Source organism: Pristiophorus japonicus, chromosome 22, assembly GCF_044704955.1.
Source record: "Pristiophorus japonicus isolate sPriJap1 chromosome 22, sPriJap1.hap1, whole genome shotgun sequence".
NCBI classification, from domain to species: domain Eukaryota; kingdom Metazoa; phylum Chordata; class Chondrichthyes; family Pristiophoridae; genus Pristiophorus; species Pristiophorus japonicus.
This window is the reverse complement of record NC_091998.1, coordinates 59,670,202-59,814,380: the sequence shown is the minus strand read 5'-3', so window position 1 is coordinate 59,814,380 and position 144,179 is coordinate 59,670,202. Positions and strand designations below refer to the sequence as shown.

Here is a 144,179-nt window from a genome sequence, read left to right as displayed (position 1 = left end):
CATCTGCGATACATTGAAAGGTACGATGAACTTTGTAAGGCTAGGTTTGTTCGCTTGTCCATCGGAAATGACAAATTGTGTTATTTGCTGTCTGTTATAAATTGAAGCATTAAACGTGTTAGTGTCCTGGGCTACCTATTATAAATTGTGAATTTGTCAAACTATTGCACACTTTTCTGTGTTGTATAATACATGGGTTACTGATGTATAACACTTCCTCAGGTGTTATATAACACTCTCTGTATTACACTTTGACAGTATATCACTTCCACAGGGGCATCGTAGAGATGGCTTTGAAAGTAATTAGGTAATTATCTAAATTGTGGATGTGAAGTTTTGCAGATAAATTTGACATTGTTTTCCACGACCAGCGTTTCGATAATATTCCCATTAAGTTGATCCATTATTGCCTTTGTGCTGAGTTACAATGGAACTACTTATTGCTTTTATGTATTCATTGAAAAAGTAATAAATTAAAGAAAAGCATAAATGTAATCTGCAGAGAAGCCCGTAGGAGTGAAGTTTGCCCAGTTACCAGTTGTATACTCTGCACATTTGGGAGTCGCGGATCAGTGTGCTCTGATCAGTACAGTAACAGATGTTATAAATTGCCCACTTTTACCCAAAGACAGGATTTGCGATGAAGCATAGAGTACCAGATGGGCAGGAGTTAGTCTTTTCAGCCTTGAGTTGCTTTTCTTATCCAATAAACACTTGCAGTTGCTCCTTTGCCTTGTGTTGAAATGACTGTGCAGTGTGATGGATCAATACGTTTTGGTTGCAGTCTGTGTCAGGTCAGTAATGTCTGACAATTTTCCAAAAGAATTATGGGTGGAAATTGATTGAGGCGGTGACACCGCCTGGCCGCTAACTTTAGAGCAGGACGGTGTCTACTGCTTCAAAGTACGAAATTCAGTTGTTTTCCCCAAAGAAGAGAGTGGAGCGCTCGGAAGCGTTCCACACTCGTCCTCGGGCACCAACGGAGCGATAGCGCAGGAGGCTGACTCAATGTTTTGCCAGAAGGATGCCGGCATGCCGACGCCTGAAGATGAGAAAAAGAATGTTAGTGAAAATTTCAATGACCTACACCCACACTTCCCCACTGCTGCCATAAACAAATAGTAGTTAAATAAATTAAATGTCACCACTTACCTTGCTCTCCAGTCGATCCCGCCCCAGGATCCCCGATGTACTAATGGCGTTACCTGTCAGGAACAGCGCCTGCAGTAAAGCAAGCGATCCAATTCAATTTTGCCGCCAAGGGGGCGTTGCATGCTCGATGATGTCACTGCGTGGGTGGCGCTAGAGTGCGCAGCGCTGCCTCTTAGCGCCGTCCCCATCACTCCATTGAAGTTTTCGGGAGATGAGGAAACATAGAAAATAGGAGCAGTAGTAGGCCATTCGGCCCTTCGAGCCTGCACCACCATTCAATATGATCATGGCTAATCCTCGATCTCAACACCATATTTCCACTTTTTCCCCATACCCCTTGATGCCTTTTGTTTCTAGAAATCTATCTATCTCCCTCTTAATTATATTCAGTGACTTGGCCTCCATAGCCTTCTGTGGTAGAGAATTCCACAGGTTCACTGCCCTCTGAGTGAAAAACTTTCGCCTCATCAGTCTTAAATTTCCTACCCCGTATCCTGAGACTGTGACCCCTTGTTGTAGACTTCCCAGCCAGGGGAAACATCCTCCCCACATTCAGTCTATCTAGCCCCATCAGAATGTTACACGTTTCAATGAGATCCCCTCTCATTCTTCTAAACTCTAGTGAATACAGGCCTAGTCGACCCAATCTCTCCTCATACAACAGTCCTGCCATCCCAGGAATCAGTCTGGTGAACCTTTGCTGCACTCTCTTTATTGGCAAGTTTATCCTTTCTTAGGTAAGGAGACCAAAACTGCACACAATACTCCAGGTGCGGTGCATGGCCCTGTATCCTTGCTCATGTGCTCAAATCCTCTTGCAATGAAGGCCAACATACCATTTGTCTTCCTAACTGCTTACTGCACCTGCATGTTTGCTTTCAATGACTGGTGTACAAGGACACCAAGGTCCCTCTGTACATCGACACTTCCCAAGCCATCACCATTTAAATCATACTTTGCCCTTATGTTTTCCCAACCAAAGTGGATAACTTCACATTTGTCCATGTTATACTGCATCTGCCATGTGTTTGCCCACTCACTCAACCTATCTAAATCGCCTTGCAGCATCTTTGCATCCTCCTCACAACTCACAATCCCATCTAGTTTTGTGTTGTCAGCAAACTTGGAAATATTACATTTGGTTCCCTCATCCAAATCATTTTTATATATATATTGTGAATAGCCGGGGCCCAAGCACTGATCTCTGTGGTACCCCACTAGTCACTGCCCACCACCCCGAAATAGACCCGTTTATTCCTACTCTCTGTTTCCTGTCAGTTAACCAATTTTCAATCCATGCCAGTACATTACCCCCAATCCTATGTGCTTTAATTTTGCACACTAACCTCTTATGTGGGACTTTATCAAAGGCCTTCTGAAAATCCAAATACATTACATCCACTGGTTCTCCCTTATCTAATCTATCAGTTACATCCTCAAAAAACTCCAGTTTGTCAAACATGAGTTTCCTCTCATAAATCCATGTTGACTTTGTTTAATCCCGTTGATATTATTTAAGTGTGCTGTTATCACATCTTTTATAATAGACTCCAGCATTTTCCCTACTGTAGTTCCTCGTTTTCTCTCTCCCTCCTTTTTTAAATAGTGGGGTTACATTTGCCACCCTCCAATCAGTTGCGTCCCTCTCCGGCACGAACGGGTGGCGCAAACCACCGAATCACGGCCCTTTAATGTATACGATTGTTTGAGCCAAAAATCTCTCAACACAGAAGGAAGCCATTGATCCCATCGTGCCTTGGCCAACTCTTTGGTAGATTAGTCCCACTCCCTGGCTCTTTCCCCATAGACCCACAAATTTTTCCTTTACAAATACTTATATAATTTCCCTTTTGAAAGTTACTATTGAATCTGCTTCCACCGCCCTTTCAGGCAGAGCGTTCCTGATCATCATAACTGCACCCAGCGAGATTTTACATCCTGCACCCTGCCGGTGACTGTTGGGTTTCACCCAGACCCGGTACAGGAAGCATTCCTGGTGTAAATCTGATTCTCTTCCAGTTAGCAGATTGAAATTATTGCCATCTCCAAGTGCAGTCTTACTCTGTTGTAACTGATTCATATTTTAATAGAAATGACATTGGGAGCAAATTGCATCATAACGTGTTTCCCTTGTGCTCCTTAATTGGTGCCGGCTAAGTCAGCCATCTGCATTCGCTGCTTGATGGAGTTAGAGAATAATATTAACCCTTCACTGTTTCAATTCTGGAGCTTAGGTTGTACACACAGAAACCCATCGGCTCAAAGGTGCTTTTATCATCATAGGCAGTCCCTTGAGGGACTTGCTTCCACTCTAAAAGTGAGTTCTTGGGTGACTGAACAGTCCAATACAGGAATTACAGTCTCTGTCACAGGTGGGACACAGTCGTTGAAGGAAAGGGTGGGTGGGGAGTCAGGTTTGCCGCACGCTCCTTCTGTTGCCTGCGCTTTTTTTCTGAATGCTCTCGGCGACGAGATTCGACGTGCTCACCACCCTCCCAGATGCTCTCCTTCCACTTAAGGCGGTCTTTGGCAAGGGACTCCCAGGTATCGGTGGGAATGTTACATTTTATCAAGGAGGCTTTGAGGATATCCTTGAAACATTTCCTCTGCCCACCTGGGGCTCGCTTGCCATGTAGGATTTCCGAGTAGAGTGCTTGCTTTAGGAGTCTTGTGTCAGGCATATGAACAATGTGGCCCGCCCAACGGAGTTAATCAAGTGTGGTCAGTGCTTCGATGTTGGCCTGATCGAGGACACTGATGTTGGTGCGTCTGTCCTCCCAGGGGATTTGCAGGATCTTGCGGAGACATCGTTGGTGGTATTTCTCCAGTGATTTGAGCTGTCTGCTGTACATGGACCAAGTCTCTAAAGCATACAGGAGGGCGGGTATCACTACAGCCCTGTAGACCATAAGTTTGGTGCCAGATTTGAGGGCCTGATCTTCGATCACACTCTTCCTCATGCGACCAAAGGCTGCGTTGGCGCACTGGAGGCAGTGTTGAACCTCGTCATTGATGTCTGCCTGTGCTGATAATAGGTTCCCGAGGTATGGAAAGTGGTCCACGTTGACCGGCTCCGTGGATCTTGATGACTTGGGGGGGGGGGGGGGGGGGAGGCAGTGCTGTGTGGCGGGGGCAGGTTGGTAGAGCATCTTTGTCTTACGGATGTTTAGTGTAAGGCCCATGCTTTCGGAAACCTCGTTGACTTGGAGTTCAGCTTCTGAATGTGCGCAGACGCAAGTGTCGTCCACGTACTGTAGCTTGACAACAGGATGGGACAGTCTTGGATCTGGCCTGGAGGCGCCAAAGGTTGAACAGATTCCCACTGGTTCTGTAGTTTAGTTCCACTCCAGCGGGGAGCTTGTTGAGTGTGGAGGTGGAGCATTGCAGCGAGGAAGATCGAGAAGAGGGTTGGCGTGATGACACAGCCCTGCTTGACCCCGGTCCGGACGTGGATTGGGTCTGTGGTGGATCCGTTGGTCAGCATCATGGCTTGCATGTCGTCGTGGAGTAGGCGGAGGATGGCGACAAACTTTTGTGTGCAGCCAAAACGGAGGAGGACGCTCCATAGTCCCTCGCGGTTAACAGTGTCAAAGGCCTTTGTGAAGTCAAAGAAGGCCATGTACAAGGGTTGGTACTGTCCCCTGCATTTCTCTTGCAGTTGTTGTGCTGTATAGATCATGTCCGTTGTTCCCCATAGTGGACGGAATCCGCACTGCGACTCCGGGAGGAGCTCCTCAGCCACAGGGAGAAGACGGTTGAGGAGGATCCTAGTGATGACCTTCCCAGTGGCTGAAAACGGAGATTCCTCTGTAATTGCCGCAGACGAACGTCCCCTTTTTAAAGATGTTCATGATTACTGCATCTCTGAGATCTCCCGGCATGCTCTCCTCCTTCCAGATGAGCGAGATGAGGTCATGCATTCATCAACTGTGCTGGTGCCGAAGTGCGGGCCTTGAGTATCCAGCTTACCAAAGTGAAAGCACTTGTCAACACTTGCAGTGAGACGCTTGTTTCTCCTGGGGATTTAGCTGTCATAGTATCATAGAAATTTACAGCACAGAAAGAGGCCATTTCAGTCCATCGTGTCCATGCCGGCCGACCAAGAGCTACCCAGCCTAATCCCACTTTCCAGCTCTTGGTCCATAACCCTGTAGGTTACGGCACTTCAAGTGCACATCCAAGTACTTTTTAAATGTGGTGAGGGTTTCTGCTCTACCACCGTTACAGGCCGTGAGTTCCAGACCCCCACCACCCTCTGGGTGAAAAAATTTCCCCTCATATCTGTCATTGGGAAAATGCTGGAGTCCATTATTAAGGAAGCAGTAGCAGGACATTTGGAAAAGCATGATTAAATCAAGCAGAGTCGTCATGGTTTTAGGAAAGGGAAATCATGTTTCACAAATTTGCTGGAGTTATTTGAGGATGTAACAAGCAACGTGGATAAAGGGTAGCCAGTAGATGTGGTGTATTTGGATTTCCAGAAGGTATCCAGAAGACACACCAGGGAGTGCATCCCCTGAAGTCCCAAAGAATCCCAGCATCCCTTGGGAGCACTGTATATAAGCCGGCCCTCACTCTGGAGTGTCTTATTAAAGACTGTGGTCACTGTTACTTTAACCTCCCTGTGTGCAGTCTCATCTGTGTTAGGAACACAATAACTGGCGACAAGTATACAAATCCAACGCAAAGATGCAGCAAACTGTGGGCATCCTGGAGAAGTTCTCGGAGGGTGAGGACTGGGAAGCCTATGTTGAATGGCTAGACCAGTACTTTGTAGCCAACGAGTTGAACGGAGAAGGAAGCGCTGCAAAAAGGAGAGCGGTCCTCCTCACAGTCTGCAGGGCACCGACCTACAGCCTCGTGAAGAATCTTTTGGCTCCGGTGAAACCCACAGATAAGTCGTATGAGGAGCGGTGTACACTGGTTCGGGAGAATCTTAACCTGAGGGAGAGCGTGCTGATAGCAAGGTATCTATTCTACACGTGCCAGCGATCTGAAGGTCAGGAAGTGGCAAGCTATGTCGCCGAGCTAAGGCGACTTATGGACAATGTGAGTTTGATGGCTACCTGGAGCAAATGCTCAGAGACTTTTTTTTGTACTGGGCATTGGCCACGAGACCATCCTACGAAAACTTTTGACTGTAGAGACACCGGCCCTCAGTAAGGCCATTGCGATAGCACAGGCGTTTATGTCCACCAGTGATAACACCAAACAAATCTCTCAGCACACAAGTGCTAGCAATGTTCATAAATTAACTGGAACTGTGTTTGCGAGCAGAAATGTACAGGGCAGAACCCACAAGTCTGCAACTGCCAGCAGGCCTCAGGTGACCCAGATGACTGAGTCCCCAACAAAGGATGAATGCAAAGCAATTCACACCTTGTTGGCGTTGTGGAGGCTTCTATTCAGCCTATTCATGCTGCTTCAAAGGGTATGTTTGCAGGAGCTGTGGAACAATGGGGCACCTCCAACGAGCTTGCAGATGAGCTGCAAGCTCTGCAAAACCTGATAACCACCACGTGGCAGAGGAAGATCGGTCCATGGTGGGTCAAAGCAATTTCGAGCCTCAGAGAGAGGAGGAAGATGCTGAAGTTCACAGGGTGCGCATATTTTCGACAAAATGTCCACCTATAATGCTAAATGTAAAATTGAATGGCTTGCCCGTAGCCATGGAACTGGACACTGGAGCTAGCCAATCCATCATGAGTAAAAAGATGTTTGAGAGACTGTGGTGCAACAAGGTACTCAGACCAGCCCTGGCCCCATCCACACCAATCTGAGAACGTACACCAAAGAGCTTATCACTGTCCTGAGCAGCGCCATGGTCAAGGTCACCTACGAGGGCACAGGGCACGAACTGCCACTCTGAATTGTCCCGGGCGATGGCCCCACATTGCTTGGAAGGAGCTGGCTGGGCAAAATCCGCTGGAACTGGGATGACATCTGAGCACTATCACATGTCGAGGAGGCCTCATGTACCCAGGTTCCTTCCTGAACAAATTTCCTTCCCTTTTTGAGCCAGGCATTGGAAACTTTTCCGGGGCGAAGGTGCGGATCCACTTGGTCCCAGAGGCACGACCCATTCACCGCGAGGCGCGAGCGGTACCTCACATGATGAGGGAGAGTGTGGAAATCGAGCTGGACAGGCTGCAACGCGAGGGCATCATCTCCCCAGTGGGCCAGCCCGATTGTTCCAGTACTCAAAAGTGATGGCACGGTCAGGATTTGCGGCGATTATAAAGTAACTATTAATCGTTTCTCGCTTCAGGACCAATACCCGCTACCTAAGGCAGACGACCTATTTGCGACGCTGGCAGGAGGCAAGACGTTCACCAAGCTCGACCTGACTTCGGCCTACATGACGCAGGAACTGGAGGAGTCTTTGAAGGACCTCACCTGCATCAACACGCACAAGGGAACTGTTCATCTACAACTGATGCCCATTTGGAATTTGGTGCGCTGCAGCGATCTTCCAGAGAAACATGGAGAACTGACTCAAGTCGGTACCACGCACGGTGGTTTTTCAGGACGACATATTGGTCACAGGTTGGGACACCGTCGAGCACCTACAAAACCTGGAGGACGTCCTCCAGCGACTGGATCGCGTAGGGCTGCGGCTGACGAGGTCGAAATGTGTCTTCATGGTAACAGAAGTGGAGTTTTTGGGGCGAAAGATCGAGGCGGACGGCATTCGGCCCACCGAGGCGATCAGGAAGGCGCCCAGGTCACAGAACGTCATGGAGCTGCGGTCGTTCCTGGGACTCCTCAACTATTTTGGTAAATTCCTACCAGGGTTAAGCACCCTCTTAGAGCCCCTACATGTGTTATTGCGTAAAGGTGAGAACTGGGTATGGGGAAAAAAACCCGTAATTGCTTTTCAGAAAGCCAGAAACATTTTATGCTCCAACAAGCTGCTTGTATTGTATAACCTATGTAAAAGACTTGTGCTAGCATGTGATGTGTCATCGTACGAAGTCGGGTGTGTATTACAACAAGCTAACGTTGCGGGGAAGTTGCAACCAGTCGCCTATGCCTCCAGGAGCTTGTCTAAGGCTGAGAGGGCCTGCAGCATGATTGAGAAAGAGGCACTAGTGTGTGTGTTTGGGGTAAAGAAAATGCATCAGTACCTGCTTGGCCTCAAATTTGAGCTGGAAACCGATCACCAGCCTCTCATATCCCTGTTCGCTGAAAACAAGGGGATAAGTACTAATGCGTCAGCACGCATACAAAGGTGGACACTCACACTATCAGCGTATAACTATACCATCCGCCACAGGCCAGGCACCGAGAACTGTGCGGATGCTCTCAGTCGGCTACCATTGCCCACCACGGGGGTGGAAATGGCGCAGCCTGCAAACTTGTTGATGGTGACGCAGCCCGCAGACTTGTTGATGGTCATGGAAGCGTTTGAAAATGATAAATCACCCTGTCACGACCCGCCAGATTAGGACTTGGACCAGCAAAGATCCTCTGCTGTCCCTAATAAAAAAAACTCTGTAATGCATGGGAGCTGGGCCAGCATCCCCGTTGAAATGCAAGAGCTAATCAAGCCGTTCCAGCGGCAAAAGGATGAGCTTGTCTATTCAGGCAGACTGCCTGTTGTGGGGTAACCGTGTAGTGCTACCCAAAAAGGGCAGGGAGACGTTCATCTCGGATCTCCACAGCACACACCCGGATATAGTAATAATGAAAGCGATAGCCAGATCCCACGTGTGGTGGCCCGGTATCAACTCTGACTTAGAGTCCTGTGTACGGCAATGCAGCGTGTGTGCTCAGTTGAGCAATGCGCCCAGAGAGGCACCACTAAGTTTGTGGTCCTGGCCCTCCAGACCATGGTCGAGGATCCATGTCGACTATGCGGGCCTGTTTCTCGGTAAAATGTCCCTGGTGGTGGTGGATTCTTTTTGAAAATGGATTGAATGTGAAATAATGTCGGGAAGCACCGCCACCGCCACCATTGAAAGCCTGAGGGCCATGTTTGCCACCCACGGCCTGCCTGACATACTGGTCAGTGACAACGGGCCATGTTTCACCAGTGCCGAATTTAAAGAATTCATGACCCGCAATGGGATCAAACATGTCACCTCGGCCCCGTTTAAACCAGCCTCCAATGGGCAGGCAGAGCGGGCAGTACAAACAATCAAACAGAGCCTCAAACGAGTCACAGAAGGCTCACTCCAAACCCGCCTGTCCCGAGTACTGCTCAGCTACCACAAGAGACCCCACTCGCTCACAGGGGTGTCCCCGGCTGAGCTACTCATGAAAAGGACACTTAAAACCAGACTCTCGCTGGTTCACCCCAACCTGCATGATCAGGTAGAGAGCAGGTGGCAGCAACAAAATGTAAACGATTGTCGCGCCACTGTGTCACGGGAAATTGATCTGAATGACCCTGTGTAGGTGCTAAACTATGGACATGGTCCCAAGTGGATCGCGGGCACGGTGATAGCTAAAGAAGGGAGTAGGGTGTCTGTAGTCAAACTAGATAATGGACAAATTTGCAGAAAGCACCTGGACCAAACGAGGCTGCGGTTCACAGACTGCCCTGAACAACCCACAGCAGACACCACCTTTTTCGAGCCCACAACACACACCCAAAGGATCAACAACACCACCCCGGACCAGGAAATCGAACCCATCACGCCCAACAGCCCAGCAAGGCCAGGCTCACCCAGCAGCCCTGCAGGGCCAACAACACGCCAGCCCAGCGAGGCCACAGCCAACACACCAGAACAGACATTTGTACCGAGACGGTCCACCAGGGAAAGAAAGGCTCCCGACCGCCTCACCTTGTAAATAGTTTTCACTTTGACTTTGGCAGGGGAGGGTGGGGGTGATGTTATGTATCTGTAAAGCATGCACTCCTATATTCCGCCACCAGGGAGTGCATCCCCTGAAGTCCCAAGGGATCCCAGCATCCCTTGGGAGCACTGTATATAAGGCCTGTTCCTCACTCTCGAGTGTCTTAATAAAGACTGAGGTCACTGTTTCTTTAACCTCCCTGTGTGCAGTCTCATCTGTGTCAGGAACACAACATAATTTAAATGGACAAAAATTGTAAAGTGCTGCAATACAGAGAGACCTGGGGGTCCTTGTGCATGAAACATAAAAAGTTAGTATGCAGGTACAGCAAGTAATCAGGAAAGCAAATGGAATGTTGGCCTTTATTGCAAGAGGGACGGAGTATAAAAACAGAGAAGTTCTGCTACAACTGTACAGGGTATTGCTGAGGCCACACCTGGAGTACTGGGTACAGTTTTGGCCTCCGTATTTAAAGAAGGATATACTTGCATTGGAGGCTATTCAGAGAAGGTTCACTAGGTTGATTCTAGAGACAAGGGAGTTGACTTATGAGGATAGGTTGAGTAGGTTGGGACTATACACATTGAAGTTCAGAAGAATGAGAGATGATCTTATTGAAACATATAAGATAATGAGGGGGCTCGACAAGATGGATGCAGAGAGGATATTTCCACTCATAGGGGAAACTAAATAAGGGACATAGTCTCAGAATAAGGGGCCACCTATTTATAACTGAGATGAGGAGAAATTTCTTCCCTGAGGGTTGTAAATCTATGGAATTCTCTGCCCCAGAGAGCTGTGGAGGCTGGGTCATTGAATATATTTAAGGCGGAGATAGATTTTTGAGTGATAAGGGAGTAAAGGGTTAGGGGGAGCGGGCAGGGAAGTGGAGCTGAGTCCATGATCAGATCAGCCATGATCTTATTGAATGGCGGAGCAGGCTCGAGGGGTTATATGGCCTACTTCTTATGGTTTTTATGAAATCCCCTCTAAATCTTCTACAAATTACTTTAAATTTATGCAGCCTGGTTATTGACCTCTCTTCTGGGGGAAACAGGTCCTTCCTATCCACTCTATCTAGGCCCCTCAATTTTATACACCTCAATAAAATCTCCCCTCGGCCTCCTCTGTTCCAAAGAAAACAAATTAAGCCTATCCAATCTCTCCTCATAGCTAATATTCTCCAGTCCAGGCAACATCCTCGTAAATCTCCTCTGTACCCTCTCTAGTGCAATCACATCTTTTCTGTAATGTGGTGACCACAACTGCATGCAGTACTCCAGCTGTGGCCTAACGACACAGTTCAAGCATAACCTCCCTGCTCTTGTAGTCTATGCCTCGGCTAATAAATGCAAGTATTGCGTATGTCTTCCTAATCACCTTATCTACCTGGCCCGCTACCTTCAGGGATCTGTGGACCTGCACTCCAAGGTCTCTTTGTTCCTCTACACTTAGTGTCCTACCATTTAATGTGTATTCCATTGCCTTGTTAGCCCCCGCCAAATGCATTACCTCACACGTCTCAGAATTAAATTCCATTTGCCACTGTTCTGCCCACCTGACCAGTTCATTAATATCTTCCTGCAGTCTGCAGCTTTCTTCTTCATCAACCACACAGCCAATTTTAGTATCGTCTGCAAACTTCTTAATCATACCCCCTACATTCAAGTCTAAATCATTGATATATACCACAAAAAGCAAGGGACCCAGTCCTGAGCCCTGAGGGACCCCACTGAAAACAGCCTTCCAGTCACAAAAACACACATCAGGCAGGGTCACTGCGGGAGAGGGTCACTGCGGGAGAGGGTCACTGCGGGAAGCTCCCAGCACGAGTGGAGCATAGAAACACCTTTAAGAGTCTTCAAACCAAAGCCAAACTACTGAGAAGTCCACACGAGCAGAGCGGCTCATTGCCTGATGTGCAACACACATTCTCCTCCGCAGTGACACTGCCCACTTGGCTAAGCTTGGGCACAGGTGGGCAAGAGTCAAGGTTTGAGAACCCCACGTGTATGTAGGGCTACCAGTCAGTTAAAACCGCATAGCGTATCAGCAATGATCAACTTCCTGCTGCTTGTCCACGCCACCAGTGCCTTGCAGACTTGTTTGAAGCCAAATGGGAAGAATTAGAACCTGGAGTAGCTGATCGACCTCTCTAGGCTCGATCTTGCATCGATCCAGAACGGCTGGTTAATCAATAGCCAGAGTGACTGCGTATATATCTTGTATAAATGTCTGGAGTCTACAGCATGTAGGTACAGCAATAGGCTCAATCCCTCTATAACATCGTGGCTGATCATCGATCTCAACTCCACTTTCCCGCCCGATCCCCATGTGCCTTCCCCTAGACTCCAAAAATCTATCGATCTCAGCATTGAACATACTCAAAGACTGAGCATCCACAGCCCTCTGGGGCAGAGAATTCCAAAGATTGACAACCCTCTGAGTGAAGAAATTCCTCCTCATCTCTGTCTTAAATGGCCGACCCCTTATTCTGAGACTGTGCCCCCTGGTTCTAGACAGTCCAGCCCAGGGAAACATCCTTCCTGCATCTACCCTGTTAATCCCTTTCAGAATCTTGTATGTTTCAATGAGATCACCTCTCATTCTTCTAAACTCCAAAAGAGAGTATCGGCCCATTCTGCACAATGTCTCATCATAAGACAGCACTCTCATCCCAGGAATCAATCTAATGAACCTTTGTTGCATCGCCTCCAAGGCAAGTAGATCCTTCCTTAGATAAGGAGACCCAAACTGTGCCCAGTACTCCCGGTGTGGTCTCATCAGGGCCCTGTACAATTGTGGCCAGACTTCCTTACTCTTATACTCCAAACCCTTGCAATAAAGGACAGCAGGCTATTTGCCTGCCTTATTGCTTGCTGTATCTGTATGCAAGCTTTCTGTGCTTCGTGCACAAGGACACACAATCTCTCTGAACACCAACATTTCAAAATTTCTCACCATTTAAAAAATATTCTGTTTTTCTATTCTCCCTACCAAAGTAAACAACCTCACATTTCCCTACAATTATACTCCATTTGGCACCTTACTGCCCCTCACTTAGTCTATCCATGTCCCTTTGCAGACTCATTGTGTTCTCTTCGCAGCTTACTGTCCCACTGAGCTTTGTATTGTCAGCAAATTAGCTACATTACATCTATAAAATTCATGGTTCAAAATCCATAATGCCCTGTTAGGTAACTGAATCCACCCCACACCATTCATGTAAATGCTTTTGCGAAGGTAAGCTATCAGCTCAAAGTAGAGATGTCCAGATGGGCATCTTCCCGGTGAGTATGCTTTCTACTTTGGATCAGAACACGCCCGTGAGCAGTTCCAGAGCAAACAGCAGAATGAAGTGATGTGCGAATTGTTGGGACTGATCGGATGAATAGTCTCACACTCATTTATTCAGATCCTCGAGGAAGACGAGGGACATTAGTTGAGGCCCTGACTGTGTAAATCATCCTCCAGAAGAATTGGGTTCGATGGGCCACTGGGCCTTTTCCCACTGCGTGCTTTCTAATGTTCCTGCACTGAGCTGGAGCGGGAGGAGGTGGGCTATTGGGGGTCAGTCTGGGGGGGTGTGGGTGGGGGGCGGACCTTTCAGGGCTACGCTGCGTTGCGTTAACTTTTCCCAAAACAGACATGGAGACTATCTGATTCCTCTCACTGGGTGCAAATGGAGCAGAGAGCTCGGGACAAAAGGAGTGCTTTTCTGTTTTGTATTTGTTTTCTCACCGCTCGGTTGGTCTTTTCTCTGTGGCAACCAGTCGCGGGTTGGGGAAGGTGCGGAGAGGAAGAGAGAGAACCCTCTCCTGCATTGCTCCTATTGGCGGGTCCCGACAACTCTCCTCTTGAATTTCCTCTACCCGGCTTTACAAAAATGTCCTCCCCATTACTGAGATCAGTACCTCGCTTATTGGAGAATTATGGCTGCAAACCATTATCCAGCCATTGCATAATGGCCCCACTCCCTTCCGTCCCTTCCCTGCAAGCCTCTCTATTCCTGTCCATTTGTTCCCAATTTTTGTGTGTCTGCTGTGGCTCAGTGGGTAGCCCTCTCGCCTCCTGAGTCAGAAGGTTGTGGGTTCAAGTCCCACTCCAGAGACTTGAGCATATAAATGTAGGCTGACACTCCCAGTGCAGTGCTGAGGGAGTGCTGCACTGTCGGAGGTGCCGTCTTTCAGATGAGATGTTAAACCGAGGCCCCGTCTGCTCTCTCAGGTGGACGTAAAAGATCCTATGGCACTATTTCAAAGAAGAGCAGGGGATTTCGCCTAGCCAATATTTATCCTTCAATCAGTATGACAAAAACAGATGATCTGGTCATTATCAGATTGCTGTTTGTGGGAGCTTGCTATGTGCAAATTAGCTGCCGCGTTTCCCACATTAAGACAGTGACTACACATCAAAAAGCACTTAATTGGCTGTAACGCGTTTTGAGACGTCCGGTGGTCATGAAAAGCGCTATATAAATGCAAGTCTTTCTTTTTCTGAAGTTGTTGAATATGTGCTGTGACATAGTCTGGCTGAAGAAGGCCCACTTTAGCCAAGTTTCTGGAGGACAGCTGGTGCATGACACATGCACAGGTAGCTTCCTGTACCGTGCCAAAGTGGACATTCTTCAGCCGTGCTGTTCATGTTGCAAAGCGCCTCGTTGCCCAAGCTTGATCCTACTCTCACTCCATACTGATGTTCACACACAGATCGACAGCCATCGGAGGCCAGCCGCTTCCCTGCTTCTTTAACCTCAGGGTCACTGCATTGTGGCACCTTGCCAGTCGCCTGGAAGCCCCCTAGTCCAGGAATGAGTCCCTGAGAATAAGTTCCCTTTCAAACAAGTTCCCTCTCAAAAGGAGGAAAGAGAAAAGATGCCATGTGGGCTACAATATACTGTTCAGGGCCTGTTGTCTTGTGCCCTTCATCCAATCCTGCAATCAGATATTCCTGCAGTCGTTTGGATATAATATGTTCTGACGGTTCATCGTGTGAAGATCACGGACTGCCCTTGAGCCATTACCACTCGGAGAACAAGTATTGAACTGAGATCGTTGCCATGTATTGCGAGCCACGGTAATGATTACATTGCTTTAAACAGCTTACAACAAGTGACAGCAGAACCACAATCGGGCACTATGTATGATACGTCCTTACTATACAGTATAAATGCACACGAGGCCCATGCTTGAGAGAAGGTCAGTCTGTGACCTGTCCTTTATTCCTTAGCACTCAAGTGATGAAGGTGGGTGGAGCTTCCCCTTTTATACCTGAAGGTCCAGGTTAAGAGTGTCTCCCACCTAGCGGTCATTGTTCTCACAGTGTACAACTTAGGTCAGTTTATACATGGATTACAATGCTGGTTGAATACATGACATCACCTCCCCCCGCCCCCCCCCCCCCCCGCAAAGTCTTATTGGGATCACAGGTTAAGTCTCTCTGGTGGTTTATGCTCTCTTGTAGAGTGCCTGAGTTGGGGCTCCGTTTGTTGGGCGCTGACCTGAGTGTCTGCTGTTTGCGGTGCCTCAGGCCTATCCAGACTGCCCACAGTGATTGGGCTCTCCTCCCTTTGGTTCTGGTGTGTGGTCACCTGTGTGGAGTGAATTCTAAATCGTGTTCTTCCTCTGCTTCTTCTATGGGGTTGCTGAACCTCCTTTTTGTTTGATCCACATGTTTGCGGCAGATTTGTCCATTGATAAGTTTAACTACCAGAATCCTATTTCCCTCTTTGGCAATCACAGTGCCTGCGAGCCATTTGGGCCCTGCAGCGTAGTTGAGGACAAAAACAGGGTCATTTACATCAATACATCGCGCCCTCGTATTCCTGTCATGGCGCCTGCTCTCGACAATTTCTTTCATGGTGGGGTGTATAAGGGATAGCCGGGTTTTGAGCGTCCTTTTCATTAGCAGCTCTGCGGGTGGAACCCCTGTGAGCGAGTGTGGTTGGAATCTATAGGCCAACAGGAGGTGTGATAAGCGGCTTTGTAGGGAACCCCCTTGGATTCTGAGCATCCCCTGTTTGATTATCTGCACTGCTCGTTCTGCCTGGCCGTTTGGGGCCGGCTTGAACGGTGCCGTTCAGACATGGTTAATTCCATTGCCTGCCATGAAGTCCTGGAATTCAGTGCTTGTGAAGCATGGGCCATTGTCGCTGACCAAGACGTCCGGTAGACCGTGGGCGGCGAACATTGCCCGTAGACTTTCTACCGTGGTAGAGGATGTGCTTGAATTTAAAATGTCACACTCGATCCATTTGGAGTAGGCGTCTACTACAACCAAAAACATTTTTCCCATGAAAGGACCTGCGTGTAGTCCACATGGATGCGTGACCAAGGCTTGGCGAGCCATGGCCAGGGGCTAAGGGGGGCTTCCCTGGGCGCATTGCCCAGCTGGGCGCACATGTTGCACCTGCGAACACAAAGTTCCAGATCTGCGCCTATCCCTGGCCACCAAACGTGTGACCTGGCAATTGCCTTCATCATGACAATGCCCGGGTGCTCATTGTGGAGTTCTCTGATGAACACCTCTCTGCCCATCTGGGGCATGACTACGCAGTTTCCCCACAGTAGGCAATCGGCCTGAATCGAGAGTTCATCCCTGCGCCTGTGAAATGGTTTAAATTCCTCAGGGCATGCCCTGTACGTGGCTGCCCAGTCCCCATTCAGGACACATTTCTTGACTAGAGACAACAGCGGGTCGCTATTTGTCCAGACTTTAATCTGACGGGCTGTCACGGGTGAGCCTTCGCTTCCGAAAGCTTCAACAGCCATGACCATCTCAGCAGCATGCTCGGTAGCCCCCTCAATGGTGGCTAGTGGGAGCCTGCTGAGTGCATCAGCGCAGTTTTCAGTGCCCGGTCTGTGCCGAATTGTGTAGTCATAAGCAGCTAATGTGAGTGCCCACCTCTGTATGCGGGCCGATGCGTTTGCATTTATGGCCTTGTTGTCGGCCAAAAGGGACGTTAGGGGTTTGTGATCTGTCTCCAGCTCAAATTTCCTGCCAAACAGGTACTGGTGCATTTTCTTTACCGCATATACACATGCGAGCGCCTCCTTTTCTACCATCCCATAACCCCTTTCTACCTGGGACAGACTCCTGGAGGCATAAGCTACCGGCTGTAACTGACCCTTGACATTGACATGCTGCAACACACACCCAACACCATAGAACGACGCATCGCACGTTAACACAAGTTTCTTACATGGGTCGTATAGTGTTAACAGAGTGTTGGAACATAACAAATTGTGTGCTCTATTAAAAGCCCTTTCCTGGCTGTCCCCCCAGACCCATTCGCGACCTTTGCGTAGGAGCATGTGTAGCGGCTCTAGCAGCGTGCTCAATTTGGGAAGAAAGTTACCAAAATAATTCAGGAGCCCCAGGAATGAACGCAGCTCCGTCGTGTTACGGGGCCTGGGTGCTCGCTGGATCACTTCCATCTTGGACGCAGTAGGGCTGATCCCATCTGCTGCTACCCTCATCCCCAGGAATTCTACCTCTGGAGCTAGGAAGATGCACTTCGCCTTTTTCAGTTGCAGCCCTACCCGGTCCAGTCTGCGTAGCACCTCCTCCAGGTTGTGGAGGTGTTCTTCAGTATCGTAACCCGTAATGAGGATGTCGTCCTGAAAAACCACCGTCCCTGGAATCGACTTGAGGCTTTCCATATTTCGTTGGAAGATCGCGGCGGCCGAGCGAATCCCGAACGGACATCTGTTGTACTCAAACAACCCCTTGTGTGTCGTGATGGTGGTCAGCTTCTTCGACTCACTCACCAGCTCCTGGGTCATGTAAGCTGAGGTCAGGTCCAATTTTGAGAGAAGTTTGCCACCGGATAGCGTCACAAAGAGGTCCTCCGCTCTCGGTAGCAGGTACTGGTCTTGGAGTGACACCCGATTGATGGTGGCCTTGTAATCACCACATATCCTGACCGACCCATCCGCCTTGAGCACCGGCACGATCGGGCTCGCCCAGTCACTGAATTCGACTGGCGAGATGATGCCTTCCCTCAGCAGGCGGTCCAATTCGCCTTCTATCTTTTCCCGCATCATGTATGGCACTGCTCTGGCCTTGTGGTGTACTGGCCTGGCGTCCAGGTTTATGTGAATCACGACCTTGGCCCCCATGAAAGTGCCGATGCCGGGTTGAAATAATGAGTTAAATTTGTCCAGGATCTGTGAGCATGATACTCGCTCCACAGAGGAAATTGCATTGACAGCGCCCCATTTCCAGTTCATGACAGCAAGCCAACTCCTCTCCAGTAGTGCGGGACCGTCCCCTGGGACAATCCAGAGTGGCAACCTGTTCTCCGAATCTTTGTGGGTCACGACTACCGTGGCGCTGCCTAGCACCAGAATGATCCGCTTTGTGTAAGTCCGTAGCTGTGCGTCAATCGGCGATAATTTTGGCCTCTGGCCTTGGACGGCCACAACTTTTCGAACTGTTTGATACCCATCAGGGACTGGCTGGCCCCCGTGTCTAGATCCATTGATACTGGGATGCCATTAAGGAGCACTTTCATCATTATCGGTGGCGTCCTGGTGTATGAACTGTATACGTGCTTCACATGAACTCGCTGAACTTCAGCTTCCAGCGATTTCCCCAGCGTTCATTTCTGCCATTTCTGCAGGTATTTTGCTCATCTCTGCAAACTCTGGCTGAGTGTGTGCCTCCATGCCTCCAACATGAGCTGCTGTTGGAAACAAAATTTCCCTTGCCAGTCAATCATCCCTGACTGCCCCTGTGACTGTCCTTGAATGCGCCATTAACAGGTGTTGATGGCCCCATTACTGGCCGCATTGTCCCTTGCAATGGCGTGAATTGCCATTGTCTCTGTCGAACGCCCCCTCTGGGTTCGACTACATGTTGGGGCATGCCCGACTGCCCTTGTCTGCCTGGAGAACTGTGTGCTGCTTTAACAATGTTGAATCTCTGTCCCAATCATTCCTTAACACAGTACCTCTCGTCTGTTCTGCTAGTGGCCAACGCGTGGTTTAAATCCCAGTTTCTCGAAGCCATTGATACATCCTTACTACACAGTATAAATGCACACGAGGCCCATGCTTGAGAGAAGGTCAGTCTGTGACCTGTCCTTTATTCCTTAGCACTCAAGTGATGAAGGTGGGTGGAGCTTCCCCTTTTATACCTGAAGGTCCAGGTTAGGAGTGTCTCCCACAAGTTCATCACCTAGTGGTCATTGTTCTCACAGTGTACAACTTAGGTCAGATTATACACGGGTTACAATGCTGGTTGAATTCATGACATCGGACATCTAGTTAGCGAGGCTTAACGTGATGTCATTGACTGAAGCAGCACTCTTGGACTGACACACAGACCTCCAGAACTGAGTTGATGTTCTCCAAGAGGGAAACTGCATGTTAGTAATTTGTTCCTGGGACTTTATTACCTTTGTGCACCAGAGTGATGAACGATGGGTCATCGACCTGAGCGTTAACTCTGTTTTTCTCTCCACAGATGCTGCCTGACCCGCTGAGATTTCCAGCATTTTCTGTTTTTATTCTAGATTCCAGCATCGGCAGTATTTTGCTTTTGATGTATTGATGAACGGGGATCGTGGATTGGCAGCAAACTACATTTCATTGACTATATTCTGTCGGAAGCGTTATTGTCCCCGTGTTGCGAGCTGCAGTGAACGTGGCTGCAGCTTGTAGCAGTGTTGTGCTTTCTCGGCTGGGAGTGGGAGAGGCAATGCTGCTTTTTTCATGCAGCACATTCCGCAAAGGGTTGCAACACTGTACAGGTTGCGGTAGTGTAGTGGCTGTGTGACTGGACTAGTACTCCAGGGAACGCGAGCTCAAATCCCACTCTGGCAATCTGAATTTGAAAAACGCACCTGGTTCCCTAATGTCCGAGAGGGAAGGATACCTGCTGTCCAACCCGGTCTGGGCCTACATGGGACTTGAGTCACACACCAACATGGCTGAATCTTAATTACCCTCTGAAGTGGCCTTGTAAGCCACTCAGTTCCTTCAGGAGAAGGCCTGCCACCACCTAGTCAGGGAAACATGGGCAATAAATGCTGGCATAGCCAGCAATGCGCTCACCTCAAAAATGAATCAAACATGACCTCTCACCAGCTAGTACTTTGCCTGGTATTCTATGTTATGTTTTAGTATTGCTCTGTAACAGGAGCACCAATAGATGCCTGGCCCGAGGCATACATCCCAGGCTATTGATTTTAATGGTTGGCTGACGAGGAGCACAGGCTTTTTGCCAACCTCGGCAATCCAGCACAGATTCCTCGTTAACTCACCAATTCTCTTTAGCCCAGCACTCCCCCATTTCCCAGCACTTGCACTGCCTGTGTACTCACATTCAGCCAGCGGGTTTCTCCCTCTGTAGAGAGAGCACCAGCTCATCGCCAGATGTTCCTTCATTATTTGGGGCTTAAATTTCCCTCCAGTTGTTATCTGGTTAGCAGCGTGGCCCCTAAATCCATTGCCGTTGGACAGTTGGCTAACTAACAGGAAACAGAGAGTCGGGATAAATGGGTCATTTTCCAATTGGCAAACGGTGCCGCAGGGATCAGTGCTGGGTCCTCAACTATTTACAATCTATATTAATGACTTGGACGAAGGGACCGAGAGTAATGTAGCCAAGTTTGCTGATAATACAAAGATGGGCGTGAAAGAAAATTGTGAGGAGGACACAAAAAATCTGCAAAGGGATATTGGCAGGCTAAGTGAGTGGGAAAAGATTTGGCAGATGGAGTATAATGTGGGAAAATGTCAGATTATTCACTTTGGAAGAAATAATAGAAAAGCAAATTATAATTTAAATGGAGAAAAATTGCAAAGTGCTGCAGTACAGAGGGACCTGGGGGTCCTTTTGCATGAAACACAAAAAGTTGCAGGTACAACAAGTAATCAGGAAGGCAAATGGAATGTTGGCCTTTATTGCAAGGGGGATAGAGTACAAAAGCAGAGAAGTCCTGATACAACTGTACAGGGTTTGGTAAGACCACACCTGGAGTACTGCATACAGTTTTGGTCTCCGTATTTAAGGAAGGATATATTTGCTTAGAGGCTGTTCAGAGAAGGTTCACTAAGTTGATTCCGGAGATGAGGGATTGACTTATGTGGGTAGGTTGGGCCTATACACATTGGAGTTCAGAAGAATGAGAGGTGATCTTATTGAAACATAAGATAATGAGGGGGCTCGACAAGGTGGATGCAGAGAGGATATTTCCACTCATAGGGGAAACTAAAACTAGGGGACAGAGTCTCAGAATAAGGGGCTGCCCAATTAAAACTGAGATGAGGAGGAATTTCTTCTGAGTGTTATAAATCTATGGAATTCTCTGCCCCAGAGAGCTGTGGAAGCTGGGTCATTGACTATATCTAAGGTGGAGATGGACAGATTTTTGAGCGATAAGGGAGTAAAGGGTTATGGGGAGCAGGCAGGGAAGTGGAGCTGAATCCATGATCTTATTGAATGGCGGAGCAGGCTCGAGGGGCCCAAATGGACTCGTCTTGCTCCTAATTCTTAAGTTCTTATTAAAGATTGAACCTGTTTTGTCACTGAGTCCACAAATCAATCTCAATCCAAACAACTGGAAGCAACGACCGAATCCTGCCCCCCCCCCAGACTCGCACACCAACAGTTAATTGTTAACCAATTGTTAGCGGTTGCATCACAATAGAAAATAAAGACATTTTAGATACTAAGGGGCTGAAATTGCCCCGACTGGGTTTGGGGCAATCAATCGCATGGCACAGAGCCCGGGGCAATTGAGGGGGCGGGGAGGGAGCTCTCTGGTTGCCATGCCTGGGTGAAAACCCTTTTGCGTTTCCCGGAGGCGCTAACGGGCCTCTCTGCGAGGGGCAGCCGTGACTCAGTGAGTAGCACACTCACCTGAGTTATAAGGTCGTGGGTTCAAGTCCCCACCCCAGAGACTTGAGCTCAAAATCTAGGCCGCACTGTCGGAGGCACCGTGAAAAGTGAAACCGAGGTCCGCTCTGCTCCCTCAGGTGGACGCTAAAGATCCCACGGCCACTATTTGAAGAAGAGCCGGGCCAATATTTATCCCTCAATCATCATCACTGAAACCGGTGACCTGCCCATTTATCTCCCTGCTGTTTGTGGGACCTTGCTGTGCGCAACCTTGCTGCCACTTTTTCGACATCACAAAATACTTGGTAAAGCGCTTTGGGTCGTGTCAGTCATTGTCCTCGTTGTCAAAGTGGCACATTGTGGAAAGCTGTATATTTTTGGAGAATGCCGTCACTGTTTCCAGCTGTGTTGGGTGAGAATGGATGACAGGTGGATGACGAGAGAGCGATTCAATCTTTGCCCAATTGTGACCTGTAGCCGCGGTTTATCATAATCCTAATCCCAGCAGAATGACACTCACATTATAAACCTGGCTCGGCGGATGAGTTGAGCATTGCGCAGGGCTGAGCTGTGTGACGGTGTGCACGTTTACAGAGGCTGGATGGGACCAGCAGGAAGGAGGCCTCTATGCTCTGGTGTCTGAGGCGGGGTTTGTGCAGCTAACCTCCGAGTTTGCGCACGGCTGGAGTTAAAAACCAGCAGCTCATTATTGACAGGCAGTGGGAGTGTGCTGCAGTTACAGTGAACATTGCTGGAAGAATAAAACTTAAGTGAGCTCAACCGGTGGGATCACAGAAAAAGGAAAGAGTTTTTTATTCTGGTGAGATGTGAATTACAACAGTGCAGCACTCGCCATGCACAGCAAGTGTGTCGAACTTTAATATCTTGATGTGGATACTGTCCAAATCACCGCTCAATACACTTGAACCTACATTGTGTAAAATGATATTCTTTCCCTGTATAGTTACCAGCAGGGAGAGCAGCTTAACTGCAAAATAAATACAACATATTGTGTCTTTGATAGTAGTTTCAAAGATTAATATTTTAATGTGTTTTCCGCTCCAATTCTAGTCTCTGATATCGGGTTGGCAACTCTGGGTGGATGTATTTTTGGGGGCTTCATCCACGTAACTGCCCTGCCTCCAACTGCCCCGCCCAGTCAAAATGTTTCTTTTCCCTCCATCTATAATATTTTTATAACTAATTAAACAAACATGTTCAACGACAATCAAAACAAAACCTACACAATTTCTCTTCACGCCTCCCTCTCATTGTTCTCCCGAGATGCTGGCAGCCATGTCCTGGTTAGGGATCTGTAATACCTGGAAACTCCAGGTCAATGCTGGAGAGTTGGCAACCCTACTTCAAACAATGCTGCAGGGGGGAGAGTGGAGATGGCCCCCTTCTAGCCCACGGCCAAAGCTAAGCTCGGCCAACCCCCAGAAGCCACGATGATCGTGGCTCGGGACGATTTTGTTTTTCAGTTTCTCTTCATCACCTTGCGGAGAATACCAGACAGGTATAAGAACATAAGAAATAGGAGCAGCAGTAGGCCATTTGGGCCCCTCGAGCCTGCTCCGCCATTCAATAAGATCATGGACTCAGCTCCACTTCCCCGCCCGCTCCCCATAACCCTTCACTCCCTTATCGCTCAAAAATCTGTCTCTCTCCAACTTAAATATATTCAATGACCCAGCCCCCACAGCTCTCTGGGTATGTTGGAGGTCATTAGCTGGCGCAGTTACTAGACCCCACCTTGGACCATTCTACGGTGCACTGATTTAATAATGCAACCTCGCGCTCATTTATCCCCCCCATCCCCACCCTCCATGATGGTTTTGCTTTAGTTGACACTGTTACACAGGCTGTGCACTTCAACCTCTGACCTCTGAGGCACCTGGCGTTGGAGAGGCGTTTCTGTGGCCGCAGTGAGCAGCTGAGCAGATGAAGCTGCTGGAACTGCGATGAAGTATAGTTTAGAACGAAAGATCTTGCATTTCTGTTGCGCCTTTTGCCGCTTCAGCACGTCCCAAAATTCTTTACAGCCAATGAAGTTTTGAAGTGTAGTCACTGTTGTATTGTGGGACACTCCACATCATCTGTTGCGTAATCAAACTGATACAAAAGTACGCAAGAGAAAGTAGAATCACCGAATCTTACAGCGCAGAAGGAGGCCATTCGGCCCATCGTGCTTGTGCCGGCTCTTTGAAAGAGCGAGACAGTTAGTCCCCCTCCCCTGCTCTTCCCCATAGACATGCATAGTTTTCCTTTTCAGCCATATATTCAAATCCCGATTGAATCTGCACCCTTTCAGGAAGTGCTTTCCCGATCACCACAACTCGCTGCGTAAAATAAATTCCCATCTCCCCTTTAGGTTCTTTTGCTAATTATCTTAAATCGGTGTCCTCTGGTTACCAGCCCTCGTGCCAATGGAAATAGTTCTTTACTCTGTCGTTTAAAGACCCCTCATGATTTTGAACACCTCCAGTAAATCTCCCCTTGACCATCTCTGCTCTAGGGAGAACAACCCCAGCTTCTCCAGTCTCTCCACATAACTACAGTCCCTCCTCTCTGGTATCTATGCGTGAATAGAACTATGTGTGGGCCAGACAGCATCAACTATCTATCTAACACTGCTAGGTTAAGTTTGTTTCCCTTGATTTCCTTCCTTTTAAGTGTCTGTGTTTCAGCAGCAGTGTCAGGAGGCCCATTACTCTGCCGAGGCCACTCCGTAGCTGGCAGAAAGGACGTGAGGGAAGGCAGGCCCTGAAATGAACTCCTTACGTGATTTCCGCCTTTCTTTGGGGAAACATCTGGCCTCTTCCTGTGCTCTTTCTGTCTCAATTTCCCCCGTACTTTCAACAGTGCCAACAGCGCAACTGAGATCAGGAACTCGTTGGCTGAGAGAAATACAAACGTGAACCCCTGTCCCGCCTTTATTTGGCCCTGTATTTTTGAGATGCATCAACCGTGTTCTAACCGGAAGTGTTGATGGGAGTTGCCCACATGCAAACATTAAAGGGACACTGGTTCCATAAAGTATTGTCATTTTTAAAATATTTTACTCAAATACACGACGTAACTGTAACTGTGGTTCAGTGGGCAGCACTCTCCTGAGTCAGAAGGTTGTGGGTTCAAGTCCCGCTCCAGAGTCTTGAGTCCATAATCTAGGCTGACCCTCCAGTGATTGCTGAGGGAGTGCCACACTGTCGGAGGTGCCGTCTTTCAGATGACCTGTTAAACCGAGGTCCCGTCTGAACTCTCAGGTGCATGTAAAAAATCCCATGGCATTATTCGGAGAGCAGGGGAGTTCTTTCAATGTCCTGGCCAATATTTATTCCTCAGCCAACATCCCTAAAACGGACCATCTGACCATTATCGCATTGCTGTTTGCGGGAGCTTGCTGTGCACAAATTGACGACACTTCTAAAGTACTTAATTGGCTGTCATCATCATAGGCAGTCCCTCAAAGCGAGGATGACTTGCTTCTAAGCCAAAAAGGGATGAATTCACAGGTGTTTCAATGAAGGACCTAATATTCCAAATCCCGAACTACATCTTGGAGGGTGGAAGATGCCTGTGCTTTGGATTTTTTTAACGTGGGGTGGCCGTTGCACACCAGCCACCACATGGACTCGACAGAGCGAGGTCTTGGTCAGTGCTTTGGGGTGCCCTGAGGTCATGAAAGCCGCTATATAAATGGAAGACTACATTTTATTATATTGTAAACTGCATTAAATTGTATTATTGGCATTGGATCAGTTGGTCGCTGAGGCAGGGCGGTCCCAGGTTCAATACCCTGAGCTTACATTATTTTGATCTCAGTAAGAGTGGAGGTAGGCAACTGGCAATTGGCCCCAGCGTAAGGAGTGGAGCATCAGCCAGGCTTCTGTCTCCTGATCCCTATACAGCCAGCTTTGCTCCACAGCACGGGGCTCAGCTGTGGTATCCCCTGCAGTCACTCCACCCTGAGGAGTGAAAGCCTTTGGGAGAGCAAGAAAAACATCTTTCCCTTACTCTTGTGTACAACGGTTTGGCCCCGCCTCCAAGTGCATTTTCATGAAGATAATGCTCTTTAATAACTGGAACGCTTCCAAGCCCCATTAAGCTGACGGTAAAAGGAAATGATTTTATTTCCATTTGCGCAGTGCCTGCAGGCTGGAGTGTGACCGACAGACAAAGCCAAGGCATGACGTACAAGGGCAGCATTGCTGATTCTCCGCCCGGAGCTCGTGGACTGAACCCTTCGGAAAATGAGAACAATTGGTACACATAGCAAGTCTGAAAAATGGCTCAGTACCTCGAGGTTAAAGTGCCAGTAAAACCCTGACAGTGACAAACTGGCAGAGCATTTAGATTCAGGCAAAGGAAAACCATTTAAAGGTAAACACTCTGACCTCACTGTTCCAATGAAGCTCAACGTAAGCTCGAGGAACAGCACCTCATCTTTCGTTTAGGCATTTTACAGCCTTCTGGACTCAACATCGAATTCAACAATTTCAGACCATAACCTCTGCCCCTATTTTTTTCATGTGGCAGTGGTGTTGATTCTGCCATTCCCATTTACACCTCCTCGAGACCCATCTTTTGATTCTTTACTTGTCCCATGACCATCTCCTTTTGCTTTGTACAATCATATCTTTTGTCATTTAATCTCTTCTGCCTTCCACCCTATCACAGAGCTTCCCTTTTGTCCTTCCCCACCTTCCCCCGCCTTTCCCTGCCCCTTGCACTTGCTTAAAATCTGTTACATCACTTAACTTTTTCCAGTTCTGATGAAAGGTCATTGAACTGAAGCATTAATTCTGTTTCTCGCTCCACAGATGCTGCCCGACCCACTCAGTATATGTGCCATTTTCTGTTTGTTAGAAAAGTACCACAGATTGGATGAATGTTTCTGCTGTAACTTGAGTGAAAGTCAAGGACACAGGAGACTAAATCCACTTTGTTGAGCCAAATCAGAATATCAGCAGCCAAAGGACCAAAAAGCCTCTGACTTCACGTTGCAGCATTAGGTCCATTCCTTGCCGGACTTGGGACGTAAGGCATTTGACAAGGTGCCACATAAAAGGTTACTACACAAGATAAAAGTTCACAGGATTGGGGGTAATATATTAGCATGGATAGAGGATTGGCTAACTAACAAAAAACACAGAGTCGGGATAAATGGTTAATTCTCTGGTTGGCAACCAGTAACTAGTGGGGTGTCGCAGGGATCAGTGCTGGGACCCCAACTATTTACAATCTATATTAGCGACTTGGAAGAAGGGACAGAGTGTAATGTAGCCAAGTTTGCTGACGATACAAAGATGGGAGGAAAAGCTATGTGTGAGGAGGCCACAAAAAATCAGCAAAAGGACATAGACAGGCTAAGTGAGTGGGCAAAAATTTGGCAGATGGAGTATAATGTTGGAAAGTGTGAGGTCATGCACTTTGGAAGAAAAAAATCAAAGAGTAAGTTATTATTTAAATGGAGAAAGATTGCAAAGTGCTGCAGTACAGCGGGACCTAGGGGTACTTGTGCATGAAACACAAAAGGTTCGTATGCAGGTACAGCAAGTGATCAGGAATGCCAATGGAATCTTGGCCTTTATTGCAAAGGGAATGGAGTATAAAATTAGGGAAGTCTTGCTACAGCTATATAAAGTATTGGTGAGGCCACACCTGGAATACTGCGTGCAGTTTTGGTTTCCATATTTATGAAAGGATATACTTGCTTTGGAGGCAGTTCAGAGAAGGTTCACTAGGTTGATTCCGGAGATGAGGGGATTGACTTATGAGGAAAGGTTGAGTAGGTTGGGCCTATACTCATTGGAATTCAGAAGAATGAGAGGTGATCTTATCGAAACGTATAAGATTATGAGGGGGCTTGACAAGGTGGATGTAGAGAGGATGTTTTCACTGATAGGGGAGACTAGAACTAGAGGGCATGATGTTAGAATAAGGGGCCACCCATTTAAAACTGAGATGAGGAGAAATTTCTTCTCTGAGGGTTGTAAATCTGTGGAATTCGCTGCCCCAGAGAGCTGTGGAAGCTGGGACATTGAATAAATTTAAGACAGAAATAGACAGTTTCTGAAACGATAAGGGGATAAGGGGTTATGGGGAGCGGGCGGGGAAGTGGAGCTGAGTCAATGATCAGATCAGCCATGATCTTATTGAAAGGCTGACCAGGCTCGAGGGTCCATATGGCCTACTCCTGCTCCTATTTCTTATGTTCTTATTTCTTATGTAAATGTTAGTCCAAAAGTCCAGAACCAATTGGACCAAGACGATCCCTGCGCCTAAAGAGCAGCCACTGTGGGGAACTGTTGTGCAACTTAAATTGCTAACATTTTTATTTTGTTTAAAAGCCTACAGTATATATACAGTACCATTATGGGGTAAAATTGCTTTCTGTGTTAGGCAGAGTGCAGATGTGAAGCGTGCAGTAAGGTGTAGACATTTTGTTCGGTCACATCAATCGGGCCAGTGGCTAATGTTTGCCCCCGCTGCTCAAGTTATTACAGCAATGTACTGGCCGAGAGAAGCTGAGATAATGGCTTGGCCACGTTGGGGGAAAGACTCTGGCTGGCCCCGGTGAGCAAGTGCTGCACCTGCTGCGATGATCTGCTCTGGTACCAAGACAATGTGTAACCATTGGTATCAAGCCCAGTTTGTTATGCAACACATGTTCACATGAAAAGGCTAAATTCAAGAGGCAAAGCGCTCTGAAATCATTCAAAGGGCAATGATGAGAACACCATCATTTTCTGTGGAAGGATCGTTTTGCTGTACTGAGTGGCCTGCCCTGTCTGTAGTTATTTTGTCGTGCAAGAGATGTGGGCAACACTGTCAAAGCAATATTTATTGTGCAATCCTAGTTGCCCCAAGGGCACTATAATTCAACCACATCGTGTTGGACTACAGTCACATGTAGGGCAGCCGAGATGGGATGGCAGGTTCCCTTTGCTGAAGGGCATGAGTGGACCAGTTGGGTTTCCCCAACAATCCGCCACCTACACGCTTGCTTTCCTGGTGCCAATCCATAAACTGACTGAGTTATTAAATTGTGTTTGACAAATTACCATGGTAGGATTTGTCTTCATGACCTCTGGCTCACTAGTCCAGCCCCAAAACCTCTTGGTTACCATACCCACGTTATCTTTGTGAAGCATGGCTTTACTCTGTTCCCGAGAGAGATTAGCATTGTATTGTGAATGATTTATGTACAAAGGGGTGAGCATTCGACACAGGATTGCCAGCTGCTGACATTCACTCTGCTATTAGCGTGGCAGGATTGAAGTTGACATTTCTGTGCAATACTGTTACTCAAATTGTGCAACCAAAAAAGGATTCCAAACCTCAGATGTATTCACAGGTTGTGATGTGTCTAAATGACACTTTCTGAACTGAGGGTAGGAGTTGGTGATGCACGGTGAAGAATCCTTGCGTGCTTTGTCAGGTTGTCACTAGTTGAAATGCAAAATGAAAGCGAGTTCACAACTCCCATGGGTGGTGAAATAGGTCTTGGGTTTGAATGTGGAACAGGCGATAGTCATGGTGTGAAAGTGTCTGCCTATTGACTATCGCCTGTTTCATGCTAAAGCTCAAGACCTATTTCACCCTCCATGACTGAGTATCTGAGCTTGTAAGACATTCACGTTTGGCTGCACTACTTTGTTAATAAATGTGACAAAAATGCAGGAAACTATAGACCAGTTAGGAAAATGCTGGAGTCCATTATTAAGGAAGCAGTAGCGGGACATTTGGAAAAGCATGGTTCAATCAAGCAGAATCAGCATGGTTTTATGAAAGGAAAATCATGTTTGACAAATTTGCTGGAATTCTTTGAGGATTTAACGAGGAGGGTGGATAAGGGGGAACCAGTGGATGTGTTGTATTTGGATTTCCAGAAGGCATTCGATAAGGTGCCACATAAGAGGTTACTGCACAAGATAAAAGCTCACGGGGTTGGGGGTAATATATTAGCATGGATAGAGGATTGGTTAACTAACAGAAAACAGAGAGTCGGGATAAATGGGTCATTTTCCGGTTGGCAAACAGTATCTAGTGGGGTGCTGCAGGGATCGGTGCTGTGGGTCCTCAACTATTTACAATCTAAATTAATGACTTGGATGAAGGGACTGAGAGTAATGTAGCCAAGTTTGCTGATGATACAAAGATGGGCGAGAAAGCAAATTGAGAGGACACAAAAAATCTGCAAAGGGATATAGACAGGCTAAGTGAGTGGGCAAAAATTTGGCAGATGAAGTATAATGTGGGAAAATGTGAAGTTATCCAATTTGGCAGAAATAATAGAAAAGCAAATTATAATTTAAATGGAGAAAAATTGCAAAGTGCTGCAGTACAGAGAGACCTGGGGTCCTTGTGCATGAAACACAAAAGGTTAGTATGCAGGTACAGCAAGTAATCAGGAAGGCAAATGGAATTTTGGCCTTTATTGCAAGGGGGATAGAGTATAAAAGCAGAGAAGTCCTGCTACAACTGTACAGGGTATTGGTGAGGCCACACCTGGAGTACTGTGTACAGTTTTGGTCTCCATATTTAAGGAAGGATATACTTGCATTGGAGGCTGTTCAGAGAAGATTCACTAAGTTTATTCCAGAGATGAGGGGGTTGACTTATGAGGATAGGTTGAGAAGGTTGGGCCTATACACATTGGAGTTCAGACGAATGAGAGGTGATCTTATCGAAACATATAAGATAATGAGGGGGCTCGACAAGGTGGATGCAGAGAGGATATTTCCACTCATAGGGGAAACTAAAACTAGGAGACATAGGGCTAGATTTTCCACTTTTGTGCTTTTCGCCCAAAAATGGGCGATATTTCCGGCGTGGACGTTAAAAAAGGGTTTTCAGATCGCTAGCTTCTCGCCCATTCTCAAAGCACCTAGTCTCCATTTTTGAAAATGGGCGTTACCGTGAGCAATCTGAAATGGGCGATAGTGTTACATTTTTTTGACCTTCTGCCGTAAAGTGTCGCCGTCCTTAGCTACGAAATGGCAAAGCTCGATTTCCGCGATTCAGGAGGTCAAGGGTCATCATGACATGCGCAGAAGAGGAGACAGAGAGAAAGGGAGCTGAGAGGGACTGAAGGCGTGTGTGGCATGGTGCGTGCTTGTCTGGCTGTTGTGAGAGGCACGAGGAAGATTCACAAGTAACAAAAAGCCTACTAATCACCAAGAATGTAGTTGACACCGAGTTTTTGTCCAGCAAATAAGATATAACATAGAAGGGATGGTGGAGGCCCTGGAGCTGGTAGCCAGGAACACTGGTGGCAGAGGGCTCCCCAAAGTGCCGCATCCCCATTGCCAACCAAAATCTTGCTTCTGGCTCGGAGCACGTTCCCACCTCGGGATTGTCCTCTCCCGTATCCGTCCAAGCAGCGTTTCAGCCGTCACCGCCCCCCCCCCCTCCCCCCCACAATGAAGCATCGCCTGAGGTGCTCCTTGGCCAGGAGAGGAAGGGGTAGAGGTGTAGAGGTGGGGGGGAGGGGGCGGGCGGGGGAGGGTTGGTTTGTACAGAAATACTGATGATTTCAGACTAATGTTCGGTTTAAATGTTTTTTATTTAACAAAACCTTGTTGCGCTTTGGCTCAGATAGATGCACCATTACACGCTGGTGATTCCTTAACATCAAAGGGTATAATCACACTTAACTTCAATCAACTTAAACGTTAACTGTCACAAAGGTGAAGCCCACCATACATGTATGACCTGCACACCCAGCAGTGTGTCAGCCGTGTAAATAATACCAACGTTCTTTCAAGCAAATCATTCGTTGATGAGCTCCTGACGTAAAGCTCTTGCAGCTATCATGCTACCACGGGCCCTTTCATGCGGTCTGCAGGGGGTTTGGGGCATGGCTTCAGCGTCAGCCTGATTGTCTGGGCTAATGTCAGCGCCCGCCTCCTTGTCCTCTTCTTCCTCTCTCTGGTGAGGTGGATTGTTAGACTCATCAGACAATTCTTGTCCCTTCCTGATAGCCAAGTTGTGCAGCATGGAGCACACCAACACGAATTGAGCTACCTGCTCAGGGTGGTATTGGAGCTCGCCTCCTGAGTGGTCCAGGCATCTAAAGTGCTGCTTCACTACGCCAGTGGTTTTCTCCATGGTATTGCGAGTTGCTCTGTGGCTCTCGTTGTATCGCCTCTTGGCTTTGGTATGGGTGTCACGCAGGTGGCTCATCAGCCAGGTGGCGAGGCCATATCCTTTGTCACCAAGCATCCAGCATTGTGGCTGATTGTTAAACAAGTCAGATACAGTGCTCTCATGCAAGATGTGAGCATCATGGATGCTGCCCGGATATTGAGCATTCACTGCCAGTATAATTTGCTGGTGGTCGACAACGAGTTGGACATTCAGGGAGTGGAATCCCTTGCGGTTCCTGAAAACCTCTGTATCCTGAAAAGGGGCCCGCATCGCAATGTGCATACATTCTATTGCTCCCTGCACCTTGGGGAAGTTTGCAATTCTGGAGAATCCTAGAGCCCTCTCACTCTGTGCCTCCCTGGTCATAGGGAAGCTGATCAAGTCCCTCCTGCATGCGTACAGGGCTTCAGTGACCTGTCTAATGCAGCGATGTATGGCATGCTGAGAAAGTCCGCAAATGTCTCCAGCTGTGGCCTGAAAAGAACCCGAGGCATAGAACGACAGTGCTGTGGTGACTTTGACCTCGACAGACAGTGCAGTACTGATGGTGCTGGCAGGCTGCAGATCTGCCCTTATCAGCTGGCATACCTCAGTGATAACCTCTTGTGGAAGCGCAGTCTCCGAAGGCAGGTGGTGTCGGGCAAGTCGAGGTAAGACTGCTTCTCCCTGTACTTGCAGGGGATGTAATGTCTGGTCCTCCTCACCAGTCTGTCACATCTTACATTGGGCACATAATGCTGTGGAGCGTACCTTCGGCAATCTCGAGTCTGCTGCATGTAATTGGTCACCAAGAAAGGGTGAGAAAGGATAGGCCCCATTGCAGTAGCGCTCTGTTTTCCACCGATTGGTCACAAACAAGGAATGTCCCGAAGAAGACACCTATTCAATTCCAATCGGTCACTGTATGGTCAAGATGTTTGTAGAGATGTTCACATCAACTCCAACGACCTGCAGAGTACATCCGAGCTCCGCCGGGATTGAAGCACAGCAGCCTTTTAAAGGATGCAACATGTAATGTAGAACATGGCATCCATAACGCTGTGATTAGTTCCGGTTAGTTCCACTTTTTCTGGGCGTTTCTTTGGGCGAGTGATATTGTGGGCGATATGTGTGCGAGGTGGTGAAATTGACGCTGGGCGATCTCATGGCCGCTAGTTTCGGTAAATATGCTCTTTATGACAAAAAAAAGTGGGCAGGCAGTATTATTGAATCTCGGCGGAAACTAACGCTGAGTGATATTATGGCCGTTGATTTTGCCCATTCTGATGATTCCATCCAAAAAAAGTGGGTGGGCGGTATTATTTTTTCCCAGCGTTAAGCACATGGGGAAAGTAACGCCCGGCAATAAGTTTCCGAGAAATGCCCATCAGTTTCCATTTTGTGGCTAAATGGGCGCTATCTGGGCATTACACGTCATTTCAGCGTTAAAATGGGTGTTAAGCATGCAAAAGAAAGTGGAGGTTCTCGCCCATTGTCTTAGAATAAGGGGCTGCCCATTTAAAACTGAGATGAGGAGAAATTTCTTCTCTTGGAGGGTTGTAAATCTATGGAATTCTCTACCCCAGAGAGCTGTGGAGGCTGGGTCATTGAATATATTTAAGGTGGAGATAGACTGATTTTTGAGCGATAAGGGAGTCAAGGGTTATGGGGAGCGGGTAGGGAAGTGGAGTTGAGGCCAAGATCAGATCAGCCATGACCTTATTGAATGGTGGGGCAGGCTCGAGGGGCCAAATGGCCGACTCCTGCTCCTATTTCTTATGTGACCGTGCAAAAATCGACATTCCTACCCCGTGACTCGGTGACCACATGACTCAGTGATCACATGACTCCGTGACTCCTGTTATATGAGTTCAAGGATTTGATAAATACCAATTTGCTCCATGAGACAGTGAGCATGTAGTTGGCGATAATCTTTATACAACAAAGAACAAGGAGCAATTTCTTTAAGGAGAGTTGTTGGAGCACACAAAGCTTTGCCATGGGACGTGGTTAAGGCCGAGATCGTTGCATCGCTGATAGGGAAAATGAATAAACAGTTGAAACAGGAGCAGGTGTAGGGCTGTCTGGAGAAAGCTGGCCAGTGGGATTAGTTTTGGATTTCTCTAGCATAGAGGCGGTACAGCCACGATGGGCCGCCTGGTCTCCTGTGGTTGTGTAGTTGTGTACCGTACACAGCACCCTGGGCCACATTGGGCAGATTTGAAGTGTGCACGGAGTCGTGTTGGGGCAGGTACATGTGGATCAACTCTTGAGTTGTACATTATTTAGAACAGACTCCGTCTTCAGACAGCGTAAAGTTCTGCATTGAGTGGCTGCCATCTGAAATGCCAAGTTAAATCTGAGCCTTCTGCGACACCTGAAGGAACGTAAAGTGATCCACCATGTTTACCGTATCCATTCTGTTGTATATGCTGACTATGGATGTACTCTATGTGTAGTCACTGTGAGATTGTATAAGATAGAGACTTGTTTACCTGATGTACTATCAATAAGGTTCACACTGTGTACATACATGCTGGCACCACTAGAGGGTGCAACTGGTGGAGACCAGGTGGCAGGGCCCTGTATAAAAGGCTGCACACCATGCTTGCACAGCTTTCCAGAGTTTGGGATAAAGGACCAGGGTCACTACAGTTCAAGTACAACACATTGCCTTGTGGAGTCATTCATAAGTACACTCTAGACATAACGCATTCAATATTGCAGCCCCGTGTGCTGCCGTTCCCAGTCACTGGCGGGGGACAGGGGGAATCAGAATAATTACCTCTGACCAATTTCTCAAAACTCTCTGGGCAAATTGCTCCCCAATTCCCTTAGCTTCTGGAATCCTGCAATCCCACCCAATTTCCCGAGGAGCGATGGAACAGAGACAATTATAACCGAGTCACTTGGTCCACCTGCGCAAACACAGCCTCTCTCCCAAAGAGTATGATGCAGCCAAGCTTTGCTCGTTTCATGGGACCATATGGTGGAGCCGAAGTCAACTTCAGCTAACTATCTGCTGCAAGGTCTTGGAGCCAACAAAAATGGCTGAATGCACAAAGTGACACGAACCCAAGCGATCCCAGTCTGAGGACTGACTTGTCTGTGCCCCAGTAGCAAACTGTTCGGGACTGGACAACGTGCTGGAACGGACAACGAGATGGATCCAGTGTGGGCTGACGTCACAATCTCTGCTTTATGCAGCAATTATGGAACAATAGGGATATGTGATGGAGTTTGGTAACATTTCAAACAGTTCAGCTCACTCCACAAAGCGGGTCAACGCAGGTTAGCACTCCACGGGGCCTCGGGGATGGTGTAGGAAATGAAACTGGCGCACTGTTTTTACAGAAAACATGAGCCCTGAGGTCAGGACAGGGAGCAAGCAGCTGGACTCTGCAACTACAGTGGATAATACCTGACCTGGACAGTGCTTCAGTTGTGACACGGGAAGAAACGAGTGTCTGCGCGTGAACACGTTCTTCTCTCGCTTTAACGTGATGAAAAATTCAAGTGATAGGGGAAAAAATGATGAGGGAAGATCCTAAGAATTCTTCAGGACCAGAAAAGACCACGAGGTCTCAAACAAATCCCCAAATAAGTCCACACTCTGATCACAGTGCTCAGTCCACCCCTCTCAAACACCTCCCATTGTCTCTTGCACCCATTGATGTTGTAAACTTAAATGGCCTTTGAAGGTACCTTTTCCACACTCCTACCTTCTGGGGATAAAGGTTCCCTTTCCCTTCTCCCTGCCCCATATACCCTCATTTTTAGCACGCGTCCTTGTCAGTCCCACCAATGTTGTTGTACCATTTACCAATTTATTCAGCCAACTCGAGTGCCTTTATTTTTCCTGCACCTTTGCCCAGGATGTTGTTTTAATCTTTTTGCCGGATTGCAGTTCAAGTGAACAGCTGGAGCCTGCTTCATTAGCACTTCAGTGCTTTCCCACTGATACCCCTTCCACCTGCCCAGCTTCATTCTCAAACTAAATCCAGAACTGCCCCCTCCCGTGTTGGGCTTGTTACATGCTGGCTAAAAAAGTTCTCGAGTGTATTTTAGGAATTCCGCACCCTCTATACCCTTCACACTAATGTTGCCCTAGTTAATATTAGAATAGTTGAAATCCCCCACTATTACTGCCTTACAGTTTTTGCACTTCTCAGAAATTTGCCTACATATTGCTCTTCTATCTCCCTCTCACTATTTGTGGGTCGATAGTACACGCCCAGCAGTGTGATCGCCCCTTTTTCGTTTTTCAGTTCAACCGATATGTTGAGCTGCCATACCTGACCCTCTTTTAGCCATGTATCTGTAATAGCTCTCTGGGGTAAAGAATTCCAAAGATTCTCACCCCTCTGAGAGAAGAAATTCCTCCTCATTTCCTTTTTAAATGTGCAACCCCTCATTCTGAAACTATACCCCCTGGTTCTAGACTTCCCCATGAGGGGAAACATCCTCTCTGCATCTACCCTGTCAAGCCCCCTCAGAATCTTACACGTTTCAATAAGATCACCTCTTATTCTTCTAAACTCCAATGAGTATAGGCCCAACCTGCTCAACCTTTCTTCATAGGACAACCCCTTAATCTCCGAAATCAACCTCGTGAACCTTCTCTGAACTGTCTCCAATGCAAGTATATCCCTCCTTAAATACAGAGACCAAAACTGTACACAGTACTTCAGGTGTGGCCTCATCAACAGTTGTAGCAGGATTTCCCTACTTTTATACTCCTTGCAATGAAGGCCAAAATTCCATTTGCCTTCCCAATTACTTGCTGCACTTGCATGCTGACTTTTTGTGTTTCATGTACAAGTACCCCCAGAGCCCTCTGTACCTCCAGAGAAACTCACCACTCTTCCTCACAAAGTGTCATAGAATCTTTGACATTCACTGGACAGACGGGCAGAGCTTCGGTTCAGTTAACCATCATCATCATAGGCAGTCCCTCGAAATCGAGGAAGACTTGCTTCCACTCTAAAAGTGAGTTCTCAGGTGACTGTACAGTCCAATACGGGAATTACAGTCTCTGTCACAGGTGAGATAGACAGTGGTTGAAGGAAAGGGTGGGTGGGTGGGACTGGTTTGCCACACACTCCTTCCGCTGCCTGTGTTTGGTTTCTGCATGCTCTCGGCGACGAGACTCGAGGATCTCAGCACGCTCCCGGATGCTCTCCCTCCACTTAGTGCGGTCTTTGGCCAGGGACTCCCAGGCACCAGTGGGGATGTTGCACTTTATCAAGGAGGCTTTGAGGTTGTCCTTGAAATATTTCCTCTGCCCATCTGGGGCTCACTTGCTGTGTAGGAGTCCCAAGTAGAGCGCTTGCTTTGGGAATCTCGTGTCGGGCATGCGGATAATGTGGCCCGCCCAACGGAGCTGGTCGAGTGTGGTCAGTGCTTCGATACTGGGGATGTTGGCCTGATCGAGAACACGGACATTGATGCATCTATCCTCTCAGGATCTTGCGGAGGTAGCGTTGGTGGTATTTCTCCAGCGTTTTGAGGTGTCTACTGTATATGGTCCACATCTCTGAACCATATAGGAGGGCGGGTATCACTACAGCCCTGTATACCATAAGCTTGGTGCCAGATTTGAGGTCCTGGTCTTCAAACACTCTCTTCCTCAGGTGACCGAAGGCTGCACTGGTGCACTGGAGGCGGTGTTGATGTCTGCCCTTGCTGGTAGTCAGCTCCCGAGGTATGGAAAATGGTCCACGTTGTCCAAGGCCACGCCGTGGATTTTCATGACCGGGGGGCAGTGCTGTGAGATGGGGTCAGGTTGGTGGCAGACCTTTGTCTGACGCATGTTTAGTGAAAGGTCTATCCTTTCGTACACCTCGGTGAAGATGTTGACGATGGTTTGGAGTTCGGCCTCAATGTACGCAGATGACAGAGGATGGGACGACCTTGGATCTAGCCTGGAGACAGCGAAGGTTGAACAGGTTCCCATTGGTTCTATAGTTTAGTTCCACTCCAGCGGGGAGCTTGTTGAGAGTGAGATGGAGCATTGCAGCGAGGAAGATCAAGAAGAGCGTTGGTGCGATGACACAGTCCTGCTTGACCCCGGTCCGGATGTGGATTGGGTCTGTGGTGGATCCGTTGGTCAGGATCACGGCCTGCATGTCATCGTGGAGTAGGCGGAGGATGGTGACAAACTTTTGGGAGCAGCCAAAACTGAGAAGGACGCTCCATAGTCCCTCATGGTTGACAGTGTCAAAGGCCTTTGTGAGGTCAAAGAAGGCCACGTACAAGGGTCGGTACTGTTCTCTACATTTCTCTTGTAGTTGTCACGCGGTGAAGATCATGTCCGTTGTACCCCTTAGTGGACAGAATCCGCACTGTGACTCTGGGAGGAGCTCCTCAGCCACAGGGAGAAGATGGTTGAGGAGGATTCTAGCGATGACTTTCCCAGTGGCTGACAGCAGGGTGATTCCGCTGTCGTTGCCGCAGTCGGATTTGTCCCCTTTTTGAAGATGGTCACGATAGCCGGTGTGCAACAGTCACCCCATGTTAAAAGAACTCGCACACAGGCATCTTCCACCCTTGAAAATGAAATTCGGGACCTAGAACGTTAGGACCCTCATGGACAACTCCAACAGCGACAGGCCAGAAAGCCACACCGCCATCGTTGCCCGGGAACCCAGACGCTTCGACGTCGACATCACCGCCCAAAGCGAGATCCGGTGGGCAGGGGAAGGCCAGCTCAAAGAACAAGGTGAAGGTTTCTTCTGGAAAGGAAAACCAGAGGGAGAACACCGCCTCCACGGAGGCGCTTTCGCCTTCAAGAACGAGCTGGTCGACCACCTCAGAGACTCCCCTTGCGGGATTAGCAAACATCTCATGACTCTCCGACTCACCCTATCCCGGAACCACTGCGCAACAGTTATCAGTGCGTAGACCCAACACTTGACGCAACAGCTGAGGTCAAAGAGGAATTTTACTCCAGCCTCGAACAATCCCTGTCCCGCGTCCCTACGGACGACAAACTGATCCTCCTCGGCGACTTCAATGCCAGAGTCGGTAAGGACACAGACCTCTGGGGAGGTGTAATTGGCAGAGAGCGGGTAGGGAAAACCAACTCCAGTGGTATCCTACTCCTGACAAAATGTCTAGAGCATGACCTTGTCATCACTAACGCCTTGTTCCGCAAGAGGGACAAGTACAAGGCATCGTGGCAACACCCTCGCTCCAAACACTGGCACCTGCTCGACTATGTCATCGTCCGAGCGAGGGAGCGCAAGGACGTGCGCATCACCCACGCCATGACAGGAGCTGACGACTGCTGGACGGACCATTGCCTAATCCGTTCCATCATCAACATTAATGTAGCCCCAAAGTGACGACAGCAACAGAAGCAGTGCCGCAGAAAAATCAACGCTGGAGCACTCAAAGACCCACTTAAGAAAGCCCTATACAGCCAGCGCTTCACTGCCAACCTGGTAACCCTCCACCCCAAGGCACAGAGTGCCCACAAGGCGCTTGGTCTGCCCTCAAGGCCTCCATAACCAGCGCCTGCGAAGAGACGCTCAGTCACTCAACCAGGAAACACCAAGTCTGGTTTGACGAGAATGATCAGGAGATCCAGGAGCTAATAAACCGCAAGCTCAGTGCATTCAATTAACCATCTGGAATTCAGCACCTCCAGTCATACAGCACTCCCTTGGTACTGCATTGAAGTGTCAGCCTGGATTATGTGCTCAAGTCATGGAGTGGGCTTTAAATCCATGACCTCCTGACTTAGGGATGTTTAGCACTTCTGGAACCCTCCGTGCTGAAAAGTGAAGAATGCAATGTTTCACGTAGTGATGTAACGATCTCCAACCACATCCAGCTTGGGTTTTCAGTAATTGTAGTGTCGGGTGCATTAAAGCTGCAATCAATCAAGATCATTGGTCATAATTCTAACAGGCTTTTATGGTACAGTTCACCCCCACTTACAGTGCACTGCACGAAGCCTCTTGTGCTGTATATATCCCACTCCTGTTTCAGAGGAGACGCTCACCATTTATATAGGAGACCGTCGACATTTCAGATAGCTGCTGTATCCAGACAATTTAATATAAAAGCAAAATACCGCGGATGCTGGAATCTGAAATAAAAACAGAAAATGCTGGAAATCTCAGCGGGTTAGGCAGCATCTGTGGAGAGAGAAACAGAGAGTTAACGTTTCAGGTCGATGATCCTTCATCAGAACTGGAGAATGTTCGGAATGAACAGATTCTTAAGCAGCACTGAAAGGGGGAGGGGAGGAAAGAACAACAGGGAAGGTCAGTGATAGGGTGGAAGACAGGAGAGATTAGAGAGACAAAGAATGATGGTCCGACTTGAGATGGCAATGGCAGGAGTTAGAAAAAGATGAGTCTAGATAGGGTGTGAATGGCGGGATAAAGAGATGTGGCTGTGAAAGCGAGTTTTAGCCGATCCTTGATCAAACATGAGAAGGAAAACAGAAAGCAATGAAGATAAACAAGATAAAAGAGACAAACGGAAATCCTGTCTGAGGGAAGAGCAATTTAACACTGGCTCCTCCACCAGCAATGTAGCACACTGATCGCATGTGGCCTTCTCTGCTGCAGGAGGAATTCATCATACCATCCTTGCTGCAAGCATAAGCAAGAATTAATGTAGAGACATACACGCACACACAGGCACAAACACACATGCACACACGCACGCACAAACATGCACGCACGCACGTGCAAACACACACACACACAAACACACACAAACACACACACACACACAAACACACACGCACGCACAAACATGCACGCACGCACGTGCAAACACACACACACACACAAACATGCACGAGCGCGCGCGCACACACAAAAACAAACAGTTCTAGTGGGAATGACTAGTAACCTTTTGGCTGGTTGTAAATGGAACTGACAAGCTTCAAATCATTATCCCAAGTGACCTCAATTGATTGCAGCATTGATTGACCCAATAAGACAGCACTGAATTATGGATGGGCCACACTGCAGTATACAGGGGTGGCTTGTTATCTTTCACTTGCTAAGTGCTTTGTGTGTACAGGAGTTGACATAAAAAACATGAATGACTTGTGCATTCCATGGAGGTGCTCTCTGGCCTTCAGTGTCTAGGAAAGGCTGCAGCACTTCTCATTTAAGGGGTAGTACGTGTGAGGTATTTACGCAGTCGCACAGACTGACAAGCAATGTTAAATGTTCAATGTACACGGTACAAGGTATAGAAACATAGAAACATGGAAAATAGGTGCAGGAGTAGGCCATTCGGCCCTCCGAGCCTGCACCACCATTCAATAAGATCATGGCTGATCATTCACCTCTGTACCCCTTTCCTGCTTTCTCTTCATACCCCTTGATCCCTTTAGCCGTAAGGGCCATATCCAACTCCCTCTTGAATATATCTAATGAACTAGCATCAACAGCTCTCTGCGGAAGAGAATTCCACAGGTTCACAACTCTGAGTGAAGAAGTTTCTCCTCATCTTGGTCCTAAATGGCTTACCCCTTATCCTTAGACTGTGACCCCTGGTTCTGGACTCCCCCAACATTGGGAACATTCTTCTTGCCTCTAATCTGTCCAGTCCCGTCAGAATTTTATCTGTGAGATCCCCTCTCATTCTTCTAAACTCTAGTGAATACAGGCCCACTTGATCCAGTCTCTCCTTATATGTCAGTCCTGCCATCCCGGGAATCAGTCTGGTGAACCTTCGCTGCACTCCCTCAATAGCAAGAACATCCTTCCTCAGATTAGGATACCAAAACTGAACACAATATTCCAGGTGAGGCCTAACCAAGGCCCTGCACAGCTGCAGCAAGACCTCCCTGCTCCTATACTCAAATCCCCTAGCTATGAAGGCCAACATGCCATTTTCTGCCTTCACCGCCTGCTGTACCTGTATGCCAACTTTCAATGACTGATGAACCATGACACCCAGGTCTCGTTGCACCTCCCCTTTTCATAATCTGCCTCCATTCAGATGATAATCTGCCTTCAATGTTTTTGCCACCAAACTGGATAACCTCACATTTATCTAAATTATACTGCATCTGCCATGCATTTGCCCACTCACCTAATCTGTCCAAGTCACCCTGCAGCCATTTAGCATCCTCCTCACAGCTCACACCGCCACCCAGCTTAGTGTCATCTGCAAACTTGGAGATATTACTCTCAATTCCTTCATCTAAATCATTAATGTATATTGTAAATAGCTGGGATCCCAGCACTGAGCCCTGCGGCACTCCACTAGTCACTGCCTGCCATTCTGAAAGGTACCTGTTTATCCCGACTCTCTGCTTCCTGTCTGCCAACCTGTTCTCTATCCACGTCAGTACATTACCCCAATACCATGTGCTTTAATTTTGCACACCAATCTCTTGTGTGGGACTTTGGCAAAAGCCTTTCGAAAGTCCAAATACACCACATCCCCTGGTTCTCCCTTGTCCACCCTACTAACTCCACTCTATGAATTAACACGAGGCTACATTCTATAGTGCAGAGGTACCAATAGATTGTTGAGAATGCGATGCCTTAGCTCATGTGCTTCAATGATGCGTGGTGTTCTTAATCCAACACCTCACATTTCCTCCAGACATCTTGAAGTTAGTGTTGACACATTTCCTTCATCTCTGTTAGTCTTTATAGAGAATCTTTTAAAATATAAGCTGAGACCCAGGGGGAGATTTAACCGCTCTCCCCCTCCCGGCTGTGGGAGGAGTTAAAAATTCAAATATCAGAAACTGGACCCAGCCCGCCTCCGCTACTGGTTATAACGGAGGCAGTTTGGTGGGTGTGGGGGGGGGGGCGGGGCGGGCACTAACCTGCTCTCAGGAGGCGTGTCCCTTATTTAAATGTGGTAACGAGGCTGCGTGGCTCAAAGTTTAGCAATTTCACTTTTCACCCCTGCAGGTCGCGTTACCCAGGGCTCGTGAAATCCGGCAGCTGAGGGGGCGGGGGGGGGGGGATTGAGAAGGGCTGGATCGTGGGCCAGGAGGAGCAGAAGTGCGTGCATTCCCCCCCTCCCCCCCTGCGGCCCCACAAGCTAACTTGTTTCCCACTCCCCACAATCAGATTCCCGCCATCTATTCACGGACCCCCTGATCTCTCCGCCCTCCACTGCCTTTTGGGTCTGACTAAAGTGGTCTAATCAAAGAGGAGCCTTTGTTTCATTGAGCTCCTGCAATGGATTTAAATAAAAACCGAGTTCCATTTCCCCCTCCGTTGAGGAAGCAATTGGACTGGGCGAGGGAGCTGGTAAAGAATCCCAGGCTTTTTAGCCCCTTTTATTTATTGTCACCATCCCAGTATATTGTTGGGACTGATGTTTGTTCTTGTCCTTTTTCTGAACCTTTTGCTCTTTCTCTGAACCACACGTCACAATTATGCAGAACCTAAAATAGCTGAATATTCCCACAGTAGAACGGTGGCTACACTCTAGAAGTACTTCATGGGCTGTAAAGCACTTTGGGACATCCTGAGGACTTGTGAAAGGCGCTATATAAATGCAAGTCTTCCTTTTTTTTAATATTGTATGCTGATTAACCAGAGAGGTGACTGCAATTGAAGCATTTCCAAGATGGCAGCAGGATACAAAGAGCTGGAACAAGGCATGGCGACAAGTCAACTTACTTTCACAGGAGTTGGTGCAAAGCCCAAACGTGTAATTGTGCATCAGCGCTCAGCAAGTCGAGTTAGAATCGATGGTGTCTGAATTTCAGTCTCAGAAACAGAAGGGCCAATTTTAACCTTGTAAGGCTGTCGCTAGCGAGCCGATGTCCATCACTTCTCCCCACTCTCTTATCTGCCTCCTTATTTATTTTGAAGACCACTTTCCCCCCCCATGTACTGCCTTTGGAAAGGTTTGCAATTATTGCGAAGGTTGTTAAGAATTGTTACTGCTTCCCCCCCTCCCCCCCCCCCATATACCTATTTAAATGGCTGCACCCTTTAATTTTTTTTAACCACGTGGTTTCCTGCTCCTCTCCCCATCTCTCCCCGCCCCCCCTCCCCTCCCCCAACCATGGCAAGCTCGAATTGCCATGCTCAATAGAGGGTGGGATTCGGAGGGGATGGATTATTGGGCCGACCTCAGGAAAATTCTGCCAGTTGAGTGGGTGAGAACGATGTTGGGTCACACACCGGTGCTGGTGTTAAAGTACTGGAGCCAGGGAAGGGGAGTCTCTTGAGGTGATGAGAACATGAAGCATTAAAACATGAAAGATTAATCAGCCACTCTAACAAGCCTGGGCTACACTTGAAGATGAGAGACATTTAATGTCCATTGCACTGCAGGAGATGGTTGGGGAGGGGTTACGGGGCCGGGGGCGGGTGGCGGGAGCCCAGTAAACAGGCCAGGCTCTCTGCTTTGTGCCCGTGCTGCATGCCATGTCTGCTGTACAGATTGGCCGCCAATTATATTACCTGCTGCTCAATGACCTTTTCCTGAAATAAAAGGCAGAAGGATCTTTAAAGGTAATAGAATTGCAATTGCTTGTGGCAGTGAATGCAGGACCGATGTCTTGCCTGTTTTGTGTCAGCCTCGTCAGCCAGAACGGAAGTAAAACATGTTAGAAATGCAGAGGGTTGCTGGTTTTCCCCCTTATTTCTGCTTTCTGAAGTGTCCGTGGGCCGAAGCCTCGGGCCCAGATGATCACCAGTGTGCAGGCAGCACAGTCTGAGAATGGCACCACTCAGGGTCTCTCGGCGGGTGTCCACACACCAGGGGCCGACACTCCTCGATTTGCCCTTTCCTCCCCACGACCTGTGACCTCTGCCCCGTGACCCGTGACCTCTGTCCTACGCCTCCCTTCTAACGCAGCTCCGAGCTCACTGTTTGGGCACAGAGTCATGTCCAACCATTGTGCCCACCATGTTTTATGTCAAAATATAATCTTTCCTCTCAAATAGTAATCTATTTGGGTGAACATCGCCTTCGAAGGGTGCAGTGCAGATTTATCAGAATGATACTGAGGCTAAAAGAGAAAACATTGCGTCGACTAGGCTTGTATTCCCTTGAGTACAGAAGATCTGATTCAGCTGTCTCTAAGATTGAGACCATCCGTTCGGCCACCTCTGCCCCTTCCCCTAGCCCACTGGGCCAAACTTCCTCTAAGGAAGCCCCCTGCCATAGCCCTGACCTCACATCTTTCTTCAATTTCTCTCCAATCTCCCCTCATGACCTCTCCACGCTCCACCCACTTCCTGCTCCCTTGACACTATTCCCACCAAACTGCTGATCACCGAACTTCCTTTTCTGGCTCCTATGTTAGCCGACATTGTTAATGGTTCTCTCTCCTCGGGCACAGTCCCCCTCTCCCTCAAATCTGCCGTCATCAGTGCGCATGATGTAGTGCATATGGACTTTAGAAAGGCTTTTGATCAGGTCCCACATGGCAGACTGGTTAGAAAAGTAAAAGCCCACGGGATCCAGGGCAAAGTGCAAATTGGATCCAAAATAGGCTCAGAGGCAGGAAGCAAAGTGTAATGGTTGATGGGTGTTTTTGTGACTGGAAGGCTGTATCCAGTGGGGTTCAGCAGGGCTCAGTACTAGGTCCCTTGCTTTTTGTGGTATATATCAATGATTTAGACTTCAATATAGGGGTTATGATAAAGAAGTTTGCAGATGGTACTAAAATCGGCTGTATGGTTGATAATGAAGAAGAAAGCTGTAGACTGCAGGAAGATCTCAATGAACTGGTCAAGTGCGCAGAACAGTGACAAATGGAATTCAATCCGGAGAAGTGTGAAGAAATGCATTTGGGGAGGGCTAATAAGTCAAGAGAATACACATTAAATGGTAGGACACTGAAAAATGTAGAGGAACAAAGGGACCTTGGAGTGCATGTCCACAGATCCCTGAAGGTAGCAGGCCAGGTAGATAAGGTGGTTAAGAAGGCAAGAGCAGAGAAGTTATGCTTGAACTGTATAAAACACTAGTTAGACCGCAGCTAGAATACTGCGAGCAGTTCTGGTCACCACATTACAGGAAAGATGTGATTGCACTAGAGAGGGTACAGAGGAGATTTACAAGAATGTTGCCTGGACTGGAGAATTTTAGATGAGGAAAGATTGGAGATGCTAGGTCTGTTTTCTTTGGAACAGAGGAGACTGAGGGTAGATCTTATTGAGGTTTATAAAATTATGAGGGGCTTAGATAGAGTGGATAGGAACGACCTGTTTCCCTTGGTAGAGGGGTCAACAACCAGTGGGCATAGATTTAAAATAATTGGTAAGAGGATTTGAGGGGACATTTCTTCTCCCAGAGGGTGGTGGGGTCTGGAACTCACTGCCTGAAAGGGTGGTAGAGGCAGAAACCTTCACCACATTTAAAGGGTACTTGGATGTGTATTTGAAGTGCCGTGACCTGCAGGGCTACCGATCAAGATCTGGAAAGTGGAATTAGGCTGGATAGCTCTTTATTGGCCGGCACGGACAAGATCTGCCAAAATGGCCTCCTTCCGTGCTGAAGCTCTCCATGATTCTATCACTCCTTTCCTCAAAAAACCAAGCCTCGACCCCTTCATCCTTGCAAACTCCTGCCCCATCTCCAACGTCCCTTTCCTCTCAAGTCCTTGAACATATTGCCACCTCCCAAATCCGTGCCCATCTTTCCCAAAACTCCTTGTTTGAATCCCTCCAATCCAGTTTCCGCACCTGCCACTCACCTGATTCCATTCTTATCTATCTAATCGTAGCCAGAGAATCACTTGCAATGGCTTCTCTTCCCATCCCCACATCGTTACCTCTGGTGTCCCCCCAGGATCTATCCTTGGCCCCCTCCTATTTCTCATCTACATGCTGCCCCTTGGCGGCATCATCCAAAAACACAGCGTCAGTTTCCACATGTACGCTGACGACACCCAGCTCTACCTCACCAACACTTCTCTCGACCCCTCCGCGGTCTCTAAATTGTCAGACTGCTTGTCCTGGATGAGCAGGAATGTTCTCCAATTGAATATTGGGAAGACTGAAGCCATTGTTTTCGGTCCCTGCCACAAACTCTGTTCTCCATCCCTCTCCCCAACTTCTGTCTGAGGCTGAATCAGACTGTTTGTAACCTTGGTGTCATATTTGACCCTGAAATGAACTTTCAACCACATATCCGTATTATGACTAAGACTGCCTATTTCCACCTCCATAATATCGCCCGTCTCCGCCCTTGCCTCAGCTCATCCGCTGCTGAAGCCCTCATCCATGCCTTTGTTAGCTCTAGACTTGACTATTCCAACGCACTCCTGGCTGGCTTCCCACATTCTACCCTACATAAACTTGAGGTGATCCAAAACTCAGCTGCCTGTGTCCTAACTCGCAACAAGTCCCGCTCACCCATCACCCCTGTGCTCGCTGACCTACATTGGCTCCCAGTTAAGCAATGCCGCGATTTCAAACTTCTCATCATTATTTTCAAATCCCTCCATGGCCTCACCCCTCCATATCTCTGTAATCTCCTCCAGCACCACAACCCCCCGAGATGTCTGCGCTCCTCTAATTCTGCCCTCTTGAGCATCTCTCATTGTAATCGCTCAACCATTGGTGGCTGTGCCTTCTGGTGCCTCGGCCACGAGCTCTGGAACACCCTGCCTAAACCTCTCCGCCTCTCTACCTCTCTTTCCTCCTTCAAGACGCTCCTTAAAACCTACCTCTTTGACCAAGCTTTTGCTCGTCTGCGCTAATTTCTACTTGTATGGCTCGGTGGCAAATTTTTATCACATAATACTCCTGTGAAGCACCTTGGGACGTTTCACTCGGTTAACGGCGCTATATAAATACAAGTTGTTGTTTAAGATGATTAAAGGATTTGATAGGGTGGATGGAGAAAAACTATTTCCTCTGGTGGGGGATGTCCAGAACAAGGGGGCATAACCTTAAAATTAGAGCTAAGCCATTCAGGGGCGATGTCAAGGAGCACTTCTTCAGGGTAGCAGGAATCGGGAACGCTCTCCCCTAACAAGGTGTTGAGACTGGGGCCAATTGAAAATGTTAAACCTTTCTTGGTTAGGGTATTAAGAGATATGGAACAAAGTGGGGTAAATGGGAGTTAAGGGTCGGGTCAGCTCAACCATGCTCTAACTGGACGATGGAACAGGCTCGAGGGGCTGAATGGCCTCCTCCTGTTCCTGTGTAACTTTTTGCCCAGTTAAGATATTGTTGACCTTGAAAAGGTGTAATGCAAACAACTGAAATGAGTCTGGGTATCATGTATTGGAGTTCCGAGGAAAGATTGAGGAAGGTGGGCTAATTCTCTCTGCAGAAGAGCAGACTAACTCAAGTTATTAAGATTATGAAGGATTTGCAAAGTTGGTCCAAGCAGATTGATGATTACAGCGAAGTGCTCAATTACCAGAGGACGCAACTGAACAATTGTGACCGAGGGAGAAGAAGGATGTCACGCAGATCTTTTTTACACCAAAGGTCATCATCATCGGCAGTCCCTTGGAGTCGAGGATGACTTGCTTCCACTCTAAAAGTGAGTTCTCAGGTGACTGAAGAGTCCAATGCGGGACCTACAGTCTCTGTCACAGGTTGGAGGAAAGGGTGGGTTGGGAGCCTTGGTTGACGCATGCACCTTCCGCTGTCTACGCCTGCTTTCTGCTTGTTCTCGGCGATGGGACTTGAGGTGCTCAGCACCCTCCCGGATGCTCTTCAGGTCCTGGGCGGACTTGGGCCAGGGATTCCCAGGAGTCGGTGGGAATGTTGCACTTAATCAAGGATGCTTTGTGTTGTGGAATTGGTTACTAGGGATGGCCACTGAAGAATAAATAAGTTCAAGAGGCAACTGGACATGTCTCTGGAGAGAAGGATATGGTGAGAAGGCAGCTTGAGTTCAATCAACTAAGGGGAGGACTTCTTGGGGGTAATAGCCTTCTTCCTGCACCCAAACATTCTTGTGTTCTTATCTAACCATGAAAGAAAGAACTGGTATTCTTACAACAACAACTTAGCGCCTTTAACGTAGTGAAATGTCCCAAGGCGCTCCACAGGAGTATTATAAGATCATACAGATAAATTTGGCACTGAGCCACATAAGACGAAATTACAGCAGATGACCAAAAGCTTGGTCAAAGAGGTAGGTTTTTAAGGAGCGTCTAAAAGGATGGTAGAGAGGCGGAGAGGTTTAGGGGGGGGAGAGTTCCAAAGCTTGGGGCCCAGGCAGCTGAAGACACGACCACCGATGGTTGAGCGATTATAATCAGGGATGCTCAAGAGGGCTGAGTTTGAGGAGCGCAGACATTTCGGGGGGTGTGTGAGGCTGAAGGAGATTACAGAGATAGGGAAGGGTGAGGCCATGGAGGGATTTGTAAATAAGGATGAGAATTTTGAAATTGAGGCGTTGCTTAACCAGGAGCCAACTGTAGGTCATACCTATGTAGGAGACACCGTTCTCGACCTCGGGATGTCCAAAGCAATGAAGTACTTTCGACATCTAGTCCCCGATGTAATGTAGGAACCTAAAGCAATAACCGTGCTACACAAAGCAATAATCGCTCCTGTTGACAAACACTGTGTGCATGAAGAACCTTATTTAGTTTGACCTGTACCACAAAGGTTTCTAGTGAATCAGCAGATGAAGGCATTAAGGGATGTGTGCATTGGCATCATCCAGTACAAAGCATGTGACACATTTAGCAAATGCCACCACCCAATGTGTGCCAGGACTTGTCCTTGCAATGACTTCGCAAGCGAGTGCTGATGGTGTTTTGTCTTTGATCCTCGGGGCTGAGTACCAGTAATGATGTGCAACTGAACCTCTTCACGTGCAGACTGAATTCAGTTTGAAGAGAAGTGATGCCGGCCCCTTTGCCATTTCTGCAGTGACACAAACTGGCTGGAGCCCAACATCTCCCCGATCTCTCCGCACTGACATGTTCTGCAATGGTCTGCAATGTGCTCACTGGATTTCACAATGTAATGACTGGTCGTTTGTGCCAGAGGCATCCGTTTGTTGCGGGGGGAATAAGAAAGAAAGCAAGAGAAGGAAATAAAGAAAGGAAGGAAGGAGGAAAGGCCAGCTACGGGTTGCCGTGAGCAGTAACTAATCTGGGTATAAATCTCTGGGCAGGAAGAATTTTCTTACAAGAGGAAATGAGTGGAGAGGATGTTCAGCTGCCATTTTGTTAATCTGAACTTTCTGGAGTAATTTTTCTGAAACATGTTGCGGCAGTGAGTGTGTGTTTGTGCGCAGAGAGTTGTCTGTGCCGCTGAATGAAACACTTCTCCATTTTCTTTTGCAAGGGATTGGGTTGAGCCAGCCCAAATTCCTTCCATTCTGGAGTGCTGGAGCTATTAAAGAGGGGCGTTCCTCTCTCTCTCTCTCTCTCCAAGTCCTGCACATAAAAAGACAATGGGACTAAAATTGGTCTTTGCCAGTTCACAACAGCAACCTGCATTTATATAGCACCTTTATCGTAGTGAAACATCCCAAGGTGCTTCACAGGGGTGCCAAAAAACAACATTCGCCGCCGAGCCACATAAAGAGATGTTTGGACAGGTGGCCCAACGCTGGGTCAGAGAGGTAGAATTTAAGGAGCACCTTAAACTGGGAGAGAGTCGTAGAGAGGTTTGTGGAGGGAGTTCCAGAGCTTGGGGCCCAGGCAGCTGAAGGTACAGCTGCCAATGGTTGAGCAATGGAAACCCAGGGTTGCTTCAATGGAGGGCAGCAGAGATCTCCGAGGCTGGATAAGGTTGCAATGATAGGGAGGGGCGAGGTCATGGATTTGAACACGGATGAGAATTTTAAAATCGAGGTGTTGCCAGACCAGGATCCAGTATAGGTCAGCGAGCACAGGGGTGCTGAGTGAATGGGACTCAGGGCGAGTTAGAACACGGGGAGCAGAGATTTGCATCACCTCCAGTTTACAAAGGATGGAAGATAAGAGGCCGGCCAGGGGTTGATTGGAATCTTCGGAGTTTGGAGCTAACGAAGGCATGGATGAGGGTTTGAGCAGCAGGTGAGCTGAGGCAGGGGCGGAGACAGGCGATGCTATGGAGGTGGCAGTAGGCCTTGGTGATAGAGAGGATACGGTGTCAGAAGCTCACCTCAGGGTGGACATTTGCTGCACCGACTGCTGAGGATGGCTGCTTCTGCTGATGGACTCAGTAAGACTGTAGAAACGGAAGGCTGATTGCCCTTCTTAATCCTGCCTCATTGTTTTTGCTCCGTTACACAGTGACGTGTATCCCCCACATAGACATAGCACAATGCATTGTTGACGTACACCTTGACCTGTTTGATGAGTAATGGTAGATGATTGGTGCAGCTTCATTGAGCATTGATGTGTTCACTGGTGGGTGAGAACAGGAAAATTCTGCACTGATATAATTCAGGACCACCTCACTGGGTCCCTGTTTCCTTCCTTCATTACAAAATGTCTCATCAACCTCCTGGTGGGATCTTGCAGCAAGCGTTGTCCCTGCGATTGACTGAGGACCTTGCCCCTTCAAAGACTCTTCACACGACATTGTGGTTGGATCCATGTTCCAACATCAGTTTTGTGCTTTGACAGTTGTTTATTTTTTGTTTTGTTCTTCAGGTGAAAACGAATCGCCCCGCCTGTTGTAGGAAGGTCACGGAAGGTAAGTAAATCATTGCTCCTTGTCCAAGCTGTAAATGTCATATCAGGAGCACTCTTGGTTTACAGTCGCGTCTGGCTTCTGATGGCTTTGTTTATTTTGGTGAGAGGATCGTTGTTAGGAACAGGAGGAGGCCATTCTGCCCCTCGGGCCTGCTCCGTCATTCAGTTGGAGCATGGCTGATCTGCACTTCCATTCCGTGAACCTGGCTTAGCTCAATGCCCCTTGATAGCCCTGCCCAACAAAATCTATCTACCTCCGTGTAGAAAGCACCAATTATCCAGCAGCATCCACGGCCTTTCGCAGAGAGTTCCAAATGATCAACTTGAAATCTTTGACTCTCCACAACACACGAGCTTGTTGGAGGTTAGATTTGACCAGCCCCATTTTATTCTCTTATTCCTCCCCACACCTTGGGTGAGTGCTGACAGGTGACGTGTTGGGGAAGGGATGTCGGATTAAAGTTAGGTTCATCCGATTCAAAAAAATTCCGCAAAGAAACTAGGTTTTATGTTCTACTCATTTTCTGGGAATTTTCCCAGATTTTTTTTTCCCCAAATTGGCCTGGGTTTTTAATCTGGTTTTTGCCTCTCCCAGGAGAGCACTTGGTTCCGGTTGGGGTGGAGTGTAGAATGTTTCAGTGTAAGGGGTGTCGCAGTTGTGTGGGGCGGACTGGTTGGGCTGGGTGCCCTTTGCCTTTCCTTCATTGTTCATAGGTTTATATGTAACCTTCAGGGCTGCTGACCAATGGCTCTTTGTCAGCCGGCGCGGACACGATGGGTTGAAATGGCCTCCTTCTGTGCACACAACTGCGATATCCCTTGCACTGCAACATTCCACACTCCACCCCAACCGGAGCCACATGATCTCCTGGGAGAAGCAAATAAATAGATAAAAACCCAGGCCAATTGGGGTAAAAAATCTGAGAAAATTCCTCTCCGACCCATCCAGGTGATCGAAACTAGTCCATGAGATCACCCTGGCCATATTCTATTCCCTGCAGTACTTACCGTAATAAAAGTAGGGAAGTCCTGCTACAATTGTACAGGGTGTTGGTGAGACCACATCTGGAGTACTGTGTACAGTTTTGGTCTCCTTATTTAAGGAGCGATATACTTGCATTGGAGGCACTTCAGAAAAGGTTCACGAGATTGATTCCTGAGATGAACCTCACAATTTAGCAGCTAGCTTCGATGATCATTCAAAGTATAACTGACCATATTTATTCAGGATATTTTTTGATTTGGACTTGGGCGAGAGGAGCATGCTTCTTCCAGCCCAGAGGAATAACCAAACACATCGTTTGAACTGACATTTCTCCCTCCGCTGCCAATCTTTCGACAGAGTATCAAACTGTACCCAGCTGGATAAAACGGCAATTCAGAAACTGGTCATTCACAATCAGCTGTTTGACGGTTTCAACTGGTGCTGCTGCTTGTCTGACATTCTGGGGCTGAACTCCCTGATCTCCCAGCCTCTGGCTCTGTGATCAACTCCTGATGCACTTCTCAGAACCATGGCAGCATTTTCCCACCTCAAAAGTTGCAACAATATTCTCTATCTCGGAGTTTTCAATACAAGGAACTAACTAGTTTCAGGCCACTCTCTGACTTCAGCATTTATTTGTTGCAAAGTATTTTCTTAGGCCTTTTAAGCTGAAGAACTTTTATCAGGTAAAGGCTCAGCCAATTCCTTAAGAAAGAACGAGTAGCATTTCTATAGCACCTTTCACAGACTCAGGACGTCCCAGAGCGCTCCACAGCCAATGAAGTATTTTGGAGTGCAGTCACTGTTGAAATGTAGGAAATACGGCAGTCAATTTGCGCACAGCCATGAGACAAGAGTGCTCCCACTTATTGACGTAAACCATTCCTTTTTGTAAGGTCTGTGTGATATTTTTATATCTATATCTATATATATATATATATATATATATATATATATATAGCTAACAGTCTAGCGAACAGTAACAAATCCTTCTCAACACCAAACTCCTTGAAATACTAATTTAATTGATGATCACGTAAGCGCTAACCTGAGTGTGCAGGCACATTTAACTCGAGTCCCCCAGTCTCCTGTATTCCATGCAACTACTTTTACCTGGAAGTGTTGAACTGACAACACACGAGAGCAGCAACGCAGCACTAATCGACAGCCCCCACAGCCCACCATCCACCCTCCCTGCAAGAAGACACTGAGCTGTGTCTGTCCAACATGAGCTGAAGCTAGTTGCCTGTTGAAGAGAGCTCCAGGAAGAGAGAGTGCACCCGTGCAGCGAGGTATAGATGGCAAATGAGCACTGGCTCCAGCAAAAAGCAAAAAGACTGTTGAGGCTGGTGCAGAGAGTTGGATCGATACAGTGATTGGGATGGAAGATTCAGGCTGAAATCCAGTCAAGAGAATTCAGAATAACTTTATGTAAAGTCCTGTCCCCTCAGTACAGATTCACACGAGGCATGTAGTGAAGTCAAGGTCACTCTCGACCTGCACCTTTATTTCACAGCTCAGGAATGCTGCACTTGCCTGAGACCTGTCCTTATATACCTGTCTCTTGCAAGTGCACCCCCGGTTGTAAGGTATGCTGGTGGTTATAGGTCATATCTTATTACAGTCATGTATAGCATGTTGGGATACAGTTATATATAACAATGTAAGATACATGACATCACCCTCCCCCAAGGTCTTATTGTCTTTCTAAGTTCAGTCTCTCAGGTGGTCTACGCTCTCGCGTGGAGCGTCTTAGTTGTGGTTCAGTTGTTTGCCTTGGTGTTTGTTTTTCTTTGGGTGTGGTTGCTGGTATCTCGCCTGGGCTGTCTGTTTCGATTGGTGTGATTGTTGTTGACTCGCCTGGGCTGTCTGTTGGGATTGCCCTTTCCTCAGGTTGTTCCCTCTGTCTGTCCATCAGGTGTGGTGCGAGTTCCACATTGTAGTCTGTCTCTGGTTCTGCAGTGTTGTTGGTAAGTCTACTTTTGACTTGGTCTACATGCCTCCGGCAGGTTTTGCCGTTGTCCATTTGTACTACCAGTAGCCTGTTTCCTTCCTTGCCCGTTACTGTCCCTGCAAGCCATTTGGGACCCCTGCCATAGTTTAGTACAAACACTTTGTCCCCTATCTCATTCCATCTCCCCCTCGAATTTCTGTCATGGTACTCAGTCAGCTTACGGCGCTTTGCCTCAATGATTTCGTGCATGTCTGGGAGGATTAATGAGAGCCTTGTTTTTAAAGTCCTTTTCATCAACAGTTGCACGGGGGGGATCCCAGTCAGTGAGTGCGGACGAGATCTGTATGCCAACAGCAGTCGCAACAGGCGACCCTGCAGCGTGGCACCTTTAAGCATGCCTTGTTTAATGATTTGCACTGCTCTCTCCGCCTGGCCATTGGAGGCCGGCTTGAACGGTGCCGTCTTGACGTGATTTATGCCGTGGTCAATTATAAAGTCTTGGAATGCTGCGCTGGTGAAGCACGGACCATTGTCACTGATTAATATGTTAGGGATTCCATGCGTTGCAAGCATGGTTGCGAGGCTCTCCACAGTGGTGGAGGTTGTGCTCGAGTTTAAAATGGTGCATTCGATCCACTTTGAAAATGCACCTACAACTACGAGGAACATTTTGCCCATGAATGGGCCCGCATAGTCTACGTGCACCCGCGACCACGGTTTGGTAGGCCAGGGACAGGGTCTAAGTGGCCTCCCTGGGGGCATTGCTGAGTTGGGCACAAATGGTGCACCTTCGGACGCAGAGCTCCAAGTCCGCGTCAATACCAGGCCACCAGACGTGGGATCTGGCTATGGCCTTCATGAGAACAATCCCCGGGTGCTCACGGTGGAGCTCCTGGACAAATGCCTCTCTGCCTCGCAGAGGCATGACTACTCGGCTGACCCACATCAGGCAGTCTGCTTGTAGTGATAGCTCATGCATGTGCCTGGGAAATGGTTTTAATTCCTCGGGGCAGGCATCGCGAGCCTCTGCCCAGTCACCGGTTAGGACACATCTTTTTACTAAGGATAACGTGGGGTCGCTGGCCACCCAGGCTCTGATTTGGCGAGCCGTCAAGGCGAATTGCTTCTATTTTGGACTCTGTTGGGCGGATTCCATCAGCGGCAATCCTTCTGCCCAAAAATTCAACCTCGGGTGCGAGAAACAGGCACTTGGATTTCTTGACTCGTAGGTCTACCCGATCCAACCACTTTAGTAGTTCCTCCAAATTACGGAGATGGGAGTCGGTGTCCCTGCCCGTGATAAGTATGTCGTCTTGAAATACAACCGTTCCCGGGATGGACTTGAGCAGACTCTCCATGTTGCGCTGGAATATGGCAGCTGCCGACCTGATGCCGAATGGGCATCGATTGTACATGAAAAGGCCTCGATGTGTGTTGATGGTGGTGAGTAGCTTGGATTCCTCGGTCAATTCTTGCATCATATACGCAGATGTGAGGTCTAATTTTGAGAAAAGTTTACCTCCAGCCAATGTGGCAAATAAGTCCTCCGCTCTGGGCAGCGGGTACTGGTCCTGTATGGAAACTCTGTTTATGGTAGATTTGTAGTCCCCACAGATTCGTACGGATCCATCAGGCTTCATGACTGGGACAATGGGTCTTGCCCAGTCGCTAAATTCCACAGGTGATATAATGCCTTCCCGCAGAAGCCTGTCTAGTTCGTGTTCAATCTTTTCCCTCATCACATAGGGTACAGCTCTGGCCTTGTGATGGACCAGTCTAGCATCTGTGATGTAGATTTTGACTTTGGCCCCTTTGAAAGTGCCCACACCTGGCTGAAAGAGATGTTCAAATCGTTTTATAACTGTTGAGCAGGAGGTCCGTTTCACAGCTCTGGAATGCTGCACTTGCCTGAGACCTGTGCTTATATACCTGTCTCTTGCAAGTGCACCCCCTGTGGTAAGTTATGCTGGTGGTTACAGGTCATATCTTATTACAGTCATGTATAGCATGTTGGGATACAGTTATATATAACAATGTAAGATACATGACACTTTATCTCTTCATTGGTAATGATTTGTGACTGTCCCATCGGTAGCTTGGCCCCTTTCGGGAGAGCACTCCCCACCTCCCCCTTCCACCCCTTCTCCTCCTCCACCCCTCCCCTCCCCTCCCTCCCCTCCTCTCTCCCCTCCCCTCCTCTCTCCCCTCCCCTCCTCTCTCCCCTCCCCTCCTCTCTCCCCTCCCCTCCTCTCTCCCCTCCCCTCCTCTCTCCCCTCCCCCGCTTCCCCCTCCTCTCCTTTCCCCTCTCCTCCCCTCCCCTCCCACCGTCCCCTCCCAGCAGCTGTGCGTGGAATCGAGCACACTGTAGCTGTGCATTGCCACCCACTTGCTGTCTGACCCATTTATCCAGGCTGCCATAGGAACACTCAGTGTTCTGTCTGTTTGATGCGGCGCATGCAGAGAGGCATTTTCTCCAGAAGCCATGCTGATAAGCCAATGAAGGTGCAGCATAAAAGTGGCATAGTTTACATGTTTAAATACTGTAGCAATATTAATGAGCAAGTCAAACAGCTATTCAGTGTGGTAAATGCTGAGTCAGAGGAACGATTCACCAAGAACATGGACATCTTCCTACGATTGCAGGAAACGAGGGCTATGGGATGAGTTGCGGCTGAGGAGGGATGTGAAGAGTGACCATCATGGCCTTTCCTCATTCGTATATTTCTGTAAAGCCCTGTTGCGATGACAGTAAGAACAACAATGCACTGTTGACCATCACAAGTTAATCCAACTGGTCAAGGATTTCCGGACACGACGGCGGTAACTTTACAAAATTTATCATCTCTAAAATTTGCCAATAAAAGGCTGGATTGTCAAGGGAAGGCAACTGTAACATCTCTCAGCCCATAGGGGAGATGTTGACTTGCTTCAAAGTGAGTTATTGTTGAAAAGACTGCAAGAATATTAACCGTGTACCTGTGAATCTCAGTGACAGAAATGGATCACTCCAATCAGTGATGGTTGGAGTCTCTCTGTGTATTTTCAGTGCGTTGGACAACACACGTGCTTCAAACTCCTGCTTGCGCTGTTTTAACAAAGACGCTCACTATTTTAAAACGGGGGAAACTACTTTGTGAAAGTAATGCACGTAGGGTTCGGTGCAAGCAAGTGCACTGAAAATAGTGAGCAGAGTTCTGCGTGTACGGCCTGGAGTGCAAGGTTCCAGGAAAATGAAAGCATTTTTCATTCGGACATCCTGCACACACGAGGAATTTAATCGTTTGTTGGGCTCCAGGGAAGTCGCATGTTAACGACCCGCAAGCTTGAGCCTGAATGACAAAGGGCTGTTTAATATAGCCGGACCTGTACTCCTCACACTGACGTCCACACACACACATGTGGTTCTCAGCAGGAGTCGCTGGATGGCACTCAGGCCTGTGAACTGTGGGGATTTAGAAATGTCCTTTACTTCAGTCGGTGCAATTGGTCCATAACAATTGAGTGCGTGACTCGGAGGCATTACTTTAACATTCAGTATCCGACAGCGTCTCGATTACACAACAGGTTTGAAGCCAGAGTGAAGCTGGAGTTCTGTTAGTGGACGCAGAGCTGCTGCTGTATCCAACGTGGTTTTAAGCCTTCATCAAGTTATCCTTTTTAATTCAATCTTGGATTGCAAAGAGTCGTAAAGTAAGTTCAAAATGGGAACTTTACTGAGACCAATTGTTGTCATCCCACAGCCATCTCAAACAAGACCAATTAGACAACAGATCAAACATAAGAACTTAAGAAATAGGAGCAGGAGTCGGCCATTCGGCCCTTCGAGCCTGCTCCGCTATGCAATAAGACCATGGCTGATCTGATCTTGGCCTCAACTCCACGTCCCTGCCCGCTCCCCATAACCCTTGACTCCCTTATTGTTCAAAAATCTGACTATCTCCACCTTAAATATACTCAATGACCCAGCCTCCACAGCTCTCTGGGGTAGCCAATTCCACAGATTAACGACCCTCTGAGAGAAGAAATTCCTCCTCATCCCCATTTTAAATGGGCGACCCCTTATTCTGAAACTATGGCCCCGAGTTCTAGATTCCCCCACAAGGGGAAACATCCTCTCTGCATCTACCCTGTCCAGCCCCTTCAGAATCTTCCACGTTTCAATAAGATCACCTCTCATTCTTCTAAACTTCAATGAGTATAGGCCCAACCTGCTTAGGGAATTAAGGGTTATGGGGAGCGGGCGGGTAAGTGGAGCTGAGTCCACGGCCAGATCAGCCATGATCTTGTTGAATGGCAGAGCAGGCTCGAGGGGCTAGATGGCCTACTCCTGTTCCTAATTCTTATGTTCTTATGTAACCTTTATTCATAAGACAACCCCTTCATCTCAGGAATTGACTGAGTGAGCCTGGCCTGAGCAGGGACAAAAACAACTGACTTCCAATTCACACAAATTTTTAGTTCAAGAATTGTACCAGTTGTGGATCTAAGCCAATTAAATAGTAGCACTTCTTCAGTTGGACATACAGGGAAATCCTACAATCTGAAGCACGCAGCTGGGAAGCAGCAGCTGAAGGGAGTGGGGGATAGGTCGAGAATATTTTGGTCCTAATCCTCACACCACTGCTGCCACGGGGAGATCAGAATCACCTGATCACACCTAGGAGAAACTTCCCTACAGCTTCGTAACTCATTCTGAGGCACATTCATCCTTCAGCTGCGCCATTGGCGTGAGGGGTGCGACCGTTGGGATTCTCCGACAGTCTGGCAGTTTCATGCTCACCGTTGCTGACATTAGCACTTTTTAAACTCCAGATTTATTTCATTAACTGAATTTAAATTCCCCAGCTGCCGTGGTGGGAGTTGAACTCACGTCTCCAGATTGTTAGTCCAGGCCTCTGGATTACTGGTCGTGTAATTTAACCACAATGTTACCGTGCCCCTTTAGGGTTACCCACACTTCCGCCACTGGGAACAGTTATTTACTCTAGCAAAACTGACCATGATTCTGAACACCTCTATCAAATCTCCCCTTAACCTTCTACTCTAAGGAGAACAACCCCAGCTTCTCCAGTCTCTCCTGAAGTCCCTCATCCCAGGTACCATTCGAGTCATAGAAACAGAGAAAATAGGTGCAGGAGTAGGCCATTTGGCCCTTCGAGCCTGCACCACCATTCAAGCTGATCATGCAACTTCAGTACCCCATTCCTGCTTTCCCTCCATACCCCTTGATCCCCTTAGCGTAAGAGTCACATCTATCTCCCTTTTGAATATATCTAACGAACTAGCCTCAACAACTTTCTGTGGTTGAGAATTCCACAGGTTCACAATTCTCTGAGTGAAGAAGTTTCTCCTCATCTCAGTCCTAAATGGCTTAACCCTTATCCTTAGACTGTGACCCCTGGTTCTGGACTTCCCCAACATCGAGAACATTCTTCCTGCATCTAACCTGTCCAATCCCGTCAGAATTTTATATGTTTCTATGCGATCCCCTCTCATTCTTCTAAATTCCATTGAATATAAGCCTAGTCGATCCGATCTTTCTTCATATATCAGTCCTGCCATCCCGGGAATCAGTCTGGTGAACCTTCGTTGCACTCTCTCAATAGCAAGAACGTCCTTCCTCAGATTAGGAGACCAAAACTATATACAATATTCAAGGTGTGGCCTCACCAAGGCCCTGTACAACTGCAGTAAGACCTCCCTGCTCCTATACTCAAATCCTCTCGCTTTGAAGGCCAACATGCCATTTGCCTTTTTCACCGCCTGCTGTACCTGCATGCCAACTTTCAATGACTGACGTACCATGACACCCAGGTTTCGTTGCACCTCCCCTTTTCCTAATGTCACTATTCAGATGATAATCTGCCTTCCTCAATTTGCCACCAAAGTGGATAACCTCACATTTATCTACATTATATGCATCTGCCATGCATTTGCCCACTCACCTAACCTGTCCAAGTTATCCTGCAGCCTCTTAGCATCCTCCTCACAGCTCACACTGCCATCCAGCTTAGTGTCATCTGCAAACTTGCATTACATTCAATTCCTTCGTCTAAATCATTAATGTATATTGTAAATAGCTGGGGTCCCAGCACTGAACTCTGCGGCACTCCACTAGTTACTGTCTGCCATTTTGAAAAGGACGCATTTATTCCCACTCTCTGCTTCCTGTCTGCCAACCAGTTCTCTATCCACGTCAGTACATTACCCCCAATACCATGCGCTTTGATTTTGCACACCAATCTCTTGTGTGGGACCTTGTCAAAAGCCTTTTGAAAGTCCAAATACACCACATCCACTGGTTCTCCCTTGTCCACTCTACTAGTTACATTCTCAAAAAATTCTAGAAGATTTGTCAAGCATGATTTCCCTTTCATAAATCCATGCTGACTTGGACCGATCCAGTCACTGCTTTCCAAATGCGCTGCTATTACATCTTTAATAATTGATTCCAAATTTTCTGCACTACCGATGTCAGGCTAACCGGTCTATAATTCCCTGTCAATCTCCTCTGCACCCTCTCTAAGGCCTTGCCATCCTTCCTAAAGTGCAGTGCCAAGAATTGTACACAATACTCGAGCTGAGGCTGAACCAGTGTACTATAAAGGTTTAGCATAACTTCCTTGCTGTTGTACTGTATGCCTTTATTTATAAAACCAAGGATCCCATATGCATTTTTAGCCGCTTTCTCAACGTGCTCTGCCACCTTCAAATATTTGTGTACAAATCCCAGGTCTCTCTGTTCTTGCACCACCTTTAAACTTATACCATATAATTTGTATTGCCTCTCCTCATTCTTCCGACCAAAATGCATCACTTTACACATCGTTTGTTGGGCTCCAGGGAAGTCGCATGTTACCATTCCATTTCATCCACCATATGTCTGCCAGTTCACCAGTCTGTCTGTGTCCTCCTCACTGTTGACTACATTTCTGAGTTTTGTTTCATGTGCAGACATTGCAATTACGCTGTGTATACGTAAGTGCAGGTAATTACTATATATCCCCGAGCAGTGGGCTATATATCCCGAGCAGCGGTCCCAACGAATGCAACCCGACTTTTGTAACGTTAAAGTTTGTGAATAGGCCGCGCAACACTTAAAGGGGCCATGCACCCGGACAAAGGTTACAGGGAACATTGGTCCCCACACCAAGCCCTGGGGACACCACTGTGCACTTCCATCACATAAAAACATAAGAAATAGGAGCAGGAGTAGACCATACGACCCCTCGAGCCTGCTCCGCCATTCAATAAGATCATGACTGATCTGATCATGGACTCAGCTCCACTTCCCTGCCTGCTCCCCATAACCCCTTATACCTTTATCGTTCAGAAACTTTCTATTTCTGTCTTAAATTTATTCAATGTCCCAGCTTCCATAGCTTTCTGAGGCAGCAAATTCCACAGATTTACAACCCTCTGAGAAAATAAATTTCTCCTCATTTCAGTTTTAAATGGGCGGTCCCTTATTTAAGATCCTACCCTCTAGTTCTAGTCTCCCCCATCAGTGGAAATATCCTCTCTGCATCCACCTTGTCAAGCCTCCTCATAATCTTATGCATTTCGATAAGATCACCTCTCATTCTTCTGAATTCCAATGAGTAGAGGCCCAATCTACTCAACCTTTCCTCATAAGTCATCACCGGAAGCAACCTAGTGAACCTTCTCTGAACTGCCTCCAAAGCAAGTATATCCTTTCGTAAATATGGAAACCAAAACTGCACGCAGTATTCCAGGTGTGGCCTCACCAATACCTTATATAGCTGTAGCAAGACTTGCCTGGTTTTATACTCCATCCCCTTTACAATAAAGGCCAAGATTCCATTGGCCTTCCGGATCACTTGCAGGAACTGCATACTAACCTTTTGTGTTTCATGCATAAGTACCCCCAGACCCCTCTGTACTGCAGCACTTTGCAATCTTTCTCCATTTAAATAATAACTTGCTCTTTGATTTTTTTCTGCCAAAGTGCATGACCTCGCACTTTCCAACATTATACTCCATCTGCCAAATTTTTGCCCACTCATTTAGCCTGTCTGTATCCTTTTGCAGATTTTTTGTGTCCTCCTCACACATTGCTTTTCCTCCCATCTTTGTATCGTCAGCAAACTTGGCTACATTACACTCTGTCCCTTCTTCCAAGTCGTTATTGTAAATTGTTAATAGTTGGGGTCCCAGCACTGATCCCTGCGGCACCCCACTAGTTACTGATTGCCACTCAGAGAATGAACCATTTATCAGCTCCATCTTCTCCATCTCCCTGCACTGTGTAGCAGCCCCCTGCTCAAAGGACAGGGTGGATATTATATTCCCAGGCCTCTGCAGCAACAATAGTCATCGGAGGTACTTACATAAGAAATAGGAGCAGGAGTAGACCATTTGGCCCCTCGAGCCTGCTCCGCCATTCAATAAGGTCATGGTTGATCTGATCATGGACTCAGCTCCACTTCCCTGCCCGTTCCCCATAACCCTTCACTCCCTTATCGCTCAAAAATCTGTCTATCTCCGCCTTAAATATATTCAATGACCCAGCTCCACAGCTCTCTGGGGCAGAGAATTCCAAAGATTCACGACCATCTGAGCGATGAAATTCCTCCTCATCTCCATTTTAAATGGGCGGCCCCCTTATTCTGAGACTTGAGATGAACTCCAGCTATTTGCTCCCTCCCTGTGAGGGTACAGTGAGCCACGTTTCACTCACCAGCAGGTCAGAGGTACTTTTGATGGTGTGAAGATGGGTTTGGGACGATTCTAGAAGTGGGTCAGAGAAGCCAAGGCTAGCCAACGACATTTAATCCTCAAATGAATTTCACTACGTTTAAGAAAAGGCTGGCCTGCTGCCAAGTTTCCTTTTGGAGAAGAGATTCCAGAACATATTTAGTCGGCAGGAAGAAACGAAGATATTGATCGGGCATCAAAACCTTTTAAAGCTGCTTAAAAGGCTATTGCTACGAAGTGTCAAAAAAATATATAGTTTCTTTACTGAATGCTAATGGAGAGCTCAAAACAAGCCTCGGGCTGTGCTGAGCAGTGCTCTGTGATCTGCCTTTCAGTCATAAGGGCTTCAGTTTGTGGTAGAAAGATGTTGTGTCGGCTCCACAATATGATGAATGATGTCTCTGGGTCTATTTCCTTGGCCTCCCTCTGCTTTATCTTTATCGCCCCACTGCCAATCCTGGATACCCTGGGAATGGTAGGCAACATCAAATGCCTCCAAGCTGAAATATCTTGGCATAAAGCAGACTGATAAAGTACATTAGAACATAAGAAATAGGAGCAGGGGTAGGTCATACGGCCCCTCGAGCCTGCTCCACCATTCAGTAAGATCATGGCTGATCATCGACCTCAACTCCACTTTCCCACCCGATCTCCGTATCTTTTGATTCCCCCTAGACTCCAAAACTCTATCGATCTCAGCCTTGAATATACTCAACAACTCAGCATCCACAGCCCTCTGGGCTAGAGCATTCCAAAGATTCACCACCCTCTGAGTGAAGAAATTTCTACTCACCTCAGTTTACCTTACCTCAGTTTACCTTACCTTACCTTACCAATTACCTTACCCTGAGACTGTGACCCCTGGTTCTAGACTACCTCAGCCAGGGCAAACATCCTCCCTGCATCTACCCTGTCAAGCCCTGTAAGAATTTTATACCTTTCAATAGGATCACCTCTCACTCTTCTAAATTCCAGTGAATATCGACCTTGTCTACTCAATCTCTCCTCATAGCAGCGGGTCTTTCATCATAAGAACATAAGAACATAAGAATTAGGAACAGGAGTAGGCCACCTAGCCCCTTGAGCCTGCTCCGCCATTCAATAAGATCATGGCTGATCTGGCCGTGGACTCAGCTCCACTTACCCGCCCGCTCCCCGTAACCCTTAATTCCTTTATTGGTTAAAAAATCCCATTCATCCTGGGAAATTCATCCCAGGAATCAATCTAGTGAAACTTTGTTGCACCCCTCAAAGGCAAGTATATCCTTTCTTAGGTGTGGAGATCAGAAATGTATACAGTCCTCCAGGTGTGCCTCACCAGGGCCCTGTATAATTGCAGCAAGACTTCCTTACTCTTATAATCCAACCCCCTTGCAATAAAGGCCAACAAACCATTTGGCTTCCTAATTGCTTGCTGTTCCTGCATGCTAACTTTCTGTGATTTGTGTACAAGGACCCCCAAATCCCTTCTAATACCAGCGTTTACTAGTGTCTCACCTGTTTTAAAAAAAATATATATATATTCTGCTTTTCCTATCAAAGTGGATAATGTCACACTCCTCCACATTATGCTCCATCTGCCACTTTCTTGCACAATCACTTAACTGGTCTAAAGCCCCTTTATGCCCTCCTCACAGCTTACTTTCCCACCTTGCTTACTATTGACAAAAAATGTGGCTATATTACACTCTGTCTCCTCATGGTTTTTATTAGTTCATGGGATGTTATTGCCCGTCCCTAATTGCCCTTGAGAAGGTGGTGGTGAGCCGCCGCCTTGAACCGCTGCAGTCCATGTGGTGAAGGTGCTCCCACAGTGCTGTTAGGGAGGGAGTTCTAGGATTGTGACCCAGCAGACGATGAACGAACGGCCGATATATTTCCCAGTCAGGGTGGTGTGTGACGCGGAGGGGAACATGGAGGTGGTGGTGTTCCCATGCGTCTGCTGCCCTTATCCTTCTAGGGGGTAGAGGTCGCAGGTTTGGAAGTTGCTGCCGAAGAAGCCTTGGCAAGTTGCTGCAGTGCATCTTATAGATGATACACACTGCAGCCACGGTGCACCGGTGGTGGAGGGAGTGAATGTTGAAGGTGGTGGATGGGGTGGCAATCAAGCGGGCTGCTTTGTCCTGGATGGTGTCGAGCTTCTTGAGTGTTGTTGGAGCTGCACTCATCCAGGCAAGTGGAGAGTATTCCATCACACTCCTGACTTGTGCCTTGTAGATGGTGGAAAGGCTTTGCTGAGTCAGGAGGTGAGACACTCGCTGCAGAATACCCAGCCTCTGACCTGCTCTTCTAGCCACAGTATTTATGTGGCTGGTCCAGTTATGTTTCTGGTCAATGGTAACCCCCAGGATGTTGATGGGGAATTTGGCAATGGTAATGCTGTTGAATGACATGGGGCGGTGGTTAGACTCTCGCTTGTTGGAGATGGTCATTGACTGCCACTTGTGTGGCGCGAATGTTACTTGCCACTTATCAGCCCAAGCCTGAATGTCGTCCAGGTCTTGTTGAATGCGGGCATGGACTGCTCCATTATCTGAGGAGTTGCGAATGGCACTGAACACTGTGCAGTCATCAGCGGACATCCCCACTTCTGACCTTATGATGAAAATGGTTGGGCCTAGGACACTGCCTTGAGGAACTCCTGAAGTGATGTCCTGGGGCTGTGATGATTGACCTCCAATGACCACAACCATCTTCCTTTGTACTCAATATGACTCCAGCCAGTGGAGAGTTTTCCTGCTGATTCCCATTGACTTCAATTTTACTGGGACTCCTTGATGCCACACTCGGTCAAATGCTGCCTTGATGTCAGTCACTCTCACCTCACCTCTGGAATTCAGCTCTTTTGTCCATGTTTGGACCAAGGCTGTAATGATGTCTGGAGCTGAGTGGTCCTGGCAGAACCCAAACAGAGCATCGGTGAGCAGGTAATCGGTGAGTAAGTGCTGCTTGACCAACACCTCTCATCACTTTGCTGATGTTTGAGAGTGGACTGTTTGGCGGGATTGGATTTGTCCTGCTTTTTGTGGACAGGTTGTAGCTGGGCAATTTTCCACATTGTTGGGGAGTCATCCAAGTTCTAGATATGAGATATGTGCCCACTAATAGCCCTGGGAAATCGAGGGCTTCGGGCAGGTCGTAGCAGTCGGTGTTGGTAAACAGGAGAACAGAAGATGTCACATCAGCTGCAACTCAAAGCTGTCCAGCCTGCTGTCTCCAGTAATGGTGGTCTCAAGGGTTCAGGGTGTTTGGACAGACCACAAAACAACAACTTGCGTTTATAAAGGGTCACCAGCGCACTTCATACAGACGTAGGGCAGAAATGTGCACTGAGTCAAAGGAGATAAAAGATCCTCAGCACCCCTTCAAAGAGCGGGAGATATGACTCACAGTAAAAAAAAAAGGAAGTGCAGAGATCTCCTTAGACCCAGACTGTATCTTCATAATATCAGAAATAGGAGCAGGAGTCGGCCATTCGGCCCCTCGAGCTTGCTCCGCCATTCAATAAAATCATGGCTGATCTGATCTTGGCCTCAACTCCACTTCCCTGCCTGCTCCCCATAACCTTTGACTCCCTTATCTTCGTTTGTTCACCAATGATTGCGGAACGTTAGCCTGGGTATCATGTCTCGCTTTTATACCAAGGCTGACGTTAGTAAATAGAGGAGAACGTACCCCACGGGCTCACTTTTATTAAAGTGATGTTGGGTGAGGGACCCGAGTGCTGGAAGCGGGGTGTTGTCCGTACATTGCCCGAGCATGTGCATGGCCTGCTCTAGATACAGCACGGGTCAGATGCAGGAAGGGCCTCTGCTGCCAACTTTTAATGCCAGGGGGGTCTCGTTACTTTATCAAGGTTCGATGTCAGGCTCTGACCCAGCCATTCGCCTTGTCTGCTGTTGGTCAGCGCGAGGTTTGCAGTGGACTAGGTCAGCCTGTTCCCTCCCCCGGAGTCGTTGTGTTAGACTGGCTCCAGGCTGAGTGCGGTGGCAATATGTTCGCTCTTTTCTGACAATTCAGCTCCTCCTTGTTTCGCACTTTAAACCACAATCAAAGATTGACACGGAGCAATTGTGCATTTAGTTTGACAAAGAAAGGAATTAGGAGCCAGTCTCCTTCCGCCCCGCCCGGAGTTTGCTCCTGATTTCATAGTGAGGTAGTCATTCCACGGGTACTGGCTCCCTCCTACACCTCACCCCAGTGAGGGGCTATTCAACTGCATGGGGCGTCGCAGCCAGGCCAGTCCGATCAGCATCTGAAGCCTTGCACCAATGCACCTTGCAGCAAAGGTCACTGGGCAGCCCTCGGGAGCAGGGTGAGCGGGCAGGGGGCAGCAGTTTGTGCCTGCTCGCCTTGCACTGCTGTGTCACACAGCAGCCAATGCATGTTCCCTGACTGGCCTCATATTGCCCAAGCCCTGCCGAATGCTGCAACCTGTGCGCTAATGAGCGCTCTTCTGAGCAAAACAGACCTTTCATTTGTAACTATTTACCAATTTGCGTTTATAATGTTTGACTTTGGTCAGTAAGCCTCGCGTATGGGCAGCGGCAGGTTATGGTCTGTTTATCCCCCCCCCCCCCCGAGGTCAAAGATACAAGCTGTATTTATGGCGAGTGAGCTGAATAACTTATATCAAGTCACCAGCAGCTGGTGAATGGGAAGTGGGATTCTCCCGGAGGCCCCGCTGTATATTGCAAAAACCTTGAGCTGCGATTATCTGATTGGCAGGTGCCTGCAGGGCTGGGTTCGAGTCGACGGTCCGTACAACACTGAGCATTTGTAGAGAAATCATTCGACTGCAAAGAGCGGACAGAGCGGCAGAGAGCACTCAAATGCTGCCGCTGCACAGGTAGGGATCGTTGTGCTCGGTGCAATGGGTGTTTGGTGTGAAAGTAAAGGCGAAGCCCTGGTTGTCCGAGCATTATTCTGCTTCTTGAAAGTTAAGTGTGTTAGTTAAAGGGAAATTATCGCAACACACTTCCAGAGGAAAAAGTTGTATTGTTGAGGGCAAACTGACTAAAAATGCTGAATAAGATTGTGTAAACGGGACGGTGCAATTGTTGGTTGTGATGGTGAAAGGCGGACTTTGTTGTTGGGACATTGTGAGGTTGTTGTGGGTGGAGAGAGAGTTGACTTGAATTTATTTTTGAACAGGAAACAAAAGAACCAGAGAATGAGTGGGTTCGAGAGGATTTGAATGAACGTACGCAGAGGGAGGGGTGACGATCAAAGGGTTGGTCACCAGGCAGGGGGGCAAGAGGGAGAGGTGGGATGAGTGGGGTCGATAGCAGGGGGGCGATGATGAGGGGGTGCGGGGGTGAGCAGGGGGGGCAAGAGAGAGGGGTAGGGTGAGGGGGGCGGTCGATGGCTAGGAGGTGGGGGAGGGCAAGAGGGTGGTGGGGTGAGCAGGGGGACGATTGGGGGGGGGGACGATGGGGAAAGGACATGGGGAGGGTGAGCGAGTGGGGTCGGGGATGGCGAGAGGGGGTAGGGGGTTGGGGAGGGAGTGGAGGGGTGAGCGAGGGTATGGGGGAGGATGAGAGGGGAGGGGGAGTGGGGGTTAGAGCTGGGAATGGGGGGGGGGGGTTCACAGTTTTGGAGCATCATTGGTGACCATTGAGCACCCGCCTCTTCACCTACTGGGCAATTCACCATGTCATAATATATTATATTACAGTCATATCTCCATGACTGAATGTGAACTCGCGTGGCATCACACAGAGACTGGGAGAGGAGGGCATGGGGACAGAGTAAGGAAAGGCCACAGTTGAAGGCTGCAGGTCCCTGCGAGTTACAAACACAAGCCCGTGTTAAGTATTTTATTGAGGGAACACTGCCGATGCAGAACCGATCCTACTTGCTGCTATTTCAGTTACGGACGCCGCTTTCGGCACAACCATTCTCACAGATGTCTTTTGGATAGAAACTTCAAGCTTGCTTTTAAAAGTAATGTGATCTCACTTTCTTTTGCTCCCTGTTCTTTTCCTGTCCAGCAGCAAGTGCTGAATTCCACTTAGCTCTTCCTCAGTAATAGAAAGATGCAGCCTGTGCCACAGGGACAAGCTGTAGACTACAAATGTACGGAGGAATTTGAGGTATTTCACCCCGGGACATGTCTTCCTTCGCTGCACGTTTTGCACAGGCTTTGTATTGTTGGAAATATTAGTGCGGACATGTGAGTTATCCCTCGCGTGTTGGATGGACCACATTATAATCGGGAGGATAACCAGACTTCACCATTGTGGGTATTGGATAGCTCATGAGGGACCTGAGAGAGTTTGCTTTATCAGTTGGGGATATTGGGGCGAGTTTCTCCCGTTCTCTCATTCTCTTTGTCCATCTGGCTCAACAATGACAACACTTCAAAACGACTTTGTTGGATACAAAGCTCTGTGGGGCGTGCTGAGGTTGTGAGAGGCGCTATATAAGTACAAGTCTTGTTCTTTTATAGCCAAGAGGTTGTGGTTTCAGTCTGTCCCCATAGCCACTGCTGGTATCTCCTGTCGCCGAGCACCGATCTCTCACCGCCCCCCCCACCCCCTCACTGTCCTATTTCCCCACCTCCTGCTGGGACAGGCAAGCAATCTGTTCCTCTCGGATGGGGAGCAGGTCTGGCCAGAATTGCCCGCTGGGGCTCAGTGGCAAGAAGATTCATTCACTTTGTCTGAATGTCGATTGGTAATCTTAAAAACAACTGTTCAACTGTAAACTGCGCTGAAGTCACATCACCGAGGCGCTCATTCTGTCCGGCAGAAGGTGTCCCACCTGTTAATTTAGCTCCCGCCCTATATGGGATATGGATTAACGGCGGATGAATGGAGAGGAGATACAGATCAGCCATGCTCCAACTTAATGTCAGAGCAGGCCCGAGGGACTGAATGGCCTCCTGTTCCTGGGCACCATTGACCAGTTAGAAGACAAGCTCGTTATTGCCAGGCCTTCCTCTTGGAGCAGCTTAGGTGACTCTGCTACCCCTGCCTGTGGAGAGGAGCTGGGGCCAGGCTAAGTCACCCGTGGACCCTGGTGTAAAACGGGTCATCACGGATCGGATGCCCGTTGTACACCTCGCCCTCGTCCTTTGAAGCCAATGGAAAGGGAAATGTGGCGAGGTTTACCACAGATCCGAGATCACCCGCGTTACACAATCGCCCAAAGTTACCTCTACAGTTGACTATTCCAACGCACCCCTGGCTGGCCTCCCACGTTCTACCCTGCGTAAACTAGAGGTGATCCAAAACTCGGCTGCCTGTGTCCTAACTCGCACCGAGTCCCGCTCACCCATCACCCCCTGTGCTCGCTGACCTACATTGGCTCCTGGTTAAGCAACACCTCGATTTTAAAATTCTCATCCTTGTTTTCAAATCCCTCCATGGCCTCGCCCCTCCCTATCTCTCTAATCCCCTCCAGCCCCACAACCTCCGAGATATCTGTGCTCCTAATTCTGGCCTCTTGCGCATTCACGATTTCAATCTAGCTACCGTCGGTGGCCGTGCCTTCATCTGCCCTGGCCCTAAGCTCTGGAACTCCCTCCCTAAACCTTTCCACCTGTTTTTCCTCCTTTTAAGACGCTCCTTATACCCTACCTCTTTAACCAAGCATTTGGTCACCTGCCCTAATCTCCTTAAGTGGCTTGGTGTCAAATTTTGTTTCCTAATCGCTTCTGTGAAGCACCTTGGGACAATTTACCACATTAAAGGTGCTATATAGTCACCAGTTGTTGATGTTCACAGCCAGTGAAGTACTTCTGAAGTAATTTTGTAATGTGGGGAAACACGGCAGCCAATTTGCGCACAGCAATGTGATGATGACCAGATAATCTGTTTTGTTATGTTGATTGAGGGATAAATATTGGTCAGGACACTGGGGATAACTCCGGTGTCACGGGATCTTTTACAACCACCAGTGAGGGCAGACGGGGCCTCGGTTTAACATCGTATCCGAAAGATGTATGTGCGATTGAGAGCACTAACAAAGGCACATTCGGACACGATGCTGTGGCCTGCTCTGCCCAAACTCTGACGTGCTTGCCTGACAAAGTATCCATTCGTGCCGATGGTGGAGAAGGAAGGCGGGGAGATGAGTTTGGGGGAAGGGGGAGACACACACACAATTAACGGGATCAGTGTAGAGAGAGGCAGAAGCGGAGCAAGCAGGAGCAGTAACCGCAGCTAGTCGCTGTGGTCTGTGGGGTCTGAGCCCGCTGGGGAAACACAGGCAGAGCTTGGGCCCCTCGAAGGACACGACTGAAAGGTTTCATCGCTAATCAAACGGGGAACACACACGTGCCTTATCTGTGGAAGAATTGCGAGTTTCTGTGTAACGCCACAGATACACAGGGGTACTGAAGTTGCATGTTCAGCCATGAACTCATTGAATGGCGGTGCAGGCTAGAAGGGCCGAATGGCCTACTCCTGCACCTATTTTCTATGTTTCTACACTATTTTAATGACGAAAAACATGTGTGTAGTAACAGCCCAGAGGAAGCTGAATACTCGGGTGGGGAGAGCTGGTCAGCTGCCGCAGCTGCAGTAAACAGAAAAGGTGGAGTCGCTGTGTTTTATCTCCTGCGAACAGATAAGTGCAGCTCTTCCCCTCCTCTCACCCACTAAACCACAAGGCCCTCCCCCCCCCCCCTCAGAGCAGCAAACCCGCGTCGGCAGCTCGCAGAGGACTCCAGGCCAGCCTGCTTGCTAAAGGTGGATTGGTACAGCATTTAGCAGAAGCCATTGAGGTTGCGAATGTTGTCCTGAACGACATTAGGGGTCGATTTTCACTGACGCCCGGGTGTGATACTGGTGCCGCGGCTTTGGCCGCCCATTCCAGAATCCATCTCATTTTCAGTTTGACTGATCTCCGTGTTAATGCAAACCAGCAGCTTTCTATAACAGGCGGTCAATCAATATCGCCAATCTTACAACTATTTGTAGTTGAAACGTAAATCAAATGCCCTTGATTAAAGGGGACACTGAAACTGTCAGATTAACAAATTAAACTTTAAACATTAAATGGATCAAATTAAAATTTGGTTGCCAGGGGTGATGATGCACTCCAGTCCCTCCGGCGCCCACCTCTCGCGGTAGGCCGCGAGCGTACCGGTGGACACCGCGTGCTCCATCTCCAGGGACACCCTGGCTCAGATGTAACTGGAAGAGAAGCAGGCAGTCGGGCTGAACGACCCCCTCGATCACCCGCTGCTTGGACCGGTTAATGGCCCCCTTGGGCCATGCCCAGGAGCAGTCCTACGAGGAGGCCCTCCGACCTGCCCGCTCCCCTCCGCACAGGGTGCCCAAAGATCAGGAGTGTGGGACTGGTGCAACCAGAATTTGAGGAGCAGCCCCTTCAAATATTGAAAGAGGGGCTGCAACCTCGCACATTCAGTAAAAACATGGAACACGGATTCTTCCAGAACACAGAAATTGCAGGCGGCGTAGGAGTCCGTGAACCGACTTAAAAACCGATTGCACGGGACTGCTCCGTGCAACACCCTCCAGGCCAAGTCCCCAATAAATAGTGGGAGGACTCCCGCGTAGAGAGCACTCCATTGGGGACCCCCGCCTCCTCCGGACAGCAAGATGGTGTGCCATGGCATGAACGGACGGCAGACGGGGATGGCAAAATGGAGGGTGTGCAAGAGCTGCCTGTACAGGAAACCCCTCCGTGCAGTACTGAATTGTGAGACACCGGCCGGAAAACTGAAAATCTACCCCGAAATCGCCAGACTTGAAAGATTTGCCAGTTTTTCCGTGACACAGTTACCAGTTGCCCTTTCACCTTTGGAGTCAGGGTTAAAGTTCAAACCATACTGAGAGAGTAAAATTCTCTTGTGTGGCAGGTATTGCAGTCAACACTAACAACGTGCGTTTATATAGCGCCTTCAACGTAGTAAAATGTCCCGAGCTCATGGGAGCGTAATCAAACAGAATTTGATGTCGAGCCACACAAGGAGATATTAGGACAGGTTGGTCAAAGCGGTAGGTTTTAAGGAGAGTGAGGTGGAAAGGTTTGGCAAGGGAATTCCAGAGCTTCGGGCCCAGGCAGCTGAAAGCACTAACGCTGGTGGTGAAGTGAAATGGTCTTGCGTAAAATGAGTTTGAACATTCTCAGCCCAGTTCCCAATTGGAAGAAGTTCAGTGTTATGTATATAAACTTTACCAATGTGTAAGACTTGCCACAAGGGGTTCCATCTGTGGGAGACGAAAGGGTCACCTGCACACCCTGGGCAAGCAGGTATAAAAGGCTGTCTGCCACGCTGCTTCCTCACTCTGGAGTTACATTAAAGAGACCAAGGTCACAACAGTTTGAGCTTAGAGCATATACAGTCTTGTGGAGTTATTCTGAACATAACAGACAGCACAAGGATGAGTCAATAATCTAGCATTAAGTAATAAATTATCGGTCTTGATCCGAGTGTGGCTGTGGTGAGAATCAGCAATGTGATACTTGCTGTAGTACGCCACGTTCTGTCAGCAGTTACAGGAGATTGTTGGGTTGTCTGGAGGAGTGTTTCAGTGCAATTGACAAGTACTATTCGTCCCTGGGAGTGCCCAGAGCCTTGGGAGTGTCTGCAAAATGTAGATCCGTTTCATTGCCAAGCAATGACACCTCTCATCTCAGCACTGAATAAGCAAAACATGTTGGAAAAAAAAATTATACACACAACTTGGCCACATTTCCTACATTACGGAGCAGGCTCGAGGGGCCGTATGGCCTACTCCTCCTATTTCTTATGTTCCCATTTCTTAATATGACAGTGACTACACTCCAAAAGTACCTTATTGGCTGTAAAGCGTCTGGTACGTCCTGAGGTGGTAAAATTTGCTATATAAGTGCAAAACTTTATTTTTTGTCCGCTGCTATCATATAGGGTTTTTTAAATGTTATTGTTCCAGTTTCTTTGGTTTATACTCTCTTTTGACTCTCCAAAGCCTTTCCAGCACCTACATGGCACAAGTCAGGAGTGTGATGGAATACTCTCCACTTGCCTGGATGAGTGCAACTTCAACAACACTCGAAGCTCGACACCATCCAGGACAAAGCAGCCCGCTTGATCGGCACCCCATCCACCACCTTCAACATTCACTCCCTCCACCACCGGTGCACCGTGGCTGCAGTGTGTACCAAGTACAAGATGCACTGCAGCAACTCGCCAAGGCTTCTTCAGCAGCACAGCCCAAACCCGCGACCTCTATTACCTAGAAGGACAAGGGCAGCAGTCACATGGGAGCACCACCACCTCCACATTCCCCTCCAAGTCACACAGCATCCTGACTTGGAAATATATCGGCGTTCCTTCATCGTCACTGGGTCAAAATCCTGGAACTCCATCCCTAACAGCACTGTGGGAGCACGTTCACCACACGGACTGCAGCAGTTCAAGAAGGTGGCTCACCACCTTCTCAAGGGGAAATTAGGGACGGGCAATAAATACCAGCCTTGCCAGTGACGCCCACCTCCCGTGAATGTAAAAAAGTGCACTGCCAGCTCAATAGGTTTTGGGTTTGCCTCAATGGGACGGCCCATGGCTGGTGAACTCCCCTGGCTCTCATTCCTTTGATGGACTTGGGGTGTTTGTTAAGCCATGAACGTACAGTTAAGCTGTTCATTGTAATACTTTGATAAATTCCAAAGGCCGGGTGCCTATTACTTCAGAAACCAAAAACATGTGCCATGTTCTCTGGTCCAGTCACACGCAGGAAGCCAGATATAACAACATTCCAACGCTGTTATTAATGTCTGATTTTATATCGGATTTTCCAGAGTGTTTCTTTTTAATAAACCAAATGGAATGTAAACACCGGAGAGGCTTTGCAGTTCTCAAGCCACTAACATGATTTCAGCTTTTAAAAAGCTGTGATATGTGGTGTGGGTGCCAGGGTAACTCCAGTAATGGAACGCAGCGCTCCCATTCTCCAAGCCAGAGGTTAAATCCCACATCATGTGTAAAAACTTTCCTCCCCGCCACGGGTGAATTCCGCCAGCATGCTGCCAAGGCCATCGGAGTCCACGTCTTCCACGGCAGCATCTCCAAGCTCACTGGGAAGGTAGCGGTCCGTGCTCTCCGTCCCATTCCGTGCTCTCCATCACATTCCCTGCTCTCCGTCCCATTCCCTGCTCTCCGTCCCATTCCCTGCTCTCCGTCCCATTCCGCGCTCTCCGTCCCATTCCGCGCTCTCCGTCCCATTCCGCGCTCTCCGTCCCATTCCGCGCTCTCCGTCCCATTCCGCGCTCTCCGTCCCATTCCGCGCTCTCCGTCCCATTCCGCGCTCTCCGTCCCATTCCGCGCTCTCCGTCCCATTCCGCGCTCTCCGTCACATTCCGCGCTCTCCGTCACATTCCCTGCTCTCCGTCCCATTCCGCGCTCTCCGTCCCATTCCGCGCTGTCTGTTCCATTTCCATCCATCGCAAAAGATGCCAGAGTCTACAACCGCTTTCTCTTTCAGAAGAAAAGAAAGAATTGTATTTATATAGCACCTTTCATGACCTCAGGTTGCACCAAGGCGCTTTACAGCCAATTAAATACTTTTTAAAGTGTAGTCACTATTGCAATCTAGGAAACGCAGCAGCCAATTTACAGCACAATCCCACAGACAGCAATGTGATGATGACCAGATAATCTGTTTTGGTGATGTTGATTGAGGAATAAATATTGGCCAGCACACTAAGGAGAGCTCCCCTGCTCTTCTTCCAATAGTACCATGGGATCAATTATGTCCACCTGAGGGAGCAGATGTGGTCATGGTTTAACGTCTCAAACAAAAGACAGTGCAGCACTCCAATAGCACTGCGCTGGGAGTGCCAGCCTAGATTTTATGCTCAAGTCCCTGGAGTGGGACTGGAACCCACAACCTTCTGACTCCGAGGCGAGAGTGCTACCCACTGAGCCGCAGCTGACACGTTAGAGTATTCCAGAGATGCAGCAAGAAAAATAGGATTTACCAGGGCAGCAGAATTAAAGGAGCGAGCCAGGTTAAACACTACCCCAGTTTAGCAACAACCACGACTACGCTCCAGGACCCACACGGCACGTTGGGGAGGGATTAACCTAATATGGCAGGGGGATGGGAACCTATGCAGGGAGATAGAGGGAAGTAGAATGGGGGCAGAAACAAAAGATAGAAAGAAATAAAGTAAAAGTGGAGGACAGAGAAACCCAAGGCAAAAATCAAAAAGGGCCACATTACAGCAAAATTCTAAAGGGGCAAAGGGTGTTAAAAAGACAAGCCTGAAGGCTCTGTACCTCAATGCGAGGAATATTCGGAATAAGGTGGACGAATTAACTGCGCAGATAGCAGTTAATGGATATGATGTAATTGGCATCGCAAGACATGGCTCCAGGGCGACCAAGGCTGGGAACTCAACATCCTGGGGTATTCAACATTCAGGAAGGATAGACAGAAAGGAAAAGGAGGTGGGGTAGCATTGCTGGTTAAAGAGGAAATTAACGCACTAGTAAGGAAGGACATTAGCTTGGATGATGTGGAATCTGTATGGGTGGAGCTGCAGAATACCAAAGTGCAGAAAACGCGAGTGGGAGTTGTGTACAGACCACCAAACAGAGGTTGCGGACAACATCAAACAAGAAATTAGGGATGCGTGCAATAAAGGTACAGTACTTATCATGGGCGACTTTAATCTACATATTAGATTGGGCTAACCAAACTGGTAGCAATACGGTGGAGGAGGATTTCTGGTGTGTATTAAGGATGGTTTTCTAGACCAATACGTCGAGGAACCAACTAGAGGGCTGGCCATCCTAGACTGAGTGATGTGTAATGAGAAAGGACTAATTAACAATCTTCTTGTGCGAGGCTTATTGGGAAAGAGTGACCATAATATGATAGAATTCTTTATTAATACGGAGAGTGACACAGTTAATTCAGAGACTAGGGTCCTAACTTAAGGAAAGGTAACTTCGATGGTATGAGACGTGAATTGGCTAGAATAGACTGGCAAATGATATTTAAAAGGTTGACGGTAGATAAGCAATCCAAACATTTAAAGATCACATGGATGAACTTCAACAATTGTACATCATGTTTGGAGTAAAAATAAAACAGGGAAGGTAGCTCAACCGTGGCTAACAAGGGAAATTAAGGATAGTGTTAAAACCAAGGAAGAAGCATATAAATTGGTCAGAAAAAGCAGCAAACCTGAGGACTGGGAGAAATTTAGAATTCAGCAGAGGAGGACAAAGGGTTTAATTAGGAGGGGGAAAATAGAATATGAGAGAAAGTTTGCCGGGAACATAAAAACTGACTGCAAAAGCTTCTATAGATATGTGAAGGGAAAATGATTAGTGAAGACAAACATAGGTCCCTTGCAGTCAGATTCAAGTGAATTTATAATAGGGAACAAAGAAATGGCAGACCAGTTGAACAAATACTTTGGTTCTGTCTTCACGAAGGAAGTCACAAATAACCTTCCGGAAATACTAGGGGATCAAGGGTCTAGTGAGAAGGAGGAACTGAAGGATATCCTTATTAGGCGGGAAATTGTGTTAGGGAAATTGATGGGATTGCAGGCCGATAAATCCCCGGGGCCTGATAGTCTGCATCCCAGAGTACTTAAGGAAGTGGCCCTAGAAATAGTGGATGCATTGGTGATCATTTTCCAACAGTCTATCGACTCTGGATCAATTCCTATGGACTGGAGGGTAGCTAATGTAACACCACTTTTTTAAAAAGGAGGGAGAGAGAAAACGGGTAATTATAGACCGGTTAGCCTGACATCAGTAGTGAGGAAAATGTTGGAAGCAATTATTAAAGATGAAATAGCAGCGCATTTGGAAAGCAGTGACAGGTGCTTGGTTTGTTGTACGCTCCTTCCGCTGTTTGTACTTGGCTTCCACATGCTCCCGACGAAGAGACTCGAGGTGTTCGGTGCCTTCCCGAATACTTCTCCTCCACTTTGAGCGTCCTTGGGCCAGAGATTCCCAAGAGTCGGTGGGGATGTTGCATTTTTTTCAAGGAGGCTTTGAGGGTGGCCTATCATCCACCATGATGGAGGCGACCTAACCTCGGCCTTCACCTGATTGGCAATGGAGATTAGCCGATAACATCGAGCCCTCAAATCCTGGTCTGTACCAATACCCTAGACTCGGGATGAAGCCTGGAAATATCCTGATAATGCCCACTGCATTGGAACGTTCCTGGGCTGTGAGGTTGACATGAGTCCGACGGGGGTAGATTGTTGGGGTGGGGTGGGGTGGGCAGTATGGTGACATCTCCTACAAGGCTATGACAATACAGTCAGGTGATCAGTAAGGTTGGAGCATCAGTAATGGAGAGGTTACTGTGGCATTGCCCAAATGCTAAAGGAAAAAGCCCAGTTGGTTGGAATTCTGATCAGCAAATTCACAGGGATGGGTTATTTGAGAAAAACAAAATAGCATTGCATTTATATAGCAACTTTCACAACATTAGGGCATCCAAAAACGCTTTACAGCAATGCTGTATTTTTGAGGTGTAGTCGCTGTTATAATGTGGGAAAACATGGTGACAGCTAATTTGTGTACAACCAGGTCCCACAAACAGCAATGGGATAATAACCAGATCATCTGTTTTTAGAGTGATGTTGGTCGAGGGATAAATATTGGCCACAGCTCCCCTGTTCTACTTCAAAATAATACTACGGAATCCTTTGCATCCACCTGAGAGAGCAGACGGGGCTTCATCCAAAAGACGGCACCTCCGACAGTGCAGCGCTCCCTCAGCACCGCACTGGAGTGCCAGCCTAGATTTAACCTCTGGAGTGGGTCTTGAACCCATGACCTTCTGACTCCGAGGCGAGTGTGCGACCCACTGAGCCACAGCTGCCGAGCAAAGCTTTCTGCTGGTCATGTAAATGACCCGCTGGGTATGCCTTGTGTCTACAGTTTGGGACGTAAATCGTACCAGTCTCTATCATTTTTGACAGTGGTGTATAATTCTGTGTAAAAGTTGGTGATCACTGATGCCCATAATAATCTGCAACTGGTACATCGAATCCAAGGATTAGCACCTCATCGTTAGTTGGTTCTTCTTGTGCTGTGTATGATTGCACAAGAACGAAAGGTCATAGGCGTTGCAATTTGGTTGCTAACGCCTGCTGATAATGCTGGTGTTGGGTGTTAACTGGGAGTCAGGTGGTTGGGCGTGGCACTGGATGCTCGGCGCTGGTCACCCTGACACGAAATTCGGTGGTCATTTTTTTTAAGGGCGTTAAAACGTTAGATCCCGCCGGCTAACGCCATGGAAATCATGATGTCAGTACGTGAGCAGCGCCTCCTTGGTGACTCTGTCGCGATATTTCGTTTGTACAGCTGCCTGAAAAAAGTGGTGGTTAAACAGCGGAACTCGGGCAGAACTCGGGCGGAATCGGCCAGAGAGCAAAGTTTTTCCTGTATTTATTTCTTCATTTTGTCATTAGTTTTAACAGTAGGAAAGTTTGTGTGTGCGGGTCGGGGAAGTTTGTGTGCGGGTCGGGGAAGTTTGTGTGCGGGTCGGGAAGTTTGTGTGCGCGGGTCAGAGGAGTTTGTGCGCGGGTCAGAGGAGTTTGTGCGCGGGTCAGAGGCGTTTGTGCGCAGGTCAGAGGAGTTTTGTGCGTGGGTTGGGGAGGTTTGTGCGCGGGTCGGGGAGGTTTGTGCATGGGTCGGGAAGGTTTGTGCGCGGGTCGGGGAGGTTTGTGCGCAGGTCGGGAAGGTTTGTGCGCAGTTTTTGTTTCTTCCCTTTCCTTCCCACTTCCCAGCTAGCCTAGCGGCAGCCTCCCATTAATAAATTCAGTCGGCCTGAGTGTGCAACGCCACATTTTAGCGCTGCTTCTCTCATCTTTGGCTGTAAAAACTTAATTTGGCAGCTGGAGCCTGCACCTAACGCCCAGCGGTAAAATCAGCTCTCAGGCGGTGACACCGTCTCAAAAACGGCGGGACCCAATTCCGACCCCATAGTATTTAGTTGATAATCCTGGACATGCCCGTGTGTGGCCCATCTGGTTTCCTGCACCATGATGACCGGTCATCCTGCAGCCCAAGGCAGGGGAGAAAGGGAAGGGGAACATTATGGGTCATCTTTCCTCAGAAAGGTGGTTCTGCCTCCAGTTGTGTGTGTCTCTCGCATATTTTCGGACATCACCACACAATGCAGCTCGAGCGTGACACCTCCGACAGAGCCACCGACAGGAAACAGCAGCTTCCTGCATTTGTCTTCCGCCTGCTCCACAACTGAGCTCCTCTTGACCCTGGTTTCCAGATTTGGTGTCGGGGAGGGCGTGAAATCCATCCAATACTTCTGGTGTTCTAAAAAAAACATAACATAAAAACAACTAGCAACGTAAAGTATCACTTCCTCAAAAGTTGCAACACTTTCAATGGGGCGGATTGCTCCATTTCACCAAACCGTCCTCAAAGGGGAAATCAGCCAGTTTTAAGAACTAGAAATTGCAACAATTCACGTGGAGCTTCACACACCTCTGCTGCTGCCATATAAATGGAAATATTTCCATTCCTGTTCCATCTCCTGAAGACAGCTCAGTAATAATCTGGGTGACAACTCTAATGACCTATGCATCCACCTTATTTATAAAAAAAAGAGACTGCGTCTTTAAATGTTTATATTTTCTCATGTATCGCCAGCCAAGGACAGACGAACTTCTACCCTGCCTTCAGTGCTGCTTCCCCCACAATCCAGCATGACATTGTCCCAGTGTGAATTGCTCTTGCTTCAGTTCAGCCATGGCTCAGTGGGCAGCACACTCGCCTCTGAGTCAGAAGGTTGTGGATTCACCTCTCACTCCAGAGACTTCAACACATAACTCCAGGCTGACGCTTCCAGTGCTAATGAGATGTTAAACTGATGCCCCATCTGCCCTCTCAGGTGGACGTAAAAGATCCCACTATTTTGAAGAAGATCAGAGGAGTTATCCCCAGTGTCCTCAATCAACATAACGAAAAAAGCAGATAATCTGGTGATTATCACACTGCTGTTTGTGGGAGCTTGCTGTGCGCAGATTGGCTGCTGTGTTTCCTACATTACAACAGTGACTGCACTCCAAAATTAGTTGTAAAGCGCTTTGGGACATCCTGAGGTCATGAAAGGTGCAATAGAAATGCAAGTGTTTTGTTCTTTAGTTGCACTTGGCACCTTCTACACTGACAGAGTTGTAACTGTTAAGTCAGTGTTTCAGAGCCCAAATCCCAGCACTCTGTCATGCAGCAGAATATCGGAACACCTTCCTTCCCCAGCATGCCCTTGCTATTCCCTGACCAGCTATTCTGGATTGCTACAAGTGTTTGGTCAGTGCTACCCTTTGGGGAGTTATGTGCTGCGGACTTGTGTTCACTTGCAACTCCGTGGGACGGATACATTTCACTCGATATCCAAAATGCTGTCGGCAATCTCTACATTTTCTGCTCATTTCTGATGTCTCCGTTAATGTTTGGTTTTCCTGTTGTTTTGCTTCAGAACTTCTGCTTAGTGCCTGTCTGGGAATAGTATGAACTTAGTGCCTGTCCGGCAATAGTATGAACTTAGTGACTGTCCGGCAATAGTATGAACTTAGTGACTGTCCGGCAATAGTATGAACTTAGTGCCTGTCCGGCAGTAGTATGAAGAATGCCCCGTGATGCGGCGTTGAATCTGTTTGAGTGCCAGGAAGGGAATGGCTATTTCTGTGCTCCGAGCTGTAATGTGGGGACAGTGAGCACAGCACATTGCACCCACCCTTTGACCCGATGTCCAAACTGCAGACCCCAAATCCTGGCAATCTGGTGATCAAAGCACACGCAATCCAACATCAATGTGTGCTGATCAGTGCTCCTTATTTGCTGGTCTGAATGTTATGGGCCTGAGACCTGGAAAGGGCTGCTCAGAACACCCTGCGCTGTCAGTATTCGAAACTTGACATATAAGAACGTAAGAACGTAAGAAATAGGAGCAGGAGTAGGCCATCCTGCCCCTCGAGCCTGCTCTGCCATTTTATACGATCATGGCTCATCCGATCATGGAATCAGGTCCACTTCCCTGCCCGCTCTCCATAACCCCTTATTCCCTTATCGGTTAAGAAACTGTCTATCTCTGTCTTAAATTTATTCAATGTCCCAACTTCCACAGCTCTCTGAGGCAGCGAATTCCACAGATTTACAACCCTCTGGGAGAAGAAATTCCTCCTCATCTCAGTTTTAAATGGGTGACCCCTTATTCTAAGATTATGTCCCCTAGTTCTAGTCTCCCCCATCAGTGGAAACATTCTCTCTGCATCCACGCTGTCAAGCCCCTCATAATTTTGCACGTTTCGATAAGATCACCTCTCATTCTTCTGAATTCTAATGAGTAGATGTCCAATCTACTCAACCTTTCCTCATCAGTCAACCTCCGGAATCAATCTCGTGAACCTTCTCTGAACTGCCTCCTGGAGGTTCATGAGATCATGGATTTAATTTCTCTAAATGGCCCTTTCAGACTCCATGGCACACATTTACATAGCCTACAAAGACAATAAACTCGGACAAGCGAGTCTGAGTCAGATCAGTACTGAGCCTGAGAGAGGAATGTGTGGGTAGAATCAAGGATAGGCAAGCAATCTGTGGAAAGAATCGACTTGAAAAGCCGATGACCTTTGCTCTTTTTGCATTGTCTTCTATTCTTGTGTGAAAGGATAGAGTTCATAGAACGACATAGCACAGAAGAAGGCCATTTGTGCCTGTGCCAGACCTTTGAAAGAGCTATCCAATTAGTCCCACTCCCCTGCTCTTTGCCCCATATAGCCCTGCACAAGTATTTATTCAATTCCTTTTTGAAAGTCCACAGATCCCTGAAGGTAGCAGGCCAGGTAGATAAGGTGGTTAAGAAGGCAGACGGAATACTTGCCTTTATTATTCCGAGGCGTAGAATACAAGAGCAGGGGGGTTATGCTTGAACTTTATAAAATACTGGTTAGGCCACAGCTAGAGTACTGCACACAGTTCTGGTCACCACATTACAGGAAAGATGTGATTGCACTAGAGAGGGTACAGAGGAGATTTACGAGGGTGTTGCCTGGACTGGAGAATTTTAGCTATGAGGAACGATTGGATAGGCTGGGTTTGTTTTCTTTGGAACAGAGGAGGCTGAGGGGAGACCTTATTGAGGTGTATAAAATTATGAGGGGCCTGGATAGAGCGGATAGAAAGGACCTGTTTCCTTAGCAGAGGGGTTAACAACCAGGGGGCATAGATTTAAAGTAATTGGGGGGAGGTTTAGAGGGGATTTGAGGGGAAATTTCTTCACCCAGAGGGTGGTGTGGGTCTGGAACTCACTGCCTGAAAGGGTGGTAGAGGCAGAAACCCTAATAGCATTTAAAAAGTACTTGGATGTGCACTTGAAGTGTTGTAACCTGCAGGGCTATGGACCAAGAGCTGGAAAGTGGGGTTGGGCTGGATAGTTCTGGGTCGGCCGGCACGGACACTATGGGCCGAAATGGCCTCGTTCCGTGCTGTAAATTTCTATGATTTTAAAGTGCTTATTGAATCTGCTTCCACCACCCTTTCAGACAATGCATTACAGATCATCATAACTCAATGCCGAATTGTTTTTCCTCATGTCGTCCCTTGATCTTTGCCATTTCACCTCTTATCCTGACTTGTTGAACTGCCTAACCCTCTGGGGTGGATTAAACCCAAGTGAAACTGCTTCACCCAGTCCCGAGAGGAAAGAGAGCTGTTGGTCAAACATCTGTTGTGGGGAGGTTGCTGGCATCTATAATTAAGGACAGGGTGACTGAGCACTTGGAGAATCTTGAGCTGATTAGGGAGTGCCAGCATGGATTTGTAAAGGGTGGGTCAAGTCTAACAAACGTAATTTAATTTTTGAGGAAGTAACTGAAGTAGTAGACAGGGTAATGTCTATGGATGGAGTTTATATGGACTTCCAGAAGACATTCGATAAGGTTCCATATAAGGGAATGTTGGCTAAAATGAAAGCTCACGGAATTGAAGGGAAATAATTGACCTGGTTTGGAGATTGGTTCGGCGGTAGAAGACAGAGATTAGGGATAATGGGTCTATACTCGAATTGGAAGGAAGTGACTAATGGTGTTCCCCAGGGATCTGTGCTGGGGCCTCAACTATTCACAATATTTATTAATGACTCCGATAACACAACAGACAGCCTATATCCAAGTTTGCCGATGATAGAGATTGGTGGTAGAGTGAGTAGTGTAGCCGGGAGCATAAAATAACACCTTCAGGAGGTGCCACTGTGTAATGACTGGCAACTGAGGTTCTCACCTCCTTCCGAATCTAGAGTCACTGAACCAAACAACAGCACCGGTAACCCGCTCCCCCGCACCTCCCTGAGATCAGCAACCTCGGCACCTACTCCTGAACAGAACTGTCGCCCTGGAACTCTGGGGTGGCATGGTTTACCCTGCAGCATCACTTGAGACAACAAGCAGTCACAGCCAACTGTTTCCAATTGCGGGAGCTTTTACAGGGAATGTACGGCACCGAAACAGGCCATACGGCCCAGCAGGTCCGTGCTGCTTTTATGCTGCACACCAGCATCCACATATCCTATTAGCATGGCCTTCTATTCCTTTCTCCCGCATATGCTTATCTATCCTCCCCTTAAAAGCATCGATACTATTCACCTCAACCACTCCCTGTGGCAGCAAATTCCACATTCTCACCGCTCTCTGGGTAAAGAAGTTTCTCCTGAATTCCCGACTGGATTTATTCTATTTATGACCTCCTAGATTTTGACTCCCCACAAGTGGAAACATCTCTACGTTTACCGTATCGAACCCCGTCATGACCTTAAAGACCTCTATCAGGTCACCCCTCAGCCTTCTCCTTTCTGGAGAAATTAGCCCAGATCTTTGTTTCAATCCATTTGGCTTTAAACCCTGAGAAGGGAGTGCGTCAGCGGCAGCCCCATGCCCCCAGTCCGTGCCCCCAGCCTCACCCTGTGAGACTCGTGCCCCCAGTCCGTGCCCCCAGCCTCACCCTGTGAGACTCGTGCCCCCAGTCCGTGCCCCCAGCCTCGCCCTGTGAGACACATGCCCCCAGTCCGTGCCCGCAGCCTTACCCTGTGAGACCCATGCCCCCAGTCCGTGCCCCCAGCCTCGCCCTGTGAGACCCATGCCCCCAGTCCGTGCCCCTAGCCTCACCCTGTGAGACCCATGCCCCCAGTCCGTGCCCCCAGCCTCGCCCTGTGAGACCCATGCCCCCAGTCCGTGCCCCCAGCCTCACCCTGTGAGGCCCATGCCCCCAGTCCGTGCCCCCAGCCTCGCCCTGTGAGACACATGCCCCAGTCCGTGCCCCCAGCCTCACCCTGTGAGACACATGCCCCCAGTCCGTGCCCCTAGCCTCACCCTGTGAGACCCATGCCCCCAGTCCGTGCCCCCAGCCTCACGCTGTGAGGCCCATGCCTCCAGCCTCATGCTGTGAGGCCCATGCCCCCAGTCCTTGCCCCCAGCCTCGCCCTGTGAGACCCATGCCCCCAGTCCGTGCCCCCAGCCTCACCCTGTGAGGCCCGTACCCCCAGCCCCATGCTGTGAGACCCATGCCCCCAGTCCGTGCCCCCAGCCCCATGCTGTGAGACCCATGCCCCCAGCCCGTGCCCCCAGCCTCACCCTGTGAGACTCGTGCCCCCAGCCTCATGCTGTAAGGCCCATGCCCCCAGTCCGTGCCCCTAGCCTCACCCTGTGAGACCCATGCCCCCAGTCCGTGCCCCCAGCCTCACCCTGTGAGGCCCGTACCCCCAGCCCCATGCTGTGAGGCCCATGGCCCCAGTCCGTGCCCCCACCCATACCCTCTACACAAGCAGCTGCCAGTAAGTGATGGTGTAATTGTGATAATCAGTCAGCGGAGCGACAATCGGCTATAATGAGCTATAATCATTGTGTAAGCCTGTCAGCGTGGGCTAATTACAGTGACTGGGAGCTCACCATCACCCCAGCACTCTGTGCAATCCAAGGACCAAATATTTTTTTCAAAGTTCATTAACGTTTCACTGTAAGCGCCGATGTTGTCTAAATGTGTGCACCAAGCTCGCGTGCCTAATTTGGACCGCAGTGCTTCCAGAGGAAGCATTTCACAGCACAACAATTTTCAGCTTTTGTTCCAGATAACTTTACAATTTGTAGAAACTGTGCGATGGAGGAATCACGTCACACTCTGAGCATTGACCATGCGCCTTTACATACTGCTTCACTGTGGCTTTATCTTTATATTGTAGCTCTGTGGCAGCAAACGGATGTAATCTACACTCTCCCTTTTCACACACTGTCCTCTCAAACTGGCTTTGCTTTTCCAATTTCCCCTTCACATATCCTCCTCTCCCCCCTCCCCCATTCTTACTGCCCAACTCCACTCACATGATGCAATCCTTCCCTCATTGGGGCAATGCTTTCCTCTCAGCGCTGTGTGTTACTGACACTGAATGCAGTGAGGGCCTTTCCAGTGGGACTGTGTTACTGACTGTCAATACAGTGAGAGCGTTTTCTCTGGATATGTCTTTTCTATAGAGGGCACCTCAGCACGGGATACTGCTGGCCCGTTGAAGATTGGGGAATCACTGCCTGGGGAGCCGTAATCAGACATGCCAATCTGATTTGTTAATGCTCCAGAAATGCCTGCCCCTTCATAAGAGCATAAGAAATAGGAGCAGGAGCAGGCCATAAGGCCCCTCGAGCCTGCTCCACCATTCAATAAGATCATGGCTGATCTGATCATGGACTCAGCTCCACTTCCTCTCCCGCTCCCCATAACCCCTTATCCCCTTATCGTTTAAGAAACTGTCTATCGCTGTCTTAAATGTATTCAATGTCCCCGCTTCTCTGAGGCAGCAAATTCCACAGATTTACAACCCTCTGAGAGAAGAAATTTCTCCTCACCTCTGTTTTAAATGGGCGGCCCCTTATTCTAAGATCATGCCCTCTAGTTCTAGTCTCCCCCATCAGTGGAAACATCCACCTTGTCAAGCCCCCTCATAATCTTATATATTTCGATAAGATTGGGGTGTGTCGGGTGTGTACTAGCCTTGGCTCAGTGTTTGCACTCTGACCTCTCAGGCTGAAGGTGAGAGGTTCAGGTAATCTGTGCTACATTAGCTCAGGTGCTGTCTTTCACATGATATGCTGATCCCAAGCTCCGTCCGTTCTCCCAGCATGATCTAAAAGATTCTACAGCACTATTGGGAGAAGATCAAGGGTATCGTGGCCAACAATTACCCCCCAACCACCCACCATAAGTAGCAGGTCACCTGGTTATCTTATTGCATCTGGTGTGGCTTTGCTGCGTGCAGATTGGCTGCTGCATTTGCCTACCAAACGCCAGTGACTACCCTTCAAGAGGTGGAGTACAATGTTGGAAAGTGTGAGGTCATGCACTTTGGTAGAAAAAAAAAATCAAAGAGCAAGTTATTATTTAAATGGAGAAAGATTGCAAAGTGCTGCAGTACAGCAGGACCTGGGTGAAACACACAAGGTTAGTATGCAGGTACAGCAAGTGATCAGGAAGCCCAAGGGAATCTTGGCCTTTATTGCAAAGGGGATGGAGTATAAAAGCATGGAAGTCTTGCTACAGTTATATAGGGCATTGGTGAGGCCACATCTGGAATACTGCATGCAGTTTTGGTTTCCATATTTACGAAAGGATATACTTTGGCGGCAGTTCAGAGAAGGTTCACTCGGTTGATTCCGGAGATGAGGGGGTTGACTTATGAGGAAAGGTTGAGCAGGTTAGATATCTACTCATTGGAATTCAGAAGATTGAGAGGTGATCTTATCGAAACATCTAAGATTATGAGGGGGCTTGATAAGGTGGATGCAGAGAGGATGTTTCCACCGATAGGGGAGACTAGAACTAGGGTGCATAATCTTAGAATAAGGGGCCACCTATTTAAAACTGAGATGAGGAGGAATTTCTTCTCAGAGGGTTGTAAATCTGTGGAATTTGCTGCCTCAGAGAGGCTGTGGAAGCTGGGACATTGAATAAATTTAAGACAGAGGTAGACAGTTTCTTAAACGATAAGGGAATAAGGGGTTATGGGGAGCGGGCAGGGAAGTGGACCCGAGTCCATGATCGGATCAGCCATGATCGTATAAAATGGCGGACCAAGCTCGAGGGGCTGTATGGCCTACTCCTGCTCCTATTTCTTATGTTCTTATTAAGAGTAATTCCTTGGCCATGAGTCACGCTATAAACGGCATTTCTCTTCTCTTTGACCCTTGAGTATCGGCCCAAAACTTTGACACCGCGGGTTGACCAGCCTCGAGTGCTGTGCTGTTGCAAAGAGCGTAGCGGTTCTGAGAAAGCAATAACTGCCTCAGTCGAATTCCTATTTAGGTGCAAGAGTATAAGACGAAACGTCCCACAATTCACCACCGATTACCACTAAATTGTATCGGCAAAGGTGGCTCTTGTGGTGATCAGAAATGTCACCCTGGTCCAGTACAGGGAGTGTACCGAGGTTGGGTTTGAGGCTGTTCACTGGGTGTGTTCCGCCTGATACGGGAGTGCGTGATGCAGACACTGAAGATAAAAAATGATGCAAGTATTCTGTTTCATTGCAATGACACCCCTCGCCCAATGAGCTAGAACATTTACTTGAAAATGACTGATTTTGAAAGAAAGTGTGAATGATTTAGAGTTGTTAACGAGACGCAAAGGGCCACTTCGCCCCCAACCCTTGGCTGCTTTTGCCGAATAATTCGATTTTCAGTCAACTGAATGCATCCAACTGTCTTCCCCCATTGGGTGATCCATGCTGGCCATCTGATTCCAGTTGGCACAGCGCAGTGTTCTCTCAGAAATAGAATATTAACTCCGACCTCCCGAGGGGGCAGGTGGCCCATCTGACAAAACAACATAAGCTGACGAAAGCTCCACTTAGCGAGTTGCTTTTCTAATTCAAGGCATCTCTAATCGAGTCAACACTTGATGTAGTGAATGTCACAGAACCGTGGTGTGCCCCGAGAGGCGTTTCAGCAATGGCAGAGCAAGGGCCGCACAGCAGGGTGTGGAAGGTGAAGTAGATCCTCAGTCAACAAAGGGCAGAGTTGCATTCTTGTGTCTGTTGTCAATAATGGTTAAGAACCCATCAGTTCGACACCTCTATCAAACGCAAGCTTACCTTGCATTGGCTCAACACAATTATATCTTCCTGAAATAAAGATAGGAAGACATTGCTGCAAATGCTCTATTAGTTTTATTTTCTTTTCTTCCCCTTAAGTCTCCTCTGTTACTGACCTGATATAATTAGAAAGCTCTCCCTCGAGAGGCTCCACAAGCCACAGGTACTGGGCTGGCTGGCTGGAACCAGGGAAGGACAGGGCAGAGTGATTACCCCTCCCTCTGAGGAAGCATGGCAACTGGTGTCTCCTTGACAACCGGTGTCTCCTTGGCAACCGGTGTCCCCTCGGCAACTGGTCTCCTTGGCAACTGATGTCTCCTCAGCAACCGGTCTCCTCCACACCCAGTGTCACCTTGGCAACCGGTGTCTCCTCGGCAACCGGTCTCCCCCACGCCCAGTGTCTCCTTGGCAACTGATCTCCTTGGCAACCAGTGTCTCCTCAGCAACTGATGTCTTGCCTTCTTAATTACGAACTAAGATCAATTAGCTATCAATTCTACATAAGTCGCCCCTTATTAAAGGGGCTCAAACAGTACACCCAAATTTACACTTCAACTGAAAGAAACAATTATCCGGCCAACAGCATGGTGATTTAATTGGATCAACCGTGCTCGCCAGTCCGTGCGGTGCCCTCGAGCGTGTACCGTACGGCCGACACTGCCGGCTCCCTCTCCAGGGACACCCGGTGCAGACAGCGCCAGCCGTGGAAAGGAGGCAGGCAGCCGGAGCGAACACCCTCACCGGCCACCTCCAGCCTGCACCTGTTGATGGCCACCTTGGCCAGGCCCAGGCGCAGAGCCACGAGGAAGCCCTCCGACCTGCCCGCTCCCCTCCGCACCGGGGTGGCCAAAGATCAGGAGTGTGGGACTGAAGTGCAGCCAGAGATTGAGGAGCAGCCCCTTCAAATAATGGAACAGGGACCCTCATACTCCGTGTATACGTGGAACACAGACCCCTCCAGGCCGCAGAAGTTACAGGCAGCCTGGGAGTCCATGAACTGACTGAAAAATCTATTGGATGGGACTGTCCCGTGCATCAGTCTGCGTGCCACAACCCTACGGAACAGGAGAGGACTCCTGTACAGAGAGCCCTCCACCGGTGATGCCTGGACAGTGACACGGATCGCCAGGGCAGATCCCGACACAAGACGAGGGTGATGGAGGGAGAGCATGCAGGAAGCTCCTCTGTGCAGGGTGGAACAGCACGGAGGGAATTCCCAAGAGATGGCTCAAGTTGTGGCTGCAGAGTCTCCGGAGGGAGGATTAGTGGCCTGGCGTCGACGAGAAATTCCGTCTGAACGGGGGTCAGCTCAGGCCGGATCGCACCATCCACCTGAGCCTCCGCAACTCAGCTAGTGGAACCAAGGCCAAGTGCTGCATTTAGTCACCTGGTGTGTTCCCTGCCCCCCCACACCCGGTGTGTTCCCTGCCCCCCCACACCCGGTGTGTTTCCCGTTCCCCCCCTCCCTCTCCCCCACACCCAATGTCCCCCTCCCTTGCGCCCCCCCCCCCCAGCACCTGATGTACCGTCCCCCACACGTGGTGTCCCCCCTCTCCCCCTCCCCCCCCCCCCCCACCTCTCCCCCTCCCACCCCGCCCCACACACCCCGGGGCAAGGAGCTGATGTTGAAGTTGTACAAATCTTTGGTGCAGCCGTGGCTGGAGTTCTGCACCTCCCAATGTTGGAAGGATATGGCAGTAATGGAAACGGGGCAACAAGGATCCACTCGAATGCAATCCGAGTGAAAGGTTATGGTTATGAAGAAAGGCCTTTTCTCCATGAAAGGGAGATGGTTAACGGGGAATCTATTCAAGGTTTTTAGGACGGGGAAAGATTTGGAGGGTGAACACGGAACGATTGTTGCCGTTGGCGGGCCTGTCAGTAGCGAGGAGACGGACTGAAGGTTAGCGCTAGAGCAACCAAGGGGGAAAGGAAGTGAGAGGCCATATTTTCACACAAGGTTTTTGGAACCAGCATTGTTGACCACATGCAGCGATTGACGCCATCATGGTACACCATTATGAACAGAATTGAATAAGAATCTGAAAAGGAAGAATACGAAGGGATATGGAGAGAGGGCATGGAGATGGGATTACAGTCGACAGTGCCAGTTGAGGCACAAAAGTATAGATGTGATGGGCTGACTGGTCTCTTTGCTGTAATTTTTATATTTCTATACTTTCCACTCCAGAATCTGAGCACGTACATCAATGCTGTGAGGCCACAGGTGCCATCCTTCAGATGAGAGGTTTAGAAAGAAAGAACTTGCATTTCTATAGCACCTTTCACAACCTCTGGACGTCCCAAAGTGCTTTACAGTCAATGAAGTATTTCTGAAGTGTAGTCGCTGTTATAATATGGGAAACGCGGCAGACAATTTGCGCACAGCAAGCTCCCACAAACAGCAATGTGATAATGACCAGATATTCTGTTTTAGTGATGTTGATTGAGGGATAAATATTGGCCAGGACAGCGGAGATAACTCCCCTGCTCCTCTTCAAATAGTGCCGCGATCAAATAGTGATCTTTTCCGGCTAACTCAGAGGGCAGACGGGGCCTCGGTTTAACATTTCATCCAAAAGACAACCTGAATTTTGTGCTGATGTCTCTGGAGTGGGTGTTGTATCCACTGAGACCTGGCTAACGCTTAACACAAGCAGCTAATGAGGCACTTGCCTGACTCAGTGGGTGCTATTTGAGGAGTAGGGAGATCGCATGATGTTCTGGCCAACATTTGGGTAATTAACGCAATCCTGCTGCGGAAAGGTTTGCTGCAGTCTCAAAAATTCATCCACAGTTTGAAGCACTTTGAGAAGTTCCAGTGATCTGATAAATTCAAGTACTTGGATGATACACTGTGCTCAAACTTTAACTGCAGTTGGGTAGGAAAAGAATCTGTCAGCACCAGCACCTGTAAATCCACAGGCTGTAGAGAAAGAGATTGCTGGAGATCTGACGCCTTTGTAGACGATAATTCACTGCCTGGTTTGATTCCCCCCACAGGAACGTGGACCAGTAGTGGAGCAAAATCCAAGTATGAGCAGTGAGGCCACCCATGAGGTGCTGTCTTCATCCCCGCCACCAAGCTCCACTCGAAAGGACTGCTACTTCGACCGGGTCTCTGAGAATGATCCGGAATACCTTCGACTGAGGAACATGGCTCCAACCCTCAGGCAAGACTTCAACCTGATGGAGCAGAAGAAGCGAGTGACCATGATCCTGCAAAGCCCAGTGAGTAACAGCGCGTTAATGTGCTGGGAGCCTCCCTCTTGCTCTGCGACCATCAGTCATGTCCGTGGGTTGGGTTGAGCACTGAGTGAATGTACAAGCGTCAGTGTTCTGCTTCTACACTCCTGGCACACGGCCTCCCCTCAGGAGAGAGTGGATCTATCACACAGTTGCAGCCCATGATAGCCATTGATAACCCTTTAGGTTATGGGGAGTGGGCAGGGTGTCTGTCCAGTGCCTATCTGCCCAGTGCCCATCTGCCCAGTGCCCGCCCGCCCCGTGCCTGCCCGCCCCGTGATGGAAATCTCATTCGGAGATGCCACAAGGATGGTTGTTGTTTGAATTGGGTGTGACACGACGGTGCAGTGGTGCGGGGAGGGGCTGGAATTATGGTGCATTCTGAGCAAGAATAAAGTGTGGGCGCTGATCCCACGCATCCCGCCATTCCGTGATCAGCACCATCGTCCGACCGTGAGCTGCACCATGGAGGATTCTCTCAAACAGGTCAGTGCCTCCAAAAAAACAGCGGAGAGAGAAATGTTAAATGATGACGTAGGTTACTGTAATGGCCAGGTTACCGTGCTGGTTCCAATAACAACGTCTGCTGTTTATTCTCTAGGCTTTTCGAGACGAACTGGAAAGCCTGATCCAGGAACAGATGAAGAAAGGCAATGACTCGACCAACCTGTGGGCACTGCGGCAGATTGTGGATTTTATGACCAGCACGCCCCTGGCTCTCCCCACCTCTCCGCCTGGTACGCTCGTGTATTGCAATCCACTCTGTTCGCCATTCAGTTCCCCTGTAAGCCTCTCCTCCAGCTGCACCAAACATTCCGGGTTAGATGCCTTGGTGTCCCCTTAGCCATACAGCGTTAATTCTCCGTGCCCCCCACCCCCACACTCACACTTGCCCCACCTTGCGCCCACACTGATCAATCAGAGGTCAGTCCTGTTAACTGAACAACTCTCGAGTGTCGGCTCCAACTGATTTCTTTCACAATAAATAACATACTCGTTGCCATTTCTGTTGAAATAAGTATTTATGCCTGTTTTGTGCATGGTCAACCTTGTGAGCAACAATAGCGAATCCAATTATTGCACTCAAGTGTATCATACAATGAAAGTCCTGATGGGTCAGCATTTACCAAGGAGATAGAACCGGTGGACATGACAGTGGGTGATGAGATTAGTAATGAGATAACTGCATTTAAAATAAAAAAGAGGGGATATATTAAATAAACTAATCAAACTCAAAGAGGATAAACCCCCTGGTTTGGATGGATTGCATCCGCGCATTTTAAAAGAATCTCTGGAAGGGCTAGCAGAAGGATTAAACCATTCATTAGAACAAGGTGTAGTGCCAGAGGACTGGCGGATGGCTAATGTAATACCTATATTTAAGAAGTGAGAGAGAACGTGTCCAGGAAATGATAGACCAATCAGCTTAACATCGGTGGTGGGAAAAATAATGGAATCCCTACCAAAGGAGAAAATAGAAGAACATCTAGAAACCAAAAAATAATAAATAGCCAGCATGGATTGCAAAAGGGAAAGTCTTGCATGACCAACCTCATTGATTTTTTTGAAGAGGTAACAGAGAGAGTCGACTAGGGTAATGCACTAAATGTAATTTATCTAGATTTCCAAAAGGCCTTCCATAAGGTAACCCATAATAGACTCATGAATGCGGATTCGGGGGACAAGTAGGCGAATGGATTGCTAGCTGGCTTCAAGGCAGAAAGCAGAGAGTAGGGGTAAAGGGTAGCTATTCACAGTGGCAGAAGGCAGCTAGTGGTGGTCCACAGGGATCAATGATGGGACCACTGTTGTCCAGAATTTATATTAATGATTGAGACTTTAGAATCAAAAACACAATTTCTAAATTTGCGGATGACACCAAATTGGGGGCGGGAGGGGAGGGAGTCAATACTGAGGAGGACTGCAACAAATTACAGGAGAACATTAATAAACTTGCAGAATGGGCATATAATTGGCAAATGAATTTCAACATGGATAAATGTGAGTTATTACATTTTGATGGGTAGAATAGGGAGGTCACTTATTACTTGGAGGGTGTGAGTCTGGGTGGGGTAGAGGAACAAAGGGATCTCGGAGTACAAATACACAAATCACTAAAAGTTGTGACACGGGTTAGCAAGGCCATAAAAAGCAAACCAAGAACAAGGGTTTATTTCTCGAGGGATAGAATTGAAAAGTAGGGAAGTTATGCTAAACCTGTATTGAACCTTGGTTAGACCACACTTGGAGCACTGCGTACAGTTCTGGTCGCCATATTATAAAAAGAATATAGAGGCACTGGAGAGGGTGCAGAGAAGATTTACAAGGATGATACCAGAAATGTGAGGGTATACATATCAGGAAAGGATGAACAGGCTGGGTCTCTCTTCTCCTGAAAAAAGAAGGCTGAGGGGTGACCTAATAGAGACCTTTAAAATTATGAAAGATTTTGATCGATTGGATACAGAGAAAATGTTTCCACTTGTGGGGAAGAGCATAACTAGAGGCTATCAATATAAGATAAACATCAAGAAATCAATAGGAAATTCAGAAGAAACTTCTTTACCCAGAGAGGGGTGAGAATGTGGAACTCGCTGCCACAGGGAGTGGTTGAAGCGAATAGTATCGATGCATTTAAAGGGGAGGCTGGACAAGAAAATGAGGGAGAAGGGAATAGAGGGTTATGCTGATAGATTGGGATGAGGAAAGACGGGAGGAGGCTCGAGTGGGGCATAAACGCCGGCATGGACTGGTTGGGCCGAATGGCCTGTTTCTGAGCTGTATATCTGGTGTAATCCTGTGTAATATTAGCATAGCTTTGTAACCCACTCAAATTCTGATAGTTCAGGTGTCCAGGAATACAACTCCAGACAAAAGGATGTATCATTCCTGCCAACCGAGCACCAGGAAATTTTCAATAAGCTTTATGTCGTTGCATCTCACATTTAATAATTTGCAAGCACTGGGCTTGCTGATAACCGAGCAGATGAGTAATCTTTTAATTCTTTCTGTCAAAAAGGAGTGACAATGGTGGCACCAATCAACGACCTGCGAGCGATGGAATCCTTGGCCTTTGTGAAGGGCGAGCGACTAATGCGCTGTAAAGTCGCCAGCATTCACCGACTGCTGGACCTCTTCGGCTGGGCTCAGCTTGCGAACACATACATCACAGTGAGTAGGGTGCCACAATGCATCTTCATTCAAACAAGGAAGCTTCACTCAAATGAGAGAGGATGGGATTGTGCTGGGCCAATTCTGAAGCTTTCCCACCTGTATTTACATAAACATTGGGAAGTGACACTGCAGGGAAGCCCGGGCAAGGAACAGGCGAATGGGAGGCTGTGCTTTATACATGGGACACTGGTTTTATTTGCAATGTCTTAGCAAGGCCTTGATGAGGCAGAGAGATGTACCTGCTCAAGGTGAAGAGGTATTGGTTTTGAACTGTCAGTAAAGTCAGTAACTGTCAGGCATGTTTGTCAGGGATACTGTAAAAGTGTATCTGCATAGAAAATGGTTTCCTCACTATGGCCCCGCCCTACGGCCCTGCCCACCCCAGCGCCCGCCCTGCCTACTGCCCCCCCTCCTACTGCCCCGCCCTGTCGACCGCTCCGCCCCACTGCCCCGTCTCACCACCCAGCCCATGTCATCATTTGTCCAATCAACAAAATAATTCCTCGCTCTCTCTCCGCCTCGCTCTCTCTCCGCCTCGCTCTCTCTCCGCCTCGCTCTCTCTCCGTCTCGCTCTCTCTCCGCCTCGCTCTCTCCGTCTCGCTCTCTCTCCGTCTCGCTCTCTCTCCGTCTCGCTCTCTCTCCGTCTCGCTCTCTCTCCGCCTCTCTCTCTCTCTCTCTCTCTCTCTCTTTTTCTGTTTCTCTGTCTCTCTCTCTCATTCTGTCTCGTTTTTTGTCTCTGTCTGTCTCTCTCTGTCTCTCTCTTTGTTTCTCTCTCTGTCTCTCTCTCTGTCTCTCTCTCTCTCGCTGTCCCTCGCTCTGTCTTTCTCTCTGTTTTTCCGTGTCTCTCTCTTTCTCTCTCTCTGTTTCTCTCACTCTGTTTCTCTCTCTTTCTGTTTCTCTGTCTCTCTCTCTCTCATTCTGTCTCTATTTTTGTCTCTGTCTCTCTCTCTCACTTTGTGTCTCTCTCTCTCTCGCTGTTTCTCACTCTGTCTTTCTCGCTGTTCCTCGCTCTGTCTTTCTCTCTCTTTCTGTGTCTTTCTTTTTCTGTGTGTCTCTCTCTCTCTCTCTCTCTCTCTCTCTCTCTGTCTCTCTCTGTCTGTCACTCTCTCTTATCTCTCTGTCTCTCTCTGTCTTTCTTTCTGTCTCTGTCTCTCTCTTTCTGTCTGTCTCTCTGTCTCTGTCTCTCGCTGTCTCTGTCTCTCTCTCATCTTATACTCATCATACAATCTACCTGTTCAGAGATTGGAATGTATCAGCCCCTAGATTTACACCTTCCAGTTCCATAGAATCATAAAAATTTACAGCACAAAAAGAAACCATTCAGCCCATCATATCTGCACCGGCCGACAAAGAGCCATTCAGCCTAATCCCACTTTCCAGCTCTTGGTCCGTAGCGTTGTAGGTTACGGCACTTTAAGTGCACATCCGAGTACTCTTTAAATGTGGTGAGGGTTTCTGCCTCTACCAACCTTTCAGGCAGTGAGTTCCAGACCCCCAACACCCTCTGCGTGAAGAAATTTCCCCTCCAATCCCTTCTAAAACTCCTACCACTTACTTTAAATCTATGCACCCTGGTTGTTGACCCCTCTGCTAAAGGGATTAAGTCCTTCCTATCCACTCTATCTAGGCCCTTCATAATTTTATACACCTCAATTGGGTCTCGCCTCAGCCTCCTCTGTTCCAAGGAAAACAAACCCAGCCTATCCAATCTTACCTCATAGCTAAAATTCTCCAGTCCAGGCAACATCCTCATAAATCTTCTCTCTAGTGCAGTCACATCTTTCCTGTAATGTGGTGACCAGAACTGCACGCAATACTCTAGCTGTGGCCTAACTAGTGTTTTATACAGTTCAAGCATAACCCCCTGCTCTTGTATTCTGTGCCTTGGGTAATAAAGGCAAGTATTCCATATGCCTTCTTAACCACCTGGCCTGCTATCTTCAGGGATCTGTGGAAATACACTCCAAGGTATCTTTGTTCCTCTACACATCTCAGAGTCCTACCATTTATTGTGTATTCCCTTTCCTTGTTAACCCTCCCCAAATGCATTACCTCACACTTCTCCGGATTGAATTCCATTGGCCATTGTTCTGCCCACCTGACCAGTTCATTGATACCTTCCTGCACTCCTCAGCTTTCTTCTTCATTATCAACCACACAGCCAATTTTTGTATCATCTGCAAACTTCTTAATCATAGCCCCAACATTCAAATTGAAATCATTGATATATATCACAAAAAGCAAGGGACCCAGCACTGAACCCTGTGGAACCCCAATGGATACAGCCTTCCAGTCACAAAAACACTTTACCCTTTGCTTCTTACCTCTAAGCCACTTTTGGATCCAACTTGCCCTGGATCCCATGGGCTTTTACTTTCATGGCCAGTCTGCCATGTGGGACCTTATCAAAAGCCTTGCTAAAGTCCATATATACATCATCGTACGCACTACCCTCATTGACCCTCCTGGTTACCTCCTCAAAAAATGCAATCAAGTTAGTCAGGCACGACCTTCCCTTAACAAGTCCACGCTGATTGTCCTTCATTAATCTGTGTCTTTCTAAATGAAGATTTATCCTGTCCCTCAGAATTTATTCCAATAATTTTCCCACCATTGAGGTTAGGCTGACTGGCCTGTAATTACTCGGTCTATCCCTTTCTCCCTTTTTAAACAATGGTACAATGATAGCAGTCCTCTGGTACCACATCTGTAGCCAGAGAGGGAAATGATGGTCAGAGCCTCTGCTATTTCCTCTTTTGCTTCTCTTAACAGCCTGGGATACATTTCATCTGTGCCTGGGGATTTATCCACTTTCAAAGCTGCTAAGCCCCTTAATACTTCCTCTCTCACTGTTTATTTCATATAATATTTCACACTCCTCCGAGATAATTGCAATGTCTGCATCACCCCTCTCTTTTGTGAAAACAGAAGTAAAGTATTTATTAAGAATCATACTCACGTCTTCTGCCTCCACACACAGGTTACATTATCTTCTCTAATCGACACTTCTCTTCCTCTAGTCATCCTCTTGCTCTTAATGTAGTTATAAAACATCTTTGGGTTTTCCCTGATTTTACTTGGCAATATTTTTTCATTGCTTTCCTAATTTCGTTTTTAATTTCACCCCTGCACTTTCTACACTCCTCTAGGGTTTCTGCAGTATTGAGCCCTCGGTATCTGTCATAAACTTCCTTTTTGTCTTTATCCTACCCTGTATGCTCTTTGACTTGTTAGACCCACCCTTTGCATCATATCTCAAACCCAATCGTGGGAAGTGGAGTCGTGGCTTTAGCCTAGACTGTTCTTGAACCCATCTGACTCTGATCTTCCACACAGCTGAGCCTGGTGCTTGTACTGGAGAGGCTGGTCGGTGTACCAGGGGATATTGTGTCTGCCCACTCTGGAACTGTATGCACACTGTGCCTCAGCTTTATCCCTTAAGAGGAATGAGAGGTGATCCTATTGAAACGTATAAGATACTGAGGGGTCTTGACAGAATAGATGCAGAGAGGATGTTTCCCCTCGTGGGGAAATCTAGAACTAGGGGGCATAATTTCAGAGTAAGGGGGTCACCCATTTAAAACTGAGATGAGGAGGAATTTCTTCTCAGAGGGTTGTAAATCTATGGAATTCTCTGCCCCAGAGAGCTGTGGAGACTGGGTCAGTGAATATATTTAAGGTGGAGATAGACAGATTTATGAATGATAGGGGAGTCCAGGATTATGGGGAGTGGGCGGGGAAGTGGAGTTGAGCCCAAGATCAGATCAGCCATGATCTTATTGAATGGCGGAGCAGGCTCGAGGGGCCAAATGGCCGACTCCTGCTCCTATTTCTTATGTTCTTAAATTTAATGGTCACTTTTCACTGTTTGTTGTCTTCACTTTGTTAAAATATTGTTTGAATTTGCTTCTTAGGATTTCTCCTTCAGCCCAGCCAGAATGAAATGTAATCGCAGAGCCCTGGGACAGTACCAGACAGGATCTGTCTGTTTATGCAGGAGGAAAGAACACTTCCATCACGCTGACACATTCTATCCATTTAATCTCCTAAGTGGTAGTTTTTGCATAAATACTCCATGACCCTTATTGCAAGTCAGGCAAAACACCGCAATATCTGACAACTTCCGCTATTGAAACTGTCTGGAAGTTCCCCACAGACACTGATACCCTACCCCAGCAACACACAGCCCCTCTGATACTGTCTGATTGAGAACAGGGCTGACACAACATTCACTGCCTTTTAATGGCTGCTTGCTGATTGAGTAATGCATCAATTTACAGATACCGATCGCCTAAACTGAACCAGAATTGAAGCTGAAAAATAAAATTCTGCCACAACACCTATGGAAGTCTCAATTTCTACTGGTCCTGTCAGGCTCATTAACCTAAAAGTGATTGGACAATTAGCAAGCCACAAATGAACCTTCCATTCAGAATAAGTTCTATCCCAACCATGGACATGTACATAAAATGGTGTCTGCAGCGTCCATTAACTGCTCGAAAGGGACTGAAGAACTATCTGGTTAAGGACAAGATTGGAGTGTGTTAGAATATCGGCACAGATCAGTGCTTTCTAAACTGGTCTCTGTGGGGTCTCTGGTGTGTTGATGCACTCTATGGACCCCCTCAGATACTGATACACGTTCTGGGACCCCCTCGAGTATCTCAGCCCTTCCAGTGAACCCCTTTGCATCTTGAAAAACTCCCTCAAATATTGACAAATTCCCATGCTGCTGAAATACCGTCTGACTCTTGGACAGCCCGTAACCTAACTTCAGTTCCGTAGTGTCAGCTGTCCAAAGGAAATAGAAACATAGAAAATAGGTGCAGGAGTACGCCATTCGGCCCTTCGAGCTTGCACCACCATTCAATAAGATCATGGCTGATCATTCCCTCAATACCCCTTTCCTGCTTTCTCTCCATACCCCTTGATCCCTTTAGCTGTAAGGGCCACATCTAACTCCCTCTTGAATATATCCAATGAACTGGCCTCAACAACTCCCTGCGGTAGAGAATTCCACAGGTTAACAACCATTGCAGGGCATGTTTCTGCTGTAGAGCACAGCAACATTGTGTTAATAAGGCAACAAATAACGAAAAACACAGCAGTTTATGATTTGGGAGACCCCCCTCCCCGCAGATGCCCTCATGGCTCAGGAACCCATTTTGAAAACCTGTAGCTTAGATGGCCAAACAAACACTTCCTTTGCTCTTGTACAGAGAGTCTGTGGAATGCAGCAGGTCAGGGGTGAAGAATGTGAGTTGTCACGTCTGTCAGATCGATATCGTGCAGCTTTGAAGGTGAAAGAACACATTTGCTCAGATCTGTCTCGTTCAAGCGTTTGCCTGTAGATTCTTGCTTCCCTCCGAAGATCGATTGTACAGAGTGTGGAAGGAATTTTCTTATTCTCAATTCCCGACCTTGTTGTGAGCATCCTGCCCTCGCTGGCTACGGAGGCGGGGCCTCCCAACCATCTCCGTTGGATTTAGGGGTGGAAAATCTTATAAAAGGAAAGAGACTTGACAAGTCAAGGCCAATGCATGCCATTGAAGGTCAAAACCTCAAACGCAACTGTGCTAACTTCAGTTTTGTGCCATCGAAGGGTATATTATAATAGAATGATACAGCACAAACGGGGTCTATATGCTGGTCGGGTGGGAGGAGGCGTGCGTGGAGCGTAAACATCAGCACAGAGCGGATGGGCCAAATGGCCTGTTTCTTGCTGTAAATTTAATCTCAGTTTATAATACCGTTTGATGGTGGTTGAATAATGGTGGCATTTATTTCCCACCTAGATTTCCCCAAATAACCACCACCCTCACACAGTGTTCCCTCTATCCAGACTCTGTAGGACGGTCTGCATGGGAAAGGTATTACTAGCCTTAGTGACGGCCTAGTGAATCAGAATACCTGCTACTCTGGCAGTGGGCGGACGTTTGTTGAATACTGTTCCAAACATGCTTATCCTTCATGTCAAGGTGCGAGTTATGAGAAAAGGGATTGGAGAAACTTGGGGTTCCCACTCTCCAGTCCCACAGGTGGGCTTCCAGAGGGAAAGAAGATTGTAATAGCGTAGCAAATGTGGATCGAGAAAATAACTTCAAACTTGTGAGGGAATCAAAAACTAGAGGCCATCAATATAAAATAGCCACCAATAACTCTACTCGGGAGTTCAGGAGAAACTTTATCCAGTGAGTGGCTAGAATGTGGAACATGCTACCACATGGGGTAGTTGAGGCGAATAGCAGAGATACATTTAAGGGGAAGCTGGATAAACACATGAGGGAGAAAGGAATACATTGATGGGGTAAGATTAAGAGGGTGAGAGGAAGCTCGTGTGGAGCATAAACACCGACACAGACCAATTGGGCCGAATGGCCTGTGTCTGTGCTGTACACTCTATCTAATTCTATGTAACTAAATTGTGAGCATAAAGCGAGAGGACACGGACTCCGACTTCTTCACACACGGTGTGATTAACGCATGCGGTGGACTTCCAGTCATTGGATGCTGTAATCGGAGAACTTCGGGGATGGGTGCAGTAAGATGGGCTAAATAGTCTTCCACATCGTTGAATAACTTGTGATCTCACCTTACCTTTTCTTCTCTGTGTTTATCTTCAGCTGAGAGTTAGCAAAGAACAAGATCACTTTCTCATCATCCCCAGAGGTATTTCCTATGGGGAGGTCTCCGGCTCTATCCTGGTGAGTACCTTCATCGCAAGCAGTGATGGCCACCTTTAACCCTTCTCTCTCCTGGCTTCAGCTGTTACATTTCCTTTTAGCTTAACACCAAACCAAGGCCCGTTGACCAGCGAGTTTCATATAGGAACAGGAGCAGGCCATTTGGCCCATCTGATTGGCCATTTGTCATGCCAGCTCTTTATATGTTTAAACTCAATTCCCCTTCCTCCCACAGGCACGGTGGACCAAATGGCCTCCTTCTGTGCCGTAGCATTCTATGATTCTGTGATACCCTTCATCCCAAATAAATATCTATCTTTTACACATCTCAATTCGTTCTTCATCTGGGCCTTCCACATCCTCGTGGCCTTTCTGTGAAGAATTTTTTCTGGATTCACCATCAGCCAGTTTAATTTGCATTTCGGCCGTGGCTCAGTGAACCAGAAGATTGTGCGTTCGAGTCCCACTCCATGGACTTGAGCACAATAATCTAGGCCGGCACTGCACTGTCAGAGGGACCGTCTTTCGCATGAGATGTTAAACCGAGGCCCCGTCTGCGCACTCAGGTGGACGTAAAAGATCTCATGGCACTATTCAGAGAAGAGCAGGGGAGTTCTCCCGGTGTCCTGGCCAATATTTAACCCTCATCCAACATCTCCAACAACAGATGGTCTGGTCATTATCACATTGCTGTTTGTGGGAGCTTGCTGTGTACATTTTGGCCGCTGCATTTCCTACATTACAACAGTGACTACACTTCAAAAATACTTAATGGGCTGCAAAGCGCTTTGTGACGTCCTGGGGTTGTGAAACCTGCTATAGAAATGCAAGTCTTTTTTACGGCATCAGCATAATATCATCTGGAACTTTGATGAGATAACAGAAGGGGTGATGAAGATCATGCAGTTAGATGTATTTGATAAAGGCATTTGATAAAATACCTCATAACAGACTTATTCAGGAAATGGAAGCACATGGTATTAAAGGGACGGTGATAACTTGGACATGCATTTGGCTAAGGGATAGCAGGCAGAGACGAGCGATGAACGGCTGTTTTCTAGGCTGGAGAGCAGTATGTAGTGGGGTTCCCCAGGTGTTGGTATTAGGACCATTGATTTTCTTGTTATATATAAATGAGCTGGACTTGGGTATGGGGAGTACAATTTAGAAATTTGCGGTTGATACAAAACTTGCCAACATATTAAATAATGAACAGAATAGTATCAGACTTCAGGAGGACATAGACAGACTGGTGAACTGGGCAGACACATGGCAGATGCAATTTAATGCGTATGTGTGTGAAGAGATGCACTTTGGGAGAAACCACATGGAGAGGCATTATAGTGTAAACGATACGTGTGTGCTGCAACCTGCTAACATTTTACCCATGATGCTCAGCTGCAGTTCAATGTTTTTAACACCCTTGTCCAGCTTGACCAACTAGTCCATTTGGTCCCCCACTTGAATCTAACAGAATTACGCCGATTCACATCCAGGTCAAAACCCTGCTCTACGGCAGTGACTACACTCCCAAGTAAAGCGCTTTGAGACGTCCAGTGGTTGTGCAAGTCTTTATGTTTCCTGACTCAGTCTGAATTCAATGGGCAAAGTGGCATGTGGGTACAGATAAAGCTACTTTGAATAAGGGGACTTCATTCAGGAGTGTCCTGGTGGTCGGAAATCTGCTGATGGATCATCTCCTGATGTCAGGAACACTTCTGGGCAAGGCTGAGCTGATGGGTCCAGTTTTTATGAATTAAATTAAATCTTAAAAAAGGACTCTGAAATGACAATCTTATAATCCTGAAAAATATCCTATGAAATGTATCGAACACTCTTTTTAAAAGCTGTACTTGCTGCAACTGAACCTGTTGTGGCAGCGTGTCAGTCGTTCAGGTAGGCCGGAAAGCCTAACTACTTCACCCAACTTGGTGCCAGTCCCCGCTTCTCCCCACACCCGCACCTCCCCCACCCCTCACCCCGACCCCACCCCACACCCCTACCCCCCCACACCCCTACCCCTCCACACCCCTACCCCCCCACACCCCTACCCCCCCACACCCCTACCCCCCCACACCCCTACCCCCCCACACCCCTACCCCCCCACACCCCTACCCCCCCACACCCCTACACCCCTACCCCCCCACACCCCTACCCCCCCACACCCCTACCCCCGCCACACCCCTACCCCCGCCACACCCCTACCCCCGCCACACCCCTACCCCCCCCACACCCCTACCCCCCCCCACACCCCTACCCCCCCACACCCCTACCCTCCCCACACCCCTACCCTCCCCACACCCCTACCCCCTCACACCCCTACACCCCCACACCCCTACCCCCCCACACACCCCTACCCCCCCACACACCCCTACCCCAGCCACACCCCTACCCCCCCCACACCCCTACCCCCCCCACACCCCTACCCCCCCCACAGCCCTACCCCCCACAGCCCTATCCCCGCCACACCCCTACCCCCGCCACACCCCTATCCCCCCACACCCCTATCCCCCCACACCCCTATCCCCCCACACCCCTACCCCCCCACACCCCTACCCCCCCACACCCCTACCCCCCCACACCCCTACCCCCCCACACCCCTACCCCCCCACACCCCTACCCCCCCACACCCCTACCCCCCCACACCCCTACCCCCCCACACCCCTACCCCCCCCACACCCCTACACCCCCCACACCCCTACTCTCCCCCCCCACACCCCTACTCTTCCCCCCCCACACCCCTACACCCCTGCAACCCCCCACACCCCTACACCCCCCCCCATACCCCTACTCCCCCCCCCACATCCCTACTCCCCCCCCCACATCCCTACTCCCCCCCCCACACCCCTACTCCTCCCCCACCCACACCCCTACTCCCCCCCCCACACCCCTACTCCCCCCCCCACACCCCTGCTCCCCCCCACACCCCTGCTCCCCCCCCCACACCCCTACTCCCCCACACCCCTACTCCCCCACACCCCTACTCCCCCCCCCTACTCCCCCCCCCCCCACACCCCTACTCCCCCCACACCCCTACTCCCCCCACACCCCTACTCCCCCCCCACCCCACACCCCTACTCCCCCCCCACCCCACACCCCTACTCCCCTCCCCCCCACACCCCTACTCCCCTCCCCCCCACACCCCTATTCCCCTCCCCCCCACACCCCTACTCCCCTCCCCCCCACACCCCTACTCCCCCCACACCCCTACTCCCCTCCCCCCACACCCCTACTCCCCTCCCCCCACACCCCTACTCCCCTCCCCCCACACCCCTACTCCCCCCCCACACCCCTACTCCCCCCCCCACACCCCTACTCCCCCCCTCCCAAACCCCTACTCCCTCCCCCAAACCCCTACTCCCCCTCCCACACCCCTACTCCCCCCCCACACCCCTACTCCCCCCCCCACACCCCTACTCCCCCCCCCACACCCCTACTCCCCCCCCCACACCCCTACTCCCCCCCCCCACACCCCTACTCCCCCCCCCACACCCCTACTTCCCCCCCCCACACCCCTACTCCCTCCCCCCCACACCCCTACTCCCTCCCCCCCACACCCCTACTCCCTCCCCGCCACACCCCTACTCCCTCCCCCCCACACCCCTACCCCGCCACCAGCCCACCCCACCACCACCCCTCCCTATCATCCCCCACCCCCACTCCCCCTGAGCAAGTCGGCCTACCCGAGCTCCCTTTACGTTTACCCCCAATGCAGGTTAAAAATGTGCTACTAATGGTCACTCCGTCATTGGCAGGTGAAGGTGAACATCCTCGGCGAAGTGGTGAACCAGGGCAGTACCAGTTTTTCTGTGGACTGTGCCGGATTCAGCCTGCACTCGGCGATATATGCTGCCCGCCCTGATGTCCGCTGTATAATACACTTGCACACACCCGCCACCGCTGCGGTGAGTACTGGGAAATACCGCGAAGACCAAATGTGTGTTACCAACGCCAGGCTTGTTATTTAATGATGTGTGGAAACTGTGCGTCAAATCAGTGCAAGTTGTACGCCGTGCTCTCATGTTCATTGAGACCCTTACCCAGCACACAGGTATCACTCTCATCTTCGGTGTTTTCAACTGAAGCCCAGTCTCAACAGCTTTTATGTTTTATTTCATTTTCATCTCATGAAATTTGGTTCTTGTAAAGTGGTTCTCTCTCTCTCTCCGGACTGCCTGCCCTCACTAGCTGTGCCACTGAGAGCGCGGAGAGCCAGCCTGTGCCCAGACCACCAGTGATCCTTGTATCTGGCCATCAAGAGGTCCTGGGAACCACCAGGAATTACAACCAAGCCCCCACTCCAGGGTGCAGCGGCGATTGGGAGCTGAGCGAGGTGGGGATCAGACATAGCTTATTAGTGCAGCCTCTGGTTTACGGGACCAGTGACATAAACACTGCACCACCACACCCTATCACCCAAACTTACAGTTACCCCCAAGGATTCCCCTTTTTACAGTGTGCTGGGCTTGTCACTCATACAGTACAGCACACAGTCTGCAATAGGAACATAGAAACATAGAAAATAGGTGCAGGAGTAGGCCATTCGGCCCTTCGAGCCTGCACCACCATTCAATATGATCATGGCTGATCATGCAACTTCAGTACCCCATTCCTGCCTTCTCTCCATACCCCTTGATCCCTTTAGCCGTAAGGGCCACATCTAACTCCCTTTTGAATATATCTAACGAACTGGCCTCAACAACTTACTGGATATTCTGTATATTAATGTAATGATTTGATACTGGTATCTGGGCTGGCTACTACAGGAAGCATCTCTCTGGCTTTACCCTAGTCCCCCAAGGTATGAATGGCAGAACTTATTCCATTTATCGCAGTGTGGGGTGCTGGGCTCCTACTGAGCATTTCCTTCTGGCTTACAGGTTTCAGCGATGAAATGTGGCATCTTACCGTTGTCCCACGAGGCCTTGCTGGTTGGGGATGTGGCATATTATGAATATAATGGAGCCCCAGACAAAGAGGACGATAGGATTCAGCTACAGAAATGCCTTGGACCTACCTGCAAGGTACTTTACACAGTTAAAATGTTTACAGTGGGATCTTGCTCTTCACCCATCCCACGGGCAGCGTGTGACTGGTGCTGTGTTGAAGCAACGGTTGGGCACCCAATGTGCGGTGGTTGCCACACCCTCCTGTCACTGTAACACGCGATCTATGTATTTGCCAACTGACCACTCTCCGCAGTGGATGCAAGCGTTGGGATGTGCTGTCGCTGACTGCCTTGTTTATTTTGATTCCACAGGTCCTGCTTTTAAGAAATCATGGTGTGATAGCGCTCGGTGAAACTGTGGAAGAGGCTTTCTATAAGATTTACCACATTCAGTCTGCCTGTGAAATACAGGTAAGAGTTGTGTGCGAAATTCCCTTCTGATTCTGCTTTCGAATTCCCCTACAACAGGCGGTAACCCTCTTCTCATCCTACGCAATGAAATAAAACCCAACACGACGACAGAGCAAATCATTTATAGGGACAAAAAAGCTTGATGGAAATCAGTAAAGCCATCCACATGATCTCCACTTCCGTAAGTGGTGCAGAGTGTCAGGTTAGAGGCCTGCTTATCCACCAACAATGATGGACAGGAAAAGACCCCCCCAACCCCCCCTGGTCCATCCAGCCTGTCCCACACAACCGGGACGCCCCTGAGCATCACCCTATATAGCCCCCCATCCAAAACCATGTGATCTCTGGCGACAGGAGAAAAGCTAGATTAAAACCCAGGCCAGTTAGGGGAAAAGAAATCTGGAAACTTCCTCTCCGACCATTTGGTGAGACTAGTCCAGGAGGCTCTGGCCCCGATAATTCTGTGCATTAACCTGCCCCGGCCAGAAACAGGTCCAGCTATCGTTTGAAGGAATTCAGCAAATCCACCGCTCTGAATGGCAGCCTGTTCCAGAGGCCCACTGCTCTCTGGGGAAAATAACAATCTCCTGACCTCTAACCTCGATCTGGCCTTGTATAACTGGAGATTGTCACCCTGGTCCTCCTCAACCTGTGTAATTGGAACAAACTGCAACACAATCTATTCACTTCATCGGCCCTGAAGTCCTGGTTCCGGGCTTCCTGTGGGCATTTGCGTGAAAACAAGGGAACAGATGCGCACTTACCTTTAGCTCGGGCACCCACCAGCGATTGCAGTTTTAGGCCTAAGGTTTGCGCATCGGAGCACGTGCACATCTGAATGGACATAGAGCTAGAGCTAGAGTCACATGGGTGCTGGACACCCAATCCAGGTAAAGTATTTTCTCATTCATAATAATGGGAACTCAGTAAGTACAAGTTCCCATTATTATGAATGAGAAACCCCCCCAAACATCTAAACACAAATTAAAAATGTTTTAAAAGCACCCCACATATTTAAATTAAAGTTAATAAATGTGTTACAAAAAATATATATATTTCCGATTTGTTTTTAAGTTTTGTAATTATGGTTTAAAATAAACGTACCTTAGTGGGCAGGGTTTTTAACACAGTGTTTTAAAATTTTATTTTTATGTTTTTTATATGTTTTAAAACTCTTATGTTGGTAAAAGTAAGCTATGCGCCTGCTGTTACTAGGTGCAAGAGTTTTCAGGACATTCGCTGGGCAAGAGATGGGTAAATCCCGCAATGTCCCAGGCGAATGTCCTGGCTGAGGACGATCTGTTAAACCAGAGCTGGACAGATCAGAAAAGCCGGTTTTCGGCGCATGCTCATTGTGTACGGACTCAGGGAGGCTGGGATTTCAAGGTCATTATCTTATAAACCTCGATCAAATCGCCCGTAAGTCTAAAGTGTAGAGTCCCTTGATTGCTTTGATGCAGTAACTCAAGGAATTGGAATTTCATGTTGATAACTCTCGGGTATTCTGCCGATGGAGAAATTGAGATTAGCCCATTGCAAAAGGGTTTTCAGTAAACCTAATTAGCGGGCAGGCGACTTGCTCCCACATCCTTCCTAAAGCCCTTCTGTTTATCTCATCACCTCGCGTTCTCCTCCTGGCGGGGTCTGCCTCGGTCTCCGGCCTCCACCCTCCCCCGACAGCATGGGACATCTCTGTGCCTCGGGGCGCCAGCCCACGTGACATCACTCCCTAGCAACGTGCATCAGTCAGACGCAAGCGTTGAACATGTGCGCCTTGTTTGCAGGTCTCCTCCCTCTCCAGTGCGGGCGGCGTGGACAACGTGATCCTTTTGGAGCGGGACAAATACAAGCCCCACGAGATCGGCTCTGTGGGCTGGGCGGGCAATACGTTTGGACTAATGCAGAAAAGCCGAGTGGGTGAGCACGAGTTTGAGGCTCTGATGAGGATGCTGGACAACTTGGTGAGTGCAATGGACCCAATATTTAAGCTCTTGATTGGTCTTCCCTGTTGGGCAGTGGCTTGTAGAAGAGATGCTGAACACCGAGGGAGGTTTGTTATCACACAAGCAGCTATCAAAGTGTTGCAGCATATAACAGCACAGGGGAGTCGAGGGTGATGGGGAGCGGGCGGGGAACTGGAGTTGAGGCAAAGATCAGATCAGCCATAGTCTTATTGAATTCCGGAGCAGGCTCAAGGTGCCAAATGGCCAACTCCTGCTCCTAGTTCTTATGTATTTATAAAGATGGGAAGATAGAAAGCCTTTGTATTTATATAGTACCTTTCACAACCTCAGGATATCCCAAAGCGCTTTCCAGCCAATTGAAATGCAGTCCCTGTTGTAATGTAGGAAATGCAGCAGCCAATTTGCACACAGCAAGCTCCCACAAGCAGCAATGTGATAATGACCAGATAATCTGTTTTAGTGATGTTGGTTGAAGGATAAATATTGGTCCCCAGGACACCGGGGATAACTCCCCTGCTCTTCTTCAAATGGGATCTTTTACGTCCACCTGAGGGAGCAAAAGGGGGCCTCGGTTTAACATCTCATCCGAAAGACGGCACCTCCGGGAGTGTCAAGTCTTGATTTTTGTGCTCAAGTCCCTGGAGTGGGACTCGAACCCACACCTTCTGATTCAGAGGTGAGAGTGCTGCCCACTGAGCCACAGCTGGCACTGAGACGCCTCTCAGTGATTGACAATCCAGTCGAGAGGTCCAGACCGTAAAGCGAAGCGATGGAGGGGGCTTCCTGAGATTGAATTTTCACTTAATTGGCAAGCAGCTGGTATTACTTACATTTCACAGACCGGTACAGCGCAGGAGGAGGCTGCTCGGCCTTTGACAGAACACATTTGTCCCACACCCCTGCTCTTTGCTCACAGCCCTGCCAATTAGAGCAACGTTTTGATTTACGATAACGTTCCTCAACATGAGCTGAACCCTTCGATGTCACAAGTGTGCAGCCCAGCTGCACAATCAGTTTGGATCTTGCAGATTATGTGGTTTCACTTCCTATTCGTTGCGCAGGGTGCCTGGATGGGTTATCGTGCACAGGGTGACTGGGTGGGTTATAATGAGCAGGGTGACAGGGTGGGTTATTATTGAACAGGGTGACAGGGTAGGTTATCGTTGAGCAGGGTGACTGGGTGGGTTATTATTGAGCAGGGTGACTGGGTGGGTTATAATGAGTAGGGTGACAGGATGGGTTATAATTGAGCAGGGTGACAGGGTGGGTTATAATTGAGCAGGGTGACAGGGTGGGTTATTATTGAGCAGGGTGACTGGGTGGGTTATAATGAGTAGGGTGACAGGATGGGTTATAATTGAGCAGGGTGACAGGGTGGGTTATTATTGAGCAGGGTGACAGGGTGGGTTATTATTGCCCAGCATCTGACCACATTTATTTTTAACTGGTTGACATCAGCATTAAAATAGCACATCACCAAACTACCCATTAACCTTTGCGTTAGCGGAGGAGGGTGCATTGTCCCTGAGTTATATGGGGGAGGATTGTGGGATTTGTCCACCGCGTTTTACACCTTCTATTAGGAAGGTGTTATTTTTACACAGCGACACTCTCTGGGGAGATCGTGATTGAAAATGGATCCAAATTAAGAGCAACTGCCCCTCTTTCATTTGTATTTTCACATCATTGTAACTCGCTCGTAAGGGAGAGGAAGAAAGCCGTTACAAAGTGGTAGCTTTTAAGGTGAGCGCTGTCTGGGGCACAAACACTGAGGGGCCAGAGTGACAGGCAGTATAGAGGGAAATAAATACGGTATGTTGATTACAGAAAGCGCCACGCTGGTTTAAACTTGCCCTCATTCTCTGCGCGCTGTAGGAGCCTTTCGGTTTTTAAAAAACATGCCAAAGTAAGAGAAGTGTTATGAGCATCAGCCTGTAGCTCGGCCGTGACCGTTCATCACGTGTGAGGCGAGGTGTTGAGTCTCGGTGCGCTATTCGCCCAGACAAGGCACCACCGTCCAGTCCAATCCTGTCCTCACGCACGGACACGTGGGGGGAGTTTTAAAACCCCTCACGAAGGCGGGAGAGGGTCGAGTCGGAGGGTAGGATAGTGTTAAATTGGTAAATTTATGAAACCCGACCCTAACTCGCCACAAACGCACCTATTTCTGGGTTAACTGCGCTGGGTTTGAACGCGGCCGAGCGACTCGACCTGGAGAGGCGGGTCAGTCATTATAATATTTAAATCAGGCTCCGTGCCTCAGACTTTGGGAGACATGTGGATTAACCGGCTGCGGGCCGCATTTCCCAGGGCGCGGGAAACCCGGCAGCTGAACAGCCAGATCCAGTGGGTAAGTGCTTTTCTAGCCAGAGCGCTTCCCACTCCCCCTCTTCCCTCCCTCCCCCCCCCCCCCCCGGCCCCTACAAGCAAATCTGCTGCTGCGATCTATCGTGCCCACCCTCCCACCAACTTTCCCGACTGCCTGGGCCATCCCCAAGGCTCTCCCTTCCACCGCTGGCTTTCCAGCCCGGCATGGGAATGAGATCCTGCCGTTAAATACAGGCAGGTTTCTGGGTTTCCCCGCCGTACATACGTTCCGTGAATATCAGGGCCACCGTTTCCTGGATTGACTGCGCGGCGGACCATGTTGGGAATCAGCGGATCGCGAACAGAGCAGGGGGGGCGGGCCTGGGGTCAGCCAGCACCATGGGTCAGTACCACCCTGTGGGCTCCAGCACCCCGGGGTCATGGGAGCGATATTGCTATCCAAGGGACAAAAATAGTACTGTAATGTGCTCGAGGTGGACAATGTGGAGGCAGCGGAGAAGCTGTGATTGTTCTCCTGGCAGCAGAGACGGCTAAGGGGAGGTTTATTATGAAGGGTTTGGATAGAGTAGACAGGGAGAAATTGTTTCCTTTTGGCAGGAGGATCGGAAAATGGGGAACAAATCTGGGGAGATTGAGGGAATATTTTTTACGCAGTGAGTTGTCATGACCTGGAACGCGCTGCCTGAAAGGCTGCTGGAAGCAAATTCAAGAGTAACTTTCAAAAGTGAATCGGATCAATACTTGAATAGGAAAAATTTACAAGAATAGGTGGAAAGAGCGGGGGTGTGGGACTAATGGGATCGCTCTGTCACAGAGCAGCCACAGGCACTATAGGATTCTATGAGCAATCAGAAGAGGGTCATCTTATTTGGATTTTGATGCTTATTTCCGAGACTTGGAGAAACATTTTGCCAGGGCCACTAGGTGAGATTGTCCTTTGGGTTGTTGGAGATCTGGGAGGGGCATCTTTAACTGGGAGAATGACGGGAACAAGGGAGAGACAGCACAAGGCGTCAGTGGAGAGGTGTGCAGTGAAAGGCTGTTGCCGCAATCCTGAAGCCCTGTGCCGGCAGCCCGATGGGCAAACACCGGCACCTGCTCTCTCCCTTGGTTACCGACGGGTTATTGAGGCCCTCCAGTTAGGCTGTGCCAGAAATACGCTGCGTGTAAAAAAAAAAATAAACCGAATACAATCCTGAGACTGTTTGCTGCGGCTCGGTTGGAATGAATGCTTTTGAGAAGATTTCCTGTCAGTGCAGAAACCGGAATTAGACAAGGGTGCATGACCTTAATATTAGAAAGAAGAAAGAAAGGCGTGCATTTATATAGAGCCCACCAACCACCGGCCTGCAGGCCGGGGCCCGGCCCGGAAATCGGCACGCTCCCGGTCACGTGCGGCGGCATACCACTGCAGGGAGCAGCGCGTGCTGCAGGAGGGCGACGGCTGCGAAGCCAGGTCACTGATTGCAGTGCGGGCAGGCACAGCAGGAGGGCCGAAGGAGCGGCGAGAGTCCGCAGAGAGAAGTGACCGGGGCCCAGGAGAGGCGAGGGCCCAGGGACAGCACGGGCCAGCCCACACTGTAATATATGTGCATGCTCGGTCTGTGCAGCAGAGCTGCTTTCCAGTTAGACTTGGGTAATCCTTGCCACTGGACCAAGACCTGGCTCTGTCAAGCCCGTGTGGTGGCTGGTGTGCAACGGCCACCACACATTAAAAAAATCCACGCACAGGCATCTTCCGCCCTTCAATATGCAGTTCGGGATCTGGAATATTAGGTCCTTCATTGAAACACCTGTGAACTCATCCTTTTTTTGGCGTGGAAGCAAGTCACCCTCGCTTCGAGGGACTGCCTATGATGATGATGACCAACCACCGAGCATCTCAAAACACTTTACAGCCAATGAAGTACTTTTGGAGTGTCGTCACTGTTGTAATGTGGGAAACATGGAAGCCAACTTGCGCACAGCAAGCTCCCTCAAAGAGCAATGTGATAATGACCAGTTAATGTTTTTATTATGTTGTTTGAGGGATAAATATTGGCCCCGGGCACCGGGGAGAACTCCCCTGCTCTTCAAAATAATGCCGTGGAATCTTTTACGTCCACTTGAGAGGGCAGACGGTTTAACGTCTCATCTGAATCTCATTTCTCAGCACTACACTGGGAGGGCCGGCCTACATTAATGTGTTCAAGTGCCTAGAGTGGGACCTGAAACATAGAAACATAGAAAATAGGTGCAGGAGTCGGCCATTCAGCCCTTCGAGCCTGCACCACCGTTCAATAAGATCATGGCCGATCGCTCACCTCAGTACCCCTTTCCTGCTTTCTCTGCAAACCCCTTGATCCCTTTAGCCGTAAGGGCCATACCTAACTCTCTCTTGAATATATCCAATGAACTGGCATCAACAACTCTCTGCGATAGGGAATTCCACAGGTTAACAACTCTCTGAGTGAAGAAGTTTCTCCTCATCTCAGTCCTAAATGGATTATCCCTTATCCTTAGATTATATCCCCTGGTTCTGGCCTTCCCCAACATCAGAAACATTCTACCCGCATCTAACCTGTCCAGTGCCGTCAGAATTTTATATGTTTCTATGAGATCCCCTCTCATCCTTCTAAACTCCAGTGAATACAGGCCCAGTCGATCCAGTCTCTCCTCATATGTCAGTCCTGCCATTCCGGGAATCAGTCTGGTGAACCTTCGCTGCACTCCCTCAATAGTAAGAATGTCCTTCCTCAGATTAGGAGACCAAAATTAACACAATATTCCAGGTGAGGCTTCACCAAGGCCCTGTAGAACTGCAGTAAGACCTCCCTGCTCCTATACTCAAAACCCCTAGCTATGAAAGCCAACATGCCATTTGCCTTCTTCACCGCCTGCTGTACCTGCATGCCAACTTTCAATGACTGATGTACCATGACACCCAGGTCTCGTTGCACCTCCCCTTTTCCTAATCTGCCACCATTCAGATAATCTGCCTTTGTGTTTTTGCCACCAAAGTGGATAACCTCACATTTATCCACATTATACTGCATCTGCTATGCATTTGCCCACTCACCTAACCTGTCCAAGTCACCCTGCAGCCTCTTAGCATCCTCCTCACAGCTCACACTGCCACCCAGCTTAGTGTCATCTGCAAACTTGGAGATATTACACTCAATTCCTTCATCTAAATCATTAATGTATATTGTAAATAGTTGGGGTCCAGGTACTGAGCCCTGCGGCACCCCACTAGTCACTGCCTGCCATTCTGAAAAGGACCCATTTATCCCGACTCTCTGCTTCCTGTCTGCCAACTAGTTCTCTATCCATGTCAGTACATTACCCCCAATACCATGTGCTTTAATTTTGCACACCAATCTCTTGTGTGGGACCTTGTCAAAAGTCTTTTGAAAGCCCAAATACACCACATCCACTGGTTCTCCCTTGTCCACTTGACCAGTTACATCCTCAAAAAATTCCAGAAGATTTGTCAAGCATGATTTCCCTTTCATAAATCCATGCTGACTTGGACCGATCCTGTCTCCGCTTTCCAAACCCACAATCCTCTGACTCCAAGGCGAGTGAGCTGCCCAGTGAGCCACGCCTGACACAGGCCGTTCAGGAGTGAGGTCAGGAAGCACTCCTTCACACAAAGGGTAGTGGAAATCTGGAACGCTCTTCCCCCAAAAGGCTGTGGGTGCTGGGACAATTGGACCTTCCAAGACTGAGGTTGCGTGATTTTTAAGGGTAAAGTATGAAGGGATCTGGAACCACGGCGGGGGAATGGAGTTAAGGTACAGATCAGGCACGATCTAATTGAATGGTGGCGCAGGCTCGAGGGGCTGAACGGCTTCCTCCTGTTCCTGTGCTTTGTGACTGGGACAGTATATTGTGTTGAGCTGCATTCCACCGCGGGATAAACAACTGAAAGATTATTTGTCTTGGTTTTGTAATGGACAGTTTGTAATGATCGCAGAACTGGGGCACTGTTGGACAACATAGCAATGGCTTTTGATTTCTGCAAGTCGGCGCGTTTAGAGAACAACGGGTTCTTGTGCGAGTTGAGTCTTGGCTGACCGTCTCTGTGATTTCAGGGTTACCGGACCGGCTACGCCTACAGACATCCGATTGTGCAGCAGAGGACCAAGCACAAGAGCGAGGTGGAGATCCCAGCCACTGTCACGGCATTCACCTTCGATGAAGACGTGCTTCCTCACGCCTCGCTCCGGCACCACAGCCACAAGCAGCAGCAAGAGAAGACCAGGTGGCTGAACTCTCCCAACACCTACCTGAGGGTTGACGTCAGTGACGAACCACAAGGGGGCCCCAGCAGCCCAAGGGCTAAAACCACAGTAAGAAGTCGTGTGTCATGTTGCGTTGTGTTGGCCGCACTGTGCTCGTGGGTATAGTACTGAAGGGCTCAAGCCAATCTCTCAAGGGTTTTCCATATTCGCTAGCTGCGGGTGAATGGGTGCGGGGAGGGATGGTGAACTTTTCTTTTTGATTGGTTCCTGGGATGTGAGTGTCACCGGCAAGGCCGGCATTTATTGCCCATCCCGAATTGGTACGTCGAGAAGGTGGTGGTGAGCTTGCGGCCTTGAACCGCTGCAGTCCGTGTGGTGAAGGTGCTCCCACAGTGAATTATCAGGAATACAGCAAGTTATCTTCCACAGCAAAAGCAAAATACTGCGGATACTGGAAACCCTGAAATAACAAAGGCAGAAAATGCTGGAGATGCTCAGTGGGTCAGGCAGCGTCTGTGGAGAGAGAGACAAGAGTTAGCATTTCAGCTCAATGACCCTTCGACGGAAGTGGTGTGAGTAAGTGGCGGGAACAGAATGACGTGTGATCGAGGGCGGATCGGAAGCAGGAAGGGCGGAATCTGAATTAAAATCCAGCTGGTGAATTGGCAGAGGAAGGCGGTAACTGAGGCGAGAGATGTGGCTGTGGAAGCGAGTTTTATGAGACGTGCGATCAAACACGAGAAGGGAAACCGATATCAATGAAGGGTGCGAACATACGGATAATGACGGACAGGTAAAGACCCCCAGCCTGCCCCTCACAATCCCGATACCTTGTGCATCACAACATTCTACACTCCACCCCAAACCCTGGGATCTCCTGGGAGAGGCAAAAAAAAGATCAAAAACCCAGGCAAATTTGGGAGTGAAATTCTGGGACATTCCTCTCCAACCCATCGAGGCGATTGAAACTAGTCCAGGAATCACTCTGGCCTTGAATTCCCTGCAGCACCCACCTTCTGTAAGAGCCGATCACCACCGCAGCCAGAAACAAACCCAGCTTTCGTTCGAGAGGTAAAAGAGGCCAGTTCTGACTAAAGGTCACCGACCTGAAACGCTAGCTCTATTTCTCTGCACGGACGCTGCCCGACCCGCTGAGCGTTTCCAGCATTTGCTGTTTTTATCCCAACGGTTACCTTGCGACATAATGCAGAGGTGACAACTGTACGAGGAATGCATTCAGCTACCAGGAGACTGTCGGGCAGTGCAGATAAACTTCAGGCTTGAAACTGAAGTATTTAATGTTGCGGCCAACAAACCCCCAGAGTTGTGAGATTTCGACACCTCTCGTGGAATAGCCATCGACCCCTCATTGGGGCTCAGTCAGTCACGCTGCCGATCGCGGGCAACAGTTGCCAATTTTTATTTCCAAAGGTGCAACATTTTTTGATTTTTGTACAAAATATAATACCAGGGAGTGCTCACCCCACTGGAGTGTATCCCAGGGGTCCAGGTGATCATGTGCAGGATAATGGACACCTGGGAGTGAGTGTCACTCGTTCACTTGGACAATCACGACAAGTGGCAGTGTTGAGCTTGTGCAACCTTGGGCTATTGTGTATTTGAATGGATAATGAATCAGGATATGTGCTGGGTTGCCTCAACACAAGCCGTGGTGTGACGGGGTCAGTGGTGGGAGCTGGATGTGATGATTGACCAGAAGCAAATCAGGCAATAACCATAAGCTGCTGTTGGCAGTGATTCCCGATTGATAGGTCAGTCCGCACTTTTCTACACTCGATTCCTGTTTGAACCAGTTTCACCGAGAGAGGAAACGATATCTATCAGCGAGCCGTGAGATGTGATTGGGGTGAGCTCAGCTCGTTTGCATGAAAGCGCAGACAGGGGAAATGGCGGAAAGGGGAAAGTGTAATGCATTGAGCAGTGGGGGGCGCACTGGGGGCAAAGGGCACCAGCAGTAGCAGAGCCGAGAGGCAGCGTAAAGGGGCCCTGTTCTTGACGGGCAGCAAGAATGGCGTCAGTCAGCACAGGTGACGGGACCCAGGCGGCGAGGCGGCTTCGGGGGAGCTGCTGGAGGAAGGGTGGTCGAGCTGAGGTCCCCTTCCATCCTGCTCACCTGCACCAAGGGGCCGAACTTGCCCTCCGCTGGAAACGGGGCGCACCGACCGTTCTCTAGGCGTTCCGTCCGCTCCAATGCATAGGGCGGATATTCCGTCCATTTTCAGCTCTGGCTGGTCGGAGCGGTGTGGGGGCAGGGCAGGGCGGAGCAGTGTGGGGGCGGGGGCAGGGCGGAGCAATGTGGGGGTGGGGGCGTTGGCGGAGCGGTGTGGGGGTGGGGGCGGAGCGGAGTGGGGGCGGGGCGGAGGGGAGTCGGAGCGGAGTGGGGCCAGGGTGGGGGTGGGGCGGGGCGGAGGGGGGTGGGGGCGGAGGGGGGTGTGGGGGAGGGGCGGGGCGGATTGGTGTGGGGGCGGGGAGAGGGGTGGAGCAGTGTGGGGGCGGGGCGGTGTGGTGGCGGGGCGGAGCAGTGTGGAGGCGGGGAGAGGGGCGGAGCAGTGTGGGGGCGGGGCGGATTGGTGTGGGGGCGGAGAGAGGGGCGGAGCAGTGTGGGGGCGGGGCGGATTGGTGTGGGGGCGGGGAGAAGGGCAGAGCAGTGTGGGGGCGGGGCGGATTGGTGTGGGGGCGGGGAGAGGGGTGGAGCAGTGTGGGGGCGGGGCGGTGTGGGGGCGGGGCGGATTGGTGTGGAGGCGGGGAGAGGGGTGGAGCAGTGTGGGGGCGGGGCGGTGTGGGGGCGGGGCGGATTGGTGTGGGGGCGGGGAGAGGGGTGGAGCAGTGTGGGGGCGGGGTGGTGTGGGGGCGGGGCGGATTGGTGTGGGGGCGGGGAGAGGGGTGGAGCAGTGTGGGGGCGGGGCGGTGTGGGGGCGGGGCGGATTGGTGTGGGGGCGGGGCGGTGTGGGGGCGGGGCGGATTGGTGTGGAGGCGGGGAGAGGGGCGGAGCAGTGTGGGGGCGGGGCGGATTCGTGTGGGGGTGGTGAGAGGGGCGGAGCAGTGTGGGGGCGGGGAGAGGGGCGGGGAGAGGGGCGGAGCGGCCAATGCTCCAAGTCATCGGTACTGCGCTGAGGATGTCATCGCGCTGGTGCATCACAACGTCCGTCCCCATCAGTTAAAGGGGAGGGCCGCTGCGAACTCTGCAGCCACTTTAGTGGCAAACACGGGGCCACCAGGGGAGGGTTTCGGCCGCCCTCGCGGCCTGGCACATGAGAGGGGGTGTGGGGCTGCCTGTTGCCGGCCCAGGCAGCGCCACCCTCCCCTTTAATGGCGGCTGCACCGCCCAGCCACAGAAAGGCATCGACTGCTAAAGCCGGCGGAGGCGGCGAGATCGCTCGTGCGGGGCAATTTTCCGTGGGTCGGTGAGGGGTCGGCGTCTGCACAGCGCGGCAGGAAAACGGGCGGGCGGTCCCCGACACCGCTCCAAAACTGAAGGAGGGCAATATCCAAAATGGCGGCTACTCCGCGGCCAACGCGCACAGACCCGTGGCCGCTGCTGTCAGGTGACCACGTGCCTTATAGACAGGGCAGTTTCAACCCCCAAATCTGCTGTTCTCGGGAAGGTTAAGTTAAGTTCCGCCCACGTTTTGCTTAAGTTTATAAAACGCCATACCTGCACATCACGGAGCAGGCCGCTTTGCCCGCTGTACCTGCACTTCCCCAATGCCCGGGTGCGCCCCTGGTTTTCCGATCGCCGCGCCCTGCTGCCAAGCGTTTTCCCTGTGGCCCATCACGTTGCACGAGCCGCAAGTCACGAGCGTGCCGCCCGCACAAGGCAATTGCACGCGGCACGTTAGCAGCACACGCACAGTGTGCTCACTGGCCTCGGCGCTCGGGCGGCAAACACGGCCCGTTATAATCTGCGGGCACGGGGAGCGCCGCTCGGCGCGCGTTCTACGGCCGAGGGGAGCTGTGTCCTTTCCACAGTCGGGCGGCACAGTGTCCCCAGGGAAGAGCGTGGCCCGAACGTTCGTGGGAGGGGAAGTAGGAGCCAGGGAAGGTTGGTCAATACCAGGCTGTGGTGGGCGAGTGCAGAATCTTATCGCCCACAGTGCCCTCTGTGCAATAAGGATCTCGGGGCAGTGATATCGAGAGGGAGAGAGAGAGCACATCATCTGTGTCCAAGAGATTGTTGTGCAAAATTAAAGCACATGATATTGGGGGTAATATACTGACGTGGATAGAGAACTGGTTGGCAGACAGGAAGCAAAGAGTCGGGATAAACGGGTCCTTTTCGGAATGGCAGGCAGTGACTAGTGGAGTGCCGCAGGGCTCAGTGCTGGGACCCCAGCTATTTACAATATACATCAATGATTTAGATGAAGGAATTGAATGTAATATCTCCAAGTTTGCAGATGACACTAAGCTGGGTGGCGGTGTGAGCTGTGAGGAGGATGCTAAGAGGCTGCAGGGTGACTTGGACAGGTCAGGTGAGTGGGCAAATGCATGGCAGATGCAGTATAATGTGGATAAATGTGAGGTTATCCACTTTGGTGGCAAAAACACAAAGGCAGACTATTATCTGAATGGCAGCAGATTAGGAAAAGGGGAGGTGCAACGAGACCTGGGCGTCATGGTACATCAGTCATTGAAAGTTGGCATGCAGGTACAGCAGGCGGTGAAGAAGGCAAATGGCATGTTGGCTTTCATAGCTAGGGATTTTGAGTATAGGAGCAGAGAGGTCTTAATGCAGTTGTAGAGGGCCTTGGTGAGGCCTCACCTGGAATACTGTGTTCAGTTTTGGTCTCTGGTTCACCAGAGGTTCACCAGACTGATTCCCAGGATGGCAGGACTGACATATGAGGAGAGACTGGATCGACTGGGCCTGTATTCACTGGAGTTTAGAAGGATGAGGGGGATCTCATAGAAATATATAAAATTCTGACGGGACTTGACAGGTTAGATGCAGGAAGAATGTTCCCGATGTTGGGGAAGTCCAGAACCAGGGGACACAGTCTAAGGATAAGGGGTAGGCCATTTAGGACCGAGATGAGGAGAAACTTCTTCACTGATAGAGCGTTGACCTGTGGAATTTCCTGTCGCAGAGAGTTGTTGATGCCAGTTCATTGGATATATTCAAGAGGGAGTTAGATATGGCCCTTACGGCTAAGGGAATCAAGGGGTATGGAGAAAAAGCAGGAAAGGGGTACTGAGGGAATGATCAGCCATGATCTTATTGAATGGCAGTGCAGGCTCGAAGGGCCGAATAGCCTACTCCTGCACCTATTTTCTCTGTTTCTATGTCCTGACATTCCTCTATCCTGACATTATCTTCGTTCTCTCAGGGAATCTCTGGTATTAAATGCACATTAATTATGATGGCCTCTGGACTTGCAGTAATCTTCACAAAGCCATCATTTACCAGTCCGTGCCACTGACAATCTATCGCTGGCTTTCAGCAGCGCACTAACTCCAGGAATTCTGTAACCGTACAGACAGCGTGATAGCAGCACCTTGGCACATTAGTTTCAAACAGGCTGGCGATGCCCCAGCTCAGTGGGCAGTACACTAGTCCGAACCCAGCCCCCCAGCCCCCCACCCACTGTCCATGGCAGTCCTGCTGTAATTGGCAGAGCCCAAGCTCGCTCCGCGGGGAGAGCGAGAGGGGAAGCTATCACTCTAGCTGGGAAGCAGGTTGCTCTGCCCCTACTAGAGAGGGTTGGTGGAGGGGGCGGGGAACAAGGATAAGCAAAGGAGGGGGCAGGGCACAGCTAGGAATCAACTTGAGCCACACGACCCAAAAAGTTCCATTCTCAAATCAAATCAGAAAAAATCAAAGAGCAAGTTATTATTTAAATGGAGAAAGATTGCAAAGTGCTGCAGTCCAGCGGGACCTGGGGATACTTGTGCATGAAACACAAAAGGATAGCATGCAGGTACAGCAAGTGATCAGGAAGGCCAATGGAATCTTGGCTTTTATTGCAAAGGGGATGGAATATAAAAGCAGGGAAGTCTTGCTACAGTTATACAGGGTATTGGTGAGGCCACACCTGGAATACTGCGTGCAGTTTTGGTTTCCATATTTACGAAAGGATATACTTGCATTGGAGGCAGTTCAGAGAAGGTTCACTCGGTTGATTCCGGTGATGAGGGGGTTGACTTATGAGGAAAGGTTGAGTAGGTTGGGCCTCTACTCATTGGGATTCAGAAGAATGAGAGGTGATCTTATCGAAACGTATAAGATTATGAGGGGGCTTGACAAGGTGGATGCAGAGAGGATGTTTCACTGATGGGGGAGACTAGAACTAGAGAGCATCTTAGAATAAGGGGCCGCCCATTTAAAACAGAGATGAGGAGGAATTTCTTCTCTGAGGGTTGTAAATCTGTGGAATTCGCTGCCTCAGAGAGCTGTGGAAGCTGGGACATTGAATAAATTTAAGACAGAAATAGACAGTTTCTGAATCGATAAGGGAATAAGGGGTTATGGGGACCAGGCAGGGAAGTGGACCCGAGTCCATGATCAGGTCAACCATGATCGGATTAAATGGCGGAGCAGGCTCGATGGGCCGTATGGCCTATTCCTGCTCCTATTTCTTATATTCTTATTGCTCAGTAGCATTGATCAGTTGAGAATAAAAGCCCACTATCTTCTCACTCTACCCTGGTTAGATTAATCCCACCTTCCCCCGCTGCTGTGCCACTTACTGCTGCCCGAATGAAAGAGTGGTCCTTTGGCTTTTCCCGGGCCCCTGCTGCTCCCTGTCCAGTGATCCCGACTGGGGGATTGACCCTGTCGGAACCGTGGTAAGGGTCTCGGTGTGTGTGCGTGGGAGGAATTGGGCATCAGACTGAGCTGAGCAATCCTCCCCCCCTCCCCCACCCCCGAGACCCTGGGCCCTCCATCCTGCAGTGTGCCTGCAGCTCTTCGTGCAAAATTCATCTGTTTCAGACTCGACGCCTGAACAAACAACTTGAGCACACCCGGAGCACTGTGAGCAGTTCTGGGCACCACACCATGGGACGCAGATAGTGACCTTGCAGGAAGTGCAGCGAAGGTTTACCAGAATGATAGCCCGGACAACAGAAATTGGATGCGCCCCTCAGTCAGTCCAGCACTTAGAGGGTTAAAAGGATTCCCAAACTTAGTGTTTGTTCAGGCGATGAGTCTGAGATAAATTCATCCATTCACGTCAGTTTGGAAAATGGAAAAACAGTTTTCCCCGTGGGAGGAGCATGTGACTGGTGCCAGGTGTGGCCTCTTGTACCTTTGATCGTAGATTTAATGCCTGTGTAAAAGATCGACTTGCCAGTGGCTTTATGGAAATCTAATACCAGATGGCCTCCCCAGCAGCCTCTCCCTGCAGAGTGATCCATGCCTGGTGCAATGCAGGGGCAGCACAGGTCTGCTGCCTTCAGCTCCCTCTGCTGGACGCAGCCAGAAGTGGAGACCTGTGCATGAAGCCAGAATCGTATTTTGTGTTTGGCACAGTCACCGTTTGGATATCGATCGTGGCGGAGGAGTGATACGGGATCGTGGCTGAGATTTGGTGGGTGATCGTGGCGGAGATGCGGCGAATGAAGGTACGGGGCCCAGGGGCAGCACGGGCCAGCCCACACTGCGATATGTGCGCGCACTAGGTCCGTGCAGCAGAGCAGGTCTCCAGTTGTCCTGGTTAATCCTTGCCACTAGATAAAGACCTAGCTCTGTCCAGCCCATGTGGTGGCTGGTGTGCAACGGTCACCACACGTTAAAAAAAAATCCATGCACAGGCATCTTCCACCCTTCAATTGGAGTTCAGGACTGGAACATCAGGTCCTTCACTGAAACATCTGTGAACTCATGTGGAAGCAAGTCATCCTTGTTCGAGGGACTGCCTATGATGATGATTCCTGGAGATTTGATAATTGACCCACACAGCAGATCCACTGGTACTGATCCTTATCACCCCCCCCCCCCCCCCCAACACACACACACACACACACACACACACACATTCTATCTCCTCCCTCTGTGAGCTCTTCAGTTCCATTTGAATGCTGGGGCTCAACTGAAAATTTTCAAGATTGAGATCGATAGATTTTTGTTGGGGAAGGGTATCCTGGGGTATGGAGAAAAGGCAGCTTGATGAAGCCGAGTTACAAACCAACCATGATCTAACAGAATAGCCAAACAGGCTCGAGGGGCTGAATGGCCTCCTCCTGTCCCTATGTTTATGTAGCTAAATCAGAAGTTTAACTTTTGAGGCATCAACACAAAGATTTTTCCAAATTTAGAATGTTTGCGTTTTTTCTACCAAGTTGCATTCTACTAGTGCTCTCTGCCAGCACGCTATGCCAATGCTCTATGCCAGTGCGCTCTGCCAGTGTGCTATGCCAGTATGTTTTGCCAGTGATATCCCTTGGAACAGCTGTAGAAGTGACGAGTGTCTCTTTTGATTTGAAGTGGTTGAAGGCCGATGAGGTCACGAAATCCAGCAGTGGAACTCCAATCAAGATTGAAACTCCCAACCAGTTTGTGCCTCTTTTTACAGACCCTCGGGAGGTGCTTGAAACCAGGAATAAGGTAAGGTGCTTCACATCACTATCCGATAGACTATCACGGTGTTGTTTGTAACGGGCATGGCCAGGTGTTGGCCGGAATAACCAGAAACAAGGCACGTGCTGTGGGCTGCCGCAGCGTAAAACATGTACAGACGTGTCTCCAGTCAAGAGCAAGGCCATAGCCAGGGACTCCTCGAGTCAGTCAAATCTTTCACTCTCTGAAAAGCTAGGGAGAGTGCACATGGTTATTTACAGAGGACACACTGGGAACACAGCATATAGAAGGTCGCTGACCCGAAACATTAACCCTGCTTCCTCCATTAGCCTTTTTGATGATTTTTGTACCTGTACATGACATTTTAATGATCTATGTACTTGTACCCCTCAGTCTCTTTTGGACTTCCACTGCTTCCAGCTTGTCACCATTGAGAAAGTACTCTGATCTATCCTTTTTAGGTCCAAAGTGGATCACCTCACAGTTGCCTATATTGAACTCCATTTACTGCAGTTTTGATATCCCATGTAATTTTATACAGCTGTCTCCAATGCCACCTATCTTTGTGTCATCAGCAAACTTGGACATCTGGCTTTCTATCCCATCATCTGAGTGGTTAATAAATACGGTGAATAGTTGTGACCCCAACACAGATCCCTGTGGGACACCAATAGTGAGGACCTGCCCATTACCCCAACTGCCCATTACCCCAACTGCCTATTACCCCTACTGCCTATTACCCCTACTGCCTGCCTCATGCCACTCAGCCACTTTCTCAACCCGCAAAGCCTCCCTGATAAAGTGCAACATCCCGACTGGGAGTCCCTGGCCAAAGACCGCCCTAAGTGGAGGAAGTGCATCCAGGAGGGCGCTGAGCACCTCGAGTCTCAATGCCGAGAGCGTGCAGAAATCAAGCGCAGGCAGCGGAAGGAGCGTGTGGCAAACCAGTCCCACCCACCCCTTCCCACAACGACTATCTATCCCACCTGTGACAGGGACTGTGGTTCTCGAATTGGACTCGTTTTTAGAGTGGAAGCAAGTCTTCCTCGATTCCGAGGGACTGCCTATGATGATTCTTAACCAGGTCAATAATTTGCCTTCCATTCCATGAGCATCAACTTTAGCCTGGTTTTCCCCTCTCACCTTTCTTAAATAGCAGAGTGACATGTGCAATTTTCCAATCTAATGGAACTGTTCCCGAATTGAGAGAACTTTGGAAGATTATGGTTAGAGCATTTGCAATGTTATCATCTTCTTCCTCTAAAGCCCTGGGTGGAAACCATCTCGTCCTGGGATTTGTCTCTCTTTTGTGTCATTATTTTCTTCATTACTGTTATTTTGCTTATGTTAATTTTGGTGAATCCCTGTCCCTGATTCAATATTAGTTTCCTTGGGATGCCTGGCATGCTTATCCCATCAACACATACTTATATTCCTTTCTCCCTCGTATTTATCTAGCTTCTGCTCAAATACATTGATACTGTTCCCCTCGACCACTCCCTGTGGCAGCGAGTTCCACATTCTCACCACTCTCTGGGTAAAGATTCTCCTGAATTTCCCCATTGGATTTATTAGTGACTACCTTGCTGAATAAACAACTCGATCAGGTTAACACATCCCAGGCAGTGATTCACACTTTGTGTAACTATAATTAGAAAAAAACTTTGTATACAGAGAGACACAAAACAACAGTTTGCATTTATATAGCGCCTTTAACGTAGTGAGCGTCTCAAGGCGCTTCACGGGAGTATTATGTGACAACAAATTTGACACCAAGCCAAATAAGGAGAAATTAGCGCAGGTGACCAAAAGCTTGGTCAAAGAGGTCGGTTTTAAGGAGTGTCTTGAAGGAGGAAAGAGAGGTAGAGAGGTTTAGGGAGGGAGTTCCAGGCATTGGGGCCCAGGCAACAGAAGGCACGGCCACCGATGGTTGAGCGATTATAATCAGGGATGCTCAGGAGGGCAGAATTAGAGGAGTGCAGACATCTCGGGGAGTTGTGGGGCGGGAGGAGATTACAGAGAAAAGGAGGGACGAGGCCATGGAGGGATTTGAAAACAAGAATGAGAATTTTGAAATCGAGGCGTTGCTTAACCAGGAGCCAGACTTTTTTGCAGGACGAGATTTGATTGTATTTTCCTTTGTTTGTGAGCAGTGTCACGGAAAAGCAATTGCTATAAAAACCCAGCTTTGGTCCTGCTTTGTATCCGTGTCTGGCGACACAGTCAATCTGTTTGTCACTTCACTGAAAGTTGTTCTGTAACCCTTAGATTCGGGAGCAGAATCGTCAGGACATGAAGTCAGCCGGGCCGCAATCCCAACTGTTAGCGGGAGTCATCACTGAGAGGAGCCGGAGCCCGGTAAGCTCAACCTCTGCCTCGCCCATCCCGGGAACTCCCACAGACCACCTCCCATTGTCCAACAACAGCTTCATGTTCGCTCCCCCTTCGAAGGGCCTGGGATGGCACCATACCAATCTTTCAATGAGCTGGGGCAGGCACGATGGGCTGAACGGCCTGCTTGTGCGCGGTGTGATTCTGTGAGAAAAGGGGGAGCGTGGACATGGCTGGCCGAATGGCCTCAGCTTGTGCTATAAGCTTCTGTGCTTCTATTTTATCTGCAGTTTCAGGATGTCCTGATTAAACATCAAGTGCACCCCGGCGTTCCTATATTCAGGCAAATCACAATTCACCTGCCGTTTTTCCCGTGTTTTCACCACCGCGGTGACCTCTTGTGCGAAATTCAGCTCTTTGTCGGGTTTTTTTTCGAGCGGGGCGGAGGTTGGTCATAATGGGGAGGGGGGGTTAGTGGGGACGGGGAGGGCGGAGTATCGGTCATAAGTGAGGCGGAAGTGGGGGAGGGCAGAATGTCGGCCGCTGTCTGTCATCAGCGCAGCCCTCCCCTTCAATGTCAGCTACGCCGCCATTTTACACACACTGCAACCACCGCGCGCTGACAGAACAAACTGTCGGGGGCACCACACAGTGGGCGGAAGATTTTTTTACGGTGAATTTTGCTTGCGGGGCGGGAGTCCGGCGGTGCGCGCTTTGGTGACGCACTTAGGAGGGTTCGGGAGCAGCGAGGCGGCCGTGGGGAGCGCAGGAATAATCACCGGGGGAGAATTGCGTGAGCGGCGGCCGTTTAAGACCTCACCACGTAGCCGCCGCTTTGTGCCTTGCATAGAGCTGAGCTGATGACTCTGTGCCTTGTCTCTGTCAGTCTGCAGAAGGTGCGCTGGCTTCAGAAGCCCAACCTCTGACCCAGGAGGAGCCTGAGGAGGTGGAGCAGGAGCCTGAGCCACCAAACCCTTTCAACGAGCTCACGGACCAGGAACTCGAGGAGTACAAGAGAGAGGTGGAGCGGAAGCAGCTGGGATTAGATGGTGAGGGTTCTCATTCCCTTGGGCACAAAATCTGCTGAGGAGACTTGCACCTTCAGATAAACGTAACGCACCACATTGAACAGAAGAACATCAGAATTAGGAACAGGAGTCGGCCATCTAGCCCCTCGAGCCTGCTCCGCCATTCAACAAGATCATGGCTGATCTGGCCGTGGACTCAGCTCCACTTACCCGCCCGCTCCCCGTTACCCTTAATTCCCTTATTGGTTAAAAATCTATCTATCTGTGACTTGAATACATTCAATGAGCTAGCCTCAACTGCTTCCTTGGGCAGAGAATTCCACAGATTCACAACCCTCTTGGAGAAGAAATTCCTTCTCAACTCGGTTTAAATTGGCTTCCCCATATTTTGAGGCTGTGCCCCCTAGTTCTAGTCTCCCCGACCAGTGGAAACAACCTCTCCGCCTCTATCTTGTCTATCCCTTTCATTATTTTAAATGTTTCTATAAGATCACCCCTCATCCTTCTGAACTCCAAAGAGTAAAGACCCAGTCTACTCAATCTATCATCATAAGGTAACCCCCTCATCTCCGGAATCAGCCTAGTGAATCGTCTCTGTACCCCCTCCAAAGCCAGTATATCCTTCCTTAAGTAAGGTGACCAAAACTGCACGCAGTACTCCAGGTGCGGCCTCACCAATACCCTGTACAGTTGCAGCAGGACCTCCCTGCTTTTGTACTCCATCCCTCTCGCAATGAAGGCCAACATTCCATTCGCCTTCCTGATTACCTGCTGCACCTGCAAACTAACTTTTTGGGATTCATGCATAACTGTATCAGTGCCGCTTCCTGCTCTGGGCCCCCAACTGGGAAATTTCAACAACCCTGGCTCTCTCCACTTCCTCATTGACTGCTGTCGGGTGTCGAGGTGTCAGCCGTGGCTCAGTGGGCAGCACTCTTGCCTCTGACTTAGAAGCTCATGGGTTCAAGCCCCAGAGACTTGAGCACATAATCTAGGTTGACACCCCAGTGCAGTGCTGCAGTATCGGAGGTGCCGTCTTTCGAATGAGACGTTAAACCGAGGCCCCGCCTGCCCGCTCAGGTGGACGTAAAAGATCCCGTGGCACTATTTGGAAGAAGAGCAGGGGGCGTTATCCCGGGTGTCCTGGGGCCAATATTTATCCCTCAATCAACATCACTAAAACAGATAATCTGGTCATTATCACATTGCTGTTTGTAGGAGCTTGCTGTGCGCAAATTGGCTGCCGCATTTCCCACATTACAACAGTGGCTGCACTCCAAAGGTACTTCATTGGCTGTAAAACCCTTTGGGATGTCCTGAGGTGGTGAAAGGCACAAGTCTTCTTTCATAGCATCCCCTATTCATGTTATCACTGAGGTGATATCAAAACTCGGCTGCCCGTGTCCTAACTCGCACTAAGTCTCGTTCACCCTTCACCCCTGTGCTCGCTCACCCACATTGGCTCCCGGTTAAGCAACGCCTCGATTTTAAAATTCTCATCCTTGTTTTCAAATCCCTCCATGGCCCTCGCCCCCCTCCCTATCTCGGTAATCTCCTTCAGCCTCACAACCTCCCGAGATGTCTGTGCTCCTCCAATTCTGGCCCCTTGAGCATCCCCCGATTTTAATCGCTCCACCATTGGTGGCCGTGCCTTCAACTGCCTGGGCCCCGAGCTCTGCGATTCCCTCCCTGAACCTCTCTGCCTCTATATACCTCTTTCCTCCTTTAAACTGCACCTTAAAACCTACATCGTTGACCAAACTTCCTCTCCTAATATCGTCTTATGTGGCTCGGTGTCATATATTGTTTAATTACACTCCTGTGAAGTGCCGTGGGACGTTTTACTACATTAAAGGCGCTATATAAATGCAAGTTGTTGCTGTTATGGGCCCCCTTCCTGTCCGAGCAGGTGGGCCTGTTTCCGAGCTTGCTCCCCACCAGTGTTGGAACATAAACTGATTTTGCAAGTATTTGAAATGAACAGTGAGATGTATTGTTTCCACACAGGTCCAGATGAGGAAGATACTTCCGCTGGGATTTCTCCTCTAAAGACCCCACTCACTTCGCCAGTTAAATCACCCACCTCACTCGGGTCACCAGGAGGTAAGCCGTTGCTGAATCTTAAACGGTTGCTGTATCTCTCCTGGCTAGTAGGTCTCCACCATCGTAGCTCTGGCTCCTAATTTGATCCATTTGTCCTGGACATCGTAAGGCAACAGCTCAAGGGTTTGATCAGAAGGGACGCCATCCCCGAGCTTGCTTTGGGCGTATTTACAGCACCATCCTGTAGGTGGGTCTGACAGCAGACAGTGCCGTCACTGGGAGTGTTGCCCCGTCACTGGGAGCGTTGCCCCGTCACTGGGAGCGTTTTCCCATCAGTCCCGTCACTGGGAGAATTTCCCCATCATAGAGAGAGTTCTCCCGTCATTGGGAGAGTTCCCCCATTGGTCCCGTCACTGGGAGCGTTCCCCCGTCAGTCCCGTCACTGGGAGCATTCCCCGATCAGTCCCGCCTTTCTTAGTAGTTGTCAACAGCCCAACTTTTTCTTTTACTACGATCAAAGAATGAACTCAGAATTGGCAGAGTGTTTGTGGCCATCTTCATGCCTGCCTTTTGTGGGGGTTCAGGGGATCCTTTCTGTCGAGCTGCACCCCGGCAGGGAAGCGGGGCTTCAGCAGAGGAGCGGAGAAATCTGGCAAAAAATGAGGAGGGGGCAGAATTTAAGTGCAAAGAATGTCTGTCGGGTTCACATTCGGGTATTTGCCGGTCCCTGGGACTCACACTCGGTTACTATTTGAAACAGGACTTCCATTGTGGTTTGGTGCCGTTGCTGAATGTCAGTGGTCTGTGTCTCAGTGCTGTGTTGCATGCAGTCTTTGGTGTCTCCATGCTGTATTTCAATGAAAGGAGAAGCATCTGCTGCCCAGTGAGTGGGGCTGGTGTTAACGCCCCCAGCCCCAGGCTCCAGGGAGCCTGCACACCAGCCAAGAAGCTCAGGGAGTCAGGACTTTTTTTGTGACATTTTTACTGAAGGAAGGCTTCCCGTTACAAAGAAATAAACCTCGTAACCTCCCCCTCCCCCCCCAGTGCCACAGCAGATACTGCTCACCAATGGCAGCGATAGTCACAGTTTCTGTTGCTGTCTATCAACAAAACGCTGTGTTTGTTGCGAGGAGTATCGCTGTCTTTTCTCATTTCCCCCCCCCCCCCCCCCTTTCCACCGACCAGCCAGTGGTCCCTCAGCAAATGGCCTTTGGACAGCGGGTGCGGCTCGGCTGTGAGGCCACGAAGTGCATCATAGCCAAACCCTTTCCAGCAAGAGTCGTAGATCGGAAATGGGAAATAAGAACTTGGAGCTGATGTCGCTGACCGAGCCTGGGACCGTCCTGGTGCAAATGGTTCAGTACCATACCCAGTGTTGCCTTCGTGCACAGAGAGATCTATGGAGCTCAGTGCTCATATAACGCAAACCAGCATTATAATTAGATAGGTCCAGAACTCAGGGCCAGCTATGACCGTTAAGTGCAGAGCTAGCCAAAAAAAAACAACCTCCGTAACGGTGATAGAAACTCGGGCAGAACTACAGCTCTTTGAGATAAAGTTGTTTTGCCGTTTCCCGCGATTGTGCTCGTAGCAGACCGCCAGCCATGGTGCCGTGCCCAGTCTCTTGTTGAGCTCCTGTCTCTTTCAGGGGCACCTTCATTTTTCACCATTGTGCCCAAAGTGCGTGAGACGATTGCGAGAAAGTCCAGGCCCAGTTTGACAGTCAGCTCCTGGTCGTACAAGGGGAGCAGAAATGCTTTGCGACATCAAGCGGCTGACGACGCACGGCTGGCCTGTGCAGACGCTGCCCTTCGACAGCGACTGTCTGTGGCAGGCGGAGAGGGCTCGAGTCCCTCGGTCAGCCCATCACTGCTCCTTAACCTCAGCTTCCTCATGCAGTGTGCGGCAGCTCTGCCGGGTGCGGGTCAAGCCAGCTGAGGAAGGGAACCCGCGCCTTGGGCATCCGTTAACATCGGAAACACCCATTGCAAACCCACAAAATGAAATGGCCGTTTCTCAAACCCTGTCACTTTTTGATTGGAAATCGATGCTTCTTAATTTCTGTGGAATATAGTAATTGTGTGATGCACGCTCAATTGTGTCCATTTCGTCCCATCTTTGTTCTCTTTGTTTTTTCTTTGTTTGGCTCACGCTAAAAGGAGTTCCTCATGATACTGAGTACTTGTCTTTGTAGTAAGTATATTGTTCAAACCCCCTCCGTCCCCCACCATGCTATCTCCCCTGGACAACCCCCCTCAATCCAATCCTCCGTATTCTCCTTACTCTGACCCTCCCCTTCCGCGTGATGCAGCAGGGACAGAATGTGACCGTGCAGGTTCGATTCATACACGTGTCTCAATTTGGGGAGCCAATATTTCTCGCGAGTGGGGCATCGGTCCCTGGTTCAAGATGTTGACTGTCTGAGGATTCCTTTGAACGATAAGGGAATAAAGGGGGGTTATGGGGAGCGGGCAGGAAAGTGGAGCTGGGTCCATGATCGGATTAAATGGTGGAGCAGGCTCGAGGGGCCGAATGGCCGACTCCTGCTCCTATTTGTTATGTTCTTGTGACTCGCTTTCCCCGCTCATCCATTCAGTTCGAACTCGCTCGCTCGCATCACTCCACAGAAACACTCGCTGATGTTGCCCCGTAGATCGAGTCTGCACTTTCCCTCAGCGCTGACGTTTCCAGTCTCCGAGTTTCTTTTATCTTTCTGCTCCAGTCCAAATGAATGACTCCCACACACAGAGCAGCGGGGAAGAGTTGGCCATTCACAGCCCACACTGTTTAGACATTTCCAAAGGTTCAATTCCGATCACCACTGGATTAAATTGGGCGATATGATTTGGTTTTGAATGCTGTAGAATGAGATAAGCAGATGAGCAGTTCACATGCACCACTCATTAGCACAATCCTTGGATTTATGCCAGGCCTGAATTAACAATGATTTGATCTTTCCTGGCGCCATCTTTTCATGTGTTTTTCACTGTCTATGTTTATAGTGTTTACAACACAAAAGAGTAAAGGGAAGGGTGGCCAAATGGAGTATCACACTATCACTCCACCTCTAGTTGTGAACACTGCCCAGACTAATGAGGTAAAGCTCTCCTCGATACTGAGGGCAGTCAGCGATCCTCACATCGCCCAGCAATGGCACCCGTCACTCCGAGCAGCCACAAATATATACCAAAAATAGGACACGTCAAAAAAGGTTGAGTAATAATACATACATTGCAGTTGGGTTCAAACCCCATCAACGTGGTGTCACACTCGGCCCTGGGGTGTGGCTTCAAACGGAGATACGTGCTGCGCTCGGTACGAATCATGCCACGTCACCCTGAACTATCTCGTGCTTATGGTGAAGCTTCACCCCAGCTCCGATCCCCACTTCCTGACAACATCTTTGGCCGTCTCCTCCTCCTCCTCTCCCAGCTGCCTCCGGTGAAATTGGCCTGCTCACTGAGGCCCCTTGCATGTGTCGTGTGTGCCTGAACCATGGTCATTCTGTGCTTGCATATTAATTTGCTAAAGTGTGTGCTGTGTGCCCCCCCCCAGAGACCCCTCTCCTCTCCACCTTGACCTCTGCTAACTGCTGTACAATCGCCCTCATTGGGACCAACCACATCAGTCTACCCATAACGAGTTAAAGCCACAGCGGACCTACAGCTCCTCCCTCAGCACTGGGGCCAGGGGAGGGGCTCACATTGACTGGGCTCACCAATGGGGGACTGGGGGAGGGGCTAACACTAGGTTCACCAATGGGAGACTGGGGGAGGGGCTAACACTGACTGGGTTCACCAATGGGGACCGGGGGAGGGGCTCACATTGACTGGGCTCACCAATGGGGGATCGGGGGAGGGGCTAAGACCTACTGGGTTCACTTATGGGGGACCGGGGGAGGGGCTAACACTGACTGGGTTCACCAATGGGGGACCGGGGGAGGGGCTGACACTGGGTTCACCAATGGGGGACCGGGGGAGGAACTGACACTGGGTTCACCAATGGGGGTCCGGGGGAGGGGCTGACACTGGGTTCACCAATGGGGGTCCGGGGGAGGGGCTGACACTGGGTTCACCAATGGGGGATCGGGGGAGGGGCTAAGACCTACTGGGTTCACTTATGGGGGACTGGGGGAGGGGCTAACACTGACTGGGTTCACCAATGGGGGACCGGGGGAGGGGCTGACACTGGGTTCACCAATGGGGGACCGGGGGAGGAACTGACATTGGGTTCACCAATGGGGGTCCGGGGGAGGGGCTGACACTGGGTTCACCAATGGGGGTCCGGGGGAGGGGCTGACACTGGGTTCACCAATGGGGGACCGGGGGAGGGGCTGACACTAGGTTCACCACACGAATCCGTTGTGTTGTATGCTGGTTCTGGAGGTGACTCAGCAACCCTTTGATAGTGCTGATGTACAGTGGAGGGTGCAACGTTTCGTCTTCAGACCCTGCAGAGAGATACCTGTACGTTGAGCCCCCTCCCAGGTGGTGTGCGCTGGCAACGTATTTCTTCCGCCAGCAATATCGCTTCAATTATGACATGCAGCTCCTGTTTGTGAGCCTAGGGGGCGTCAGGACCGCCATGTGGGGGCTGCCTGTCTTTTACCAGGAACTCATCAGGGTCTGGAACAGAGTCGCCACCAAGCGCAGCTCTCCCCCGTCTGGAGTGGCGGCTATCCTTCGGGATCCGCTGCTCAGGAAGCTGTACCTCCATGGTTTTAGTTGGCAGGCGGACGAGAGGGCTGTGATTGGAAGGTGAACAGGGTCAGGGACCTACTCGATGGCGGAGGAGCGGGCTGGGCCGACGTCCAGCGTGTGGCCAATGCCATCGAGTCGCTAAAAACAGCGCTGGGCCCTGACTCCGTTAGGTGATCGAGGAGGCTCAAGCACATGGGGCGATCCTGTCTGAACTGACCCCCGTTCAGATAGAATTCCTCATCGGCGCCAAGCCCCGAAACCTCCCTCGGGAGCCGGCGCCTCACAACTTGAGCCTCCTCCGGGAAATCCCCTCAGTGCCTTTCAGATCTGCACGGAGGGGATTCCTGTGCGGGCTGCTTTTGCACACCCTCCATTTTACTATCCGGACACGCCATGGCGCACCATCTTGCCAACCGGAGGAGGCCAGCGTCCCCACTGGAATGCTCTCTATGCGGGAGTCCCCCCTCTATTTATTGGGGACTTGGCCTGGAGAGTGGTGTACGGAGCAGTCCCGTGCAATCGGTTTTTAAGTCGGTTCACGGGCTCCCAGGCTGCCTGCAATTTCTGAGGTCTGGAGGAGTCCGTGTTCCATGTCTATGTTGTATGTGTGAGGTTGCAGCCCCTCTTCCAATATTTGAAGGGGCTGCTCCTCAAATTCTGGTTGCATTTCAGTCCCACGCTGCTGATCTTTGGGCACCCTGTGCGGAGGGGAGCGGGCAGGTCGGAAGGTCTCCTCGTAGGCCTGCTCCTGGGCACGGCCAAGGGAGCCATCAGCCGGTCCAGAGAGCGGGCAGTCGTTCAGCCCGACTGCCTGCCTCTCTTCTGCGGTTACATCCGAGCCAGGGTGTCCCTAGAGATGGAGCACGCGGTGTCCACCGGTACGCTCGCGGACCTCCGCGAGAGGTGGGCGCCGGAGGGACTGGAGTGCATCATCACCCCCGGCAACCAAATTCTAATTTGGTCCTTAATGTCTAAAGTTTAATTTGTTTAAGTTTGTCGGTTTTAGTGCCCCTTTAATAAGGGGGCACTTGTATTAATGCTTCAAGTTGAAATAATTGTACGATGGAGGTTGTGCAGCTATCTCCCAGGTGCTGGATGTGTGCGGAAGAGATTTATTTGGATGGAGAGTGGCGCAGGTAATAACCTGCATTGGTGCATTGGCACATCATGTGCCGTGCAGCTCTTGCACCGAGCGCTCAGTGATAGGAGCCAAATTATCTCGGGCCACTTTGAGGGCTGTTTTAGCTTCACTTTCTCGTCAGCTCTGGGTAGAATCAGTCAGAAGACAAGTGCTTCCGCGCTGTCTGTCAAATGCTGCAGTAATTGCCGCGGGCCAGTGTTGAACTGGACTCTGAAGTGTTGCAACCCTCACGTTCTTGCGCCTTTCTCTCTCTCTCTCCTAAAGAACCCCAGCTTTGCGACGATGCGAGGGACCCGGGCGAGGGGGAGACGACAGCCCCGGGAGTGGTGGTGAACGGCAAGCAGGAGGAGCAGTCGGTGGAGGAGCAGCTCAGCAAAGGGATCAGTCAGATGATGAGCAATGCCGAGAACGGCACCGAACCCCCTGCTAAGACAGCCAAGGACAAAACCGAAGCGGTGCCCGGCAGCCCCCTCTCCCCGGAGGGATCGCCTTCCAAGTCCCCGTCGAAAAAGAAGAAGAAGTTTCGCACTCCATCCTTCCTGAAAAAGAGTAAAAAGAAAGAGAAAACGGAATCCTGAATTGGGGAGGGCTGAGGGAAGAAAATAAATGTAAAGAAAAAATATCTTGTTTGAAGGAGCACCCGGCACAAATAGGGAGTTTGTATTATATATCCGCATCGTCTGTTAAGCGCACCAATTTCTGTTACATTTACACTATTAATATAGTGTAAAGTGGCAACACTGGGGCCCAGCTCACTCAGCCGCTGACTCACTATTTTTGCCACACTTGTTTTGACACAGTTTCTGGTCTGCACTCTTTTACCCAAGTGGGCAATCCATTTATTTCAAATTGGTTAATGGCTTCGTTAAAACTATGCAGACATCAATCTGTGGCAAACAGGTTCCCAGTGCACGAAAAGGAGTTCCCCGAGGAACTCCAGCCCAGCCTTAACCTGCGCACCTGTTGTCACGGCCTCTTTCTATGTCTGCAACACAAAATGCTCCCCACTGCACTCGTTGCCCTGCATGTGTGCCATGTGTGTTACACCATAGGCGTGCGAGTGAAGGGTGCTCAAACCGATCCTGTAAACTCGGGACCTGAGCTCCAAGGAGAGACGATGCAAAGCGGTGAAGCTTTACCCTGGGGTAGAGCGGGCTTGCTAACGAGGCAAAGGGGGTTGGAAGTACAATGAATCCCTTGGTTATAATGGGGACCCGAACGCAAGCTCAACAGGAGAGGGTGGCCAAGGAAACGGGTGCATGGGATAGCGTGTGATATTTTGTCAGCTCTGTACCAGCCAGATTGCCCTTGTACCCCGTTTCTAAGCAAGTGTAGACTGAGGGAGTGTAAATGAGCATTTAAATATTTTTTATTTCCATTGTTGTACCCTCTACATCGGGCCAGGAACAATGGAATAATATTCCCAACAAGTTGTAGCCGTGTTCCACAATTTATTTAAGCCTTTGGAATAGGTCCAAATACTTTGCTAAGCCCGTGCTTCTTGTTGGAGCAAAAGACCATTGTGATTCAGCTGTACCGAGGGCAAGGAAGAGCTTCACAGATCTCTCGAACCCCTGGGAGGCCCACCCTGATTCGCCACTTCTGATGAGATCAACCTCGATCCACTTTGGAAACAATGCTGGGATTTCAGGAGAGGAGGCCTCACAAAAGGCCAGCGACCCACAGCCCCGCCCCCAGTGACCCACAGCTCCCAGCACCCCCCCAGTGACCTACAGCACCCCCCCAGTGACCCACAGTCCCCCTCCCCAATGACCCACAGCCCCCCTCCCCAGTGACCCACAGCCCCCCTCCCCAGTGACCCACAGCCCCCCTCCCCAGTGACCCACAGCCCCCCTCCCCAGTGACCCACAGCCCCCCTCCCCAGTGATCCACAGCTCCCCCCCCAGTGACCCACAGCTCCCCCCCCAGTGACCCACAGCTCCCCCTCCCGTGACCCACAGCTCCCCCCCCCACAGTGACTCACAGCTGCCCCCCCCCAGTGACCCACAGCTCCCCCTCCCGTGACCCACAGCTCCCCCCCCACAGTGACCCACAGCTCCCCCCCCCAGTGACCCACAGCTCCCCCCCCCAGTGACCCACAGCTCCCCCCCCCAGTGACCCACAGCTCCCCCCCCACAGTGACCCACAGCTCCTCCCCCCCCAGTGACCCACAGCCCCCCCCCCCCCAGTGACCCACAGCTCCCCCCCCAGTGACCCACAGCTCCCCCCCCCCCCAGTGACCCACAGCTCCCTCCCCAGTGACCCACAGCCCCCCCCTCCCCAGTGACCCACAGCCCATCGCAGTGACCCACAGCTTCCCCCCCCCAGTGACCCACAGCCCACCCCAGTGACCCACAGCCCCAGTGGGTCCTTTGTGCCCTCTCCAAAATGACAGCTGTGCATCGTGGAACTGGAGGCTGGCCTTTGCAGTCTTTGTGCTGCCTGAAGTCCAAGGGATCGAGAAGTGGTCCATTTAATTTTGGGAAATTTCCATTTTGTGTTCTGTTTGAAACTGATCTCAGTTGATGCTGACTGTTCCAAATGGAGATATCAGGACACATGCTCTTCCCTTCTCTTTCTCCCGCTCTCTCTCTATCTTTCCTTCTCTCTCTCTCTATCTCTGTCTCTCTCTCCTTTTCTCTCTCCCTCTCTCTATCTCTGTCTCTCTATCTTTCCTTCTGTCTTGCTCTGGTGTACTTTGAAAGTGCCTTATGGCAGCCATTTAGTGTTTTCCCATACACAAAAAAAGCTTCATACCTTCACATCAGAGAGTTGGACAAACAAATGGTTAGTGAGGGAATTGAATGTTGCGGGTTAAATCCCTGGGAGAGATGATTGACAGCTGTCTGGTCCAAGGTGGCCCCAAGCTGCTGAAAGCTGGGAGCTCCTGTCAAAGAGCCAGCCAGTGTAAGATTGACACATGACACGGTTAGTTTGGTGGATTAGATGAGCTGGATTTACCTTTGTGGGGTTGGAGGGGATATGTGGATGGGTGGGGTGCATAGCAGTTTTATAACTACCCCCCCCCCCCCCCGAAATATAGCTTGATGGGGTCACTGGATGTTGAATAGTCACCGTTTGAGAAAACCCTGTCAACTTACAGACTCATCCCTGTGCATCAACACAGGCCCTGTGGAAATTCAGATGAATGGACTTTATCTTTAAAATAGTCCCCATTATCTTCATCCTTTAGATATTTACAAGTGTTTAGAGCATTGGATTCAGAGAACAAATAGAGGTGGTCAGACTTTCGGTGAATGTAGTGGTTGCGTTACTGGACTAATGATCCAGAAAACAGGCTAGAAACTCGACTTGGACAGTATCGGATTGGCCGCTCGTAACGTTAAGAGCCAACCCTCCCCCCTCCCACCCCCCCCCCCCCCCCCCCCCATAATTTTGAATACTATTAAATCTCTGCTCTATGGAGATCAATCCTAGCAATCTTATCTCTCCACATAACTGAAGTTCCTCGTCCCTCGTACCATTCTAGTCAGCCTCCTCTGCACCCTCTCAAAGGTCTGGACATCCTCATGGGACATCCTTTGGGCAGTCATTTCCATGGTGACTAACTGTTTCAGGCTGAACCGAGTACGGAGCCTCTCTGAAGTCCCGCTCCTCAATCCCACAGCCGCCACTATAGGAGCTCATAAAACAAAATACGGTAAATATTAAATGCAGCCCCGCGATTGAATATCCACAGTGAAAGATCAAGAACGCTGATCATCAGCTGGGGCCTGGGACTGATGCTCTGAAGACAATCTGTCACGTTTTGCATGTACTGATTGACGGTGGTGCTGTATTATAGATCAAGGGGAGATAAACGGAACCACTGCCTATGGAGACTATCTCCTCTACATTGGGGAGACCAAGCGCGGATTGGGTACCGCTTTGCGGAACACCTCCGTTCAGTCCGTAAGTGTGACCCTGAGCTTCCGGTCGCCTGTCACTAATTCTCCACTACACTCCCACTCTGATCTCTCCATCCTCGAACTCCTGCGCTGTTCCAATGAAGCTGAACGTAAGCTCGAGGAACAGCATCTCATCTTTCGTTTAGGAACTTTACAGCCTTCTGGACTCAACATCGAGTTCAACAATTTCAGGCCATAACCTCTGCCCCTATTTTTTTCCTCTATTTTCTCTTTCCCCTGGCAGCTATTGATGATGCTGCCATCTCCATTTACACCCTATCTAGAGTCATCTTTTGTTTCTTAACTTGTCCCATTACCATCTCCTTTCGACTCGCACCATCGTCCCTTTTGTCTCGTAATCTCTTCTGCCTTCCACCCTATTACAGATCTCCCTTTCCTCCCCACCCCACTTGCCTTGCCCCTCCAACCGCTTAAAAACCTGTTACATCTCTAACTTTTCCAGTTCTGACGAAGGGTCATCGACCTAAAACATTAACTCTGTTTCTCTCTCCATAGACGCTGCCTGACCCGCTGTTTTTATTTCAGATTCCAGCATCCGCGGTATTTTGCTTTTGCGTTTGTGTGAGAATACCTCCTCACTTTCCTCACCTAAGAAAAACATGCGCAGGACTGGAGGCCATTCAGCCCCTCGAGCCTGTTCCGCCATTCCGTTAGATCATGGCTGATCTGTATCTTAGCTCCATTTACCCACCTTGGTTCCATAACCCTTAATACTCTTGCTTAACAAACATTTATCGATCTTGGATTTAAAAGTTTAATTTGGCCCCCAGCCCCAACAGATTTTTGAGGGAAGTCAGTTCCAGATTTTCACTAGCGTTTGTGTGTAGAAGTGTTTCCTGACATCACACTTGAATGGCCTGGTTCTAATTCTAAGGTTATGCCCCTTGTTCTGAATTCTCCCACCAGAGAGAATAGCTTACTATTTTTTTCTTTGACCATGGTAACTGACATGCTTCTTGCCCATCACCACCTCCCAATCATACCCGGGCCACCCACCGAAGTAATGTCCATTAGCCTGACACAGAATACACAGTCTCTCCCCCAATGCTGAGGGGCCCCCAGGGTGCATGGGATACCGCAGAGTGTTAATCTTTTTTTTTTCAAAAATATACTTTATTCATATAAATTTTTCACAATACATTGGAAAATTGTTCAGAACCTTGCGGTCAGCAATTCCATACAATTCATTTGATGCTTACAGCAGTTCCATACAATGCACTAGCGTGCATTTCATTTCAAGGTTCAGTTTAGCACAATCCGTAAATCACATTACATGTAGTACTGTGCAAATAAGGGTATTACATGGAGCAGATGAGAACAGGTTTACATTACATTCCAGGATACATTTCAATACCGATCACGAATCATGTTACATGTAGCACTATGCAGACGAAAGCAGTCCACAGAACGGATGAGAATACATTTGCATTTCTTTACAAGTTACTAAACAGTGCAGAGACTTTCATTATACATGGCACAACACAGGTGTTTTTCAGTACATGGTGCTGCAGAGTGTTAACCTGCTGTAACCATACACTGGCATTGCACACTGGCAAGCTCCAAGTGCCCAGTCAGGGTCTTCCTGCCCATTCGGGCAACGGCCTTGTAGGGTTAGACTGAGCAGAACAAAAGCCAGGAACTCTTTAAAGCCCACTGACTTCTTCCCTGTGCCCTGTTTGCGAGATCAATCCTTCAAAGGAGAGAGATCCGTGTTTGCTTGGCTTGCACAGATGCACTAGCAGCCCTCCTGTGTTGTTGCTCTGTGATTGGGAGGATATCTGACTAAATCAAATTCAGTAACGTGTGACAGGAAATAGGTGTGACATTTACAGCAAGGGCAAGGCTTTTCCAGCTAGATGGATATGAAATCTAGTCTCCATTGGTCCTTTAAGCACACACTTCTCAAGATGTCTAGTTCCTCAACAAAAACTAATTTTGCTTCACCCGAGGATGAAATGCTCTAGGGGTCACAGCTCAATCAGGAGAAGCCCTTCTGCTCTCCAATAGCTGTTCGCTCACCACTGATTCCTTCTGCTTCTAGTTCCATTCCTCCCCAAGCAGAAAATGGCACTAAATGTGAAGTCACTCAAATCCCAGCGAAGCAGTAAGTGAGGACAGATGGCGGTACAATGTTATAGAGCTGTGTTCAATGAACCCCCCCCCCCCAAATACGGTGAGAATAAATGTAATGAAATATTCAGGACACGTGGGTGCAACCCCCTGAGAAAGGAATGCACCATAGTGTACTTCTGTAACCCCCACTGACAGGTAGTGAGGGTCAGAGATAGGGCTGCAATACCTTCTCTGACCCACGCTCACCCCCTCCCCGGAGCATGGAATAATCCAATTTCTCGTCCAAACTGCGCCAGAACTGTGAAAGTTACAAAGGCAACTCTCTGCATTTGTTGCTTTCTTTCTGTTCGCTCGAGGCTTGGTTCACTGATAAGTCAGAAGCTTCTGGGTTCAAGAGCTTGAGCACGAACGAGGCTGACACTCCAGTGCAGTGCTGAGGGAGTGCCGCACTGTCGGAGGTGCCGTTAAAGAGGCCCCATCTGCTCTTCAAGTGGACTTAAAAGATCCCATGACGCTTTTCAAAGAAGAGCAGGGGAGTTCTCCTCAGTGCCCTAGTCAATATTTCTCCTTCAAGCAACTCCCAAAACAGATTATCTGGTCGTTATCTCATTGCTGTTTGTGGGAGCTTGCTGTGCGCAAATTCCCACATTACAACAGTGACTACACTCCAAAAGGTACTTAATTGGCTGTAAAGCATTTGAGACATCCGGTGGTCGTGAAAGGCGCTACAGAAATGCAAGTTCTCTTATTTCCCACATTCTGTGTTTGCAAACTGCCAATCAGAGGCAGCCTGAGAGGAGCTTGTTTGGTGTTGAATCTCCTGCCCAGTCACATTGTAAATTTGCGGGGCCCTGGGAATGGCGGACCCAAACCTTGCATCTCCAGGCTTTATACAACTTAAAACCCGCGCCAGGTGTTTGCTCTTTGTCACACGCAGGAGTGTGAGATAACTCGCTGCACAACTCCTTTCCCAGATCACAAGGTGATCGCGGACCAGGAAGTCCCCTGCACTCCCACCTTCACTTCTCTAGATAGAAGACTGCCCCAGGAGTTCATCGCTCTGTGTGTGAATAACTGCCTGATACCAATCCAAAATGAGCCTTTTCCTCGTTGAACCTGTGTGCCCTGGTCTTATTCTCGCACTGTACCTTAAAGTAAGATTGCAGAAATACCTTTCCCAAAGCTGGCGGCTCCTGACAGCACATTGCAGAGCGACACAGTGCACAGATTATATACAAACCTTTCCTGTTGGAAATTCAGTGATACGACACTCAAAAAGAAGTTCAGTTTCACTGTTCATGTTTGGCCAGGTTACTCGGCCCACTCCACGGGAAGAACACATTTGAGACTAAAATCACATGGAATACAAACCAAATATTAAAAAAATAAACCGCTTGTTGTCATTGATGTTTTCTCCCTTCGCTGTATAATGAACCATTGACTCCCACTTCCTAATGTTTGTGACCATAGCACTTAAAGAAAGGTTCTGCCTGTATTTTGTCCCAAGACTTGCTGCATTCCTCTGTGCGTGTCTTTAGCGAGCTATGTACCGTGTGCTGTCTGTGTCTGACAATCCATGGCGGGAGCCACAATCCAGTGTAATGTACATGGCTTGATGTGTCTATATATAAAGATAAAGAGTGTTGCTGCATTGCATTGTGCTGGTCGCTGTGCTTCAGGCTACGGGTAAACACCCAGCGGTCCCTAGTTTCCCGACGTGGTCTTTGTATTCCAGTAGGGTGAGCCTGGAGCCTGGCCGGTCTGAACACGAGAGAATTGTATCCCGGTGAGTCCATGCACAGGAAGAACGGGAAATGCTGGTGCAGCAAAGCCTGCTCGGACACCGCTGGAATCAGCCTAGCTCCATCCCTGCACCAGCTCACAATCTTGCTCAAGAAGAATGAGGGAAGCCATTTACGTCAGAAAGGCAGCACACTGCCCTTTCACCTGTACAAGTGGCCGAAAGACCGAGGGGTTGGAAGTGTCCTCTCCGTTGACAGAGGGTCCTGCACGCAATGACTGGACTGTTCCCATCACCCCCTGTGCTCGCTACCCCATGTCTTAACTCACACCCACTCCCGCTCACCCATCACCTCCTGTGCTCGCTGCCCCATGTCCGAACTCACACCAAGTCCTGCTCACCCATCGCCCCCTGTTCCCCATGTCCTA

The 144,179-nt window shown here is 49.3% G+C and overlaps 1 protein-coding gene across 2 annotated transcripts; it reads left to right on the top strand.

Annotated features, from left to right (window-relative positions):
* The first annotated feature begins 67,789 nt into the window (after nucleotides 1-67,789).
* Nucleotides 67,790-137,848, top strand: LOC139235072 (beta-adducin-like). Of its 2 annotated transcripts, XM_070866204.1 has the most exons (15): nucleotides 67,793-68,008; nucleotides 92,250-92,477; nucleotides 93,094-93,229; nucleotides 95,512-95,663; nucleotides 102,290-102,370; nucleotides 106,105-106,254; nucleotides 107,230-107,373; nucleotides 107,610-107,708; nucleotides 109,493-109,669; nucleotides 116,077-116,334; nucleotides 124,673-124,792; nucleotides 127,034-127,123; nucleotides 127,983-128,145; nucleotides 130,132-130,227; nucleotides 136,273-137,848. In XM_070866204.1, exons 2-15 carry the CDS (start codon nucleotides 92,283-92,285, stop codon nucleotides 136,584-136,586), a joined length of 2,175 nt encoding a protein of 724 aa, XP_070722305.1. In that variant the 5' UTR covers nucleotides 67,793-68,008; nucleotides 92,250-92,282; the 3' UTR covers nucleotides 136,587-137,848. The 2 variants fall into 2 exon arrangements, 1 of the variants encoding a protein (XP_070722305.1); XR_011588408.1 differs by lacking the exon at nucleotides 127,983-128,145 and having other exon boundaries at nucleotides 67,790-68,008; nucleotides 136,273-136,358.
* The last annotated feature ends 6,331 nt before the right edge of the window (nucleotides 137,849-144,179 follow it).

Coding starts and splice junctions, on each gene's coding strand:
- LOC139235072 (XM_070866204.1), top strand. CDS start 92,283: ATGAGCAGTGAGGCCACCCATGAGGTGCTGTCTTCATCCCCGCCACCA. Junction 106,255..107,229: donor ACACACCCGCCACCGCTGCG/GTGAGTACTGGG, acceptor TCTGGCTTACAG/GTTTCAGCGATGAAATGTGG. Junction 128,146..130,131: donor GAAGCAGCTGGGATTAGATG/GTGAGGGTTCTC, acceptor GTTTCCACACAG/GTCCAGATGAGGAAGATACT.